This window comes from Rattus norvegicus, chromosome X (assembly GCF_021556685.1).
Source record: "Rattus norvegicus strain SHRSP/BbbUtx chromosome X, alternate assembly SHRSP_T2T, whole genome shotgun sequence".
Lineage (NCBI taxonomy): Eukaryota > Metazoa > Chordata > Mammalia > Rodentia > Muridae > Rattus > Rattus norvegicus.
In genome coordinates this window covers 2,295,192-2,439,370 of record NC_141554.1, presented here as the reverse complement: position 1 = coordinate 2,439,370, position 144,179 = coordinate 2,295,192, and the positions used below count along the sequence as shown (strand labels likewise).

Genomic DNA, 144,179 nt, shown 5'->3' with positions numbered 1-144,179 from the left:
CTGTAAATATTTCTCAATATTAAATTAAAACAAACAAAAACAAGTAAACAACCTTCCCACAGCTAACACAGAAAATGAATACTTTTTTAAATTTGAAATATAAAGAAACTTCCTTTTTATTAGTAGTTTCTGTATTTGTAAAGGAAGCTCTTTAGGTAGAGAGTGTGGCCTTTCCACTTACAGTTAAATTTCCAGAAAATCAACTCAAGAACCAGAATGTTATATTTACATTTAAATTTGTGCAATAAAAATGATTCGCGAGAAATCCTGAGGCTGCAGGACAGATTGACACAGCTGCGCACCTCAGCCCAGATCCCTGATGCAAGGAGATATTGAACAGTGCTTCTGGACACTGGGATATAGGAACAGTCAGCCACCGGTACACACAATTCTGGTCTGCAATGAGGACTTCGCTGAATGGCCAAACTGTTCCCTGTACCCAAATCCCATAGGTGAGAGAGCTGCCTACACACATGAGAACAGACCACCAAAGAAAACCCAATGCCTAGGGGCAAGCGTAGAAACCTAAGAAACAAAACCAATACTACTTGGCATCAGCAGAGCCCAGTTATCCCACCAAATAAAACACTGGATATTTAAACTCACCAGAAAAGCAACATTTAGATTTCAAATCACATTTATTGATAGTGATGGAGAGATACCAAAAGAAATCTATTAGAAAAATGTAGGAAAACAAAAGTGACAAAGTAGAAGCCCTTTGAGAGGAAACACAAACATCCATGAAAGAATTACAGGAAAAATGACCAAATAGGTGGACGACTTGAAAATAGAAATAGAAATAATAAAGAAAGCAAAAGTTTACAAAGATGGAAATAGAAAAACAAAGGAAGAAACAAGGATCCGGAGATACAAGAATCTCCAACAGAATGTAAGAGATAGAAGAGGAATCTCAAGGCAGGACATTCCATAGAAATCATTGATTCAACTGATGAAGATAATGTAAAAACAAAAAGTTCTTGGCCCAAAATATAAAGGAAATCCAGGAAAAAAATGAAAAGTTTAAACCTGAGGTTAATAGGTATAGAAGAAAAAGATGACTCCCAACTTAATGGGCCGGTAAATATCTTCAACAAAATTAAAAAAGAAAACTTCCATGACCTATAGAAAGTTATGCCCATAAACAAACAAGAAGCACACAGAATTCCAAATAGATTTGAGGAGAAAGAAATTCCTCCCATCACATAATCGTCAAAACACCAAATGTGCAAAACAAAGAAAGAATATTAAAAGTAGTAAGGGAAAAAGGTACAAGTGACATATATAGTCAGACCTATAAGAATTACACCAGATTTCTCACAAGAGACTATGAAAGTGAGAATATCCTGGACAGATGTCAAAAAGACCCTAAGAGAGCAAAATTGCCAGACCAGGTTATTGTATCCAGTAAAACATTCAAGTAACATACACAGAGAAACCAAGATATTCCATGACAAAACCAAATTTATGAAACCTCTTTCAGCAAATCCAGGCCTACAAAAGAAAATACATGGAAAACTCCAACACAAGGAGAGAAAATACATCATACCGAAAACAAGAATATAATGTCCTTGCAATGAAATGAAAAGAGAGACAAAGAAACATAATTCTACCTCTAATTAGAAAAATGAATATCTCTCCACATCAATGGACTCAATTCCCCAATGAAAAGGCACAGACTCACAGAATGGATACATAAAAAGTATCGAGCATTTTGCTGTAGCAGGAAACACACCTCAGAGACGAAGACGGACACTACCTCAGAGTACATGGCTGGAAAACAAATTCCAAGAAAATTGCCTGAAGAAGCAAGCTGAAGTTGGGAGTAAATGGCTGGAAAACAAATTTCCAAGAAAATTGCCTGAAGAAGCAAGCTGAAGTTGGATATAATATCAAATAAAATTGAAATTCAAATAAAAGTCTTTAACAAAAGATAAGGAAGGAAATGGCTTTATAAGGAGGATAAGGAGGATGATGACTTCATAGCCATCATAGGATATATCCACCAAGATGAACTCTCAAACCTAAGTATCTATACTCCAAATGAAAGGGCACCTGCATTCATAAAAACGTTACTAAAGTACAAAGCATACATTGCACTTCACATAATAGATAACAGTAGGAGATTTCAACACCCCACTCTCATCACTGGAGAGATCATGGAAACAGAATTTGGACAGAGATGTAGAGAAAGTAACAGAAGTTATGAACCAAATTTATTTAACAGATATTTATAGAACATTCCATCCTAAAAATAAAAGGATATACATTATTTTAAGAACCTCAATGAACCTTCTCCAAAATTAACCATGTAATTGGTCACTAAACAGGTCTCAATATATACAGGAAGATAGAAATAGTCCCATGCATTCTATAAAATCACCACACACTAAGACTGGTCTTGAACAAAAACAATAATGACAGAAAGCTCATGTATACATGGAAATTGAACCATGCTCTACTCTATGACAACTTGGTCAAGGAAGAAAAAAGACAGAAATTAAAGAGTTCTTAGAACTTAATGAAAATGAAGATACAACATTCCCAAACATATGTGACACAATGAAAGCAGTATTAGAGGAAAACTTATAGCTCGGAATGCTTGGTAGAAGAAACAGTAGAGAGCATATATCAGCAGCTTGACAGCACACTTAAAGCTCTAGAACAAAAAGAAATAAGTAAACCCAAGAGGTGTAGAAGGCAGGAAATAATCAAACTCAGAGCTGAAATGAACCAAGTAGAAACAAAAAACTTTACAAATAATCAACAACACCAGAAGCTGTTTCTTTGAGAAAAACAACAAGATATATAAACCCTTAGTCAGACTAACCCGTGGTCACAGAGACTGTATCCACAGTAACAAAATGAGAAATGAAAGGGAGACATAATAACAGAATTTGAAGAAATTGCAAAAATCATGAGACTCCACTATAAAAGCCTATATTCGAGAAAATTGGAAAATATGGAGGCAATGGACAATTTGGTAAACAGATACCAGGTACCAATGTTAAAACAGGAACAAATAAACCATCTAAACAACCCCATTAATCCTAAAGTAATAAAAGCAGTTATTAAAGGTCTCCCAAACAAAAAGATCGCAGTTCCAGTTGGGTTCCGTACAGCATTTTATTAAGCCTTCATAGAAGACCTCATAAAAATACTATCCAAACTAATCCACAAAATTAAAACAGTGCACTATCATATAGCTTCTAGGTAGCCACAATTAGTCTTATACCTAAACCACACAAAGACCAAACAAAGAAAGAGAACTTCAGATCAACTTCCATTATGAATATTTATGCAAAAATACTCAATAAAATACTTGTACACCAAATCTAAAAAAACATCAAAATATTCATCCGTCATGATCAGGGATGCAGCAACGTTTTAATATACAGAAAACCATCAATGTGATCCAACATGTAAACAAACTCAAAGATAAGGACATATGGTCATTTCATTAGATGCTGAGAAAGCATTTGACAAAATTCAACAGCAATTCAGGATAAAAGTCGTGGAAAGATCAGGAATTGAAGGTCCATGTCTAAACATAGTGAAAGAAATATACAGAAAACCTCTAGCTAAGATCAATCTAAATGGAGAGAAACTTGAAGCAATCTCACTAAAATCAAGGACTATACAAGGCTGCCCACTCTGTCCCTACTTATTCAACAGTTCTTCATGTCATAGCCAGAGCAATCAGAAAGCAAATGGAAGACAAAGGGATGCAAATTGGAAGGGAAGAAATCAAAATATCACTATTTGCACATGATATGATTGTGTAATTAAGTGATCCCAAAAGTTCCAACAGATATCTTTTTTACCTGATAAACAACTTCAGAAAAATGTCAGGGTATAAAATGAACTCAAAACACCAGGAGCCTTCCTCTCCTCAATGTATCCATAGACAGGCTGAGAAATAAAATAGTGATTTCACACACTTCACAATAGTCCCAAATAATATAAAGTATCTTGGTGTGAGTTTAACCAAAAAAGTGAATGATCTGTATGCAAGAAGTTCAAGTATCTGAAGAAAGAATTTGAAGACGGTCTCAGAAGATAGAAAGAGCTTCCATGCTCATGGATTGACAGTAGTAATATAGTAAAGGTGACCATTTTGCCAAAACCAAACTACACATTCAATGCAATCTCCATCAAAAATCCAACTCGATTCTTTAATAGAGATAGAAAGAGTGATGTGAAAATTCATTTGGATTAAGAAAAAGCCAGGATAGTGAAAACTATCTTCAGCAATAAAAGAACTTCTGGGGGAATCATCAACCCAGAATTCAATCAGTATTAGAGAGCAACAGTGAAAAAAAAACTGCATAGTGTTGGTACAGAGACAGACAGATCAAGAAGTGGAATAGAACTGAAGACTCAGAAATGAACCTAAACACCTATCAGTTGATCTTTGGTAAAGGAGATAAAATCATCCAAAGGAAGAAACATATCATTTTTCAAAAATAGGGCTTGTTCTACTGGAAGCCAGCATGTAGAAGAAGTGAAAATATCCCATTCTTATGACCATGTACAAAGTGTAAGTCCAACAAGAGAGAGAAGGGGGAGAGAGAGAGGGGGGAGAGAGGAGGGGAGAGAGAGAGAGAGAGAGAGAGAGAGAGAGAGAGAGAGAGAGAGAGAGAGAGAGAGAGAAGGAGAGATTGAGAGAGAGAGAGAGAAGGAGGAGGAGGAGGTGGAGGAGGCGGAGAAGAAGAAGAAGAAGAAGAAGAAGAAGAAGAAGAAGAAGAAGAAGAAGAAGAAGAAGAAGAAGAAGAAGAAGAAGAAGAAGAAGAAGAGATTGAAACAGAACGAAAACTAAACTTTTTTTTTTTTTATTAACTTGAGTATTTCTTATATACATTTCGAGTGTTATTCCCTTTCCCGGTTTCCGGGCAAACATCCCCCTCCCCCCTCCCCTTCCTTATGGGCAAAAACTAAACTTTAATTCTTCCCCATTCCCTGTCTTCCTCAGCTGTTGTGTAGGTAGTCATGTTAGTGAGACCTTATGAGTGTAATTTCTGGTGTTACTTTGAGAAACCATCTCATTGTAAACTTTAGTCTTTTAAAATCTTCTCGCACCCTCTTCTGTAATGTTTCTCAGCCTTGAATCAAGTGACATTTTGTAGATAGAGCCATTGAGACTGGATTTGAAATTGCTATCCTGCAGTTTGAATGGCTGGGATTTTTACTGTGATCTTTGTTGCAGAGACTGTAATTAATTCTGTATATAAGGACACATGGCTTTGATTGTTGTTAGGTAAGATACTTGCTTAAGTAACTAAGGGGCTTTACATTCTCCCAAATAACCACACCTTCAAAAGCCTTCTACACATGGGTAACTTACCAGTACCATCCATGTTCATTGAAGAGAACTTAAGCAAAATTAGAGAGTTGTTGGCTATCACCAAGCTATTTATGCCACTTCCCTGCCATCGTGGATATTCTGCCATGTTATCATTGTGTTTTCCAGGCATGATGTGAACAATCACTAAAAACTGACAAGAGTGATGATTGCAATTACAGGTTATACTAGAAATTCGACCTGTGCCTGCCATATCTTCCTGTATTAGAACATTGAATTTCTGATAGGCAGGAGAATGTAAAAGTTAAATTTAGTCTTAACTAAATAAGGAAATTAAAATTTTCCTGCTCTAGCATGTTTAATTAATTGAAGCAAAATAAAATCTATTTACTTGATGTTGGGGAAATATCATTTAACAATATAATCCTTAATCCTTTTAAGTGATTTTTAGTCACAGATATTTATTAGCTGTCATACTGTGTAAAATTGGCATCAGGATTGTGATGATGAAATATTGTTTTATGCAAATGCATAATAATAATGAAGAAAATTATGTACCAAGCTTCATGCTTAGGTAACTAATTGCATGTATTCAATTGTATCTAAGATAATTTCATATTATCTAGGTATCAAATGCATAATAATTATGATTAAAATAGTAATGAGATATCAAAATAAACATACTAGAGTTACCAAGTGGACATGGAAAATAAAATCCTTTAGAATAATCAAAAATATTTATTAAAAGCCAAATGATGAAAACATTGTATATATAAAAGCAGCCTGGAGCTCTATGTCACCTTAAAGTGTTAGAGTGTGTACCATTTAGGTGGTTTAGCAGATAAAATATCATGGCATGAGTAACCAAGAACCTAAATTTGATACCTACTCATATATGTTTGGAAGACTTCTATATTCACTACATGACCAGAACGCATAAAAGCTTACACAGAATATTAATAATGAGACTAATGAGAACAATAATACTAAGAAAAAGAAAAAAAAACTCTAGGAATATTTTAAAGAAATAAAGTATTGGCCTTAAAATAGAAAATTCAACACATTTTCTTAGTACTTTAACTATTCAAAAAAAAGTAAAAGTCTCTTACTTCATTCTATATGAAAGCAAAAACACATCAGATGGATTATGTAAAGAAAGAGAGAACTGCAAACTGTAAAATTAATATAGTCATTGCAGAGGAAAGAAACAGACACTAACCCAAGGTTATGTAAGTAAACATTTGAAGGATTTAGTGCATAATTTTAACATATTTAATTGAACACATCTTACGATGATAAAGAAAAGAAAGCTGGAAAAAATAATGCCTGAATATAGTCATAGCACTTAAAATGTGGCAAGCTGTCTCAAGTTCAATGATACCCTGAAATACATCAGAAAGCTATAAATAGGTTGATTTTATTATGGAGTAAGTACTGTAGTATTAGCTTAGTGGTTAAGAGCACTTACTGTTCTTAAGAGCAAACAGGTTCAGTTTCCAACACCCATGAAGCCACTTGCAACCATCTGTATAAGCAGCTCCTGGTCTCCCCAGGTACCTGTGTTCGTGTGCACAAATCTATACATAGACATTCACACATAACAGATCATTAAAACAAAATGATTCATAAATATATTTTCTGCACAAATTATAAAGAGTAAGCCTTCTACATATGCAATCACAATTGATGCAATGTAATAAGAAAGGAGAAAATTCACACATAGTATGAAGAGTAAATTAAGGATTAATGCTTACACAGTTCAGTAAGCATAAAACGCTAAACTTCATGATTGAATTCCAATGTAAATGATAAAAAGAATCTAGCATTTGAATCTATAAGTGAATCTATTTATAAATTATTTTACTTATTTACATTCTTTCCATTGTACACTCTCCTGGTCCCCTCCCACAATTCCTTATCCCATTCCACCTCTTCCTTCCCTGACTCCAAGAGGATGATCCCCATATCCTGCCAGACACCATAATCCCTGTGGCCTCAAGTCTCTCAAGGATTAGGCCAGACCAATCAGTCCTCTGCTATACATGTGTCAGGGCATCAGACCAACTAGTGTATGCTGCCTGGTTGGTGGCTCAGTGTCTGGGAGATCTCAGAGGTCTGGCTTATTTGAGACTGCTGGTCTTCCTATAGAGGTTGCCCTCTGCTACAACTTCGCCAATCCTTCCCCTATTCAACAAATGACAGAAGTCAGAGACTGATACCATTTTAAAATATATGTCTCATTTAATTTTGAATGGTATAATATGGGTTCTTTCACATAAAATTGATGACTATATGTATTTATTATAATCTCTGAGATGGAAATTGGCAGTATTTATACAAATATTACATTACTTAACAGCCTTGACATCATTCCAACAACGTGTTTTGTAATTTATACAAAATATAATGTAAAAAATCACCACTGAGTACAGTGCCTGAGTCAGTGTCCATGCTGATTTTCTGTAGCTAACTTTAGTTAATGAAAATGAAATTAATATGGAAGCCACCATGAGGTTATTATTTAAACAAATGAGTATACTGCCATTTATTAAATGCATGATGTTCCATGAAGAAATTTCCCATGTACATGTATCAAGATATATTGTTAAATGAAAAACACATGACAGAATATAGCATTATGTAATCAAACTTCATAAACAGAAGATTTACACATATTCTATAATTTTGTCAATGTAGAGTAAACCTGCTACAAGAGCATGGGAGGCAGTAGACAGAACACTGGCAGTTCTAGGTCAATTTGAGCTACACACTGAGACCCAATTTTAAAAACAAATAGAGCAGATTTGAAAGAATGTCTGCCAAACCGTTCTTAGTGGTTACATTTGGAAGTTTTAAGAAAGCAAGTTATTCTTTGACAATTCCATACATGCATAACACATTTTTGGAAGCCCTCTACACTCTAAGTCTAATATCTTTCCCAAAAAACAATACCCCGTTAATACCAAATCACAATAGCACGTGCATGTCTTTTATCATTTTTGCTTCATGACCCCCTGGATATAACCTGAGCCTCTTCTGTGAACATGTGCTTGAAGCTATACATATAACAACTGGGAAGACACCCGTAGCTACATCATTTTCTATTCTCCAGCACTGCGCTTAGTTCCTTTGAATAGTCAGGATCAATTTTGTATAGAGTCTGTTCAGATAGATGTAACTATTGTGAGTTCCTGAGTGACACAAATGTATCATGCTCAGAGGACAGCATCTCACAGATCTCCTTACGTAGTAATTAGCACTTGAAAGAAGCCAAGCCCTGCATCTCACCTTACCTCTAAACTGGAAGTTATCTCCCATGGGTTATCATTTGAAAATGAAAACTGAGTTTTCTCCAAGGCAATCTCACTGTGTAACCAAACTAGTTTTAAGGGTAGACTGCATATAAAGCACTAAGGGAACGCAATATTATCTTTGGAAGATCCTTGTTAGGACTTTTTCTTCAGAATGTATTTTTCCTTTTGTTATTTATTTATCTATTAATTTTTGCTCTGTATGTTTTGTGTGTATATTTTTCCAGGTTTTATGTTTCCATGGAATTCCTGAGTGTGTGAATTGAAGTCTGGGTCTCTGTGTCTGTATCTGATTTTTGTAGCATGCATTGGCTCTTTTCTATCTGCTTGTTTTGTTCTACTCCAGTTCATTAACTTTCATTTTACTTTTAACTCTTAGATTACTGTTTTCTAATGAGAGTCAGAAGAATGTAGATACAGAAGACTAGAGAGGGATAGAAGAATGGGGTAATAGAGGGAAGGGAAACAATAATTCAAATATATTGCATGAGAAAGTCTAATTTTAAGAAAAGAATTTTAAAAACATAATTTCTAGGGCCTGTCTGCCCCTTTTCTCAAAGTCCTAACTAGCTTCATATTAAAAGTTAATGGAAATATTTTAAACCCTTTGAAAGGCACAGAAAATGATTTGTTTACAGCCAAACTGGAACTGCCACTATGGGATTGAAGCTTCTGTAGAGTTGCAATAATCCAGTAGTAGAGTCTTTAAATGATTTCAAAGACAACAATCCACTGAGGTTCAGTGGGAGTTTCACATGATGGATGTTACAATTTTGAATGGGAAGATATACATTTTCGGTACTTCAGTTTTCATGAAACTCTTGAAGATCAAATTAAAAATTGTATGGAATACAATCATGGCATAGGTATGTTCCTTTGAAATTTTCAAAATTAAACCAAGTAATACTAATATATCATTATAAATCAGAACATATTGTATCCTAAGCGCATATCAACATGACATTTATGAAATAGAAGTAAATGCGTATTAGTGGATAAAAGCTGTTTCTGGAGAGGCACTATTCTGTTTCTTGGACAATTTCACTTCGTTGGTAGATGGGTTAAATCAAAGTCTGATAATGAAGGCTTTCTGTAAAAGACCATTCTCTCACTAAGGGACTCCCAAACCCTTTTGTGTAGGGCACTAGCATTTCAATCAATCATCTGAAGTAACTTTTGCAATATCTTTAAAACATGAAAATGACTGTACAGGACTTAGTATTCATTAATATCTCTTCTTCAAGCACAATACTTCTCATTTCATTCTTTGGTGTATCAAAATTCCAAATTCAATTTCATGTAAATTAAATGATGAAGGTGATGATGATATTGATGATGATGGTGGTGGTGGTGGTGGTGGTGGTGGTGGTGGTGGTGGTGGCGCTGGTGAAGATGATGAAGAAGAGGTCAAAAATGATCTTTTAGGACAGAGAACAAAGCCCATACCATTTTCAGTGTTTTTCCTTTCTTTAGTGTGTCTAGGATCGACAGGGAGAAATAATCTATTTTCAGTGCTATGTTGGGAAGGAGAGGTTTAAGCTCATCAAAAGTCCATAAACACCAAAAGAGAAAGCAAATTTTGTCATGAGAAATTTATTTCTATTCTCAAAAGAAACCCTTATCATAACCATTGCAATGAATCAAAATAATTTTGTGAGGCAGCAAATTGTCTTTCAGAGTTTAGCTAATTAATATAAAGTGATCATGTACTGAGTGCAATCCCTGGCTGTCAGGACCAAAGCCCATGGATTTTAGATCTTGTTGTCCTAGGATTTTAAAAATGAATGATATAATTGATGGCAATGTGCAACCTAAAAGTCTTACTGTACAAGTCACAGAGACACCATAATATATGCTGAGTATCAGGTTAGAACTTTTATATTCATAAGTATTTGGAGTTTCAAAGAGTAAAATGGTTGAGGTTAAGAACAGGGCATTTTTCGGTTTGCATTTCAATCTCTAGTGTGCAGTTTGGTTTTGGTGGATCATTACACAGTGTTTCATTTTATTTTATTTGAACAGGTGATATAAGTTAACTGTACAGATTAATGAGTCTCAGTTTGATATTTCCATAATGCAGACAGCATGCACTGAACTAATGTAACTACATTTTTTCACTGAATATTCTGCAACTTACAAAAAGTTAGGATACTCTATTATATTTTTGGGAAAAAATGACTTCCATAGGCTATAAAAATCCTTATTTTATTTTCAGAACTTTTTCTCTTATTTTAGGATTTCTATTTATTCTTCACACATGTATACAATGTATCTTGATCACACCGATCCTTAACTTGGTTCTACTCTCTCTGGATATATTCCCTTTCCAGCTTCATGTTCTTTATGTTTTCCTGTTTTATTTTCTTTATAATCCATTGGTTCACTGAGTACTGCCTGCTTGGATCTTCCCTAACCCTTTGTCTTAATTATGTACTGAACTTTTTCATATGACTATAGATGCAGTGAGTCCATAGGTCCAATAATTGTATCATGTCTAGATGTCACAATTTCATCGTATCGCTCCTCATATTCTGCCTTCTCCTTTTCTGCAATGTTTCCCCAGACTTATGCTCAGCTTTCTTCTTCTCACTTTCTTAGGACTTATACCAGTTACACAGATCTACAGTAATTGCTGCACTGTAAACCTGTACATTTCTCTGACCACAGCTCATAAAAGAAGTAATGTATGGAAAAAACAATAAGAATTTGAAGGCAGTTTGACAACATGGCTATTTAGCAAAACAGGAACAGTAGGATCGTCTCTCTGGCCATGTGAACCGTGGGAAAAATGTGACCATGTTTAAAACATGACATCTGACTTTCCTTCTATAGAAGAGGCTTCAAAGTCAAACAAACAGCAGTTGGCCATTTTCATAAGATTTAGATAATTGTCTTCATACTTCTGAATTTTCACCTGGCACAATGATAACTAGTTTCATCAATATCTATGCCAATGATGTAATTTTGCTCTTTTGTTGGTTAAATAAAGGTCTAGTGCCAATATACTTTATTTTTCCAATTTTGTAACATGGTGTTTTGAACAGTGAGAAGGTAAAGACATTCGTGGAGTTATCACTGGAGTAGACAGGTTCCTTCAGGAAGATATTCCATCAGTGGTACTATTGGATCACAAGTAATCTATGTTTTCAGTTTTACATTAATTTCTTTAGTAGCTATTTTAAATTTTAGACCCAGGATTCTTTGTTCCAGCAACACTATACAAACACTGCCATTGGTATTTGTACTTCACCAACAATTTGTGGGTTTAGTATTCTTTATGTATTTTTGATGATTACTGTGCCACTATTTTAAGCATTTATTCAAATATATAGCATATTTAATTGCATTATTTTATTTCTGAAGAATAAGGTATTTGTGTCTTACAGATATGATCCATATGTCAGATAAAGATCCAGTAAAGTTTTATTTTCTCCATTTTTATTAACTTGGTATCTTTGAATGACATTCCATTGTGTAGATGTACCGTATATCCTCTATCCATTCCTCTGTTGAAGAGCATTTGGGTTCTTTCCAGCTTCTGGCTATTATAAATAAGGCTGCTATGAACATAGTAGAGCATGTGTCTTTGTTATATGTCGGGGCATCTTTTGGGTATATGCCCAAGAGAGGTGTAGCTGGGTCTTCAGATAACTCAATGTCCAATTTTCAGAGGAAACTTCCAGAATTGTTGTTCCAGTCTCCAATCCCACCAACAGTGGAGGGGTGTTCATCTTTTTACACATCCTCGCCAGCATTTGCTGTCACCTGAATTTTTGATCTTAGCCATTCTGACTGTGTGAGGTGAAATCTCAGGGTTGTTTAGATTTGCATTTCCCTTGATTTGACTAAAGATGTTGAACATTTCTCTAGGTATTTCTCTGCCATTCGATATTCTTCAGCTGTCTATTCTTTGTTTTGCTCTGAACCCCATTTTTCAATAGGGTTATTTGTCTCATACAGTCTAACTTCATGCTTTCTTTTTATATTTTGGATGTAAGTAGTCTATCTGTTAGGATTGGTAAAGATCTTTTTCCAATCTATTCGTTGCCATTTTGTCCTAACAGCAGCGTCCTCTGCCTTACAGAAGCTTTGCAGTTTTATGAGATCACATTTGTTGGCTCTTGATCTTAGAGCATGAGTCATTGGTGTTAAGGAAATTGTTAAGGAAATTTTCTCCAGTGCCCATGTGTTCGAGACGCTTCCCCTCTTTTTCTTCTATTAGTTTGAGTGTATCTGTGATGAACTGGATGTCCTTGATCCAGGTGGACTTAAGCTTTCTACAGTGCAGTAACACTGGATCGATCTGCATTCTTCTACATGCTATCTTTTTTTTTTCTATTGATCGTTTTGGATCCTTTCTCACAAATTAAGTGACCATGGGTGTATGGGTTGATTTTTGGGTCTTCAATTTTATTCCACTCGTTTATTTGCGTGCCTGTCTCAAAGAGATACAGTTTTTATAAGTGTTGCTCTGTAATACTGCTTGAGTTCAGGGATAGTGATTCCCAGGGAAGTAATTTTATTTTTGAGGACAGTTTTAGCTATTCTGTGTTTTTTGTTATTCCAGATGAATTTATGAATTTTTCTGTCTAATTCTATGAAGAATTGGATTGCAATTTTGATGGGGATTGGAAAGAATATGTAGGTTGCTTTTGGTATAATGGTCATTTTTACTGTATTAGTCCTGCCAGTCCATGGACATGGGACATCTTTTCATCTTCTGAAATATGCTTCAGTTGGTTCAGAGATTTGAGGTTCTGCTCTTATGCTCATATCTTTTACTTGCTTGGATAAAGACACCCCGAGATATTTTATATTATTTGGGGGTATTGTGAAGGGTGTCATATCCCTGGTTTCTTTCTCCGCTTGTTTAGCTTTTGTGCAGTTATTTTTATACCCATCTACTTTGCTGAAATTGTTTATCAGGCTTAGTAATTCTCTTGTGGAACTTTTGAGGTCACTAAGTATACTATCATATCAACTACAAACAGTGCTATTTTGACTTCTTCTTTTCCGATCTATATCCCTTTGACCCCCATCAGTGTCTACTTGCTCTGGCTAAGATGTCTAGAACTATATTGAATAAGTTGTGAGAGAGTGGGCAGCCTGGTCTAGTCCCTGATTTCAGTGTGATTGCTTTAGGTTTCTCTCCACTTAGTTTAATGTTAGCTACGGATTTGCTGTATATGTTTAGCTGTGGGTCTTAAATTCCTGTGCTTTCCAGGACTTTTATCATGAGGGGTGTTGAATTTTGTCAAATGCATTCTCAGCATCTAATGAAAGGATCAATGGGTTTTTATCTTTGAGTGTGATTATATAATAGATTACGTTGATGATTTCCACATACAACACCATCCCTGCATGCTTGGGGTAAAACTGACTTGATCATGAGGGATGATTGATTTGATGTGTTCTTTTACTTTTTTTTTGCAAGTCTTTTATCCAGTATTTTTGCATCGATATTCATAAGGGAATTTGGACTGAAGTTCTTTTTTTTTTTTTTGTTGGGTCTTTGTGTGGCTTAGGTATTAGAGTAATTGTGGCTTCATAAAAGGAATTCGGTAGTGCTCCATCTGTTTCAATTTGGTGGAATAGTTTGGACAGTATTGCTATGAAAATTTCTACGAATTCTGGATAGATTTTTGCACAAAACCCATCTGATACTTGACTCTTTTTGGTAGGGAGGTTTTTAGTGTTTGGTTTTAATTCTTTAGCAGTTATTGTTTTTTTAAACGATTTTTCTGTTCCTGATTTAGCTTTGGTACCAGGTATTTCTCTAGAATATTGCCATTTTTCTCCAAATTTTCAAGTTTTGTTGAATATAGGATTCTGTAGGATGATCTGATGACTTTTTTAATTTTCTCTGATTCTTCTGTTATGTCGCCCTTTTCAATTCTTTTTTTTTTTTGTTAATTTGGACACACTCTGTCTGCCCTCTTATTAGTTGGGCTATGAGTTTATGTATCCTGTTGATTTTCTCAAAGAACCAGCTTTTGGTTCTGTTCATTCTTTGAGTAGTCTCTTTTGTTCTACTTGGTTGATTTCAGCCCAAGTTTGATTATTTCCTTCCTTCTATTACTCCTGGGTGTGTTTGCTTCTTTTTATTCTAGAGATTTAGGTGTGCTCTCAAGCTGGTGACATATGCTCTCTCCTGTTTCTTTATGTAGACACTCACAGCTATGAGTTTTCCTTTTAGCACAGTTTTCATTTTATCTCAATAGTTCGGGTATATCGTACCTTCATTTTCATTACATTCTAAGAAGTCTTTAGTTTCTTTCTTCATTTCTTCCTTGACAAAGTTATCCTTGAGTAGAGGATTGTACAACTTCCATGTATATGTGAGTTTTCTTTCCTAATTGTTATTGAAGAAGAGCCTTAGCCCATGGTGGTCTGATAGGGTGCATTGGATTATGTCTATCTTTCTGTATCCTTTGAGGCCTGATTTCTGACTGATTATATGATCAATTTTGGAGAAAGTGCCATGAAGTGGTGAGAAGAAGTTGTATCCTTTTGTTTTATGATAAAATAATGTAAAATATCTGTTAAGTCCATTTGGTTTATAACTTTTGTTAGTCTGTATATGTCTCTGTTTAATTTCTGTTTCTGTGATCTGTCTAGTGATGGAAGTAGTGAGTTTAAATCTCCTGGATTATTATTTGTGGTGCAATATGTTCTTTGAGGTTTAGTAAGGTTTCTTTCATGTATTTGGAGCATAGATATTTATAATTTCGAGTTCATCTTGCTGGATTTTTCTTTGATGACTATGAGGTGTCCTTCCTTAAGCTTTTTGATGTCTTTTGGTTGAAAGTCGATTCTATATGATATTAGAATGGGTACTCATGCTTGCTTCTTCAGACCGTTTGCTTGGAATTTATTTTTCCTGCCTTTTACGCTGAGGTAGTGTCTGTCTTTGTCTCTGAAGTGTGCTTCCTGTAGTGCATAATGCTGGGTCCTCATTGGGTATCCAGTTTGTCAATCTGTGTCCTTTTCGTGGGGAATTGAGTCCATTAAAGTTGAGGAGATATTAATGAATAGTGATGGACACTTTCTCTTATTTTCATAAATGGAGGTTACTTTATGTTTGAGTGATTCTCTATGATTTCTTGTGAAATTTAATTCTTGCTTTATCTATGATTTTATTTGCCTCTTTGTGTTGGGGCTTGCCAGTGAGTGTCCTTTGTATTACTGGATATGTAGAAAAATATGGTGTAAATTTGATTTTGTCATTGAATATCTTGGTTTCTTCATCTATGTTAATTGAAAGTATTGCTGGATGCAGTAGCCTGGGCTGTCGTTTGTGTTCTCTTAGTGTCTTTATGACATCTGTCCAGGATCTTCTGGCTATCATAGTCTCTGGTGAGAATTCTGGTGTAATTCTGATAGATTTGCCTTTATATGTTATTTAATCTTCCCCTTACTGCTTTTAATATTTTTATTTGTTTTGGGCATTTGGTGTTTTGACTATTATGGGATGGGAGGATATCATTTTCTGGTCCAATCTATTTGGAGTTCTTTAGGCTTTGTGTATGTTTGTGGGCATCTCTTTCTTTAGATTAGGGAAGTTTTCGTCCTTAATTTTGTTGAAGATATTACTGTCCGTTGACGTTGGCAGTCTTCACTCTTTTCTGTACCTGTTATCCTTAGGTTTGATCTTCTCATTGTGTCCTGGATTTCCTGTATGTTTTGGGCTAGGGCCTTTTTATGTTTTACATTATCTTTGATAGTTGTTTCAATGTTTTCTATGGAAACTTCTGCTCATTAGATTATGTCTTCTATCTCTTTTATCCTGTTGGTGATTCTCACATCTATGACTCTTGGTCTCTTTCCTAGGGTTTCCAAATCTAGGGTTGGCTTCCTTTGTGATTTCTTTAATGTTTCTATTTCCATTTTTAACTCCTGGATGGTTTTATTCATTTCCTTTTACTTTTTTTTTCAAGTAGTTCTTTAAGTTATCTTTGTGTTCCCTCTTTATGGGATTCTACCTGTTTACTTCTGTATTTTCTGTTATGCTGTATTTTCTTAAGGGAGTTATTTATGACCTTCTTAACATCCTCCATCGTCATAATAAAATGTGAACTTAAATCTAGATCTTGTTTTTCTGGTGTCTTTGGTTATCCAGTGTTTGCTCTGGTGGGAGATTTGGGCTCTGATGAGCCCAAGTAGTCTTGATTTCTGTTGTTTGAGTTCCTGTTCTTGCCTCTAGTCATCAGGTTGTCTCTGGAGTTAGCTTGTCTTGCTCTTTCTGACAGTGGCTTAACCGTCCTGTAGGCTCATGTGTCAGGACTGCTGTAGACCAGTTTTACTTTTTTTTCCCCAGTCATGGGAACAGAGTATTCTGCTCTCATGCGTCCAGTTGCTCATGTCTACTGGCTTTCATCTCTCCCTTTGGGCAGGAGCCAGAAGGAACTTCCTATACTTCTCCTACGTCCTTCTGAGTGGGGAGATGACACAGAAGGCACAAGGTGTTTTCCTCTTTAGTCAAGAATCTGGGCAGAGAATAGTGTCCTCTGTTTTCCCAGGAGTGTCGCTTCTCTGAAGGTCAGGTTCACCCAACCTCAGGATTTGTGAGCAGGATGCTGTTTGACCAGTACACTCTGGAACATGGTGCTCCTGCAGTTTTACTCCTCCTATATTTTTGGGTCCAGAGGCACTATGCAGTTTTTTCTTGGGCCAGAGATGAGAGTATGGGTGGGCAGACATGGCAGTCTCTGTGCCTTGTACGCTCAGTTTTCCCACACTCCTGGGTGATCATCTCTCTCTCCCACAGTCTAGGAGCAGGGAGCTCTGGGATGGGATAAGCAAGGGTCAGGAGCCTGTTAGGAACTGGAAGGGCCTGGTCCCGGAGAAGTTGTGACTTTGCTTGTCCTGAGTACCCCAGTCAGGTCACTTAGAGCAAAAAACTTGAATTGACCTTTGGTCTGAGGACTGAAGTTGCTTCTTGGGCTGACTTTCAGCTCTCTATGAGAGCCTCGATGAGAAATGTCTTGCCCCAACTGCACCTAGGTCCCTATTCACAGGATGCCCAGATTGAGCTAGGTGTTTTTTTTTTTTTTTTTTTTTTTTTTGAGTCAGAATGTGAGCAGAGTTCTCAGGGGTTTCTGCCTCTCAGACAGACTAAGTCTTCCCCACCCCACATAAGAATTGGTAGTAGGATGCTGTTTGGACCAGTTCAGACCCAGGTGCAGTTTGGACTACAGGGCTCCTGCAGCTTAACTGCTCCTATATTCATGTGTCCAGAGGCACTATGCAGTTTTTTCTTGGCCTAGGGATGTGGGCACAGGTGGGCAGAAGTGTCAGTCTCTCCTTCCCTGAGGTCTCAGTATTGCCCACTCTACTCTGTCCCACGGTGTTTCAAAAGGAGTTTCAAATGTTTATTCCCTATCCTACAGGTCTCCAGTCTTTCCATTTCTCCTCCAAATGTGTTGCAGAAGACCTCTCTGTTCAAGGGGAGGTAAAACAGGCCCCATCATACAAAGAGGGCTTTAAACTTCTTCTCTTAAAGGTAATCTCAGTGATTTCTCATATTCCACAAATGGATTAAGTCCTGCCCCCTCTCAACACAAGACTTTAATACCTTCACCTTCTGCCAAAGCAGGGCAGAGAGCTATGTCCAATCACAAAGACAGTCAAATGTGTCCCCCATCTGCACCAAAGTGTGATATGCAATCTGCATTGGGTAAAATGAGTTTGAAACCTGACTCTGCTGACAAAAGGCATTTCAGAACTTCCCTATTAAACCTAGAGGACCTTACACGTCCTCCACTATTAAAAATGTTCTTAAATCATCACTTATGTTACAAGGGGCCAAAATACAGTCACAAAGCCCCAAGTGAACCTCACAACACACATACCAGCCCTAGCAGAGACAAAATTTTCTGCATGTACACCTTTAGATCAAGTACAATTGCCAGCTTCAGAAGGGGCTCTTGAGAGTTCCATACCCAAGGAAGATGTGGTAGAAAATTCTGAGTCCACCCAAGGGACTCCTGTGCATTCTGTACATAAAAATATCATTAGCGTACTCTACATCTCCCCCAGTACTTCTACTGTCACTATACAGAAAATTATTCAAATATCCTCTACCACCGAAAAGGACCCTCTTGACTTGTCATCAGGCCCAAAACGACCCAAGTTTATCGCAATACACAGTCAATGAGAGATGAGCAGTCCATATTTATATGATGTAAAGAGAAGATAAAACATCCCCTACATCCTCAGAGAACTCTAGGTCATTCTGTCCTGAAAGGAGAGGCTCCAAAATTTTCCACATATACATCAGAGATGCTAGAATTTCCCAAAACTGAGCAGGACTCTCTGAATAGTACTCTATCTCATAAAGAGACTGTAGGACAAGAAACATCCACAAAAGGATATCTATCCACAGCCAAATCTTTAGAAATGGTTTGCGGATGTGACACAAGTAAAAAACATGTTCTAGGACATTTTCCATCTTAGAGAAGGTTATGGATCCAACCATATGTTAATGAGGAGTGGGGGAACATGATATGCAAACACCAGTGTCTGTACCATCCTTGACATTGAGGAAAGGGATTCCTCGTTTTAATTTGTGCAAAAGAATGCATATGACCTCTGCAAAATTCACAGGGGGCTATTTGAAAATCCGTATATCCTCAAGATCAGGCCATCTTCCCCAAATACAGAAGATGCTACACACTCTTCCAAATATGCACAAAGGTTTTCCAGTCCTTCTTTATACCCACAAGCGGTCCCATAACATCTGCAAAATACATCAAAGACTTTGGATTTTTACCTTATATTCTGAAGGGGCCTTGGATCCTGTTTTGCCTATCAAGCAGGCTATGGAACCTGACACTTCTACACAAAAGTCTGTTTCCACTTCTCCAGCAGAAGAAAATTTTTTGGAACTTCCTCAATTACAAAACAATATCTAGAAACATCCTTATCTGCTCATGAGGCTCTCAGCCCTCTCACATATGTCCATGATGCTCTAGGAGAGGTCACATCTTCTGAGGTAGCTCTAATACCTACCCCCCATTCTGATGTCACAGTCAGGATTTCAAAACATATACATGGTACATTAAGACCTTCCTCATCTGAGAAGGAAGTCGTAGGATCTACTGCATCTGAACAGCATGCTTTACAACTATCCCCATCTACCCAAGTAGATTTCACATGTCCACTCTGGGGAGAAATAGTCGACATTCTCCCTCTACCAAAATGGACCACAGGCATCCAGTTTCTAGAAACAAAGGGTTAAGTTTTGACCCTTCTGATGGACTTGAGAAATTTCTCCTCGAAGGAAGAGAGTTTCAACCTTACCCCTTCTGCCAAAAGGTATCCTTTGCCATCTTCTGCTGACAAAGAGACACCAAAAGCTACAATTCTTCCACAGGTGAGTCCCACACATTCTCCATCTGTCCAAAGGGCCTTGAAATTTTCCATAAATGATGAAGGAATTGTGGAAAGTTGCCAATCCTTACAAGAGAATGCTGGATATACCATATTGTCCCAAGATGCTCAAGTACCTCCTCCTTCTACCAAAAAGGCATGTTCACCGTCTATCCTAGGATTTCAGGGAATTTCTTCACCCCTCTCTAGAGCTCCAGAAAGTGTTCTCCCATCCTCAAAGTAATTTGTCATTGTGAAAATTAGACTCCAAAATAAAAAAACAACTTTTTATATTTTGAAAGGTCTGATGGAAAGTCCACATCGAAAAAAAAATCATTTAGACCTTTTGCCATTAGACCAACTATATCAGAAAAATATCATGTCTTCTAAAGCATCAAAAAATCAATCTGGTTCTAGCACTCATCCTGGGAAACATTTACCATCAGCCATAGTATCCCCAGGACCATCAAAATCTAAAAAGGGGTATCTAGAATATTTACCATCTGCCAAAGGTCTTTAGGATGTTCAGCAACTTCTCCATGAGCTTGGTTAACCCACAGAACGAAAGAACTAAAGCCATCATCCCAGGGTGTTTTCACAAGAACCACATAGTTTTTTCTTTTCTTTTATGCCAAGACTTAAGGCCAGCTCATTCATATCTCTATTCTCTTGACCTCTTTCTTCTCCCTCCCAAATGGCTGTTAACACTGAATTAGAGACCGATTAGTAAACCCTAGAGGTACTGAAGGAATATCCGAGAGGCAGTTGCTGTCAGGACAACACTAGAAACATCACAGAACCAGTTAGGGCTCTCCAGGATACAAGAATATTTCTGGCAGGACCTAATGATGATGTCACTGAGAACTTCCATGGCCTACCTGCTAAACAGCTTCCTTACATTGACCAATTTCGAGGGTGTCCTTTCCATGATTGTCTGCTGTGACACAGTGGAAACCTTTACATACTACTTCTCTCCACTGCTAAGTACTTCTATTGTTTCATTTGTGGTTACATTCTCTGAATGGAGAAAGTTAGTTAGGGACTTGGCATTGGAAGAAAAGATTTAGGAACATGGATTGGAGGAGATTCTTCTGGATAATAATTTTATTCCCAGGTCCAAACCTGTGACATACTCTTGAATTTCCTAGGATTTCTCTGTATCTCCAAGGCAAGTATTTTCCCTACAGACCTTCAATTGAATAAATATTGTATTAATTATTTTGTCTGCATTCCTTGAGAGGGGACGTTATACATATTCCTGAATGTGTACTCAAAAATTCAGTTTTCCAATTCAATTTTTTGCAATTATTTTGTCAACAAAGGGGGCACAGCTATAGAGTGAGTATACCATTGTAAATACTGTGTACCTTCTTCAAATGATAAACTCCCAATCAGTTATTTAATCCAAACATTACAAGACATCATTAAAGCAAAGGAGAGCATGGACTATAGAATCCAATGCATGGAGGAGCTTACTCTTTGCTGAGAACACAATACTTGCCTTACCTTTCTTCTTTAGGACCTTTTCCTTCTTGGCAAAAGGATAAAAGCTAAGAGCTCCTTGGAAAAAATAGAGTGCCCTACCAAAACCTGACATTTGGGATAAAGAAATGAAATACAAAAACTATCTGACTCCCAAGAAAGTAACAAGCAGGAAAGTCCAAATGCTCCTGATTCCCATATGTGAAAAGCTAAGATAAAGGCTATCTCTTCAGTCAACCTACTCAACCCCTACACAAGACTCAAGGAGCTTTCCCATTGACCACATATTTCTTCTTTTTTTTATACCAAGACATAAGGCCAGCTTCCTACTCCCCGTATCTGATCACTTCATCCTCTGTGTTCTTCCTCCCAAATGGCTGTTTACCCTGCAATAGAGGCCAATAAGTAAACCCTAGAGGTACTGAAGGAATATCTGAGAGGCAGTTGCAGTCATGACAACACTTGTGACATCACAGAAGAAGCTTGGGCTCTCCAGGATACAAGAGATTTTTCAGGGAGGACTAATGATGATGTCACTGAGAATTGCCATAGCCTACCTACTAAACAGCTTCCCTTACATTGACCAGATTTGAGGGTGCCATTTCCAGGAGTTTCTCCTGTGATACAGTGGAAACCTTTACATACTATATCTCTCTAAAGGTAGAGACTTCTCTTTGCTTCATTAGTGGTTACATGCTCTGAATGGACAAAGTTAGTCAGGTGCTTAGCATGGCTAGAAAAGATTTAGGAACATAGAGTGGAGAAGACTCTTCCAGATAATATTTTATTCCCAGGTTCATTCCTGTGACTTACAGTTCAATATCCCAGGTTTTCTCTATTTCCCAAAGGCTAGTATTTTGCCTACAGACCTTAATTGAATGAATATTGTATTTCACTTTCTCATTGTACATTCCTTGATAAGAGACTTTATTAATATTCCTGTATGTGTACTCAAAAATTCTGTTTCTAATTCCATTTTCATCAAAGCAAAGGACAAAATGACTATAGAATTCACTTATTTAGTCCTTTTTGGAATCAGTACTACACTATCTATCGTCCTGTGTCCCCTTCAATAGACTTGAGGGTCGGATGTTTTACCAAGATTGTCTCTGAAGCCCAAACATAAGATACCGGAAGATGGGTAGAAAGAAGAATGGCTTGAGGACCAGTATAACCTCAATTTCAATAGGTTCATAAGACAAGAGGGATTCTATTTGGCATTGTCATTTCTGTACTCTATATTCTTGAACTAGTTGTGCAGAATCCATGTTACAATTCCACCTAACCACATAGCTGTAGGAGCCATCAAAAGTATATATATATATATATATATATATATATATATATATATATATATATATATATATATATATCTGCCACCAAAACTAGATAAGATTGATGTAGCTAAAAAGTAAATTCTGCAAGCAACCAGACATAGATATTTCCTGAGAGACACAGGTAGATCATGTCAACTGCCTAAAAAACACAAAGACCCAAAAAAGAAAGAGAACTTCAGACCAATTCCCTTTATGAATATTGACACAAAAATACTCAATATAATTCTTATGAACCGAATCTAAAAAACAATCATCCATCATGATCAGGGATACAGGGATGTTTTAATATACAGAAAACCATCAATGTTATCCAACATCTAAACAAACACAAATATAAGGACACATGGTCATTTCATTAGATGCTGAGAAAGCATTTGACAAAATTCAACAACATTTCAGTGTAGGGAGCGTTGAGGTAAAACATAAATGGTGCCGACATCCAGTCCTGTCTGGTAGTAAATGATTTATTGCACATGCACAGCCTTTTCCCCTTGCCAGGGTGGCTGTAGGATAATGAGGTGATCCGGGGCCCTCCTGTGGTGATCAACGATACTGCACATGAGCGGTTTTTCCACCTGCATCAGTTCGAAGGGATGGTAATAAGGTAATGAGGAATTCATGTGCCGCCAATCCCTGAAGGAAAAGTAGCAGGTGTGATAGTGGGGTGATTCATGCTCGACCAATCACTGAAGGACAATTAGCATAACCACAGCCTGTTGTGTATATAAGGCAAGTGCTTTTGGCAATCAAGGTCCCTGTATCAACAAAGAGGTGGTCCTGCCATAAAGGCTGTAGAGAAGAATGCGACCTTGTTGTGTCTCCATGCCAGACGAGGTGGGCGTGAAACTTCAGAATAAAGAAAGATCAGGAATTGAAGGCCCATTTCTAAACATAGTAAAAGAAATGTACATCAAGCTGCTAGCCAATACCAAACTAAATGGAGAGCAACTTTAAGCAATCTCACTAAAATCAGGACTAGACAAGGCTGCCCACTCTCTCCCTACTTATTCAAATCAGGACTCCATGTCATAGCCAGAGAAAACAGACAACAAAAGGAGGTCAAAGGGATACAAATTGGAAGGGAAAATATCAAAATATCACTATTTGCAGATGATAGGATAGTATACACTTAAGTGACCCAAAAGTTCCACCATGGAACTTCTTAACGTGATGAATAACTTCAGCAAAATATCAGGATATAAAATTAACTCAAACATACCAGGAGCAATCCTCTCCTCCATGGATAAACAGGCTGAGAAAGAAAATAATGAACCCACACACTTCACAAGAGTCCCAAATAATATAAAATATCTTGGTGTGAGATTAACCAAGCAGGTGAATGATATGTATGACAAGAAGTTCAAGTATCTGAAGAAAGAAATTGAGGAAGATCTCAGAAGATGGAAACAGCTTCCATGCTCATGGATTGACAGGATTAATATAACAAAGATGACCATTTTGCCAAAAGCAATGTACACATTCAATGCAATCTCCATCAAAATTCCTACTCACTGCTTTAATAGAGGTGGAAAGAGCAATTTGGAAATTCATTTGGAATACTTAAGAAGTTAGACTCTAGAAAGCAAAAGAATTTTAAAAACATATTTTCTAGGGTCTTTCTGCCCCCTTTTCTCAAAGTCCTAACTAATATCATATCAAAAGTTAATGAAAATATTTTAAACCCTCTCCAAGGCACAGAAACTTATTTGTTTACAGCTAATACGGTACAATCGGGGTGACTTTCAGCTCTTTATGAGAGGCACAACCAGAAACGTCCAGCCCCTACTACTCCTATATCCATATGCACAGGAGGCCCAGATGGAGCTATGTGTTTTTTTTTCTTAAGTCAGGAATGTGAGCAGAGTTCTCAGGGGTTTCCGTCCCTCTGATTGTCTCAGACTGACCCACCCCACACGAGATTTGGGTATAGGATGCTGTTTGGACCAGTTCAGATCCAGGTGCAGTTTGGACTGCAGGTCTCCTGCAGCTTAAATGCTCCTATATATATATGTGTGTGTCCAGAGGCACTATGCAGTTTCCTCTTGGGCTAGGGATGTGGGAACAGGTGGGCGGAGGTGGCAGTCTCTCCTTCCCTGAGTTCTCAGTATTGCCCACTCTTCTGTCCCACAGAGTTTCCAAAGGAGTTTCAAATTTTCATTCCCAAACCTACCTGTCTCCATCTTTCCAATTCTCCACCAGATGTGTTGGAGAAGACGCCTCTGGTCAGGGGGAGGTACAACAGGCCCCACCAAACAAAGAGGTCTGCAAATCTTCTTCTCTTAAAGGTAATCTCAGTGATTTCCATATTCCACAAATGGATTAAGTCCTGCCCCCTCTCAACATGAGACTTTAATACCTTCGCCAACTGCCAAATCTTGGCAGAGAGCTATGTCCACTCACAAAGACACTCAAAGATGTCCCACATCTCCACCCAAGTGCCTTATGCAATCTGCTTCGGGTAAAATGAGTTGCAAACTGATTCTGCTGACAAAGGGGATTTCAGAAATTCCTTATTAAACCAAGTGGAACTTCAAAGTCCTCCACTATTAAAAATGGGCTTAAATCATCACTTATGATCCAACGGGAACAAAATACAGTCACAAATCCCCAAGTGAACCTCATAACACACATAACAGCACAAGCAGAGAAAAAACTTTCTGCTTGTACACCATTAGATCAAGAACGATTGCCAGTTTCAGAAGGGGCACTTCAGAGTCCACACCCACACAAGATGTGTTAGAAAATTCTGAGTCCACCCAAGGGACTCTTGTGCCTTCTGAACATAAAAAATATGATCTAGTACCCTCACTATCTCCACCAGTACTTCCAATGTCCCTTATACAACAGAGAATTATTCAAATATTCTCTACCACCAAAGAGGACCCTCCTGACTTGTCATGAGGCCCAAAAGAGACAAGGTTATCAGAACACACACTCAATGAGCCATCCAGACATCATATTGATACAATGTACAGAGAAGATAAAACATACCCTTCCTCCTCAGGGGACTCTAGGTCATTCTGTCCTGAAAAGAGGGACTCCAAAATTTTCCACACATACATCAGAGATGCTAGAATTTCCCAAAACTGAGCAGGATTCTCTGAGTAGTACTCTATCTCATAAACAGACTGTGGGATAACATCTACAAAAGGAGATCTACCAACAGCCACATATGTAGAAATAGCTTGTAGATGTGACACATGTACAAAAGATGTTCTAGGACATTTTCCATCTGTAGAGAAGGTTATGGATGCAACCATACATGAACGAGGAGTAGGGGAACATGATATGCAAACACCAGCGTCTGTAGCATCCTCGACGTCTGAGGAAAGGGATTACTTGGATTCCATTTGTGCAAAAGAATGGATATGACCTCCGCAAACTTCACAGTTGGCTATAGGAACTTCTTAATCTCCTCAAGATCAGCCATCTTCCCCAACTACAGAAGATGTTCCACACCCTTCCAAACATGCACAATGCGGTTCCAGTCCTTCTTTATACCCACAAGCGGGCCCAGAAAATCTGCCAAATACCTCACAGGATATGGATTTTACCTTATCTTCTGAAGGGGCCTTGGACCCTGTTTTGCCTATCAAGCAGGCTACGGAACATGACACTTCAATTCTTCAATACGAAATTCTCTTTCCATTTTTTCAGCAGAAGAAATTTTTCTTGGAACTTCCACAATTACACAACGCTGTCTAGAAACATCCTTATCTGCTCATGAGGCTCTCAGACCTCTCACATATGACCATGTTGCTCATGGAGAGGTGACATCTTCATAGTCAGCTCTAATACCTTCCCCCCATTCTGACATCACAGTCAGGATTTCCACAAATATACACGATACATTAAGACCTTCCTCATCTGAGAAGGATGTCTTAGGATCTACTGCATCTGAACAGCATGCTTTACAACTATTCCCATCTACCCAAGTAGATTTATTTCACAAGTCCACTCTGGGGAGAAATAGTTGACATTCTCCCTCTACCAGAGTGGACCACAGGCACCCAGTTTCTAGAAACAAAGTGTTAAGTTTTGATCATTCTGATGGAGTCTTTAGAAATTTCTCCTCTAAGGAAGCCAGTTTCAACCTTCCCCCTTCGGCCAAAAGGGATCTTGTGCCATCTTCTGCTGCCCAAGAGACACCAAAAGCTACAATTACTCCTCAGGTGAGTCCGACACCTTCTCCTTCTGTACAAAGGGACGTGGAATTTTCCAAAAATGACAAAGGTATTGTGGAAATGTGCCAATCCTTACAAGGGCATGCTGGACATTCCATATTGTCCCAGGATGCTCAAGTAACACCTCCTTCAACCGAAAAGGCATGTTCACCATCTGCCCTAGGGTTTCAGGGAATTTCATCACCACTCTCTAGTGCTCCAGAAAGTGTTCTCCATGCTCAAAGTGATTTGTCATTGTGCAAATTAGATTTCAAATATACAAAACTTTTTTTATATTTACAAAGGTCTGAGGGAAACTCCACATCGAAAAAAAAATCATTTAGAACTTGTTCCATTAGCCCAAGTATATCAGAAAAATTTCATGTCTTCTAAAGCATCTAAACATCAATCTGGTTCTAGCACTCATTCTGGGAAACATTTACAATCAGTCATACAGTCCCCAGGACCATCAAATTTAATAAGGTGTATCTAGAAACTTTACCATCTGCCAAAATGTCTTTAGGATGTTCAGCAACTTCTCCATGAGCTTGGTGAACCCATAGAACAAAATAACTAAAGCTATCTTCACAGGATGTTTTCCCAAGATCCACATATTTTTTCTTTTTTTTTTTATGCCAAGACAGAAGGCCAGCTTCCTTCTCCCCATCTCTGATATCTTCATCCTCTTTGTTCTTCCTCACAAATGGCTGTTTACTCTGAATAGAAGGCTAATTGGTAAATCCTAGAGGTACTGAAGGAATATCCGAGGTGCAGTTCAAGACATGAAAATACTTATGACATCACAGATGATGCTAGGGCTCTCCAGGACACAAGAGTTTTTTCAAGGAGGGACTAATGATGATATCACTGAGAATTGCCATGGACTACATGCTGAACTGCTTTACTAACATTGACTAGATAAAAGGGTGCACTTTACAGAGTGGAAAACTTTACCTACTATATCTCTCTAAAGCGAAGGAATTCTCTTGGCTTCATTATTGATTACATGCTCTGAATGGAGAAAGATAGTTAGGGGCTTGGCATGGGTAGAAAAAATTTAGGAACCTAGAGTGGAGGAGATTAATCTGGATAATACTTTTATTCCCAGATCCATTCCTATGGCCTATAGTCCAATTTTTTCAGAAATATGTTTCCCAAACACTACGATTTTCCCTATACTCCTTTAATGGAATGAATATTACATTATATTTTCTTATTGTACATTCTATGATAGGGGACTTTATAATATTCCTGAATGTGTACTCAAAAATTCTTTTTTCCAATTCCATTTTCTGCAATGATTTTGGCAACAAAGTGGGCCCATCTACAGTGTAAGCATAACAGTGTAAATACTGTGTACATACTTCAAATGACACACTACCAAATCCTTATTTTATCCAAAAATTACCAGACATTAATAAAGGAAAGTACCACATTGACTATATAATTTGTTTCTCTATTCCCACTTGATATTATTTCTGCAATATCTGCCTTCCTGTGTTTCGTTGCCACACATGAGGGTTTTGGATATTTTACCATGATTTTTATTAAGGCCAAACATAAGATATAGGAGGCTGGGCAGCGAGTGGAATGACTTGAGGACCAGTGAAACCTCAATATCAGTAGTTTCAAAAGAACAGGATGGGGTCTACTTGGTGTTGCCATTTGTGAATTCTACAGTCTTGACCTAGATGCACAGAATTCATGTTAAAATTCCAGCTAAATTTATAGCTTCAGGAGCCACCAAAAGTACATATATATACATCAGCTTCTGAAACTGCACAAGATTTATGAAGGTAAGAAGTGCATTCTGTCAGATATAAATATTTCCTGAGAGACACAGCTAGATTATACAAATACAGAAGTGAATGCTAGTGGCAAACCAGTAAAGTGGAAATGGACTTCTTGTTTGTAGATTTTGAGGAAAGATTACAAGAGCTGAAGGGGCTTTAACAGTATAAGAACAACAATGCCAATGAACCGGAGCTTTCTGATACTAGAACAATATTCAAAGAATGTACATGGACAGAGCTATGGCTCCAACTGCATATGTGGAAGAGGATGGACTTGGTGAGCACAATGGAAGGAGAAGTCCTTGGTCCTCCCTAGGTTTGACTCCAAGTTCAAAGGAATGTCAAGGGGTAGTATGGAGGGTTATAGAAGAGGAGGGGGGACCAGTTAGGGATCTTATGGGCAGGAAACTGGGAAAGGAAATAACATTTTAAATGTAAATATAGAATCATCCAGTTAAAAAAAGCAATAATATTTGCTAAAAATGAAAGATATTAAAGAAAAGATAATTGCCAACTAATCATACCTATTGACTTAGAAATCTACAATTATAGTCAGAGTAATACTAGTGGAAAGACTAAGATGATGAAATCTGAACTAGAGCACTTCTCTCTCCCAGATAGAAGTATCAGACAGAAACTACACTATAGGTACCCAAAACATTGAAGAGTTTACTCTGAGCTGAGGACATAATACTTCTCCATCCCATCTTCCTTAGTAACTTTCTCTTTCTGACAAAAAGTATAAAGTCCATGACCTGTCAGGGATACAACTGTGCCATTCAATACACTTGACTTTTGGAATAAAGAAATGAATGATATAAACTCTCTGACTTCCAGAAAGCAAAATAACAGGGAAGTTCAGATGCTCCTGAGAGGGTCCTGGCTCCTGATTCCCTTATGTGGAAGGCGAAGTTAAAGGCTATCTCTTCAGAGATATGCCTCAACACCTAACAAGGACACACTAAGCTTTCCCAAGCACCAAATATTTCTTCCTTGTTTTTATACCAAGACAGAAGGCCAGCTTCCTTCTCCCCATCTCATATCCTTCATCCTCTTTTTTCTCACTCCAAAGTTGTCTCTGAATTAGGCCCATTAGTAAACCTTAGAGTTATTGAAGGAAAATCTGAGCGGCAGTTGCAGTAACTACAACAGAAGGAGCTAGGACTCACCAGGTTGTAAGAGAGTTTTCAGGGAGGTCCTAATGATAATGTCACTGAGAACTACTGTGGTCTACATGCTGAACACTTTTCCTTACATTGACCAGATTCTAGAGTGTCCTTACCAGGTATATCTCCGGAAACACTGTTGAAACCTGTATGTACTACATCACTCTAAAGTAGAGACTTCTCTCTGCTTCTCTAGTCGTTACATGCTCTGAATGTAGAAAGTTAGCCAGGAGCTTAGCATGGGTAGAAAAAATTTAGGAACATGGAGTGTATGACATACTTCTAGATAATATTTTTATTCCCAAGTTCATTCCTGTGACATAAAGTTCAATTTTCTGTGTTTTCTTTCTTTCCCAAAGGCAAGTATTTTCTCTACAACCTTAAATTGAATGAATATTGTATTTCAATTTCTTCTTGTAAATGGGTAGTTTTACCAAAAGGTATGGCCAATAGCCTTCTATGTGTCAACATTTGTGGGCAATGCCATTGCCCCAATAAGACAGAAGTTTCCTGCACCCCATTTTACAGATGATATCCTTTTAACTGCAAAGAATGAAGAGATTTTAGATTTAGTATATAGAAATTTATTTAAATTGCTAGAAGGTAGGGGATTTGATTACTGCCCCAGAAAAGGTACGAAAGGGCAATTTTGTAAATTATTTAAGAGCAAAACTAAGTCCTTATAACATTATCCCCCAGAAGGTTGAATTGAGGAAAGATAATCTTAAGACTCTTAATGATTTTGAAAATTTGAAAAATTACTAGGAGATATTAATTGGGTCAGATGTCATTTAAAATTACCTAATTATGAATTAAAACCATTGTATAACATTTTAAGAACAACAATGCCAATGAACAAGGGCTTTCTCATACTATACCAATATAGAAAGAAAGTACATGGACTGAGGAATGGCTCCAAATGCATATGTGGCAATGGATGGAATTTTTGGGCAACATAGGAAAGAGAAGCCTTTGTCCTCCCTTGTACATCTTTCACTTCAAGGGAATGTCATTCAGGAGAAAGGCTGGTTAGAGAAGAAGGAAATGGGAATGTGTAGGGATCTTATATGCAGGAAACAGGGAAAGGAAATAATATTGGAAATTTAAATATAGAAACATCCAGTTAAAAAAATATAATTTGCTAAAAAATAAAAAAGTAAGATGTAAAAGACAGTAAAAGTTGCCAAGTAATCACACATATTTACTCGTAAATCTGATGTGGTCGAGTAATACTAGTGGAAAGACTGAGATGATGAAATCTCAACTAGAAGCAATTCTGTGTCCGTAATATTAGTGTCAGACAAAAAAATCACTATAGGTGTCCAAAGCATGGTGTTTACTCCGAGATAGCAACACAATATTTGTGCTTCCCTTCTTCGTTAGTTCCTTTCTTCTTGAGAAAAACAGTAAAGGTCAGGAGCTCAGGGAATCAATTGTGCTCTTCACAACACTTGGATTTTGTAATAAAGAAATGAATGATATAAACTCTCTGAATTTTAGGAACCATAAGAAGAGGGAAGTTGAGATGCTTCTGAGAGACTCGCAGCTCATGATTCTCATATGTGGAAGGTTCAGATAAAGACTATCTCTTTAGCGATCCCACACAACTCCTATCTTGGACTCACTGAGCTTTCCAAGGACCACATAGATCTTTCTTTTTTTTCATACAAAGACAAAAAGCCAACTTAATCCCCTTCTCATATCTCTTCATCTTCTTTTTTCTCACTCCCAAATGACTGTTTACTCTGAAATAGAGGACAATTAGTAAACCCTAGAGGTAATGAAGGAACATCTGAAGATCAGTTGCAGTCACAGCAAAACTTGTGACATCACAGAAGAAGTTTTGGCTCTACAGGATACCAGAGATTTTTCATGAATGAACTAATGATGATGTCTCTAAGACCTGCCATGGCCTATCTGCTAAAGAATTTTTCTTACATTGACTAGATTTGAGGGTACCCTTTCCATGTATGTCTTCTGTAACATAGTGGAAATGTTTACATACTCCATCTCTCTAAAGCTAGTGACTTCTCTTTGCTTCTTTAATGGTAACATGCTCTGAAAGGACAAAGTTAGTCAGGGTCTTGGCATGGGTCGATGAGATTTAGGAACAGGTGTGTAGAAGATTCTTCTAGATAATATTTTCATTCTCAGGTTCATTCCTGTGGCACACAGTACAATTTTCTTCGTTTTCTCTGTTCCCCAAAGGCCAGTATTTTCCCTACAGACAATTATTTGAATGCATGTGCATTTCAATTTTTATTGTATATTCCTTGATAGGTGACTTTATTCATATTCCTGAATGTGTACTCAAAAATTCTCTTTTCCACTTCTATTTTCTGCAATGATTTTCGCAACAAAGGCGCCCAGCTCTAGAGTGATAATAACAGTGTAAATTGTGTGTATCTACTTCAAGTGGTAAACTCCAAATTCCTATTTCATCCAAAAATTTCCACATATCAGTAAAGCATAGGACCACATGGCGTACAGAATTTGGTTCTCAGGTCCCTTTAGATATCGGTTCTTCAATATCTCTGTTCCAGTGTCTCTGGGTTAGATTTGAGATTTTTGAATGTTTTACCATGAATATTTCTTGAGGCCAAACATAAGATAGAGAAGGATGAGAATTGATAAGAATGGCTTCAGGACCAGGGAAACCCCCACTTCAATAGTTTCATAAGGACAGGAGGGAATCTATTTGCCAATGCAATTTGTGGACTCTACATTCTTGACCTAGTTGCACTGAATCCATTTTAAAATTCCCCCTAACTTCATAACTGTTGGAGCCACCAAAAGTATATACATATATATCACATATATTTCATATGTATATGATATATATATGTATATATATATATATAATATATATATATATATATGAAATCAGCCACCAAAACTAGATAAGATTTATGAAGCTAAGAAGTGCATTCTACCAGGAACTGGATATAGATAATTCCTGAGAGACACATTTAGAGCATGTCAAATACAGAAGTGAATGTTAGTGGCAAACCAGTGAACTGAAAACAGACATCTTGTTGGTAGTTTTTGAGACAGTATTACAATAGTTGAAGGTGTTGTTAACTCCAAAAGAACAATATTGTCAATGACCCAGTGCTTTCTTGTACTAGACCAATATTCAAACAATGAACATAGAACTATGGCTCCAAATACATATGTGGCAGAGTATGGGCACCAATGGAAGGAGAAGCCTTGGTCCTACCTAGGTTTGTCTCCCAGTTCAAGGGAATTTCAAGGGGCAGAATTATGGTTAGAGAAGAAGGGATTGTGAACAGGTAGTGATCTTATGGGCAGGAAACTGAGAAAGGACATAATATTTTAAATGTAAATATAGACTCATCCAGTTTAAAAACACTATAATTTGATAAAAATTTAAAAAAGAAAGATTTAAAAGTAAAGAAAACTGCCAACTAATCACACTTATTTACTCAGATCTCTAAATTGGTATTCAGAGTAATACTAGTGGAAAGACAAAGATGATGAAGTCTCAACTAGAAGCACTTCTTTCTCCGAAATATCCGTGTCAGACACAAAATGCACTATAGGTATCCAAAGCTTGGAGGAGTTTACTCTGAGCTAAGTACCCAATACTTGTCTTTACCTCCTTCCTTAAGACCTTTTTCTTCTGGGCAAAAAGAATAAAGGCCATAGCTCTCAGAAAAACAACTGTGCCCTCTCAAAATCTATTCTTTGCAATTAAGAAATGAATGATATAAGCCCTTTGACATTCAGGAACCATAAGAACAGGGAATTCCAGATGCTTCTGTGACGCTTCCAGCTCTTGATTCTCATATGTGTAAGTCTCAGATCAAGTCTATCTCTTCAGCGATACCACTCCAACCCTTCCAAGGGCTCTCTGAACTTTTCAATATACCACTTATTTCTTCATTTTTTTCATACAAAGACAGAAGGCCAGGTTCCTTCTTCACATCTCGGATCTCCTCATCCTGTTTGTTCTCACTCCCAAATGGCTGTTTACTCTGAATTAGTGGCAAATTAGCAAACCAGAGAGGTAATGAGGTAATATGTGAGAGTCAGTTCCTGTCAGGACAATAATTGTTACATCACAGAAGAAGCTAGGGCTCTCCTAGTTACAACAGATTTTTCATGGAGGTCCTATTTATGATGTCACTGAGAACTGCCATCTCCTACCTGCTAAACAGCTTTCCTTACATTTACCATATTCGAGGGTGTCCTTTCCAGGTATGTCTCCTGTGACACAGTGGAAAGCTTTACGTACTCCATCTCTCTTAAGCTAGAGACTTATGTCTGCTTCACTAGTGGTTACATGCTCTGAATGGAGAAGGTTAGTCAGGGGCTTGGCATGGGTCCCTAAGATCTAGGAATATGGAGTGCAGGAGATATTACTGGATAATAATTTTATTCCCAGTTCCATTCCTCTGGCCTATAATTCAATTTCCTCAGATATCTTTCTTTTCTAATAGCCAGTATTTTCCCTACAGATCTTTAATTGAGTGAATATTTTATTACATTTTCTTAGTGTACATTCCTTGATAGTGGACTTTATATATATATTGCTGAATGTGTACTCAAATGTTCTATTATCCTATTCCATTTTTTTGCTCTGATTTGGAAAAAAAGGGGGCCCAGTACTAAAGTGAATATAACAGTGTATATATTCTGTATCTACTTAAATGACAAACTCCCAAATCCTTATTTTATCCAAAAATTACCACACATTAGTAAAGCAAAGGACAACATAGACTATAATGTGGTTCTGCGGTAGCATTAGATAGCAGGTCTCTAATATCTACCTTCCAGTGTTTCCATGGCCAGACTTGAGGGTTTTGGATGTTTTACCATGATTCTTTATTCAGTCCAAACATAAAGTTCATTACATGGACTGGGAGAGGAGTGGCTTGAAGTCAAGTGAATCTTCTACTTCAGTAGGTTCATAAGAATAGAATGGAGTCTATATGGCTTCGTCATTTGTGGATTCTAAATTCTTAACTTAGTTGCGCAGAATACTTGTTAAAAATCCACCAAACACCATAGCTGTACAAGGGACCAATTATATCCTAGTCATTCTGATTGCTGTGCTATGGAAACTCAGGATTTTGTTTTTGATTTCCATTTACCTGATGGCTAAGGATGTTGATATTCCTCAGTTGAGAATTCATTGTTTAGCTCTACACACACAAACACAAACACAAACACACACACACACACACACACACACACACACACACACACACTCTCTGTCTCTGTCTCTGTCTCTGTCTCTCTCTCTCTCTCTCTCTCTCTCTCTCTCTCTCTCTCTCTCTCTCTCTCTCGAAATCAAATGTAGATAAGAGTGATGAAGCTAAGGAGTCTATGCTGCCAGTGAACTGAAAATGGACATCTTGTTGGTAGGATTTGAGAAAGGATTAGAAGAGCTAAAGGTACTTTCAACACCATAATAACAACAATGCAAAAAAAAAAAAAACAAAAAAAAAAAACAGAGATTTCTGGTACTAAACCAATATTCAAAGACTGTACATGGACAGAACTATGGCTCCAACTGCATATGTGACAAAGGATGGTCTTGGGGTCACCAATGGAAGGAGAAGCCATTGGGTTTGACTCCAAGTTTAAGGCAATGTCAGGGAACAGTAAGGTGGGTTATAGAAGAAGGGGAGCAGAATTGGATAGGGCAATTATGGAAAAGAAACTGGGAAAGGAAATAACATTTGAATGCAAATGTAGAAATATCCAGTTAAAAAAGCAATAAAATTTTATAAAAAAATAAAAAAATGAAAGAAAGAAAAAAAATCTGCCAGCTAATCGAACCTATTGACACAGAAATCTAAATAGTCACTGTCAGGGAATGGTATTCAGAGTAATACTAATAGAAAGACTGAGATGATGAAGTCTCAACTAGAAGCTCTTCTTCTCCAGATATCAGTGTCATAAACAAATTGCACAATAGGAATCCAAAGCATGGAGGCGTTTACACTGAGCTGAGGATATAATACTTGTCTTTCCTTTGTTTCTTTGGACTTTTTCTTCAGGGCAAAAAGAGTAAAAGCCACAAGCTCTGAGAAGAACAACTGTGCCCTTCCCAACAACTGGCTTTTGTAATGAATAAATTGATTATATAAACTCTCTTACTTACAAGAACCATATCAAGCAGGGAAGTCCAGATGATTCTGAGAAGATCGCAGCTCATGATTCCAATGTGTGGAAGGCTCAGATCAAGGCTATTTATTCAGAGAACCCACTCATTCCCTACCCAAGACTCACTGAACTTTCCCACGGACCAGATTTGAGGGTGCCTTTCCAATAGTGTCTCCTGTGACATACTGGAAAACTTTACATACTATATATCTGTAAAGCTAGAGACTTCTCTTTGCTTCATTAGTACTTACATGTTCAGAATAGAGAATGTTGGTCAGGGGCTTGGCATGGGTAAAAAAGATCTAGGAACATGGTGTGGAGGAGATTATTCAGGATAATAATTCCACTTCCACGTCCATTCCTGAGACATACAGGTCAAGCTCCTAGTTTGTCTCGGTTTCCCAAAGTCCAATATTTTCCTCCAGACGTTTAATTGAAGGAATTTTGTATTACATTTTCTTAGTGTACATTCTTTGAAAGAGGACTTTATATATATATTCCTGAATGTGTACTCAAAAATATTGCTTTCCAATTTTATTTTTTGCAATGATATTGCAACAAAGTGGGCCCAGCTAAAGTGTGAATATAACAATATAAATATTGTATACCTACTTCTAATGATAATCTCCCAAATCCTTATTTTATACAAAAATTAACAGACATCAATAAAGCAAAGGAGAACATAGACCCTAGAATGCGGTCCTGAATTTCTTTTAGGCTTGAAAAATTTTGCCTAGAAATGTTGTAGTTGTATTTGTGTCTTTATCCCTCCACTGGTGTCCTTCCGGGCTACAGGAGTTGGCCTCTAAATGTTCCATATCACCAATGTAAGTCACAGCTTAGGTAACCCCCATTGATTCGTGGGTACCTCCATTATCCTGGACTCTTTCTCTTCCTGGAGATTTCCCCTACCTCCTCATCTCTAAAATTTCAAGATTTCCTTTCCTTCTCCTGACTATTGGATCATATCTCCTGTCCCTTCCCACACAGGGTCCATTCTCCTCTTCCTTCCATCTCCCATCTAGTTCCTTCCCTCAATCGGCCTCCTAGACAATTTTATGCCCATTCTACATGAGACTCAATCCTATGCACTTGGGGCATTCTTCTTGTGTATCTTCTTTGTATCTATGAGCTTAGTGGAGAATGTCCTGTAGTTTACGGGTAATATTACTTATAATTGAGCAATTTCAAAAACCCTGCTGGATCATATTTTTATAGTAGTATTCAACTTTGAAAATGATAATTTAATATGTGTGAATGTCCGGAGGAACAAATTTAAGTAAAAAGAAACTTAAAACATAGATCAAATCACAGATTTTAAAAGTTGACCTAATAATAAAATTGTCTACTATCATAAAGTTTGATTATATCACAGGCAATTTTTTAAGTGGTACAATAAATTTGGCAGAAAAATGATGTTTTTACCAAATAATTATGGATAATTTGACTAAGATCAAATAAGATAAATATATTATTTCCATTTTGATATCACTTGCTGGCATTTTTCCTCAAACATGATGTATATAGAATTAAACATAATGGTATTAGTTTTAAATTTTAATATTTATTTTAACCTAACCTATAAAGTAACAGGTTGTCTTATTTTATTCTTGTTGACATTCAAACTCATCCTTGATTTTTCAGTTCTTTGTTCTTTCCTGTCCTATGTCCCTCACCACTTATACTAGTCTCACTTCATTATTCTTACATCTACATCCATATCCCACATGTTCAATATCTTCCATAGCACACTGTATAAAACCCAACTTTCTAATGTCTGCGACCTATATCAGTTAAATAAACTCGAGCCATCCACAGCTTCACATAAATACAAGTATATTAGAAGGAGATTCTATGATCTATATGAGAAAGAACACATGGTATTTGCCTTTCTGAGTCTTTGCTACCTTACTCGGTATATTTTCTAGTTACATTTATTTTCCTGAAACCATGATAGTTTAGTTTTCCTAGGGCTTAATGAAATGCCATTTCGTATATTGTCATATTCTTATGTATCTACATATCAATGAACATTCCTTACTATTCTCAATAAAACAACAATAGATTTTTTGTGAATAATGATGAGAAAGCTCAGATAGAGAAGTCAAGATTAATTACTGACAAACTAAGAAAAAAATTTCAAAGATAAAAATTTGTGGTTATGTTAACTAGATCAGTGTACATTAAGGTTAATAAAGGATGTGGTATTTATAATGTTTTAATAAAAATTAAAATTGTAGAATATTCAATACTTTAGAGAATGCTTATAAAATTGTCCATCACTAAGTGTTACTTACACTAAAAATTTAATATTTTTATAAAATGTTGTGGAGATATATATATATGTATATATATATATATGTATATATATATGTATATATATATATATATATATATATATATATGTATATAACCTTCAAAATAACATTAAGAAGGTACTGTCATAAAATTCAATAACAACACCAAAGACCGGTTATATGAATTAAAAACGGACTAGAAGTTATTGAAAACCTCTCCAATTAAATTCAGAGACTTAGAAAAGAGAGCCTTTTAATAGAAAGGCACATGGCAAACAAGAAACAATAAAATCCTGAAACTATACTAAGATGGTTACTATTCATTCCTATGCGCTAAGGTTCCATCAACAAGCATGGTAGATGAAGAGAAGGTATATGTCAGAAAAATTAATTCATGTTTAACATAGTAACTTTCTTCATAAAAGCCAAGCAGACACTTCTCTTTTTTGTTGCTTAAAAAGTATGTACAAAGCACGGCTTTTGATTATAACACTAATATTTCAAAACTATCATTAACTATGCAAAGATCTTAACACAAAACCCATAGTTTTCATAGCAACCATACAAACTTAAGAAGGAAAAGAAAACATTTTTAAGTACATAGATATGCGTAATGAAGTCCCCACCTTACCAGTAACAGATGGGTCAAATTTATTGTTCTATGTATTACATAGAATACTCTATCCCAGTTCATTGTTCCTTAGCATATGTTTTTCCTCATCTTTCTCTGTTACTTATCTTCTGAAAGCAGGTTGTATTTCTCATAAAATTAGTTCAAATCATCCAATCTTCACTCCAACAAAAAGAAGGTGTTGACATTAGAGGAAAACCAATTAAAGGTTCTCATTCTTTATTGTGCAAAATTTTATATATTATTTTGTATGCTTAATATGCTTCTACACCTTAGTGATGACAATTCAATATTGGCCTGAAATCCAACATTCTTAATTCACAATGTAAAAGCCCTTTAGCTAATCACAGAAAAGCCTTCAAAGTGTATTTACATAGGTTTATTTAATAATAATTCAACTTATAGTGTAAGGGGAATAGTGATGTATAACATCTTTTCTTACATTTTTGGTGCCTCACATTATTTTATAGCTAAGAGATTTCATTAGAATCAAGAAAAAATTAACATCTTACTAAAATAAAATGAGAATTTTTCTCTGTATAATTCAGAACTTATTCTTGAACATTTTTGTGACACTGTTTCTTTTATATCCCTGGCAGTACCAGAACTCACTCTCCCTCTCACCTTTTCTCTCTTTCTCTCTCTGTAGACCAATCTGGCCTTGAACTTAGAGTTCTGCCTGCTTCTGCTCCCCAGTGCTAAGAATAAAGGCCTGTGCCACCACACCCCGTTCTTGTCTACATCTTTAACATGCTCTTGTCTGATTATATTCCAAATCTTATGAAGTTAGTTCCCTAAAGTACCTAGAAAAACTCCAATACCAAAAATATATTTTGCATATCTAAGTCCCTCTTCCCAAATTCCTGATTGATCTAGTCACCTAGCAAGCTCTCTGAAGGAACTGAAAACAACAAATTTTGCTTTCATAACAGGAATAAAGAAAAGGACTGTTTACTGCACGATCTCTTGATATCACGGAACAATTCTTCCAACACTACAAAGTGAAATCTCATAAAGAAATGGGTACCCGAAGCCACAGTTTCTTACCTTCTATTTGGTTGTGCACACTGTGACCACCATTTCATTTTAACCAGGTTTAACGCAAAGGTACTCTCTGCCCCAAGAATCCAATTCTACTATATTGACATATTCAGCCATGTTCAGATAAATTTAATCACCAAGCACACCAAAGTAAGGATTTATAAAATATCCAACAGAAACATGGGAAGAAATGCTACAAATATAAATTCATACAGAATAAATAAACAAAAGGTCATTTACTTTTTGTAACACAACATCTGTCTATTTTCATTGTATTGATTGGTTCTGTGTATATTCAGAAGCCAAGAAAATTGTATTTAAGCCAGGACACAATTTGTGAGTTTTTGTTCTCTCTATTATATAGACTATGAAGACTAACACTTAGATATCAATGCTTAATAGAAAGCAATTTTACATGTTGTGTCATTTAACTATTTCTCAGATTTTTTTGTATAATTGAAAAAGTATAGCTAAATCTTGTTATTTAATATTATTCCCACTCAATTTCAATATCTACTTTAACTCTGAGTAATAAGTCCAAATGGGATCTGATTACATATATTGGCCACATACGTATTTTTCTAAAAATTATAAGGCAAAGTTTTATATGCTAGAATGTACACTTTTGGGAGTACTGGAATTTAGTTCATCCTTTTTCATTACTTTTCTCTGAAAGACTATTTTTTACTAATTTGTTTCAAATTTTTAGAAGTATTGTTGTGTGTGTGTTTGTGTGTGTGAGTGTGCCTGTGTGAGTATACATACATACATATACATGTACATTTTATAATTCAAATATAATAAGACCAGAGAAAGTAGCTTGAGTGATATTGATAATTTATAGACACAGTGAATTTTTGTATATGCGTATATATAACCTTGAAAATATTTTCTGAGTATTTTTTCAAAAGCAATTTTTAAATATGTATACTAGATCAAACATGCTAATTGCAGTTTTAGCTTTTTCCACACTAATTTTATCTCATTAGATGTCTAGAAAGAAATATATGGATCCCTGAATCATATATTAACTCCAACTGTAGGTAGAATCAATGATAGATCTTATTTTTCTCACCTTTACTTCATAAATTATATATTCAATATGCTCTATTTATATTAGAAACGTGTGCCACATTATACATATATATATATGTATTTGTTGATAACTTACTTCTGTAAACAAACATTAAGAATTAATGATTTATATACATTATTACAAAATCTAAGAACATTCGGTGTGTTCCATAATCAACTACCATAATGCATAAATATTAGAATCATTTCCTGACTGACGCTATTAACAAAAATTACTTGATGTACCATTCCTATAAACTAATTTAGATATTATCCATCTGAGTTTCTTCAAGGAAATGTCTAACTTTTAGTAAAGGGAAATATAGTAAAATTGTTACTGTCTTTGAATCACAAATGATGTCAGTATTTTTTTTCATTCTATATTTCTTTAAATTGTAAAATACAGTTTTGTTTAAATAAGTCATAACAAAAAGGGACATATTGATTATAGACAGCAAAAGAGAGCAAATGAAATTAATGCCAAACTCTAATATTTGAGCCAATATCAGAAAAGGGGAATGATATTTTACTATTAATTTAAGGAGACATAATGTCATTTTTATTTAATAATTTTCCTGAATATTTTATGTATTTTCAGTTCAAATGGTATCTCCTTTCCTCCCTCTCCCATAAACCCCCCTTCCAGCTTCTTTGAAGATGTTCCCATTTCCACCAACTCACTTCAACCTCAATGCCCTGGCATTACCCTACACTGGGGAAACAAGTCTTCACTGGATTAAAGGATTTTAATTCCAATCATGCTGGACAGTGCATTTCTCTGCCACACATGTGGCTGGAATCATTGGTTCCTCAAACTGTACTCACTAGTGGGTTGTTTAATCCCCCTAATTTCTGGTGGGGTCTTGTTGGTTGATATTGTTGTTCTTCCTGGGGTTTTGCAAATCCCTTCAGCTCATTAAGTATTTTCTCTAAAACTTCCATTGAAACCCCCATGTGTAATCCAATGGTTAGCTGCAACCATCCTCATTTATATCAGTAGGGATCTGTCAGAGCCTCTCAGGAGACATCCATATCTGATTTCTATCAGCAAGGATTTGTTGGCATCAGCAATGAAGTCTGAATTGGGTGGCGGCATAGTGGATGGATCCCCACGTGGGACAGTCTCTGGTTGACCCTTTCTTCAGTCCCTGTTTGACTCTTTATCATTGTATTTCCTCCCATGAATATTTTGTTCCTTCTTCTTAGAAACAATGTAGCATCCACATTTTGGTCTTCTTTTAGCTTGGGCTTCATATGACCTGTGGATTCTTTCTTATTAATTCCACACTTTTGGGTTGATACACACTTCCAATTAGTTTATATTATTTGTGTTATTACCTCACACAGAATGAAAATTTCTAATTCCATCCTAAGAATTTTATGCAAACATTGTTTTTGATAGCTTAGAATACAGGGTGTAAATATACCACATTTCCTTTATCCATTTCTTTGTTGAGGGACATCTGGGTTCTTTTCAGCTTCTGGCAAATATATGTATATATGTATATATGTATATATGTGTGTGTGTGTGTGTGTGTGTGTTTATACATACAATTTATGTGTGAGTATGTATGCAGATATATATATATATATATATATATATATATATATATATATATATATATATATATATATAGTTGCTTTCCACATATAGCATCATGTGTCCTTGTTATATGTTGGAGCATCTTTTGGGTAAATACCCAAGAAGTGGTATTGCAGGATCGTCATGTAGAACAAATTTTGTTAGAAAATTCCAGATTGATTTCCAGAGTGGTTATAACAGCTTGCAATCCCACCAACATTGGAGGAGTGTTCCTCTTTCTCCACACCCTTTTAAGTATCATTTGTCTACTGAATTTGTTTTTATCTTAGCCATTCTGATTGGTGTGCTGTGGAATCTCATGGTTTTTTTTTTGTTGTTTTTTTGTTTTGTTTTGTTTTGTTTGTTTTGTTTGATTTGTTTTTTTGTTTTGTTTTTTTTTTTTTTTTTTTTTTTTTTTTTTTTGATTTCCATTTACCCGATGGCTAAGGATGTTGATATTCCTCAGTTAAGAATTCATTGTTTAGCTCTATACACAATTTTGATAGGACTATTTGATTCCCTGTAACATAATTCATTGAGTCTTTGTATAGATTGAATTTAGCCCTCTATCAATTGGAGGATTGATAAAGATCTTTTCTTTTTTTTTTTTTTTTTCTTTTTTTTGGAACTGGAGACCGAACCCAGGGCCTTGCGTTTACTTGGCAAGCGCTCTACCTCTGAGCTAAATCCCCAACCCTAAAGATCTTTTCTTAATCGGTTGGTTGCTTCTTTTTGCTAATGACAGTGCCCTTTGCCTTACAAAAGCTTTACAATTTTATGAAGTTCCATTTGTCAAATCTTTATCTTAGAGCATAAGCCATTGGTTTTATATTCAGGAAATTTCCCCAGTGCCCAAGTGTACAAGACTCTTTGACATTTTTCTTCTACTAGGGTTAGGTTATATGGTTTTATGTGGAGACCCTTGATCCACTTTTACTTGAGCTTTGTATGCGGTGATAAGAATTGATTGATATCACTTCTTCTACATGCTAATTTCCAGTCAAACCAGCACTATTTGTTGAAAATGCTATGTTTTTTCCATTGGATGATTTTGGCTCCTTTGTCAAATACCAAGTTCCTGGTGTGTGCCTTCATTTCTGGGTCTTCAATTCTATTCCATTGATCTGGGTATTTGTCTCTGTACCATAACCATTAAATTTTTATCATTATTTTTCTGTTACACAGTTTGAGGTAAGGTATAGTGATTCCCAAAGAAGGAAAAGATCTTTACCAATCCTGCAAAAGATAGAGTCCTTATATCCAAAATATACAAAGAACTCAAGAAATTAGACCGCATTGAGACAAATAGCCCTATTAAAAAATGGGGTCAGAGCTAAACAAAGAATTCACAGCTGAGGAATGCCGAATGGCTGAGAAACACCTAAAGAAATGTTCAACATCTTTAGTCATAGGGGAAATGCAAATCAAAACAACCCTGAGGTTTCACCTCACACCAGTGAGAATGGCTAAGATCAAAAACTCAGGTGACAGCAGATGCTGGCGAGGATGCGGAGAAAGAGGAACACTCCTCCATTGTTGGTGGGATTGCAGACTGGTACAACCATTCTGGAAATCAGTCTGGAGGTTCCTCAGAAAACTGGACATTGAACTGCCTGAGGATCCAGATCTACCTCTCTTGGGCATATAACCAAAAGATGCCCCCAGCATATGAAAAAGACACGTGCTCCACTATGTTTATAGCAGCCTTATTTATAATAGCCAGAAGCTGGAAAGAACCCAGATGCCCTTCAACAGAGGAATGGATACAGAAGATACGGTACATCTACACAATGGAATATTACTCATCTATCAATAACATTGCCTTTATGAAATTCATAGGCAAATTGATGGAACTGGAAAATATCAAGCTGAGTGATGTAACCCAATCACAAAAAAAAAAAACACACATGGTATGCACTCATTAATATGTTGCTATTAGCCTAAATGCTTGAATTACCCAAGAGGCCTAGAACACATGAAATTCAAGACTGATGATCAAAATGTGAATGCTTCACTCCTTCTTTAAAATGGGAATAAGAGTACCCTTGGCAGGGAAGAGAGAGGCAACATAAAAACAGAGACAGAAGGAACACCCATTCAGAGCCTGCCCCACATGTGGCCCGTACATATACAGCTACCCAATTAGACAAGATGGATGAAGCAAAGAAGTGCAGGTGGACAGGAGGCAGATGTAGATATCTGCTGAGAGACACAGCCAGAATATAGCAAATACAGAGGTGAATGCCAGCAGCAAAGCACTGAACTGAGAACAGGAAACCCGTTGAAGGAATCAGAGAAATAACTGGAAAACTTGCAGGAGCTCAAGACCCCATATGAACAACAATGCCAAGCAACCAGAGCTTCCAGGGACTAACCCACTACCTAAAGACTATGCATGGACTGACCCTGAACTCTGACCTCATAGGTAGCATTGAATATCCTAGTAAGATCACTCGTGGAAAGGGAAGTTAGTCCTTGTTCCTGCTAAGACTGAACCCTAGTGAACGTGATTGTAGGGGGGAGTGTGGCAATGGGGTGAGGATGGGGAGGGGAATACCCATAAAGAAGGGGAGGTGGAGGGGTTGGGGTATGTTGGCCTGGAAACCGGGAAAGGGAATAATACTCAAAATGTAAATAAGAAATACTCAAGTTAATTTAAAAAAAAGAAATGAAAGGATCCAGTGTTAGAAATATGCACAAAAAATTAAGCGAAAGACTACAAAAATTTGGAAGGGAGATGAGATGCGGGCAGGTCTAGAAGGAGCAGGAGGGATTGTGGGTGCACTTGATCAGAGCACATTGTATTACATGTACGGAATGTTCCACAAATGAAAAGCAAACCTTCCCATCCTTTTGATATCCTTATGCTGTGTTACAATGCAAGGCTTTCAAGAGGAACACAGATCAGATATCAGCTCCTGCTTCTTCTTTTACGGGTGTCCTTGTGGTGAATAAATTTTACAAGCAGAAAAAAAAATAAAGAAGTTCTTTTCTTGTTGAGGATAGTTTTCTCTGTCATGGGGTTTTTGTTTTTTCAAATGAGTTTTCAAATTGCTCTTTCTAACTGTATGAAGAAGTGAGTTGGAATTGTGATAGCAATTGCCTTGAATATGTTGATTGCTTTTGGCAAGTTGGCCATTTTTGCAATATTAACTCTACCAATCCATAAGCATGGAAAATCTTTCCATCTGAGATTTTCTTCAATTTTTTTCTTCACAGACTTGAAGTACTTGTCATAAAGATCTTTTACTTGCTTGGTTGAAGTGACACTGAGGTATTTTTTATTATTTGTGACTAATGTGAAAGTTGTCATATCCCTAATTTCTTCTCAACCTGTTTATCCTTGAAGTAGAGGAAGTGTAATGATTTGTTTGCGTTAATTTTATATCCAGGGACTTTACTGAAGGTGTTTTTGGCTGAAAGAGTTCTCTGGTTGAATTTTTGGGGTCACTAAAATATACTATCATATCATATACAAATCATGATATTTTCAATTCTTGAATTCCCTTTGATCTCCTTTGGTTGTCTAATTTCTGTGAATAAGATTTCTAATGCTATATTAAAAAAGTAAGTGGAGATTGGGCAACCGTTTCTATTCCCAGATATTTGTTGAATTGCTTCAAGGTTCTCTCCATTTATGTTGATGTTGGGTACTTTTTTTGTAATATTGTTTTTACTATGTTTATGTATGGACCTTGAATTTATTATATGTACCAAATCTTTTAACATGAAGAGGTATTGATTGTTTTCATTCTTTGTCACCATCTAACAAGATGATCATTTGTTCCCCCACCCTGTGAGTTTGTTTAAATAATTGATTTTTCTACATGCTGACCTCCAGTTGATCCAACACCATTTCTTGAAAATTCTGTCCTTTTTCCATTAAATGGTTTTAGCACATTTTTCAAAGATAAAGTGACCATAGGTTTTTGCATTCATTTCTGGATCTCCAGGCTTGGATATCTGGTAAAACTTTCAATTACCATGAATGGAGAAACCAAGATACTCCATGACAAAGCCAAACTTACAAAACATCTTTGAACAAATCTAACTCTACATAGGAGAGTAGATGGACACTTCCAACACAAGGAAGGAAACTACACCTAGGAAAAATTTGGGAATTAATCTTTCAACAAACCCAAAAGATGATAGCCACACAAACGTAATTCCATTCCTAACAATAAAAATAACAAGAAAGAACAATAAATTTTATTTAATATCTCTTATCATCAATGGACTTAGTTCTCCAATAAGAAGATATAAACTAAGGGATTGGATAAATAAAGTGGACCGAACATTTTGCTGCATACAGGAAACACACCTTACTTATATAGACAGTCACTATCTCAAGGTAAAAGGCTGGAGAGAAATTCCAAGCAAATGGTCCCAAGAAACAAAACAGAAATAGCCTTTCTTACATTGAATAAAATTGACGTTCAACCAAAGATATCAAAAATGATAAGGAAGGACAAAATAATTGTCAAAGAAAAAATAATACTAAGATGAACTATCAATTCTGAACAACTATGTTTCAAATGCTAGGGCACCTAAATTCACCAAAAGAAACATCACTAAGACTCAAAGCATATATTGGCGCCAACACAATAATAGTGGGAGACTTCAATACCCAAGTTCATCAATTGACCGTTTGTGGAAAATGAAACTAAATTGATACAGTGAAAATAACAGAAATAATCATCCAAATGGATTTAGCAGATATTTAAAGAACATTTCATCCTAAACTACAGAATATACCTTTTTTTTTTGCACCTAAAAGTAACTTCTCCAAACTTACCATATACTCTGTCACTAAACAGGTCCCTATAGATACCAGAATACTGAAATAATCCCATGCACCCTATCAGATTATCATGGAGTAGTGCTGGTCTTCAATACTTTCTTATTTTTATATTTGTTTTTATTATCAATATTTGCTTAAAGTGGTATTTTTGAAACACCAGCTTTCTTGATAGTTTGGCACTATGAAATCTAGGTTGGGTTTAGCCTAGTAGTAATCCTTCCATTTTGCCTCTATAGTAGCAAGAGAGAGAGCTCCATTCCATTCTTGGATATATTCTACATTTTGAGTGAGCATTTTGGGCACACTGTGCATTTAATGGTTTTCATCTTTTCTTAAATATATATTATTATTATCTCATCTTACAAATTTGTAGTTTGATAATTACATTTTAATATCATGGTTCCTGAATGGATCTTTTGATCTCATTTTGTTTATATGTTATCTCCATTTTAAATGGATTTTCCTTTGTGAATATTTTCTGTCTTTAAGTATGTTTTTGTCTTTATGTGATTTTATTATTGTTTATCAATGAAAAAATGCAATTTATTTACACCAGCAGCCTTACAGGAAGGGGAACACAAGAGTTAGTTAGATATTTGTATAATATGGGTTACTTATTAAAAAATAAAAATCTCTGAAACAAAGGACAGTGATGAATTTCACACTATCCTCCCCCAATGTTCCCAGCATACAATAATTCCCAGTAATGACCTGAGGTCATGTGCTGTTGGGAATAGTTGATGGAAGAATAAACCCACAAACCACAGAATATTTAAAGAAAAACTTTCTTCCATACACACAGATACATAATAGTATTACAGGGAGGTCAATACAATTAATTGAAGAAGATGAGAAGAGGAATGTTGTGAGGACAAGGAAAGAATTTCAAACCACTGTCAACTATACAATGGTGAACATTTGTTCCCAAAAAGTGGTTTGTGTGCCAGAACAATAACAGCTGGACTGGACCCACCTTTTATCTACACAGAGTGTGGAGTTGTGGTCCTATTGGAAACAATGAAGACAGAACCCAAAACAATAGCAAAAGGAGGAATTAATATAAGCAATCCGGTGATGCAAACTACCAAAGACATGTTTATGTTCCAACCAGAAATCGCAGGAAAACTAAAGTCATATTTGAGCGCCCCATCTAAAGACAAGAGTGAGTGAGCCATGGCCTTTCTCCCTTTCATATTTTTCAAGTACTTTACAGAAACAAGAATCTCAGACTGCTTTGTCCATGATTTATGAAAGGGTTTTCTAGGCGTCATGTATTAAGAAATCATTTAAAAGTATTTTTAGCTCCTGACACGGTTTTATTAAAGTTCTCAAACTTCTTGGACTAAGATTCCAAAGTGTAACTAGGCCAACCCTGAGCTGTAAAACTATGACAAGGCAACAATAACAGATATTTTCATGGCCCAAGCACTATAGCACTGTACTATTGAGTAGAGTGATCCAAATTAATTCAAACAGCTCAAGAGAGAAGCAGAAAAAGGTTAGAAAAGTGATGAAGAATCAACACCTTGCTTGTGTATGCCAGCAATTATGGTTCTGCAGTAAGTCCTAAGAGGCAGTATCCAAGTAGCAAGGGGAGGAAAGGACTAAGGACAAGACAGGGAGAAAAACTAGCATGGCACATATATGGAAGAGAAAAACTGAAAATGTCCTGTAATTAAAAAAAAAGATTTTTTCATTATTTTCTCATTCCAATCAAAAGAGACATCCATGAATGATTCTCCTCTAAGGCTTCCATAAAAGAGGTAAAACGAAAAAGAACATAAACATTGAAAGTTTGAAAATAAAACAAAAGTAAAAGAACTTGTGTACATTTCAGAGCAGGAACACTGAAAAATGCACTACATCTGGTCAAGATGAAACGTAGAGTGGGAAGCAGGAATTAGAATTAAGAGCTGCAAGAGATAGGCAGGTGAGCAGTGACAGGAACATGGCCAGGCCTGAGAGATAAGGCTGGATCTTTACAGGGACACAGAATGAGGTAAGAAAACATTTCAAATAAAGCAGCACCTTTCCTTTCTGCTCACCTCAGTAATCCCATCCTCTAATATCCCCCATTGAAGGACTAAAATAGAAGAGTTGTGGTATGTATGTCACTCACTTCCCATTTACTTTTAACCCTGCCTCCAAAGTCAGGAAATCCAAACTTTCTAACTTCCAAGAACAAAAATACAGCCCCAGGTATAAGGGGGTCCTGAGGGCCAAATGACAAACTGCAGTTAGTGAGAGTAGAGAATATGGAGATGTCTCATTCAACATAGCAGAAGTGTGACGGCCCAAGCTAAGAAAGGAAAAGGCAACCATATCAGGTAAACAAGGTCTGCTTCTCATAACATTAAACTCATTTATATTATTCTTTCCTTATAAAAGAAATACTTTATTTGGGCTTATAAACCAGAATATCAGAGTCAGTGATTGATGATATCAGAGCAAAGATATACAGGCAGAGGTTGCTGACCATAAGCAGAAGGTGGAGAAAAATAGATTGAAATAGCTTCAATCCTTTGAAACTTCAAAGCCTACCCCGAACAACATACCTCCTGCAACAAGTACATACCACCTAGTGAGATTACAATTTTTGGGCATTTACATTATTCTTGACTACACTTAGTCAAATCAATTCCCAGCTCAATCTTCATTTTGAATTAAGCTGATTTTCCTGCAAAGTGGCTCTACCATCTTCTCTTCCTAATATTGGCTTTCATCATGGGGATAATAGATGATTCTGGATGCATAGGGGATGTTTTTATTCCTATACATCACTCCATTAACGTACTATATGTGTACTGACATTTCAATGAGTTTCATTTGGAGAAGGTATAAATGGTTTAGCTTATATATATATGCTTTCAACCTCTATTAAATATCAAATATCCATTCTTGGTTAATAATTTCTTCTCTCATATGATAAAAAAATAAAATTTTACTCTAATCAAAATAATTCTCTATTATTTTAATATTGAAAGATACAGAAGAATATTAAGATAATGTGGAATATTAAATCAGCTGATCTGCATGTTCATTAATTAAGAACAACTAGAATCATTGATATGTTTTTGGAACATAATATAGTAACAAATACAAAAGCATTGAATAAATAGTGGCAGAAGACGAGTGTCATCATCTAAAATGTACCTTACCTTCAGATCCAGTGTTTTCTTTCATGTAGCAAGAATTCAATTTACCTACTCTTCCTCAGTATTTTTCAAACTCTCATTGACTCTAATTTCAAAGCTGTATCCTATAACTAGCATGATTGTTAAATTTCAAACCAAGAACAGTGCATGTGTCAATCATTTTCCGCCTTTCCTTATTTGTGTTTTATTCTGTTCCCAAAGGCCATGTTGTGTTGAAGTTATGAAGAATTTCTTGCTCCTTTGATGAAAATTTTCTGAAAGCATAGATTATTCATATTTGTAAAATACTGTTGATATGTTTAATAGTACTGGATATTATAGTTAAAATCATCTGGATTAGGAATTTTTGCATGTATATCATAACACACTAAAATACTAAAGATTAAAAGTAGAAGAGCTAGAATTTATCACATGTTTTTACTCTTCTAGGGTGTGTAAATTCACAAAATCTGAAAAATGACTTCTTTCTGTGAAATTCACATTCATGAGCCATTAAATTCTAATCAAAGAGTGTGTCAGCACAAATAAACTTGGATTAAATTATAATTGCAATACAAAATGTTTGTAGTAAGTATATGGGCAAATAATTTGTCTGAATATACTAAATAAGCATGTAATATAATCATAGGTTTGCTCTTCATTAAATAAGTACTCCCATTTATAACTTAAAAAATACAGATATTGAAGTGAGTTTTGTTATATAACAGCTAATAATGGTCTTAGTAATGGATTAAATCACCAAACAATGTACAGTAAGTAGGAATGTCTAGTGAGTTAGAGGTTCTTTCAAGCATCTACAAGGGGCTAAAATAAAATCCTTTATAATTCTCCTAAATCCACTTATCATGAAATATTCCACATCAGAGTAAATAACACCAACAACTTTTCTTTTGCTCAAAAAAAGACATTGGCTTTCTTTTCTTCCTGCCCACACCACACTCATTCTTCTACCAAACACAACAATTTCCGACATAGCTCTCTGATATGACTCTTTTTCATTATCACTGACACTACTTCCAGATAGACTTCAAAAACATCCTTAAAATTATTCTCTGTATCATCTCATAATACATAAGTAACCAGAGTCCCTTCTATATACATTGTGAGTTAAACAAACTTATTTAAAACTGTTCAATGATTTCTAAGACATTTACAGTAAATAAAAATTATATGTCTAATACTGTTCCTATATTCCCATATGAGACATTGCCTAAGCTTCAGCTTTATTTGGACCGCTCTTCTATCTCTTAGTCAATACAAACTACTATCATATTTACTTTTTGGAAATGTCAAGCTCTTTGTCCTTTTATCATCCTTCTATTTACTGTGATTTTGCCCAAAATATAGATCAACTATATTTCATCTAATCTAACTTAAATGTCACTTCCTTATGACAATCTCCATGACCATATTTTTAAAATAGATTCTTCAACTACTTGCATACTATCAACTGTAACAGACTGATTTATGGATTCATTTCTTTCTTTTTCTTGAACTATAATGCAATTTTTATAAAAGAAAGTTCATAATACATTTTATTCATTCCTAATCTATACCACTATTATGGACCTGATACAGTAATGGAGACTTATTATTTATTACATGATTCAGTAAGTTTCAAAAATAAACTTTATACTATTCTTCATTTTAATAAATATGCATCCCATTCATTGGTTAGTCCAACATGTAGTAATTATGTGAATTCTTCAATATATTACAATTCAATGACCTAGTTGACATTGCCTATATATTTTAATTTGTCACAGATAGTCTGTGTCATATTCAACACAATACTGTGTTCACTGAGCAATTATCTCATCTGGCAATATATTTGACATGAAAGAATGAGATCCCATGAGGAAATAGATGGACTTCCAGGAGTGCTGACACACTCAAGAGCACAGGAGAGACTTCTTCTTCTCAGAGGTAACTTCCTGGAGTGCTCAGAACCCACGAATGGAGGTGTAGTCTGTTACAGCATACTTTTGTTTCTATCTATTCCATATAGCTGAACCTGATCCACAGCTCTTGGTACACAAAAAACTCCTAACCCAAAACATCCGGGAAATCCCAGACAAAATGACAAGATAAAACCTAAGGATAATAGGTATAGTAGAGAATGAAGACTCCCACTTTGAAGGGTCAGTAAATATCTTCAACAAAATTATAGTAGAAACCTTCCCTAACCTAAAGAAAGAGACAACCTTACACGTACAAAATTCAAAGAGAACTCCCAAAAATTTGGAGCAGAAAATAAATTTCTTCCATCACATAATAGTTAAAATATAAAGTACACAAAACAAAGAAAAAATATTAAAACCAGTAAGGGAAAAAGGTTGAGTTACATAAAAAGGGAGACCAATCAGTATTCCACACTTCTTAAAATAGACTATGAAAGCTATCAGGTCCTGGGCATATATCACACAGATCATAAATGAACAAAAATGTCATCCCAGGCTGCTATAAAACCTCTCAACTACCATAGATGGAGATTCCAAGATATGCCATGACAAGAGCAAATTTACACAATATCTTTCCACAAATCCAGTCCTACAAAAGATGAAAGGTGGAAAATTCCAGTACAAGGCAGGAAACTACACCCAGAAAAAGAAAGAACACAATCTACTTTTAAAACACAAAAGAAGATAATGTAGGTAGCCACAGAAACATAATTCGACATCTAACAAGAAAAATAATAGACAAATCCAATCATTTGTCTCTGATATCATTAAACATCAAAGGACTCAAATGCCCCTGAAACGACATACACTAGAAATCAACTGCCCTGGAATAGAAACACTTTATTCTTCCTCTGTCTGCAATGGAGGGGTCAGAGACATGGCCATCTGATGGACCAAGATCTAGAATTGACCTTGTGACTGAGGAGTGTCTCAAACAGTCAGCCTCTGCTGTAGTGTACCTGAAACTGAATCCTTGTGAACAAGAATCCATAGGAGACTCTCACTTTGTTCGTGGCTGACTCAGGTATACCATTCAACTAATAAAGACCAGAACTTGTTCCTCAAACCTTATTGCATAGCCAATACAACTTTGACCACCAAAACATCTCCAAGAACAATGGATTGACGTCCCATGGCCAATGAATAAAAGTTCCACCCTGGATCCAAGGCCACTTATCTAAGATACTCACCAGAAAGGTAAATATCCCTCACACCCATACCTGTGCTGCTAATAGTAAGTTTAAAAAAGGATTAGAGACAGTGACTTCACACAAGATTTCAGAATAAACCTCAGATTGCTGTCATGTCTGTAGTGGAGTCCTTGGAGATAAGAATTTTCTGGAGTTCTCTGAAAATGTAGAGGCCTGGAGTGATGGGATCATTGTTTTTTATAGAAGGTAATCATGGATAGTCCCCTACTATCAAACCGGATTAAGACTTTTCTCATTTCAAAAACATTGATATTTTTTATAGGCCTTAGAGTTACCCATTTGACAAAATGGTCTCTCAGAACCATCCCTTCTGCTTGGGGCCCATGGGATATTTTACCTCGGACCAAGGAGCATTGATCCCTCTGGTGAAGGTTCACTGAAATCCAAAAGGAGGGAGCAAATCCTGGAATCTTATGCTACTTCCTTGAGTAAAGTCACATGATATGTTGTGAAGTCATCAGTCTGGTGCTCATTTCGTTTTGGTTGAATATACTTTTAGGGGGCAATCATGCTTAGGACACCTCAACTTTTCATGAATCATGTAATCTATATTCAGGCTCTTGCATATTCAGCTAAAGATGTGGATATGCTAGACTGTGCGGTATCATTAGAAGATGATGCAATGCTAGGACCTCCTGAGCTATTGTAAGCAATTTAATTTTTTCTCAAATACAAGGGGAATATGAATACTCTAATCAATTCTCCTGTCACAGGGATATCAGCAACTCATCTTTACTTGGTGGTACTCATCCATTCTTTCTTTGATTAAGGAGGCATCATGTGTTATCCCTGAAGGAAAGGTTACTCCAGATCATTCTAGTTTGTCCAAAGTAGGTTTAGATATTAATTTAGGGTGAGGAAACCCACACTAGTTCCTGATATTATGGACTGTGCCACAGATATGTTTCCTAATTTTTCCCAGGTTTCTCCTTCAGTTCAAGGTAATCTTGGGTTTCAATTGGGATGCAATGAAGAGCCCCTGAAAAACATATTCTGCAAAGTAAGATGAATATATTCTACTTTCTTTGAATAAGAAAATGTAGACATACCCTGTAAGTTGAAAGGGGCTTAATACAAATTATTTTGATGAAGGACATACAGAGAAGCAAATGAAATGAAATCTCACACAGTTTTTTTTTTTCTTAAGGAAACTTTAAATTAATATCCCCTGACAATGGTTTCTTCCGAGAATCCACTTCTATCCATAGGATCTCAGTTCTATTCTTCTAAGAGGTCTTAATGTTTCCTTTCTTACCTGGGTGGCCAGGCATAGATAAATGTTTGAAGGAATGGCAGACCACGTGGACATGATGTCCTCAGACATGTCAGTGCAAATCTGAGCCCTAACCTAAGTTCTGCCTTTAAGGTTTTTCACATAAAATGGAGCAGTTTCATCTTTGTTGTCGATGATTATCCTGCTTCTGAACAGCTTGTGCAAAACATAAATCCAGAGATTACCACCCAATATGTAAGAGCAAATTCCCTAATTTCTGGCCAGCACGCCTCAGAGTACCCCGACACATAGTTATTCTGGACTGTGAAAACAGTTGCACTTGACTGCCTTCTTCCAGTACCCAAGGTAAACTTTTGCCTGAAGGATGCTGTGACCTTCTCACTCTTCCCAATCCTCCTAAAATGTTCTCTCTGAATAATGGGCCCTTGACTTTCCAACAAAGTAGTTGTATCCCTAACTTATTAAACATATTTTCAAAAGTGACTCCTTCTATAATCCAATGACTCTGCTCCACTCCGGTTTGAATTCCCAGAGTCGTAGTTTAGAATCAGAGTATATAAACCTTGCAAACTGCAATAAGACAAATCAATAGAAATGTAATAATTTCAACATTTCTGCTTAGATCTTAACAGCTGAACAAACCAGAAGAATTAACCTAGTCAGAAACAATTATCCAAAGCCTTTGGCAGAAGAAATATGTTCCTGTCTTTTCTCTCCTGCATTAACAGAAATTATGAATATATAAACCTCTGAATGAGAATTTGAAACTTATGATTACGGCTGGAAACTTTATCCACTGTATAAGGTACCAGGAAGCTTTTCTCTTGACAGAAGTGTGTATGGCACCTATATACACTATGTCTGAAGAAATTTCTCTTCATTTTCAATAGGGCTTTAGAGTTTACCTCTCTTACATGGGGTTCACTTTACCCAGTGTTAACTTACTCCTTCTGATTATATTGTAGAGCATGTCAGTACTCGCCTAAGTATAGCATTGCCCTAGACCCTTTATGATAAAGGGGCTTAAAACCTGTTTGAAGCCTTACATGGGCCTTTTATTTTCCTATACCCATCAAGTGGTTTTGTCTTTTCTCCTTAAAGGTCTGCCAGACCTAGGGAGTGTTATACCTCGCATCCTACATGAAAGACCATCTAGCATTCGTTGTCTTTCCAGTAGGATTGTGGGCCAATTGTCTACTTCAATCCACTAAGTCGATTTTAGACCCTCAGCTTCTGCGAATGGGGGCTAGGGAAATGAAATTCTATTGAAAGGGCTCTAAAAATTATTCTCAGTGCACATCAATTGTCTCAGAACTCCTCCCTGTGTACTATGTGAATTTTGGAGTACCTGTGGAACTAAAGAATTACTAGAGCTGCCCTTCGGCCCATGCCACTCAACACCCCTATAAAGAAAGTTTGCTTAAAACTAACCTCTTTATTCAATGTATTCATACAACACATATGCAAACAATGGTATCTTATATTTCTCTGCTTCTAAATCCTAGTTCAGAAGACACAAAGCTAAATTGACTCTTATACCATGTGCCTTAAAGTAGGTCATCAAAATATTCCTATATTTTATTCACATATGTTTGCAGCTGAACACATCCTTGAAGAAACATCACCGCTTCCTGAACCACTTATACTTTTGTTGTGACCATTGCCTGGACTAAAAGATATATATGTATACATATAGGGAACATACTTAGAAGTTACTGAAACAGAGTCAGAACATTCCTCCAAGGCCCAGTGTAGCCGATAACCTTCCCCTGCTGACCATGGGTGAAGTTGATAATTCTTTTCTTCAAAATATGACTAGGGTCCTCCACATTGTGAACCAATACATTCAGGATTTCACTTTAGCTAAAGATCTTCTCAGAACTTCCCATTCTGTAAATCTGTTCTCAGAAATCTCCTGTTCTGAGATACATCCTAGACTCATTCCTCTTTGAAGAGGCCCTGAGAACTACCCAGAATGATGATGTGACTCCTTCCCCATCAGTGTGGCCTTGGATCTTGCTCACCTCTTGATGGTGTACACTGCCTTTGACCAAATGAAACTCACACATTGCTTTATTCACAAGGTGACATGAGACATGCTTTTTCAAATAATAGTGTGCCAAAGCTTGTATTCTAAAGCAGTCCCTCATGACTTTGAATTACCTCACATGGATATACTCTAAATAATAGAGAATCAAGGCTTTTACCTTTTACCATGGTGGATAGGGAAATATGTTCTTCCATCGGGTTTGAGGTCCCAGGTCCTATATATAGAATCATTGATTGATTCCAATCAAGCCAATCACTAGAAATCAAGAGCACCCTTTGTTGCTACCCATATATGGACATATTAAGACAAACTGAATGAGCAACAGATCCAGAGACAGTCATCCAAGCTGTTTAAAAAAGGCTTGGGTTGTTACCTAAACTTCCCCAGATTTAATACAAGATGTAAAATTTCTACCAACTAAAGAAGTATAGAAATTGAAGGGCATTGTTGGAGAAAATCCTTCACCAAATCAGGTTACAATGACATCCATGTGTCACAGGATGTTTCATGCTACCAACCCCAACTCCAAGGGTTTTCTAACACATACCATTGCACAATCAGATCTCAAAGTTTCTCTTTCTTAAAGGCGTCGAGATCTTCCTTTTTCCCTCAGTTACCTAAGTCATTGAACAGAATGTCAGACCTCCCTCCTACAACTGAGCCTACTCTACTCATTCCCTGGTTGCCTTATGTCTTCTCAAGTACTCATATAAAGGAAAGACCCCCAAATTTTGATTATTTGAAAGTGGGCAGAAGTCACTTCACTTCTGACTAAAGAGGCCCCATGGTCTCATGGCATACCTCTGTAGAAGCCAGAATCAGATTCAATAACATGTAGTTCAATGTAGTACAAAATGGGACCTTCAACCACAAAAACTATAGGCAGTCAGTTCATGGCCAAGGGTGTATATGCTATGGAATGATGCTCACGAGATATGTCAGGTTTGGCTCCTAAGGGCAAGTCTCATTGATTCCATCTATACTTGTGAGGAGTTTCAGTTGTAGCCTCTAGCTCTGGAAGTCCCAAGAGCATCACTTAATTACAAGGACATCTTATACCTGATTTAAACTCATTTTACTTAAGTGCCAATCTTGACCAAGATTACCAGGCAATCCTGATTGCGATTTCGCAGTGGGACATCATAAGATACTTGTTGTAGATCAGAGGGCAGAGTATAGAAAGCTAAAATTAACATATATGCAATCTTACTACAGATGGTTGTCAGAAATGCAATTTTTCCATCTCTCATTTATGGATGTGTACACATGTACACTTATACTTATATATATATCATATGCACATATATACATCACACACACACACACACACATATATATATATATATATACACACATTATACATAATATATATACATCATATGTATACATTTATACATCTTATTTATACACATATGATATATATACATTTATACATCATATATGTATATATATATATATATATATATATATATATATATATATATATATATATATATATATATGTATCGATGGAGCATCAGAGTTCAGATAATCACTTACCCTGATGGAAGAGCATGCTAATGGAAACTGGAAAGAATAATCGGAAGAAAATTAAGCAATACCATACTGTTTTCCCACCACCAAAGGTGAGCTAGAATTTTTCCTTCTTCACAGTTAGGTGACTAGATCTTGGTAATTGGTTAAAAATGGCCAGGCATTTTCTTGTTTAGCAAAGCAGTTCAGGATGACTCCATAAGTTGCAGTTATGAACACAGGTTACTAAAACTGCACCTATTTCCTAGCCATCTCAACACCATCCCCTTTAGATGAAGGGGAATCAGCACTTCACTTTGATTGGTGGCCTTCAGGTCTTTATTTTTTGACAAATAATACTTTACACCATCCCCTTCTGTATAAGATCTGTTATAAGAAGGACTGGAGTTTACTATTGAGATCTCAGATTTTTTTTTTTTTGCCCAAGAGGACCAAGATTAAAGAGTCCTTAGAGCATACTCAATCTTCTAATAGGGAGCTTTAGATCAAGTATAACCCTCTAATAGGGAGCTTTAGATCATGTTCATCTAATAATGGCCACTAAATAAATATAGGTTTGGCCAAAGGTACTTCACCTAATTATGATCTGTGTTAGCAAATCGTGAAACTTTCATTATCTCTCCTATATACCATCCTTCATGCTTATACCCATGTCGTTGATGATTAGCTTCAAGAGGACTTAGAGACTGAAAATCATGACTGCTGAATAATACTAATGCTTGGACCCCGGTTAGAGCCTACCATGGTGTAACTGAAGATGTGAATATGTAAAGTAGCCCTAGCTTTCCTGCTCAATTTAGGCTTGAAAACTCCCTTATCCTAAAATAGTTTTGTCACTTTAAGCAGATTCTACATCTTCTTTAATATTCTACTCTTAAACATCATTACTTTAAATCACCAATTTATGTCCACTATATATCAAATGTATATTCTGTATATAAGTGTCTGCTATCTGTCTTATAAGACTGGCAGTTCCTGAGATCATCTCTGGCACCCAGGTCTAAAACTCCACTTCTAGTCAAAAAGGTCCTCAGTAGCTAACCTATTTGACAAAGAATGATTCTGAACCATTCTACTTTTGGTGAAAGATGGCACAAAATTTACACTTAACTGTGTCTCATATTCAAAACTTCCTCTAGGAAGGACATCAGAATGATACCTTTTGCTCCAGTTGTTCTCAAATTCACATCTTCTGTCCAAGGGGTCTGTAAATGTCATCATTTCAAAGAAGAGATTCCGTGTCTCTCCTTTTCCCTATGGGAGTATCAACACTCCACAACTACTCAAAGTATTTCAAGTTTTTTCTCTGTATAGTGGGCAAGAACACTTTCACCAAAGGACAACATTGGCCTGAAATATCTTCTTTTGCCCAAGGGGTACTCATGCCTGCACTCTCTATTGGCCATCTTCAGCACTTCTTCTCTTGATTTTGTGAGCCTGCTACATCCCAACTGTTTAGGACTACATACAAACTTCTTCCTGCTAAAGGTATTCTGAGACATTCCTCCATGGAAGAAAGGGGTTTTGATCTTTTCTTGTCTGACAAAAGTCTTCAAAGCCCAAAGACAACTGTTGGAATAAAATGCAACCTATAGGACTGATGCAAGAATTACTACCTGGACTTTCAAATGGCATGAAAATATATGGACATTCTAAATACTGAAAAAGAATAGGAAGCTGATCAAGCAATACTGGATCTTCCTCTGCTCCACGAGGTACTTACATTTTCTCCAGCTTGAAATGGTCTTTCTTATTATTTTAAAATAATTTTACAGAGATTTTACAGTTCTAACAAACAGGTATAGAATATCTCCTTTGCACATTTTCTCAGAAATCCCGGTGATGTCCACGGTGCAATAACAAATTTTTCCCATGAAGTCTTGCATATTACCTTTTTGAGGACTGACACAACAGTCCTACTTCTGTTCAAGTTCCCTACCTCCACCATCTTACCCAGTAAGATTTAGACTTATACAATTAAGAAGACTCCAGGAGGCCAAGGAATTACCACAGATTCCCCATATGCCAAATGTATTTCCTCTCTTAAATTTCTAAGTTTATTGTCCTGGGAAACACTGTTCTGACCGAAGAGATCTCAGAGAAATCTGGACTGAGTTCTCAAACAAGAGTCTAAAAGCAAGCATAAATCCGACTACTGTCTTCATTGTGTTCCCTTACACAGAGATGTCCTTTCACATGCAGAGGAATGTGTAGATGGATATATATTTGAATAAGACACTGAACCCAACACTACTCCATTAGAGCCTCGTACAAGACTTCTAAGACTGTTGACTGCCTACCATGGACATTCAAATGTGTATTCTTTACTGTGATTTCCAGTTTGGAGTTGCTGAAGTAGTGTTTGGCTGGAATGTTCTATAATTTTCAAGGTATCAATCAACCTTCAACTTCTGCTCAGTAGTACTCCAGACATAAGAGGAAGAGAAGCTATGCACATTCCATACAGTCTAGGGGAGATCCTTTTTCACCCTTCTACTTTAGAACATCAAAAATCTATTACATTTTCCTAGAGGGACAGCAACAATTCCTCTCCTGCACACAAGGAAATTAGATATGCTTCCACCTATTCAAAGGAATCTGAGTATCCTCTTTTCATTTATTTGATTTTTTAATTTAAATTTCAAATATACCCTTTCTTGGTTTCCTACTCATAAGACATCTATCTGCTCTCCCTCCCCTTCTTCGATAATGGAATTCCCATCCACATCATCCACCCGTCTAGTCTTTCTGACCTTCCTTACACTGGGAGTCCAAATTTGGAAGGACTAAGAGTTTTTCCTCCCCTTTGTGCCCAAAAAGGCCATCCTGTGCTACATATACATCTACAGCCATGAGTCAATCCTTGTATATACTTTGGGTGATGCTTTACTCCCTGGGACCTATCGTTGTTGGGCATTGCTGTCCTATGAGGCTGCAAGCCCCTTCAGGTCTTTCAATCGCTTCTGTAATTCCTCCAACAGGTGTTCCAATGTCAGATTAATGTTTTGCTGCTAGCATTCAAATATGAATTTGACCTGTTGTGGCTGTGTCTCTCAGGAGACAGCTATATCCAGTTCCAGTCAGCATGCACTTCTTAACTTCAACAATCTTATATAATTTGGTGACTGTATAAATGTATATGGGCCACAGGTGGGGCATGAATTCCTTCAGTCTCTGCTTCTACCTTAGCCTCCACATACCCTCCTGTGAATGTTTTTTGTTCTCCCTTTTAAGAAGGAGTGAAGCTTCCATACTTTGATTATTCTTCTTGAACATCATGTGGTCTGTGGATTATATCTTGTGGAATTCGAACTTTTGGGCTAAAATCCACTTATCAGAGAGTGCATACTATGTGTCCTTTTCTGGGATTGGGTTACCTCACTAAGGGTGACGCTTTCTCGGTCAATCCATTTGCCTATGAGTTTCATGAATTCATTGTTTTTAATGCGGGGTAGTAGAACATTGTACAGATGTATCACATTTTATGTATCCATTCATCAGTTGAAGACCATCTGGATTCTTTCCAGTTCCTGGCTACTATAAATAATACTGCTGTGAGCATAGTGGAGCATGAGTCTTTGTTGTATGTTGCACCATCATTTGGGTCTATGCAGAGTACAGGTAGAGCTGGGTCCTCAGTTAGGGCATTATCCAATTTTCCCAGGAAACTTCAGAATGATTTCCAGAGTTATTGTACAGGTTTGCAATCCCTCCAATAATGGAACAGTGTTCCTCTTTCTCCATAACCTCACCAACATCTGTTGTCACCTGAGTTTTTGATCTTAGCCATTCTGACTGGTGTGAGGTGGAACCTCGGGACTATTTTTATTTTTATTTCCTTGATGACTAAATTGTTGAGCATTTCTTGACATACTTCTCAGCTATTTGTTATTCCTTAGTTGAGAATCTCTGCTTAGCTCTGTACCTCAGTTTTCATAGGGTTATATGGCTCTCTGGTGTCTAACTTCTTGAGTTCTTTGTATATTTTCGATATTAGCTCTGTATCAGGTGTAGGATTGAAAAAGATCTTTTCCCAATCATTTGGTTGCTGTTTTGTCCTAATAACAGTGTCCTTTGACTTACAGAAGCTTTGTAGTTTTATGAAGTCTCGTTTCTGATTCTTGATCTTACAGTACAAACCAGTGGTGTTTGGTTCAGGAAAATTTTCCCAGTGCCCATGTGATCAAGACTCTTCTCTACTTTTTCTTCTATAAGTTTCAGTTTATTGGGTTTGATGTAGAGGTCTTTGATCCACTCATACTTAAGCTTTGTATAGGGCAATAAAAATGAATCGATTTGCATACTTCTACATGCTGCCCTCCACTTGTTGAAAATCCTATCGTTTTTCATTGGATGGTTTTAGCCTCTTTATTAAATATCAAGTGACCATTTATGTGTGTGTTTGTGTTGGTGTCTTCAATTCTATTCCACTTATCAACATTCCCAGGAATCTGTACAAATACAACTTTTTTGTCATTGTTCTTTGCTTTTTAATCACTATTGCCCTGTAATACTGCTTGAGGTAAGGAATGGTGATTCCCCCAGAAGTTCTTTTATTGTTGAGTACAGCATATGTATGTTGTGCCATCACTTGTATTAAATTCTTAAAAGTCTTTAATCTTTCTTTATTTCTTGCTTGACAAGTTATCTTTGAGTAGAGCACTGTTCAAGTTACAGTTATGTGTGGGCTCACTGATGTTTTTGTGGATATTTAAGACCAGCCTTAGTTTGTCACGGTTTGATAGGATGCATGGACTTATTTCAGTCTTCTTCGATCTGTTGAGTCCTGTTTTGTGACTTGATATATGATCAATTTTGGAGAAAATACTATGAGATGCTGGGAAGAATATATTATTTTGTTTTAGGATTAAATATTCTATAAATATCTGTAATGTCCATTTTGTTCACAACTTCTGTTAGTTTGTCTAGATCTTGGTTTAATTTTTGTTTCCATGATCAGTCCATTGATGAGATTGTGGTGTTGAAATCTCCCACTATTATTATGTGAGGAGCAAATGGGTGCTTTGAGCTTTAGTAAGGTATCTTTTAGGAATGGAGGTGTCCATGTATATGGAGCATACATATTTAGGATTGACAGTTACTATTGGTGGGATAATCTTTTGATAAATATGAAATTTCCTTCCTCACCTGTTTCGAAAACTTTTGGTTGATAGTCGATTATATTCCATAGTAGAATGGCAAATCCAGCTTCCTTCTATCAGACCATTTGCTTCAAAATTTGTTTTCTAGCCTAATACTCTCAGGTAGTGTCTGTCTTTGTCTCTGAGTTGTGTTTTCTACATTCAACAAAATACTGGGTCCTCTTTATGTATCCATTCATTTAGTCTATGTCTTTCTATGGGGGAATTCACTCCATTTTGTTAAAAGATATTAAGGAATAGTGATTGTTGCTTCTGTCATTTTTGTTGTTAGAGGAAGAGTCATGTTTGTGTGTCTCTTTTCTTTTGGTTTCATTGCAAGATTAGTTTGTTGCTTTTTCTAGGATGTAGTTTCCCTCCTTGTGTTAGAGTTTTCTACCTATTATCTTTCGTTGGGCTGGATTTGTAGAAAGATACTGTATAAATTTCGTTCTGTCATGGAATATCTTCGTAATTCCATATGTGTTAATTGAGAATTTTCCTGGCTATAGTAGACTGGAATGGCTTTTGTGTTCTTTTATGGTCTAGAGTATTCCAGGATCTTCTGACTTTCATAGTATCTGGTGAGAAACCTTGTGTAATTCTCATAGGTCTGACTTTATATGTTACTTGACTTTGTCCCTTATTGCCTTTAAACTTCTTTCTTTATTTTGTGCATTTGGTGTTTTGACTATCATGTGATGTGAGGAATTTCTTTTCTGGTAAAATCTATTTACAGCTCTGTTGGCTTCTGGCATGTTTTTCGGCATCTCTGTCTTTAGGTTGGGGAAGATTTCTTCGATAATTTTTTAAAGATATTTACTGGCCCTTTAAGTTGGGAGTCTTCACTCTCTTTTATACTTCTAATTGTAACATTTGATCTTCTCATTGTGTCTTTGAGTCCAAATGACAGGTAACTTGGAGCATAAAAGTTGGTCTTATCTCTGCTTTCAAGTGTGTAGGCACCCTTACCAACTGGTTTTCAGCTCTCAGCACAGCCAGAAAACAATAATGTCCTTCAGCTGAATTCTCTTAGGTCCCTGTGTAAATATTGTGTACCTACTTCAAATGATAATCTCTGAAAGCCTATTTTATCCAAAATAGTTTAGTTGCATATGTGTGTGTGTGTGTGGTTGGGTGTGTGACACATGTCCAGCAGACTCTGAATGGCCATTCCTTCAGTCTCCTATGAACAATCTCTCCCTACCCCTCTTATGGATATTTTATTTACCCTTTTAAGGGAGGAGTGAATAATCTGCATTTTGGTCCTCCTTCTTGAGTATCATGTGGTCTGTGCATTGGATCATAGGTAACTTGAGCATTTGCACTGATATCCAATTAAAAATGAGTGCATACTTTGTTTTTCTGTTATTGGGTAACCACCCTCAGGATGATATTTTTTTAGGTTCATCCATTTGCCTATGAATTTCATGAACTCATTATTTTTGATAAATGAGTACTAATCCATTGTGTAAATATAGGCCATTTTCTGTATCCATTCTTCTGATGAAGGACATCTGGGTTAATTCCAGCTTCTGGATATTATGAATAAGGCTGCTATGAACATAGTGTAACATGTGTCTTTGTTGTATGTTGGAGCATCTTTTGGGTATAAGCTCAGGGGAGGTATAGCTGGGTCTTCAGCAACTGCAATGACCAATTTTTGAGGAAACTCAGGACTGATTTTCAGGGAGGTTGTACCAGTTTGCAATCCCAACAACAATGGAGGAGTGTTTCTCTTTCACCATATCCTTTCCAGCATCTGCTGTCACCTGAGTTTTTGATCTTAGCAATTCTGACTGATGTGAGGTGGAAACTCAGGGTTGTTTTGATTTGCATTTCCTTTATGACTAAGTAGGTTATACATAACACAAATCGTTCTAAGAAATGATGTTACCCTAACTGTTGGTCTGTATATAGCTCTGTGCCAATTGAACAATTTCTATCTCCTTCTTCAAAGTTCAAGTCCAAGGATATCCTATACCCAGTATTGCTTCTGGAAGTGAGTAATTAGCTCACAATTTCTGTAGGAAATTTAGACCAGGGTATCACAGGGGCCTCAACCGCTGAGTTGAGTTTCTTTGTTTGGATCCCAGTTGAATGACTCAGGTTGCACTCTTGGAAGAAATCTCCACACATCAGGGTCACAGTCCATGATGAAATGTATAAGTTGCTCAAACTGGTTAGGATTTCAAATAGATGATGCTGTGGCTTAACAATATTATAGGGTAAAAATTGAAAGACCATTCAATATGACCAAGGCTTGGAGAGAAACATTTTCAATAGACTAACTCTAATTGCAAATTACCAGATTTCATTGTAAAGACAATGTATACAAGAAAAAAAACACATCCTGTTTGACTGATGCAAGGGAAAACAAGAATGCAGTTTAATAAGAGTAAAGAATATGCAGTCAGCTAGGTCATTTTGACTCTCATTTTCTAGAAGAGAGTTGTGTGCTCTCCCACAAAACTTTTCAGGACAAGAGGTAGAAACCAGAGACAGATGCATGTGGGAAAAGATGGAGAAATATTTGCCCACATATTCAATGTACAAAGAAAATAGCTAAACCCATGCGGAATGACAAAGGGTGCAAATCCATCAGGAATGTAGATTGTTATCTAATGAGGTGCTTCTTATGGGTGAAGCAAATAAGACAGGGTAGTGAAGAAGGTATTTACACATGGTTGTCTTTATAACCATAACCAGTTGTAGAAAAATGATTAATAATTGAAATCAATAATTCCTTTGTATTTTGTTAACAAAGTTTTTCTATAGATTTTTGTGTTTTCTTTCATCAATTTCTTCATCATGCAATATAATACCAATTAAGACGATACCAATGGTTTTCATATTCGTTTCAAATTTGAGATACTGAAAGAATGTGCCGTAGAACACATTTCCATCGATTCTAAATATGTATCGTGTTTTAGATTGTAGAATTGATGATTATATCACATCAGTATATCTATGATATTGTAAAATATATATTGCATTTCTATTTGGATGTAGGATCATTCTATTTTATCAAGGCACCATTATAATCTGGTTATTATTTTCATTTACAAATTATTCACAACATAAGGATATATGATGTAATTTTAAGTTGACAAGAAATAGACTTTTGATGGCTATTTTTGGTTGCCTACTTGACTAAAGCTGGAATTATCTAAAACCATAAAATAATGGCCCTACCTCTGAGGTAATGCACTTTCATTCAAAGTGAGAAGATCTACTTCTATTCTGAATACTTGAAATACAAAAACACTCCTTGAATCCAGGTATTTAATCCAGCTACAATGTTGGCAATTCCTCCTAAAGGAAGCCTATATAATGACATGGAAGTTGCTCTTATCCTGGTTGCTCTGTCTTGCTAGCAAGTCTATTTCATTACTGGCATTAAATCTTTTTTTTTAAATCCTTATTAACTTGAGTATTTCTTATTTACATTTCGATTATTATTCCCGTTCTCAGTTTCAGAGCCAACATCCCCCTAACGCCTCACCCTCCCCTTCTATTTGGTCTTCCCTTACCAAACCTTCCCCCATTTTCACCCTCACCCCCAACAGTCATCTTCACTGGGGTTCAGGCTTAGCAGGACCAAAGGCTTCCCCTTCCACTGGTGCTCTTACTAGGATAGTAATTGCTACCTATGAGGATGGAGCCCAGGGTCAGTCCATGTACAGTCTTTGGGTAGTGGCTTAGTCCCTGGAAGCTCTGGTTGCTTGTCATTGTTGTTCATATGACGTCTCGAACCCTTCATTCTCTTCTACATCTTTCTCCAATCCCTTCAAAAAGGGTCCCATTCTCAGTTCAGTGGTTTATTGCTGACATTTGCATATGAATTTTGTGAATTGTGGCTGTGTCTCTCAGGACAGATCAGCATCCGGATCCTGTTTGGATGCACTTCTTTGCTTCATCTATCTTGTCTATTTGGGTGGCTGTATACATATGGGCCACATGTGGGTCAGGCTCTGAATGGGTGTTCCTTCTCACTTTGATCTAAATTTTGCCTCCCTATTCCCTGCCAAGGGCATTCTTGTTCTCCTTTTAAAGAAGGAGTGAAGCATTCACATTTTGATCATCTCTCTTGAGTTTCATGTGTTCTGTCCATCTAGGGTAATTCAAGCATTTGGGCTAGTAGCCACTTATCAATGAGTGCATACCATGTGTGTTTTTCTGTGATTGGGTTACCTCACTCAGGATGATATTTTCCAGTTCCATCCATTTGCCTACGAATTTCATAAAGTCATTGTTTTTGATAGCTGAGTAGTATTCAATTGTGTAGATGTACCATATTTTCTGTATCCATTCCTCTGTTGAAGGGCATCTGGGTTCTTTCCTGCTTCTGGCTATTATAAATAAGGCTGCGATAAACATAGTGGAGAACATGTCTTTTTTATATGTTGTGGCATCTTTTTTGTATATGCCGAAAAGAGGTATAGCTGGATCCTCAGGTAGTTCAATGTCTGATTTTCTGAGGAACCTCCAGACTGATTTCCAGAATGGTTGTACCAGTCTGCACTCCCACCAACAATGGAGGAGTGTTCCTCTTTTACCACATCCTCACCAACATCTTATATAACCCGAGTTTTCATCTTAGTCATTATGACAGGTGTTAGGTGGAATCTCAGGGTTGTTTTGATTTGCCTTTCCCCTATGACTAAAGATGTTGGACATTTCTTAGGTGTTTCTCAGCTATTCGGCATTACTCAGCTATGAATTCTTTGTTTTGCTCTGAACTCCATTTTTCAATAGGGTTATTTGTCTCATGCAGTCTAACTTCATGAGTTCTTTGTATATCTTGGATAAAAGCTCTCTATCTGTTGTAGGATTGGTAAAGATCTTTTCCCAATCTGTTGGTTGCCATTTTTCCGAACCAAGTGTTCTTTGCTTTACAGAAGCTTTGCAGTTTCATGAGATCCTTTTTGTCTATTCTTGATCTTAGCACATAAGTCAATGGTTTTTTCTTCAGGAAAATTTCTTCAGTGCTCATGTGTTCGAAATGCTTCCCCATTTTCTTCTCTTAGATTAGTGTATCTGGTTTGATGTTGAGGTCCTTGATGCAGTTGGACTAAAGGTTTCTACAAGGCAGTAAGAATGGATCAATTTGCCTTTTTATACATGCTGTCTTCCAGTTGAACCAGCACCATATGCTGAAAACGCAATCTTATTTTCCATTGGATGGTTTTGGCTTCTTTCTCAAAAATTAAGTGACCATGGTGTATGGGTTCATTTCTGGTTCTTCAGTTCTATTCCACCAGTTTACTTGGCTGCCTCTGTCTGAATGCCATACAGTTTTTATCACTGTTGCTCTGGAATACTGCTTGAGGTCAGTGATAGTGATTCCCAAGGAAGTCCTTTTATTGTTGATGGTAGTTTTAATTGTTCTGTGTCTTTTTGTTATTCCAGATGAATTTATAAATTGTTCTGTCTAACTCCATGAAGAAATGATTGAAATTTTGATGTGGATTGGAATAAATCTGTAGATCTCTTTTGGTATAAAGGCCATTTTTACTATATTAATCCTGCCAGTCCATGAGCATGGGAGATCTTTCCATCTTCTGAAATCTCCTACAGATTCTTCAGAGACTTGATGTTCTGGTCATATGCTTATATTTTTTACTTGCTTGGATAAAGAAACCCTGAGATATTTTATATTATTTGTTGCTATTGTGAAGGGTTTCATATCCCTAGTTTCTTTCTCCGCTTGTTTAACTTATGTGCAGACTTATTATTATATCCGACAACTTTGCTGAAAGTACTTATCAGGCTTTGCAATTCTTTGCTGGTACTTTTGAGGTCACTAAGTATACTATCTTATCATCTACAAACAGTGCTATTTTGACTTCTTCCTTTCCAATCTATATCCCTTTGACCTCCTTCAGTGTCTGCTTGTTCTGACTAAGATGTCTAGAACTATAATGAATAATTTCTGAGAGACTGGGTAGCCTTGTCTAGGACCTGATGTCAGTGTGATTGCTTTAAGTTTCTGTCCACTTAGTTTAATGTTAGCTATGTATTTGTTTTATAGGTTTAGGTATGGGCCTTAAGTTCATGTACTTTCCAGTACTTTTATTATGAAGGGGTATTGAATTTTGCCAAATGTTTTATCAGCATATAATGAAAGGATCATTGGGTTTTTATATTTGAGTGTGATTATATAATGGATTACATTGATTGTTTCCATATACAACACCATCCCTGCATGCCTGGGATAAAACCTACTTGATCATGATGGATGATTGTTTTGATATGTTCTTGGACTCGGTATTTTTGCAAGGATATTCATAAGGGAAATTGGTCTGAAATTCTCTTTTTTGTTGGGTCTTTGTGTGTTTTAGGTATGAGAGAAATTGTGGCTTCATAAAAGCAATTAGGTTGTGCTCCATCTGTTTCAATATTGTGGAATAGTTTGCAGAGTACTAGTATGAAATTTTCTTTGAATTTTGGATAGATTTCTGCACTAAACCCATCTTATCCTGGACTCTTTTTGGTTCAGAGGCTTGTAATAACTGCTTGTATTTTTTTTAGCAGTTATTGGTTGTTTAAACGGTTTTTCTGTTTTTTTTTTCTGTTTTTCTGTTAAATCGCTTTGGTACCTGGCATTTGTCTAGAAAATTGTCATTTTTCTCCAAATTTACAAGTTTTGTTGAATATAGTGTTTTGTAAGACGATCTGATGACTTTTTTAATTTGCTCTGATTCTGCTGTTATGTCTCCCTTTTCATTTCTTATTTTGTTAATTTGGACACACACTGTGGGCCTTCAGGTTTGTCTGGCTATGGTTTAATGTATCCTGTTGATTTTTTAAAAGAACCAGCTTTTGGTTCTGTTCATTCTTTGTATGGTCCCCTTTTTTCTACTTGGTTGATTTCAGCTCTGAGTTTGATTATCTCCTGACTTCTACTCCTCCTGTACATATTTACTTCTTTTTCTTCTAGAGTTTTAGGTGTGCTGTCAAGTTCCTGATGTATGCTCTCTCCTGTCTTTATGCAGGCACTCAGAGATATTTTTCCTTTTAGCACAGCTTTCATTTGTCCCAAAAGTTTGGGTATATTGTACGTTAATTTTCATGAAATTCTAAGAAGTCTTTAATTTCTTTCTTCATTTCTTCCTTGACCAAGTTATCATTGAGTAGAGCATTGTTCAACTTCCATGTATATGTGGGTGTTCTTTCCTAATTGTTATTGAAGAACAACCTTAGCTCATTGTGGTCTGATAGGATGAATTGGATTATTTCTATCTATCTGTATACTTTGAGACCTGGTTTTTGATTGATTATATGATCAATTTTGGAGAAAGTGCCAAGAAGTGGTGAGAAGAAGTTATATCCTTTTGTTTTATGATATTCTATTTATGATAGTATGTTCTAAAATATCTGTTAAGTCCATTTTGTTTATAACTTCTGTTAGTCTGTCTATGTCTCTGTTTAATTTCTGTTTCTGTGATCTGTCCAGTGATGAGAATGGGATATTGAAATTTCCTACTATTATTGTTTGAAATGCAATACTTTCTTTGAGCTTTAATAGGGTTTCTCTTATGTATGTAGGGGTCCTTGTATTTGCGGCATAGATTTTTAGGATTTCGAGTTCATTTTGGTGCATTTTTCCTTTGATGAATATGTAGTGTACTTCCTTATGGATTTTTATGACTTTTGGTTGAAAGTCGATTTTATATGATATTAGATCTTCAGACCATTTGCTTGGAAAGTTGTTTTCCAGTCTTTTACTCTGAGTTAGTGTCTGTCATTATCTCTGGTGTGTTTCCTGTATTGCAAAACGATGGGTCCTCATTACATATTCAGTTTATCAATCTGTGTCTTTTTAGTGGGGAATTGAGTCCTTTGAAGTTGATGGATATTAAGGAATAGTGATGATCACTTTCTCTTATTTTCATAATTGGACGTTAGTTTACGTTTGTGTGCTTCTGTTTATTTTGTTGTGAAAAGAATAATTTCTTGCTTTATCTATGATTTTACTTGCCTCCTTGTATTGGGGTTTGCCACTTAGAGTCCTTTGTATTACTGGATATGTAGAAAGATATTGTGTAAGTTTGGTTTTGTCATGGAATATCTTGGTTTCTCCATCTATGTTAATTGACAGTTTTGCTGGATACAGTAGCCTTGGGTGGCGTTTGTGTTCTCTTAGTGTCTGTATGCCATCTGTCCAGGATCTTCTGGCATTCAAAGTCTATGGTGAGAATTATGGTGTAATTCTGATAGGTTGACATTATATGTCATTTAACCTTTCCCTTACTGCTTTTAATTTTTATTTGTTTTGTGCATTTGGTGATTTGACTATTATGTGATGGGAGGATTTCCTTTTCTGGTCCAATCTATTTGGAGTTATGTAGGCTTTGTGTATGTTTATGGACATCTCTTTCTTCAGATTAGGGAAGTTTTATTCTATAAATTTGTTGAAGCTATTACTGTCCCTTGATGTTGGCAGTCTTCACCCTCTTCTATACCTGTTATTATTATGTTTGATCTTCTTATTGTGTCCTTGATTTCCTGTATGTTTTGGGCTAGGAGATTTTTCTGTTTTACATTATCTTTGACAGTTGTGTCAATGTTTTCTGAGGAATCTTCTGCTCCTTAGATTATATCTTCCATATCTTTTATCCTGTTGGTGACGCTCACATCTATGACTCCTGGTCTCTTTCCTAGGTTTTCCATCTCCAGGGTTGTCTTCCTTTGTGCTTACTTTATTGTTTCTATTTCCATTTTTAAATACTGGATGGTTTTGTTCATTTCCTTTTCCTGTTTTGTTGTTTTTTCAGTAGTTCTTTAAGGTACCTTTTTGTTCCCTCTCTATGGGATTCTACGTGTTTACTTCTGTATTTTCTATTGCCCTGTATTTTCTTAAGGGAGTTATTTATGACCTTCTTAACATCCTCCATCGTCATGATAAAATGTGAACTTAAATCTAGATCTTTCTTTTCTGGTGTCTTTAGATATCCAGTTTTTGCTTTGGTGGGAGATTTGGGCTCTGATGAACCCAAGTAGTCTTGATTTATGTTGTTTGATTTCCTGTGCTTCCCTCTAGCCATCAGGTTGCTCCTGAATTTAGCTTGTCTTGCTCTTTCTGACAGTGGCTTGACTTCCTGCTTTTTTGTTTTTTTCCTTTTATTTTTACCCTGTTATGGGAACAGAGTATTCTGCTCTCATGTGTGCAGTTACTCCTCTCCACTGGCTTTAAGCTGTCCTTGTGGGCAGGAAGCAGAAGGAACTTCCCATATTTCTCCTAGGACCTTCTGTTTGGTGAGGTGGCATAGAAGGAACAAGGTGTTTTCCTCTTGAGTCAGGAACTTGGCAGAGTGTAGACTCCTCTGTTTTCCCAGGAGTGTCTGCTTTACTGAAGGTCTAGTTCCCTACTCTCAGGATTTGGGGGCAGGGAGTTGTTTGACCAGTTCCTTTCAGATCCAGGCACAGTCTGGCACATGATACTCCTGCAGTTTTACTCCTCTTATATTCCTGTGTCCAGAGGCACTGCTCTTTTGTCTTGGGCCAGAGATGTGGGAAATGGAGGGCAGAAGTGGCAGTCTCTGTGCCTTGTAGGCTCATTATTGCCCCCACCCCTGGGTGATCAGCTCTCTCTCCCACAGCATCTGGGAGCAGGGAGCTCTGGGTCAGGAGTAGTAAAGCTCAGGAGCCAGCTAGAAACTGGAAATGCCTTCTCCCAGAGGAGTTCTGTTTTTTCGTGTCCTGAGTCCACCAATCAGGTCACTTAGAGTAGAAAATTTTGATTCACCTCTGGTCTCAGGCCTGAAGACGCTCCTCGGGCTGACTTTCAGCTCTCTATGAGAGCTGCAACCAGAAATGTTCTGCCCCTACTGCTCCTAGGTCCCTATGCACAGGAGGCCGAGATGGAGCTAGGTGTTTGTTTTTTTTTTCTTAAGTCAAAAATGTGAACAGAGTTCTCAGGGGTTTCTGCCCCTCTGATGGTCTATGTATTCCCCACCCCACACGAAATTTGGGTGTAGGATGCGGTTTGGACAAGTTCAGATCCAGGTGCAGTTTGGACTGCAGGGCTCCTGCAGCTTGACTACTCCTATATTCATGTGTCCAGAGGCACTCTGCAGTTTCCTCTTGGGCTAGGGATGTGTGCACCGGTGGTCAGAAGTGGCAATCTTTCCTTCCCTATGGTCTCAGTATTGCCCACTCTTCTGGGTGATCAGCTCTCTGTCCAACAGAGTTTCCAAAGCTGTTTCAAATGTTAATTCCCTATCCTACAGTTCTCCAGTCTTTCCAATTCTACTCCAAAGTGTGTTGGAGAAGACCCCTCTGGTCAAGGGGATGTAAAACAGGCCCCATCATACAAAGAGGGCTGCAAAAGTTCTTGTCTTAAAGGTAATCTCAGTGATTTCTCATGTTCTACAAAAGGATTAAGTCCTGCCCCCTCTCCATATGAGACTTTACTACCTTTGCCAGCTGTCAAAGCAGGGCAGAGAGTTATGTCCACTCACAAAGATAGTCAAAGATGTCCTCCATCTGCACCAAAGTCCCTTCTGCAATCTGCTTCGGGTATAATGAGTTTGAAACCTGATTCTGCTGACTAAGGGGAATTCAGAGCTTCCCTATTAAACAAGAGGAGCTTCAGAGTCCTCCAATATTAAAAATGGGCTTAATTCATCACTTATGGTCCAAGGGGTACAAAATACAGTCACAAATCCCCACGTGAACCTCATAAGACACGTACAAGACCAAGCAGAGACAAAACTTTCTGCATGTACACCATTAGATCAAGGACCATTTCCAGTTTCAGAAGGGGCTCTTGAGAGTTCCACACCCACTCAAGATGTGGAACAAAATTCTGAGTTCACTCAAGAGACTCTTCTTCCTTCTGCACATAAAAATGTGATTTAGCACCCTCAACATCTCACCCAGTACTTCTAATGTCCCTATAAAACAGGGATTTATTCACATATCCTCTACCACCGAAAAGGATCCTCCCGACTTGTCATAAGGGCCAAAATAGTCAAGTTTATCACAAAACACAGTCAATGAACCATGCAGACTCCATATTTATACAATGTAGAGAGAAGATAAACCATTCCCTACCTCCTCAGTGGACTGGAGTCATTCTTTCCTAAAAGGAGAGGCTCCAAAATGTTCCACATATACATCAGAGATGCTAGAATTTCCCAAAGTTGACCAGTATTCCCTGAGTAATACGCTATCTTATAAAGAGACTGTGGGACAAGAAACATCTACAAAAGGAATTCTACCCACAGTCACATCTTTAGAAATGGCTTGTGGTTGTGACACATGTACAAAAGATGTTCTAGGACATATTCCATCTGAAGAGAAGGTTACGGATCCAACCATATGTGAACGAGAGTCGGGAAACATGGTAAGCAAACACCAGTGTCTGTAGGATCCTCGACATCTGAAGAAATGGAATCCTTGGATTCCATTTGTGCAAAAGAATGCATAAAACCACCGCAAATTTCACAGTAGGCTATAGGAACTTCCTTATCTCCTCAAGATCTTCCCCAACTAAAGAAGATGTTTCACACTCTTCCAAATGTGCACAACGGGTTGTCAGTCCTCCTTTATACCCACAAGCAGACTCAGAACATCTGCCAAATACCCAAAAGGTTCTGGATTTTACCTAATCTTCTGAAGGTTCCTTGGAACCTGTTTTGTCTATCAAGAAGCCTAGGGATCCTGACACTTCTATACAAAAGTCTGTTTCCTCTTCTCCAGTAGAAGAAAATTTTCATGGAACTTCCTCAATTACACAACAATATCTAGAATCATCCTTATCTGCTGCATGAAGCTCTCAGACATCTCACATATGTCCATGATGCTTTAGGAGAAGTCACATCTTCAGAAGTAGCTCTAATACCTAACCCCCATTCTGACATCACAGTCAGGATTTCTACACATATACACAGCACATTAAGACCTTCCTCATCTGAGAAGGATGTCTTAGGATCTACTGCATCTAAACACCATGCTTTACAACTATGCCCATCTACCCAAGTAGATTTATTTCACATGTCCACTCTGGGAAGAAATAGTCGACTATCTCCCTCTACCAAAGTGGACCACAGGCCTCCAGTTTCTAGAAACAAAGGGTTAAGATTTGATCCTACTGAAGGAGTCTTGAGAAATTTCTCCTCTAAGGAAGACAGTTTCAACTTTCTCCCTTCTGCTAAAAGGGAACTTGTGCCATCTTCTGTTCTCAAAGATACACCAAAAGCTACAACTACTCCTCAGTTTTGTCCCACACCTTCTCAATCTATCCAAAGGGCCTTGAAATTTTCCAAAAATGATGAAGTAATTTTGGAAAGTTTCCAATCCTTACAAGAGTATGCTGGACATTCCATATTTTCCCAAGATGCTCTCGTAATTCCTCCTCCAACCAAAAAGGTATGTTCACTGTCTGCCCTAGAGTTCCAGGGAATTTCTTCACCACTCTCGAGGGCTCCAGAAAGTGTTCTACATCCTCAAAGTAATTTGTCAATGTGGAAATTAGATTTCAAAAATACAAAAACTTTTTTATATATCCAATGGTCTGAGGGAAAGCCCACACTGAAAAAAAATCAATTAGACATTGTGCCATTAACCAAAGTATATCAGAAAAATTCCATGTCTTCTAAAGCATCTAAAAAACAATCTGGTTCTAGCATTTTTCCTGGGAAACATTTACCATCAGCCAAAAAATCCCCAGGAACATCAAAATCTAAAAAGGGGTATCTAGAAACTTTTCCATCTGCCCAAAGGTCTTTAGGATGTTCAGCAACTACTCCAAGAGCTCGGTTAACCTAGAGAACAAAAGAACTAAAGCCATCCTACCAGGGTGTTTTCCCAAGAAACACATATTTCTACTTTTCTATTATACCATGACAGAAGGCCATCTTCCTTCTCCCCATCTCTGATCTCTTCATCCTATTTGTCCTCCCTCCCAAATGGCTCTTTACTCTGAATTAGAGGCCAATTAGTAAACCATAGAAATATGGAAGGAATATCTGAGAGGCAGTGGCTGACATGACAACACTTGTGACATCACAGATGAAGCTAGGGCTCCCCATGATACCAGAGATTTTTCAGGCAGGGCCTAATGATGAAGTCACTGAGAACTGCCATGGCCTACCTGCCGAACAGCTTTTCTTACATTGACCAGATTTGGAGGTGGCCTCTCCAGGAGTGTCTCCTGTGACACAGTAGAAACCTTTACATGCTACATCTCTCTAAAGCTAGAGACTTCTCTCTGCTTCATTAGTGGTTACATGTTCTGAATGAAGAAAGTTAGTCAGGGGCTCGTCATGGTTAGAAATGATCTAGGAAAACGTAAGGAAGGAGATTCTTCTGTATATTAAATTTTTCTCAAGTCCAATCCTGTGACAATAAGTTCAATTACCTAGGTTTTCTCTGTTCCCCAGGTGCCAGTATTTTCCCTACAGACCTTTAATGAGTGAATATTGTGCTACATTTTCTGATTGTACATTAATTGACAGTGCACATTATATATATTCCTGCATGTGTACTCAAAAATTTCATTTTTTCCAATTCCATTTTTGCAATGAATTTAGCAACAAACATGGCCCAGCTATAGAGTGAATATAACAGTGTAAATATTGTGTACCTCTTTCAAATGATAAACTCCCAAATCCTTATTTTACCCAAAAATTACCAGACATTACTAAACATGGACTATAGAATGTGGTTCTGTAGTTCTATTAGATATCAGTTCTCTAATATTTACCTTCCTGTGGTCCCAGGGCAATACTTGAAGGTTTTGGATGTTTTACTATGATTCTTTCTTCAGACATTATATATATTCCTGATGTGTACTCAAAAATTCTGTTTTCCAATTGATTTTTTGCAATAATTTTGTCAAAAAAGGGGGCACAGCTATAGAGTGAATATAAAAGTGTAAATATTTTGTACCTTCTTCAAATCATAATCTGCCAAATTCTTATTTTATCCAAAAATTACAAGACATCATTAAAGCAAAGGACAGCATGGGCTATAGAAATTTTTTTTTTAGTCCCAGTATATATCAGTTCTCTAATATCTACCTTCATGAGTTCCCAGGAAGAGACTTGAAAGATTTGGACGTTTTAGTATGATTCTTTCTTCAGGCCAAACAAGATTCAGGAGCATGTGCAGGATTAGGAATGGCTTGAGGTACAGTGAAACCTCAGCTTCATTAGATTCATAAGGACAGAAGAGAGTCTATTTGGCACTGCCACTTGTGGATTCTACTTTCTTGACCATGTTTCCAGGAATCCAGATAAAATTCCATCTAACCTCATATATATACATATACATATACATATATACATATATACATATATACATATATATATATGTATATATGTATATATGTATATGTGTGTATGTATATGTATATGTATATGTATATGTGTGTATGTATATGTATATGTATATGATGTATATGTATATGTATATGTATATGTATATGTATATGTATATGTATATGTATATGTATATGTATATGTATATGTATATGTATATGTATATGTATATGATGTATATGATGTATATGATGTATATGATGTATATGATGTATATGATGTATATGATGTATATGATGTATATGATGTATATGATGTATATGATGTATATGATGTATATGATGTATATGATGTATATGATGTATAGATATAGATATAGATAGATACAGATACAGATATATATATATATATATATATATATATATATATATATATATATATATATCACCACCAAAAGTAGATAAGATTGATGAAGCTTCTAATTGCATGACTTGAAAAAACGGATATAGGTCTTTACTGAGAGACACAGCTAAAGCATATCAAATACAGAAGTGAATGGTAGTGGCAAACCAGTGAACTGAAAACACATCTCTGGTTGGTAGGTTTTGAGAAAGGATTACAAGAGCTGAAGGTGCTTTCAATGCGATAAGAAAATCAATGCCGACACCCGCGGATTCCGGCCCGCAGCAGCTTTCTGCCCCCAGACCCTGTGAGAGAGAGACCCAACCGCCTGGTCAGGTGGGCACTCCTGAGGATGGAGAGCAGAAGAGACCACCAACTCTGCTCACCCCTGCCCACATCCCTGGCCCAAGAGGAAACTGTATGAGGCCTCTGGGCTCCCGTGGGGGAGGGCCCAGGAACGGCAGGACCCCTGTGCCTGAGACACCACCAGAACCAGAAGGAAACAGACCGGATAAACAGTTCTCTGCACCCAAATCCCGTGGGAGGGAGAGCTGAACCTTCAGTGAGGCAGACAAGCCTGGGAAACCAGAAGAGACTGCTCTCTGCACACACATCTCGGACGCCAGAGGAAAAAGCCAAAGACCATCTGGAACCTGGTGCACTGAAGCTCCTGGAAAAGGCGGCACAGGTCTTCCTGGTTGCTGCCGCTGCAGAGAGCCCGTGGGTAGCACCCCAGGAGCGAACTTGAGCCTCGGGACCACAGGTAAGACCAACTTTTCTGCTGCAAGAAAGCTGCCTGGTGAACTCAAGACACAGGCCCACAGGAACAGCTGAAGACCTGTAGAGAGGAAAAACCACACGCTGGAAAGCAGAACACTCTGTCCCCATATCTGAATGAAAGAGAGGAAAACAGGTCTACAGCACTCCTGACACACAGGCTTATAGGACAGTCTAGCCACTGTCAGAAATAGCAGAACAAAGTAACACTAGAGATAATCTGATGGCGAGAGGCAAGCGCAGGTACCCAAGCAACAGAAACCAAGACTACATGGCATCATCGGAGCCCAATTCTCCCATCAAAACAAACATGGAATATCCAAACACACCAGAAAAGCAAGATCTAGTTCCAAAATCATTTATGATCATGATGCTGGAGGACTTCAAGAAAGACATGAAGAACTCCCTTAGAGAACAAGTAGAAGCCTACAGAGAGGAATCACAAAAATGCCTGAAAGAATCGCAAAAATCCCTGAAAGAATTCCAGGAAAACATAAATAAACAAGTAGAAGCCCATAGAGAGGAGACACAAAAATCCCTGAAAGAATTCCAGGAAAACATAAATAAACAAGTAGAAGCCCATAGAGAGGAGACACAAAAATCCCTGAAAGAAATCCAGGAAAACACAATCAAACAGTTGAAGGAATTAAAAATGGAAATAGAAGCAATCAAGAAAGAACACATGGAAACAACCCTGGATATAGAAAACCAAAAGAAGAGACAAGGAGCTGTAGATACAAGCTTCACCAACAGAATACAAGAGATGGAAGAGAGAATCTCAGGAGCAGAAGATTCCATAGAAGTCATTGACTCAACTGTCAAAGATAATGTAAAGCAGAAAAAGCTACTGGTCCAAAACATACAGGAAATCCAGGACTCAATGAGAAGATCAAACCTAAGGATAATAGGTATAGAAGAGAGTGAAGACTCCCAGCTCAAAGGACCAGTAAATATCTTCAAGAAAATCATAGAAGAAAACTTCCCTAACCTAAAAAAAGAGATACCCATAGACATAAAGGAAGCCTACAGAACTCCAAATAGATTGGACCAGAAAAGAAACACCTCCCGTCACATAATTGTCAAAACACCAAACGCACAAAATAAAGAAAGAATATTAAAAGCAGTAAGGGAAAAAGGTCAAGTAACATATAAAGGGAGACCTATCAGAATCACACCAGACTTCTCGACAGAAACTATGAAGGCCAGAAGATCCTGGACAGATGTCATACAGACCCTAAGAGAACACAAATCCCAGCCCATGTTACTGTATCCAGCAAAACTCTCAATTAACATAGATGGAGAAACCAAGATATTCCATGACAAAACCAAATTTACACAATATCTTTCCACAAATCCAGCACTACAAAGGATAATAAATGGTAAAGCCCAACATAAGGAGGCAAGCTATACCCTAGAAGAGGCAAGAAACTAATCGTCTTGGCAACAAAACAAAGAGAATGAAAGCACACAAACATAACCTCTCATCCAAATATGAATATAACGGGAAGCAATAATCACTATTCCTTAATATATCTCAATATCAATGGCCTCAGCTCTCCAATAAAAAGACATAGATTAACAAACTGGATACACAACGAGGACCCTGCATTCTGCTGCCTACAGGAAACACACCTCAGAGACAAAGACAGACACTACCTCAGAGTGAAAGACTGGAAAACAACTTTCCAAGCAAATGGTCAGAAGAAGCAAGCTGGAGTAGCCATTCTAATATCAAATAAAATCAATTTCCAACTAAAAGTCATCAAAAAAGATAAGGAAGGACACTTCATATTCATCAAAGGAAAAATCCACCAAGATGAACTCTCAATCCTAAATATCTATGCCCCAAATACAAGGGCACCTACATACATAAAAGAAACCTTACTAAAGCTCAAAACACACATTGCATCTCACACAATAATAGTGGGAGATTTCAACACACCACTCTCATCAATGGACAGATCATGTAAACAGAAATTAAACAGTGATGTCGACAGACTAAGAGAAGTCATGAGCCAAATGGACTTAACGGATATTTATAGAACATTCTATCCTAAAGCAAAAGGATATACCTTCTTCTCAGCTCCTCATGGTACTTTCTCCAAAATTGACCATATAATTGGTCAAAAAACGGGCCTCAACAGGTACAGAAAGATAGAAATAATCCCATGCGTGCTATCGGACCACCACGGCCTAAAACTGTTGTTCAATGACAATAAGGGAAGAATGCCCACATATACGTGGAAATTGAACAATGCTCTACTCAATGATAACCTGGTCAAGGAAGAAATAAAGAAAGAAATTAAAAACTTTTTAGAATTTAATGAAAATGAAGGTACAACATACCCAAACTTATGGGACACAATGAAAGCTGTGCGAAGAGGAAAACTCATAGCGCTGAGTGCCTGCAGAAAGAAACAGGAAAGAGCATATGTCAGCAGGTTGACAGCACACCTAAAAGCTCTAGAACAAAAAGAAGCAAATACACCCAGGAGGAGTAGAAGGCAGGAAATAATCAAACTCAGAGCTGAAATCAACCAAGTAGAAACAAAAAGGACCATAGAAAGAATCAACAGAACCAAAAGTTGGTTCTTTGAGAAAATCAACAAGATAGATAAATCCTTAGCCAGACTAATAAGAGGAAACAGAGAGTGCGTCCAAATTAACAAAATCAGAAATGAAAAGGGAGACATAAGTACAGATTCAGAGGAAATTCAAAAAATCATCAGATCTTACTATTAAAAACCTATATTCAACAAAACTTGAAAATCTTCAGGAAAAGGACAATTTCCTAGACAGATACCAGGTATCGAAGTTAAATCAGGAACAGATAAACCAGTTAAACAACCCCATAACTCCTAAGGGAATAGAAGCAGTCATTAAAGGTCTCCCAACCAAAAAGAGCCCAGGTCCAGACGGGTTTAGTGCAGAATTCTATCAAACCTTCATAGAAGACCTCATACCAATATTATCCAAACTATTGCACAAAATTGAAACAGATGGAGCACTACCGAATTCCTTCTATGAAGCCACAATTACTCTTGTACCTAAACCACACAAAGACACAACAAAGAAAGAGAACTTCAGACCAATTTCCCTTATGAATATCGACGCAAAAATATTCAATAAAATTCTGGCAAACCGAATCCAAGAGCACATCAATATAATCATCCACCATGATCAAGTAGGCTTCATCCCAGGCATGCAGGGATGGTTTAATATACGGAAAACCATCAACGTGATCCATCATATAAACAAACTGAAAGAACAGAACCACATGATTATTTCATTACATGCTGAGAAAACATTTATCAATATTTAACACCCCTTCATGATAAAAGTCCTGGAAAGAATAGGAATTCAAGGCCCATACCTAAACATAGTAAAAGCCATATACAGCAAACCCATTGCTAACATTAAACTAAATGGAGAGAAACTTGAAGCAATCCCACTAAAATCAGGGACTAGACAAGGCTGCCCACTCTCTCCCTACTTATTCAATATAGTTCTTGAAGTTCTAGCCAGTGCAATCAGACAACAAAAGGAGATCAAGGGGATACAGATCGGAAAAGAAGAGGTCAAAATATCACTATTTGCAGATGACATGATAGTATATTTAAGTGATCCCAAAAGTTCCACCAGTGAACTACTAAAGCTGATAAACAACTTCAGCAAAGTGGCTGGGTATAAAATTAACTCAAATAAATCAATTGACTTCCTCTATACAAAAGAGAAAGAAGCCGAGGAAGAAATTAGGGAAACGACACCCTTCATAATAGACCCAAATAATATAAAGTACCTCAGTGTGACTTTAACCAAGCAAGTAAAAGATCTGTACAATAAGAACTTCAAGACACTGAGGAAAGAAATTGAAGAAGACCTCAGAAGATGGAAAGATCTCCCATGCTCATGGATTGGCAGGATTAATATAGAAAAATGGCCATTTTACCAAAAGCAATCTACAGAGTCAATGCAATCCCCATCAAAATACCAATCCAATTCTTCAAAGAGTTAGACAGAACAATTTGCAAATTCATCTGGAATAACAAAAAACCCAGGATAGCTAAAGCTATCCTCAACAATAAAAGGACTTCAGGGGGAATCACTATCCCTGAACTCAAGCAGTATTACAGAGCAATAGTGATAAAAACTGCATGGTATTGGTACAGAGACAGACAGATAGACCAATGGAATAGAATTGAAGACCCAGAAATGAACCCACACACCTATGGTCACTTGATTTTTGACAAAGGAGCCAAAACCATCCAATGGAAAAAAGATCGCATTTTCAGCAAATGGTGCTGGTTCAACTGGAGGGCAATATGTAGAAGAATGCAGATCGATCCATGTTTATCACCCTGTACAAAGATTAAGTCCAAGTGAATCAAGGACCTCTACATCAAACCAGACACACTCAAACTAATAGAAGAAAAACTAGGGAAGCATCTGGAACACATGGGCACTGGAAAAAATTTCCTGAACAAAACACCAATGGCTTATGCTCTAAGATCAAGAATGGACAAATGGGATCTCATAAAACTGCAAAGCTTCTGTAAGGCAAAGGACACTGTGGTTAGGACAAAACGGCAACCAACAGATTGGGAAAAGATCTTTACCAATCCTACAACAGATAGAGGCCTTATATCCAAAATATACAAAGAACTCAAGAAGTTAGACCGCAGGGAAACAAATAACCCTATTAAAAAATGGGGTTCAGAGCTAAACAAAGAATTCACAGCTGAGGAATGCCGAATGGCTGAGAAACACCTAAAGAAATGTTCAACATCTTTAGTCATAAGGGAAATGCAAATCAAAACAACCCTGAGATTTCACCTCACACCAGTGAGAATAGCTAAGATCAAAAACTCAGGTGAGAGCAAATGCTGGTGAGGATGTGGAGAAAGAGGAACACTCCTCCATTGTTGGTGGGATTGCAGACTGGTAAAACCATTCTGGAAATCAGTCTGGAGGTTCCTCAGAAAATTGAACATTGAACTGCCTGAGGATCCAGCTATACCTCTCTCGGGCATATACCCAAAAGATGCCCCAATATATAAAAGAGACACGTGCTCTACTATGTTCATCGCAGCCTTATTTATAATAGCCAGAAGCTGGAAAGAACCCAGATGCCCTTCAACAGAGGAATGGATACAGAAAATGTGGTACATCTACACAATGGAATATTACTCAGATATCAAAAACAACGGCTTTATGAAATTCGTAGGCAAATGGTTGGAACTGGAAAATATCATCCTGAATGAGCTAACCCAATCACAGAAAGACATACATGGTATGCAGTCACTGATAAGTGGCTATTAGCCCAAATGCTTGAATTACCCTAGATCCCTAGAACAAATGAAACTCAAGACAGATGATCAAAATGTGAATGCTTCACTCCTTCTTTAAATGAGGAAAAAGAATACCCTTGGCAGGGAAGGGAGAGGCAAAGATTAAAACAGAGACTGAAGGAACACCCATTCAGAGCCTGCCCCACATGTGTCCCATACATATACAGACACCCAATTAGACAAGATGGATGAAGCAAAGAAGTGCAGACCGACAGGAGCCTGATGTACATCGCTCCTGAGAGACACAGCCAGAATACAGCAAATACAGAGGCGAATGCCAGCAGCAAACCACTGAACTGAGAACGGGACCCCCGTTGAAGGAATCAGAGAAAGAACTGGAAGAGCTTGAAGGGGCTCGAGACCCCATATGTACAACAATGCCAAGCAACCAGAGCTTCCAGGGACTAAGCCACTACCTAAAGACTATACATGGACTGACCCTGGACTCTGACCTCATAGGTAGCAATGAATATCCTAGTAAGAGCACCAGTGGAAGGGGAAGCCCTGGGTACTGCTAAGACTGAACCCCCTGTGAACTAGACTGTTTGGGGGAGTGTGGCAATGGGGGGAGGGTTGGTGGGGAACACCCATAAGGAAGGGGAGGGGTGAGGGGGATGTTTGCCCGGAAACCAAAGAATTATTATTAAGTATTAAATAAATAAAAATAATTGAAAAAAATGGGTCACAATGTATACCGACCTTTCCATGCTGCTATGCAAATGGAATATTTTGATAATGTGACAGGTTTATAACTATTTCATCTTAGCTTCTCAGTAGTCTGTACTTTATGCCTCTGAACAATAAATATGTTGCCCTATTATACACACAGAAAAAAAGAAAAGGAAGTTTCTTTAAAAATATTTCAAATTATAAAAGTATTCATTTTCTGTGTTAGCTGTGGGAAGGTTGTTTATTTGTTTTTGTTAATTTGTTTGTTTTAATTGAAAATTGAGACATATTTACAATACATCAAAATATGTGTGAAATCCATCACAATAGAATCCTCTGCATTCCAGTAATTTTTCTACAAGAGCAAAGTCCACTGAGAGGTCAACTATGTACAACAAACCTACTGCTTAATAATTGTCAGAGCTTTAAGTCTGTCTCATGTTCTCTACACTTAGATTTTTATAACTTTGCATGAATGGGTGCAGATCTAATGTAATAGATCTAATAAGCTAGTATACGTGATTATGTCTCCTGCCCCCATGAGAAAGTACGTATTGTTTTGCTCTTTTGTTGTTGATGTTTGGGGAGCTATCTTTTTCATTATCCCCAATAGAAAATTAATCTAGTGATGAATTATTGAATAGAAACGAAAATTATGTATGATGATGAGAAGTTCCCCAAAACAGAGTGTACACAAAGTTAAATCTGAAATGTGTGTTGGTAGACATGCACACATGCTCTTGACTCATGTAGCTGACAAGCATTCAACTCCAGATCAACTTAAGTGATTTGGGAAATTAACTTATTTCACATAGAAGCAATCCAATGGGGAATATATTTTTTCTTAGTCGCTTCTTTAAGTGATCTAATGGTGAAATGGGATGTAAACAAATACTGTTACCCTGCATTTTTGTTTATACTAACATTTTAATTCATGTTCAATCTCCATGTGCTCTTTCTCTATTTTGTTTCTCTGTGTCTGTGTTTTGCATGAATATATAGGCACACATGTGTATGTGGCATACATGTGAGTGCATGTGCATGTGTATGTGTGTGTGTGTGTGTGTGTGTCTTATATGGTATTTGTAAACATAGGTAACATGTGTATATATAATTTGGATATACTGAAACTCACGTTTGATTTGTGGATCAACCATGTGACTGATCTACTCACAAATCTCTGAAATCCCATTATATCAAGTGAATAGAGAGAGAAGCTAATAGGCAGGTGGTATCTCCTATTCTACCCTTGTAAGGAGAAAGTATTTTTTGGCAAGAAAAGCCAAACTTCAGCAAAGACATACACACCCCAAAAAAACAGGTAAGGTTATGTCATTTGAAGAGAAAAGATATCAACTGGGAGAAAAATGAGTTTGACACATCTTCAATGCTTGAGAGACATGAGATTGAACTTCAGAAGATATAATGGGATGGGACCGACAGAATCTCTAAGGAGCCAAAATAAGCTAAACACTGGAAATTCTCATTACATGAGAGCTCACGGATTGGTAAGTATGGTAAAAATAATGATAAGAACTTTGCAGACCATATTCAATATCCATATAAGGCTACAATTTGAACAAGGTGAAATGTAGTCACCACCACAGTGCTAACAACTACTTTATCAGTTACAGTGTGAAATACAGAGTTTAACTGTAGACAGAAGAGAAGGATGTTATCTGAAAACAGACAAGGCTGTGCTGGAACTGAACAGTTTTCCATGTAAGTAACCAAGCAAGAATACAGCAGCTGCCTGATGCAAAAGTGAGCAAAGAGGAATGAACTGCATAGATACTATGTGTACAGAAATACAGGCAATTTGGTAGAATTTTAAGATGTTGAGATGAAAGAATAGGAAGAAATTTCTATCAAGCAAGGCACCATGTCTTGCTCTTACAATACCCACATTTAAGAGACCGAGGGAGAGGAACTAGGAATTTCAGGTTAGCCTGGAATACATATCAAGACACCACCTCTTTTTTCTCTTTTTTTAAATATAAATCAATAGTCTGATTGATAGAATATCATGAACAATATTAAGAAAACAGTAATTTAAAGCCTACGCAATCATACTCTCTCTAAGAAAACATGTTCTATAAAGAGACTGGAGGGGTTGGGGATTTAGCTCAGTGGTAGAGCGCTTGCCTAGGAAGCACAAGGCCCTGGGTTCGGTTCCCAGCTCCAAAAAAAAAGAACCAAAAAAAAAAAAAAGAGACTGGAACTATTAAGTTACAGATAACAGCTGCCATATTGAACGATGCATCATGAAGAATTATGGTGTTGTTTGGTTGATCCTTCTTCTCTTTCATGGCTCATTTTACACTTCTTAAGATTTGTTTCTGTCCACATCATTATTGTGCAGACATCTAGATGTTCTCTGCCTTTAAATTTATGTACGTAAACCAGTAATTATTTATTTATCCAATGATTATTTGATTTTAATTCATCTTCAAAAATGATGAGTCTTGAGGAAATGATAACTTTATTGTGTAGGTTTGAATATTCATAATGGCAAACAGAGAAAAATCTGGGCCCAACACACACACACACACACACAAACACACACACACACACACACACACACACACACACACACACACAGGGTGGTTGGAGAGACTATACCTGTGGCATCAGGAAAGCATAGAGATGAGTGGGTGGATCAGTTTTTCTGTATAACATTGATAACCAGTTAATGATAAGAATGTGTAAAAATCGAGATACACTCAAGGTTTTCTTTTCCTTCGTTTGAATGATTGCTTATACAGCCTGTGAAACTGAACTTAAACCGAAGGTAAATCTTCCGCCTGAGCATCATTAGTCCAGGACTACATGTTTCCAAATTCTTTTGTAAATATTTGGACACTTGGCTCAATGCTTAGCACACTTTGAAAAATTCCCTGGTGTTAAGAGAGAAAGTATAAGATATGAAATTATGTGAGAAAAAAATCTTTTCTAAGCTTTGATTTTTGTAACTGCAGACTGACTTTGACTCTGAAGTAACTGAGGCTTTAAAATACTAAAAAATTAATATCTCTCATCTACAATAATCCTAAAAATTGCTTACTGTTCTGTGTTTCTGGAGATGAGTGTCAATTATGTCAATTGCTCTTTGTGGCAGGAGAAGGGCTTGACTGTCAAATGCTTTGCAAATGCCAAGTTCTCTGAGGTCCCTGGAGAATGCTTCCTTCTGTTCACCCACATTCTTCTCTCATTGCCTTAGCTATCTTCACCAGTCCATCTCTACACACCTCCATGTACTTCTTTCTGGTGAACTTATGTATCCTGGAAATTGGTTACATGGGCTTTGTCACACCTAAGGTGTGGAGAGCCTTGTACTTACGACTCTCTCAGGAGGGATGTACCACACAGATGTTTTTCTTCACACTTTTTGGTATAACTGGGTGATGCATATTGGCACCCATGCCTTTGCCCAGCGTATGGCCCAGCTTCACTATGCAACCCAAATGAGTCGTGGTCTGTGTGTCCATTTGGCAATTATTTCATGGAGAATGGGATGCCCTGTAGGTTTGGGACAAAACTACTTGAGGCCCAAATCTAATCACCCATCAGGAGTTGATAATCTCTTGGTCTATACAGCAGTGACATTCATGCTGAACACCATCATCTGAAGCCTAAATAAACAAGAAGTCAAGGCTGCATTGAGAAAAACTCTGGGTCTGAAGAAAGTTGTGATAACAAATAGGTAATTGAGGATCACAAAGTGCTTTTTCAAAAAGGTGCATAGTCTGTGAAAGAAAGAAAACAAAACCACTGTGCTCTTTCTGGCTGTCTTGAAACAAACTTTTAGAAACATAACTTTGTTTTAGAGTGTTCTCTACATTCACCACCATTCTTAATTGCAAACAGTGGTAAAGTACGATTACTATTAAATAAGTTTAGTAGATTAGTCCAGTACTTAAATATTTTGATCTGGGCAGAGTTTAAACCACATGCTAATGTCTCAGGGTCCTTGAAAGTTCTCTGTATCCTTTCTTAGCTATTTGGAGATCTTCCAAGAAATACTTCCAAGTGATCTCAGCTCATTTTGCTACAATTCCATATTCCTCAGTACATGTAAATTCATTTCACTGGACTGGAACTCCTAAGTAGTTTTCAGGGGAGTGAATTGTTAGACTCTGCTTTGTGTACCATTTGGTCAGTCCACATGTCAGATTTGGGCACCCAGCGCCTATGATTTTGGAACAGGAGTAATCATTCTTCCCTTTTATGATTTCTAACAGGGTGTTGGAAAAGAATTTCAGCCACGTGATTCTCAAAATCAACATCATAGTTTCAGATAAACACAAACACAAACACACACACACACACACACACACACACAAACACATCTGCATGCATGCACACATTATAAAGGAAAATAAGTGAGTTTACAAGTGACAGAAGACTAATATAAAAGGTCAGCTAGTGTTAGAAAATTAGATACTGGTTGTTATTCCCCAATAAAATAAAATTAGAATCTTGGGTCTTTATGTGTATAATGAAAGAAAAATAGAATTCCATTTTGGTGTGCAGACAATATGGAAGATTTTAAAATATAAATTACAGTGATACTAAAACTAGAGTATTGTTTGAGTCATGAGTCACCCAAACATTAAGACAATGATTATATTTTCCTCAGAAGTCTTGTTTTGAGTCTATTTAGAGGTAGGAAGGACCATTAAGGCCAAAGTTTTGGAAAAAAAATGACCGAGAAACTGAAAACAAAGCCTAAAATTTTGAAGAGACACACAGTCTTTTCATAGTATTTAAGTAATTCTTCTAAAACTTCTATTACTTTAAAAGGAAATCCAATAGAAAAGTACATTTAAATATTTTTTAACTATCAAAGAAAAATAATTTAAAATAATTTCATTGCTCCCTAATGGGGCGATATTAAGATGCCAGGTGTCCACCTAGTGCTGAACTGAGACAAAAAAAGCAGGAAACAATTTTTGGTATCTGCATCAAGTACATACAATCTCAACCTAAAAAAGAAAAAACGCTAGGCAAATCCAAAATCAGAGACATTCTACCAAAGTAATTATTTCTCTTCAAAGGTCTGGTCATAGAAGATAAAAATAGTAATGAATTATCACAGAATAGAATAACGTACAGTATGTAATAATTGAATGTCAATGGATTTCTTGATTGGATATGGGCATAGAATATAGAAAGTGTACAGTAGTACAAACATTGCTTTTATGATTTGGTCAACCTACTGTGGTACTTGTAATATGTTTTTTTTCAATTATCTAATTTTTGAGAATTAGTTATTAGATGGATTATGTAATATAAAATTCAGGAGTGGGGTACGATACAAAAGAGTATTGTTTCCTATCAATTAAATCTGATTTTTTTCTGTATATTTTGACTTCTGCTTATTTTTTGTATTTATTCATTTTATTAATTTCTTTATGTCTCAAATGCTGCCCTCCTTCCTATTTTCCCCCTCAGAGTCCCTTACCTCAACCCCCATCCCTTTCACATTTCTTCTTTTAAAAAGACAAAACAACAGTAACTAAGGCATGTTTACTCCCTGAATAGCCATTCATTTGAACATGTATTAGAAAGTCTACAACATTGATAGTGCAGATATCAGAAATAGTTCCTAAAATGATCTTCAAAAATTATATATTCTCCAGTTATCAGCTATCAGCTATCAGGTATCAGCTTGACAAAACTGGAAGAATTCCAGAACATGAATATCCTTGTTCATATATACATAGAGAAAAATGATCAGACAACAAGAAAAACAGATAGCAGCATTCCTGGATTCAACAGAAGAGGACCTCAGTTCCTGTAATATATTCTGCATGAGTTTAGAGACTCTATGAGCTAATACTTGAAAATAAACACCTACAATATCCAACAAAAACTAACCACAAACTGCAACCTTTATAAAAGTTAAACAAATATGTGGAAAGTATAATTTTTCAGCTATGTATGAGTATACTAAGGTATATTATATGTATATTAATAAAATTTAAATTTTATTACTGCAAATTTTTATTACAATTTTTTAAGTAAATAGATTTAAAGTGACTCAGGTGATTGCTAACTTTTTCTGGCTTTGATTATTATGGATCAATACAATTTTTATTTGACTGTGATTATCACTTTGAATATTCACGTAAATCAAATGATTTCAACAAGGAACAGCTTAGTACTTTTTGTTGTACTTATGTAAGTGTATTACCTGCTTGTCTACATGTGAGACATATGCATGCCTTCTGCCCAGGAGGTTGAAGAGCATGTGAGATTCCGTGATGCTGAAATTACAGCCACCTGTAAGCTGTAACATGGGAGCTGGGGATTGGCCCTGGGTCCTCTGCAAGTACAGATAGTGCTATTAATCACCGAATCATTTCTTCATATTCAGCAAACGCCATTTTTTTTTGTAAATATAGTGCCTAAGCTGCCTGTCTTCTGCATAGACCACTGTTGTCTCAAATGTGATAATTTAATATTAAATTAACAGAATTGCTTCTTACCTTCATATATATATATATATATATATATATATATATATATATATATTCTCACACAGACAACACATTCACACACACACACACACACAACTGCATCCTTCCTTCAAGTAGACCTAGTTATTTATATAGTTATTTGTTTATTTATGCACTTTACATACTGCACTCTGGCCCCCTCTAGTTCACACGTCTCACAATCTATCTCCCAGCCCTTTCTCCTCTAAGGAGTTTCAGACCCCACAGGGTTATTCTTTCATGATGCATGTCCAGTCTCTGTGATGCTAGTCACATCCTCTGCCACTGAGTCCAGACACATCAGTCTAGATGGATAGGGGTGGGGAGGTTGAGGTCATATACAGAAAGAGGCCTAGACCTGGGGTAAGAATGTTGCCCATGAATCAATGGGTTTTTCCTTACTTGAGACTCACAGCCTCAGTGATATCCACCTGAAGAGCCCTCCTCCTGTAGCCAGAGAGCAACCAAAATGGATTGATAGAGACACTAACTTTTGACCCAAAATGTATTCTGACCACAGGAAATGCAGGGTCCGTGCATAGAGCAGAGAGTGAGGAATGGTCATCCAATGGTTAGTACAGATTGAGAAGTCCCCCATGGATCAGCACCGATCCTTGACACTATTAATGACACTCTGCTATGCTTGCAGACAGGAGTCTAGTCTCAGAGACTCCACAAATCTGCTCACTCAGTCAGATGCAAAAACCCATTAGTCAAACCACAGTTGGAGCTTGGGGATTCTGATGGAAGAATAGAATGAAAAGGATTATGGCCTCTAAGGACATAGGCACTCCACAGTCTTTGTCTTCATGCGGATACCTAACAACTAGAATTGGAATTTCCCAAAACATATTGTCTGTTGATGGGATATCTGTTTCTTTAAAATTCATTTATTTACTTACTCACTTTACATCCAAAAATCGGTGCTCCGTCTTCATGGGATGGCAACACTCATTTTCGATGGCACCTGTAAAAAGACAAAGCTACACATTTGCTACCTATGTCCTGGGGGCTCAGGTTCTGTCCACTTTCACTCTCTGATTGGTAGTTCAGTCTTTGGCAGATCACAAGAATCACTGTGAGTTGACTCTATTGTTCTTCCTATGGAGTCCCTCATATCATCTGGGCCTCAATTCTTCACCTGTTTTTCTTTGTTTTTTTTTTTAAGATTTCCCAAGCTCCAGCTAGTGTTTGGTCATGAATCTTTACACTTGTTTCTCTCAGCTGTTGGGTGGAGTCACTCAAAGGACAGTTATGCTAGGAATCTGTCTACAATCACGATAGAGTATCTTTAATAGTGTCAAGGATCGGTGCTTGACCACGAGGTAGTTCTCAATCTATGCTAACCATTGGTTGGACGTTCCTTCCATGTCTGTTGTATCTATATTTGTCTCAGAAGATCTTGTAGGCTGTGTTCATTTTGGTTTGAACGTTTTGTGGGTGTGTTTTCTTCCGTGTCACATCATTGGGAGTCATGCCTGGCTACAGAAATGGCAAATTAAGGTTCTGTATCTCTATTGCTAGACTCACCCCAATAGACACCCTGGGGATTCGCCTTTTACCATTCTCTGGCAATTTCTAGAGATGTGCACCCCACACTTGTGATTACCATTCCCTTTTCCCTGCAATCACTATACCTAATTCTTCCAAACTCACTATACTTAATTCCTCCAACATACTCCCTTCTCTACCTCCCCTTCTATTCAGTTTCCTCCCTCCCTCCATCCGCCTCAATATCTATTCTGCTGAATGCATTTTAAAGTCAATATTTAGGAAAAAAACACTAAGCAAGTATAGGAAGTATTCCATAAGTACTTGTGGTGGAAGTTTAGGCAAGACATGAACATATTTAATTTTATAGAGGCCAAAATTACAACATATATTGTTAGAAGAGACACTGTCTACATTATATTCAACATGAAGGAAAACCATTTATATATTCTTTTAAGTTATACAAGAGAATCTATTAAAAGTGTTACACACATCACACAACTTTATTACTTTGAAAACTCTCTTTATTGCAAATATTTACACAATGAAAAGTACAAAGGTTTAAACTCATGTGAGTGTACTTTGTTGTAAAGTTAAAGTTTATATATACGGGTTGATGACAACAGCCATCTCAGATTCACAGGGGATAAATACATCAGGGAGTTCTCTATTACCTTACCTGTCTTCTTTCCTTTATTCCTGATGAAGACTCAACTCATCGGCAGCCCCTGCTGTGAGAGATGGATCAGAAAATGCCTAACGGTCTACAACCCAGAGTACATCGATAGAAAAGATAAAAGACAACATCTCCAAATAGTATATGCAATCGAAACTTTCTTGTAGTTTTAAAAAAAAAATTCAAAGAACAAACCACATCCGAGGTTATAACCACATATTGGAAACGGTAGCTGTAGGAAGCATTCAGGGGATTTTAAACATCTGCACCTAAGATCGAAACTGCCTCCGTCAACATGAAGGTTTATTCCTTTGGCAAGAAAGTCAGTCTTTCTCTTGACAGTCGTGCAGTCTGTCCTTCACTAGAGTGACGGCCATGCTATATGAATGTGTACAGATAAACACATACCGGTTTTCACATCTTCAAATAATTTCAAGAAGAACCTGAAAGAGAATATATAATGTTCCAGAAAAAAAATACAGGAATTTAAATTAGCCAGCATTAATATGTTGTTAAAATTTTCTGCCTACAATATTTTAATAATTTTGACTCTTCCTGCTATAAATGAAAAGATGGTTATGTAATGTCTACCAACCCCCAAAACCTGTAATATTGTGAAAACTGTCTTATTTCTCCATAACTTGGGTCTTTGGTCACCAACCTTCTCATTGCCTATCTAAATTCTGTTCCTCAAATAGATCAGAAGACTATGTGAGGGTGTCACTCTCATGTAGAAGACCAAGGAACTTTCTGTACTTGCATGTATTTCCTCTTGGGAACATGTAAATGAAACTTTCAGTTTCAAGAACTAAAACATGGCCGTCGAATGGGACACACATGGAAAATAATCTTCCTGCCATCAGTGAACATTAGCACACTGGTAACATCACAGACAATAAAATAATGTAATAATCCTGGAATAGTAATAATAATAATAATAATAATAATAATATAATGATGATTATTTTAATAATAATAATAATAATAATAATAATAATAGAATAATCCCCTCAAGGGATCACAGACTAAGTAAAGTAAATATTGAGACATGTTTTTCAAGGGTTATTTTACCCATGAAAGCTATTTTCACTAGGACAGACTCCTCATACATGAAAATCACTCAACCTTTCATGACTTCACAGAGAGATTTGAGATCCAGGGTGGTCTTTTCTTAGGACAGGAGAAAGATTTGCCAACTTTCCAAAAAGAAAAGCAAACCAGACAGTCTGTGTGAGGATGGTTAGCTTGTGCATGACTAACACACACACACACACATACACACACACACACACACACACACACACATAAACACACATATCCACACACACACAGACACACACACATACACACAGACACACCAAGAGAGACACAGACGGACAAACAGACAGATACACACACACAGATACACACACATACACACACATAAACACACATACACACACATACACACAGAGAGACATACACACATACAAACACTCACACGCATAAAAATACACACAGAGAGACACAACACTGGAACACACATACACACACATAAACACACATACACACACATACACAGAGATAGACACACACAGATGCAAACACACACAAACACTCACACACATAAAAATACACACACAGACACACAGACACATAGATACACAGACAGACACACAGATACACAGACACACACACAGACAAATAGACACACACACACACACACACACACACACACACACACAGACATCTCTGATGTATGCTTCTTAGAGTGTCCAGGTGCAAAAGGATGAAGTGGCCTCTGGAACTAGTCGGTCAACAGAATCTTGGTCTGCCTGCAAGTGAGTTGGGGGTTGCTCCAAGGTATTCAGTGTCACAGCTCTGTTAGAAGGTATTCAGGGACGCGCTGTGTGCATATATTTTACTCAGGTTGAACAAGGGCTACACAAACCTTGAAGAGCGGGAAGGGGTTTTCGGGTGGATTTACATCGATGGAGGCTTAAGGTACCAGAAGGGCTCATTTGCTTGAGCTTTTATAATCTTTTTATAATCTCTGTCCCAGCATCGGTCTGTTATTCAGGGATCTCCATTTGACCTCCTCAGAAACCGACTCCACTGAATGTGCCCCATCCCAAAACCTGAGGTTCCACTTGCTTGATTTCAAAAGATTGAAGGTTCGGACTCTGCGTTCTCTATCAGATTAAATACTCGGGAGGTTGTTCTCTAGACGCCATGAAGTAACAAGTGCATCCATTGAGTTTCTGCATTAACCTATATGTCCCCCAGTTCTGGCCGGTTCTCTCTGCACAGCGCTATCCCTCCTTCTTCCCCACCAACCTTCAGCTCCTGTCTCAGTCGTCCGCACTTCAATCACAGAATCTGTTACAGTTTTCCTTTCAGAGAGGTTGATGCTTTCCCTCTCACCGGCCTTCTCCTTTCCTTTGTCCTCTCTCCATTTGTGGATTGTAGATAGAATATGATTTGCCTCACACCTGATACCATCCATAGGTAAACACGCGCCATGTTTGTGTCTCTAGGTCTCAGCTCGCTCTCGGGCTGTTTTTTTTTTTTTTCTAGTTTCAACTATTTTCCATGAAACTTCATGATAGCATGACCCCATCCCCATGAGGATATGCCCCACTCCCATGATGTCATGCCCCACCTACACGATGTCATGAGCCACACCCATGATGTCACGCCACCATCCCCGTGATGTCATGCCTGTGCCCCTTGCAAGAATGGTTGTATATATTCACCAGGTAACATTCTGAATGCTGCACTGTCACCACACTCCTCCAGGCTCCCACCATTTACAGTCCCTCTTTCTATCCTCTCCCCATCTTCTCTGAGCGAGTGGAGTGCCCTAATGGGTGCACCCTCTCCCCTGGCACATCAAGTCTTTGCAGGGTTAGATTCATCATCTCCCACCAGGTCCTGAAAACGAAGCTCGAGTAGGAGAACAGGATCCAAAGACAGGCGACGGGTTTAGTGAACCCTCGTGAAGACCACTGTGCTCCTCTGCCTCTTTCAGTCCTTTCCTCAGCTCTTTGGTTAGACTCTTTGAGCTCTATCCGATCTTTGGCCGTGCACCTCTGCTTCTGTGTCAGTGGGCTGCTCGGTGGAGCCTTGCAGAGAACAATAATGCTATCCTCCCGTCTGCAAACATGTCAGTGTTTGAGGATTGCCCGTAGGATAAGTCTCACATCCGGCTACTTATCCTTTGTCCATTCCCTCATTTCTCTTCCATCTCTGTACCTGTGTCTTTTATAGAGAGGGCAATTTCTGTGTCAAAATTTTGGGGGTGGCTTTGTGTCCTTATCCTTCCACTTTTGGTCCTCTGTGGCTATGGAAAGTGACCATTTCAGTATTTGTATCCCCACTGCTCCGAGTCTCAACTAAAGTCACCCTCATACACGCTAGGGTAGCCTCACCAATCCCAGATTGCAGGCAAATCTTAGAGATAGCACCCACCCTGGACAGTCACTGATTTCTCTTTATTCTCTTGGCCCTCTGTCCCTCTTGCTCGTCTCTCTCAAGAAATGATTCTCAAACCCCATTTCCCGTCCCATCCCCTCAGCCACCCATTCCTTTCCTTCCATCTGCCTCCTCTCATTATTTTATTCCTCCTTCTGAGTGAAATTCAATAATTTTTCTTGGGTCTTTCTTCTTGTTTAGCCTCTTTGGTTCCTTAGATCTTAGTGTTTGAATTCTGTACTTTATGGCTAATACCCTCTTTTAAGTGAGTATGTACATGTTATTTTGGGACTCAGTTACCTCATTCAGAACAATACTTTCTCATTCCATCTACTCCACCGCATCTTCACAATGTCCTTACTTTTCATAACTGTGTAGTATTCCATAGTGTAAATGAACCACATTTTCTGTAGCCATTCTTTGGTTGAAGGGCTTCTGGGTTATTTCTATTTTCTGCTCATTATGAAGAAAGCAGTTAGAACGTTATGGAGCACATGTCCTTGCGGTATGGCAGAGGTTTTTTCAGATATAAGGCCAGGAGTAGTATAGCTGTGTCTTTAGGAAAAATATTCCCCATTTTCTCAGAATACACTGGATAGATATGCAAAGTCATTATTTGAATTTGATCTTCCCCCAGCAAATGTTATTTGTATCCTGATATTTATCTGCTTCCTCAAAGGATGTTGCCCCTGACTAGTCCTCTTTCATGGAATAAGGAGATCGCATATGAACCTTCTGTCCCTTTTAACTGTTCTTTAAATGTTAAAGCCTATGACAGTGAGCCAGAGGGGAAAGTTGATACTGGAGTACTGAGGGTGTGGTTACGTAGAGAGTCAGAAGAGGGTAAGAGAGGTATAGTTTATTACTATATAATAATTTAATATACTAACATAATATATTAGTATCAATTATATTTTATTATGATATAAATATATAATAATATAATGTATTAATAAAATATGACTATATTATTTATTTTAATAATAATATTCTTTAATATGTTAATATAGTATATTATTAATTATATTATTATAATGATTGTACATATCACTTTAATATATTAATTTATTATAATGATATTTTATATATGTATATAAATATGTGTATATATATATGTATTTATATGTAATATAAATATATATGTGTATATATATATACTGCATGGTATGCAACATCCACAAAGTTAACTCCAGGTGGAGCTCGCACGTTAATGTGAAATGCTGAGGGCAGAATATTTTTATTTTTCAGTTCAGTTTGCTTATATAGTGGATCACTTTGATGGGTTTTCATAGATTGATCCACTCCTGCAGCCTCAGGAGGTAGCCTACATGATGGCACTGAATGGAGGTTTTGATATGCCCTTGGATTTTATTTTTGAGCATTTTACCTAGTATTTTTTCCACCAATGTTGGTAAGGGAAATTCTCCTGAAATTCTTTCTTTGTTGTGTCGTTTGTGATTTATGTGTCAGGGCGACACTGGTGTCATGGAATCATTTTGGCGTTTTCCTCCTGTTTCTGTTTTTTTTGGTGTAGGTTGAGAATTCTTTGAAAACCTGGTAGGAGTCTGCACTCAAACAATCTGGCCCTTGAGCTCTTTCAGTAGGGAAACTTAATTACTGTTTGTGTCTCATTAGGTGTTGTAGAGCTATTTACAGAGTTTATCTTACCTAAATTTACCTGTGGTCAGTGCAATCAGTCTACACAATCATCCACTTTAAAGTGAGAACTAATGATTATGTGACTTTCATCATTGTACATTGATACGGCTCCCTGTTCATTTCTGAATTTGTTATTTGGATGCTCTCTCCTCCTATTACATTATCTGTCTGAGGATTTGTCTGTCGGATTGATGTTCCCAAGGAACCAGCTCTTGTTTTTTTGTTTTTTTTGTTTTTTTTTGTTTTTGTTTTTTTGATCTTTGTATTCTCTTTGTTTCTGATGGATCACTCTCACCCTGAGTCTGATCATTTCTTGCTGTCTCCTCCTTTAATATGTATTTGCTTCTTTTTATTTTAGAGATCTAGGGTGTGCTGGGAAGTTGCTAGTGTGGGGTCTCTCCGGTTTCTTTATAAAAGCACCCTGTGCTGCATATGCAGGTAAGTTTGGAGAAGTTGTGCCTTCATTTTCATTAAATTCTAGGAGCACTTTTTGTTTTTCATCTCTTCCGTGAACTGGTGGATCTGAAGTTGCCAGATATTGAATTTCAATGAGTTTATACACTTTTTCTTATTGTTGAAGTCCAGTTTTAATCCATGGTGATCTGAGAAGATCCAATGGTTAGTGCAGTATTTCTGTATCCATTGTGGCTTCTTTAGAGTGGGAGAACATGTTCATTTTAGGATAAGGTTCCATGAGGTACTGAAAAGAGAGTGTGTACTTTTGTGTTTGTGTGAACTATTCTGTAGATATCAGTGAGGTCAATTTTATTGAACCCCGTGTTTGTTAAATCATTTATTTATTTATTTTTTTAATTTCTGTCTCAATGGCCTGCCTTTGGTGAGATGGGACATTGATGTCACCCACTATTAATGTGTGAGGTTCGATGTGATATTTACGCTTTAGCAATATTTCTCTCACCAATATTTCTGCTTTTTGTCTTTGGCCTATATACATCCAGAATTGAGATGTCATTTTGGTGGATTTTTCCTCTGATGCATATGAAGTATCCTTCCCCGTCTCTTTTGATTACTTTTGGTAGAAAGTCTGATTTGCTGGATGTTAGAATGGCTACACCATCTTGTTTCTTGTGTCCATTAGGTTGGAAATCTTTTCCAACCCCTTGGTCTGAGGTTGTGTCTATCTTGGTTGCTGGATTGTGTTTCTTGAGTGCAACAGAAGGATAGATCCTGATTTTACATCCATTGTGTTAGCCTGTGTCCTTTTACTGTTGAGTAGAGGACATTAATGCTTAAAGGTATTAATGAGATGTTGCGGGAGCAGGGTTTTTTTTTTTTTTTTTTTTTTTTTTTGCTTGCATGTTTTTTGGTTTTTGTGTTTTCGATTAGGATGTTTGAGTATGTATGTGAGTATTACATCTGTTCAGTAGGGTGCATGATTTTTTTTTGTTTGTATTTTTTTTGTGTTTTTGGGGAGCTATTGGAGTATGCACGTGAATGTGAGATCCTTTCTGTAGGTTATGCTGTGTAATTATTAATTTCTAGGGGGAGGCAGAGATGTTTCAATTTCTGAAAATCCATCAATATAATTCACTATATAATGAAACTGAAAGAGAAAAATCACATGATAATCTCATTAGATATTTAAAAAGCTTGCAAAAATATTCCAACCCACCTTCATGTTAAAAGGGTGAGAGCAATCAGGGATACGAGTCCTATGCAGAAACATAATAGAGGCAATGGACAGCAGGCCGGTACCCAGCATCAACCTAAATGGAAAGAAATGTAAAGCAATTCCATTAAAGTCAAGGACAATGTAAGGCTGCACACTCTCCCTAATTAGTATAGTATTTGAAATTATATCTAGGGTAAAAGCATAGTTCAAATTTGGTTCTGAAATGGTGTATTGCCAAGGCCTGTGAAGGAGGAATGGCACAGAGCTTTAGAAATCCTGGGGTATGGCCCACTCTTCAGCACAGTCTCGTTGGACCTTGGTGAGTCATGAACCCCACGAGGATTTCAGGCAGAGTGGTGCTCAGTTATTGCACTCATCCTCTCTTAATCTAAGAAGTGCATGAAAATCCTCATGGAGCTTTCTACCACTCAGAGGGCAGTGCCATTGGCATTTGCAATAAGAGTGATACAGGTCTTTTAGCAATTGCCTCTGGGGTAGATCATTGCTTCTATCATTGCCCGAGGAAATGTAGAATGATTAGCGAGGACCACAACCCATTAAAAGCTTTTGGAAAAATAAAATTGTTTGTGAAGCTGGCTAAGATCTTTTCCCTACTGACTCTGATATAAAAAACAATGAATGGAACAATTTGTAGTTCGGAAAGGCTGGGATCTTTTAAGGTCAGGGATCAAGAACTATGGCGGCACAGGCTAATGGTGTGACTGTCACAAATGCTGGACTGTTGATGACTGCTTTCTGAACCAGTTTTACCCTCAGCTTCCTGATAGGATTTAATAAGGTTTGCCAATCACAGATGTGCATTCTGATCATTTAAAGCAGATATAACATTTTTATACAGATGTTTAGATTTCTGTTTCTAAAAGATTCTTACAAGTATCCTTTTAAGGATAAATAATACAATACTTTACCATTTCTCTGTGAATTCAAATTGCTTACTTATGAAGTTACGTTGACCTTGGGAGCAATTTGTTTTCTTTAGGTGTACTATATAATGTTTGTTCTAATACAGTACTGGGTATCACTTTTTTCATCACTAAGCAAGAGAAGAAAACTAGAATATGATCACATTTGTAATACAATATTCAATAAATTAAAGGTCTATAGGGAAAATACTGCCCGTTGCGAAACAGAGAAAACCTAGAAAATTGAACTGTATGTCACAGGAATAATCCTGGGAGTATAAATATTATCTAGAAGAATCACCTCCACTCCATCTTCCTAAATCTTTTCTACCCGTGACATGCCCCTGACTAACTTTCACCATTCAGAGCATGTAACCACTAATGAAGAAAAGAGAAGTATCTAACTTTATAGAGAGATGGAGTACGTAAATGTTTCCACTGTGACACAAGAGACTCTCCTGGAAAAGGCACTCTTGAAACTGGTCAATGTAAGGAAAGCTGTTCAGCATGTAGGCCATGGGCGTTCTAAGAGACATTATCATTAGGCCCTCTCTGAAAAATCTCTTGTAACCTAGAGAGCCCTAGCTCCTTTTGTGAGGTCACAAGTGTTGTCCTGATAGCATCTGCCTCTCAGATATTTCTTCAGTACCCCTAGAGCTTACTAATTGGCCTTTAATTCAGAATAAACAGACATTTTTGAAGGGAGAACAAAGAGGATGAAGAAATCAGAGATGTGCAAAGAAAGCTTCCCTTCTGTTTTGGTATCAAAAAGGAAGAATTACCTGGTCCATTTGAGAGCTCAGTGAGTCCGGGGTAGGTGTTTAGTGGGTTTCCTGAAGAGACAGCCTTCATCTCAGCTTTCCACATATGGGAATGAGGACATGGGAGCCTCTCAAAATCATCTGGACTTACCTGTTCTTATGGTTCCTGGAAGTCAGAGAGTTTATATCATTCATTTCTTTATTCCAAAACCAAGGGATGGAAAGGGCACAGTTGTTTTCCTGAGAGTGCATGGCCTTTATTTTTTTTGACAAGAAGAAAAGGGACTTAAAGAACACGGGAAGGACAAGTTTTGTAACCCTAGCTCTGTGTAAACTCCTCCATGCTTTAGATTCCTATAGTGCAGTTTGTGCCTGACCCTGATATCTGGGATAGAGAAGAGCTTCTATTTGAAACATCATCATCTCAGTCCTTCAACTATTATTTCTATGACTGTCATTACCTGATAGTGACCCATTAGATTTCTGAGTCAATAGCTGTAATTAGCTGGTAGTTTTCTCTTCTTTTATTTCTTATATCTTTTATTTTTTACAAATTTTATTTCTTTTTTTAAAATGTATATTTATATATTTATATTTAAAATACTGTTTCCTTTTAGAATTTCCTCCCGTACGATCCCTAACAGGTCCCTCTCCACTTCTTCTATAAACCATCCCATTACTGTCCCTTCACATTCCCTTTAAATGCAAGTCAAACCAAGGGAGGACCAAGGGCTTAACCTTCCTTTGGTGCCCAACAAGGCCATCCTCTACTACAAATGCAGTTGGAGCCTTAGGTCTTTCCATTTTCCACCTTTGAATATTGGTCTCGTACCAGAAAGATCTGGTTCATTGGCATTATTGTTCTTAAGGGTTGAAAGCCTTTTCAGCTCTTATTATCCTTTCTCAGAATCTACCAACTGGAACTCCATTTCCAGTTTACTGGTTTGCCATTGACATTCACATTTGTATTTGACATGCTCTAGCTTTGTATCTCAGGAAATATCTATATCTGTTTCCTGGCAGAATGCATTTCTTAGCTTCATCAATGTTATCCAGTTTTGGTGGTTGAATATATATATATATATATATATATATATATATATATATATATATATACTTTAGGTGCTTCCTACACCTATTAGGTTAGGTGGAATGATTACATGGATTCTGCACAACTAGGTCAAGAATGTAGAGTTTGCAAATGAGTATATCAAAGAGACTCCCTCCTGTACTTATGAAGGTATTGAGTTGAGGTTTCACTGTTCCTCAAGTCTTTCTTCCCCCTGCCCATGCTCCTGTTTCTTATATATGACATTAAGGAAGAATCATGGCAACACATCTAAAACCTTCAAGTCTGGCCATGGGAACACAGGAAGTAGATAGTGTAGTACAGATATCAAATGTGAATAGAGAAAAGAATTGTATACTCCATGTGGTCCTTTGCTTTATTGATGTTGGTAATTTTTGAATAACATAAGGATTTGGGAATTTATAATTGAAGTAGGTACACCATATTTACACTGTTATTCTCAGTCTATAGATGGGCCCACTTTGTTTCCAAAATCATAGCAGAGAATGGAATTTGAAAACAGAATTTTTGAGTACATATTCAGGAATATTTATAATGTCCCCTATGAAGGAATGTACAATAGGAAAGTGAAATACAGTATTCATTCAACGAAAGGTGTGTAGGTAAAGTACTGGCCTTTATAAAATTAAGAAAACCTAGAAAATTGAACTGTATGTCACAGGAATTGACCTGGGAATAAAAATATTATCCAGAAGAATCTCCTCCACTCCAAGTTCCTAAATAATTTCTATCCATGCCATGCCCCTGACTCATTTTCTCCATTCAGAAGTCACTAGCTTTAGAGAGATGGAGAACGAAAGTTTCCACTGTGTCACAGGAGACATACCTAAATTGGCACCCTCAAAACTGGTTAATGTAAGGAAAGCTGTTTAGAGTCAGGCCATGGCAGTTCTCAGTGACAATATCATTAGGCTCTCCCTGAAAAATCTCTTGTATCCTTGAGAGCACTAGCTTCTTCTGTGATGTAATAAGTGTTGTCCTGACTGCAAATGCCTCTCAGATATTACTTCAGTACCTATAGGTTTTACTAATTGGCCTCAAATTCAGGGGAAACAGTCATTAGGGAGGGAGAACAAAGACGATGAAGAAATCAGAGATGGGGAGAACGAAGCTGGTCTTCTGTCTTGGTATAAAAGAAGGAAGAAATACATCATCCCTGAGAAATCTCACTGAAGCCTTGGTAGGAGTGGAATATGTAAGTTGAAGAGATAGAATTGATCTGATCCTTCCACACATGGGATCAGGAGCTGGGAGCCTCTCAGAAGAATCTGGACTTCCCTGCTTCTAATGGTTCCTGGAAGTCAGAGAGTTTATATCATTAATTTCTTTCTCCCAAAAGCCAGGTGTTTGGAAGGACACTGTTCTTTTCCTTAGAGCTCATGGATTTTTGTTCTTATTGCCCAGAAGAAAATGGTCCTAAGGAAGAAGTGAAAAATGAGTATACTTTCCTCAGCTCAGAGTAAACTCCTCAATTATTTGGATACTTATAGAGCAGTAAGTGTCTGATACTGGTATTTGGGAGAGAGACGTGCTCCAAATTTGATCTTCATCATCTCAATCTTTCCACTAGTATTATTCTGACTATAAATCCCTGACAGGAACCCTTTGGATTACTGACTCAATAGGTCTGATTAGCTGCTAATTATCTTTTGTTTTTTTTTCCTTTTTTTTTAGCAAATTTTATACCTTTTTTTTTTGGTTCTTTTTTTCGGAGCTGGGGACCGAACCCAGGGCCTTGCGCTTCCTAGGTAAGCGCTCTACCACTGAGCTAAATCCCCAGACCCGTATATACCTCTTTTAATTGGATATTTCTATATTTACATTTCAAATGTTATTTCCTTTCCCAGTTTCCTGTCCTTAATATTCCTAGCTGGTCCCCTTATCCTTATCTATAACCTTTACTGTGCTTTGACATTCCCTTTAACTAGAAAGAAACAAGGGCTTCTCCTTCCATTGATGATCAACATCGCCATACTATGCCACATATGCAGTTGGAGCCACAGGTCTGTACATAAACAGTCATGGAATATTGGTTTAATACGAGAAAGCCCTGGTTCATTGAACTTGTTGTTCTTATGGGGGTTGAAAGCCCATTCAGCTCTTGTAATCCTTTCTCAACATCTACAAACAAGGGGTCTGTATTCAGTTCTCTGGTTTGCCACTAGCAATCACTTCTGTATTTGACATGCTCTAGTTGTGTCTCTCATGAAAGATCTAAAACCATTTATTGGCAGAATGCAATTTTATCTTCAACAATCTTATCTAGTTTTTGTGCCTGATATATATATATATATATATATATATATATATATGTATATATATACACATATATATATATACATACATACACACATATATATATGAATACATACATACATATATATATAAGTGAATACATACACACACATATATACATATATATATACATATATACATATATACATATATATATACATTTATATACATACATATATATATATATACATATATATATATATATACAATTTTGGTGGATCCTACAACTAGGAATTTTGGTTTAATATTTGGATGGATTCTGCATAACAAGGTGAAGACTATAGGATCCACAAGTGACAATTGCAAATAGACTCCCTCCTGTTTTTTATAACCTATTGAATTTGAGGTTTCATTGGACCACAAGCCATTCCTATCACTGCCCATCACTCAGAAACTGATGTGTGGCCTGAAGAAAGAATCATGGTAAAACATCCAAAACCCTCAAGCCTATCCCTGGGAACACAATAAGGTAGATATTAGAGGACTGATATCTAATAGAACTTCAGAACCACATTCTATACTCCATGTTGTCCTTTGCTTTACTGATGTCTTGTAATTAATGGATAAAATATGGATTTGGGAGTTGATCATTAGAAGTAGGTACACAATATTTCCACTCTTATATTCACTCTATAGCTGAGCCACGTTTGATACCAAATTCATTGCAAAAAATGGAATTTGAAAAATGAAATTTTGAGTACACATGCAGGAACATATATAATGTCCCCTGTAAATGAATTTACAATCAGAAAATATAAAACAATATTCACTCAATTAAAGTTCTGTAGGGAAAATACTGGCACCAGCGAAACAGGGAAAACCTAGGGGATTGAACTTTATGTCACAGGATTTGACCGGAGAATAAAATTAATCTCGAGAAGAATATCTTTCCTTCTGTGTTCCTAGATCTTTTCTACCCATGACGAGCCCCTGACTAACTTTCTTCATTCAGAGCATGTAATCACTAATAAAGCAGAGAGAAGGCTCTAGCTGTACAGAGATGTAGCATGTAAATGTTTCTACTGTGTCACAGGAGACACTACTGGAAAGTGCACAACCAAATCTGGTCAATGCAAGGAAGCTCTTGAGCAGGTCGGCTATGGCAGTTCCATCATCATTAGGCCCTCCTTGAAAATTCTATTGTGTCCTGGAGAGCCGTAGCTTCTTCTGTGATATCACAAGTTTTGTTTTGACAGCAACTACCTCCTTCCATATGTCTATGGTTTAGTAATTGGCATCTAATTCAGAGTAAAGAGCGATTTGGGAGAGAGAACAAATAGGAAGAAGGGATCAGAGATGGGGATGAGGAAGCTGGCCTCTTGTCTTGGTATAAAAGTAAAGAAGAAAAAAGTGGTTTTTGGAAAACACCCTGAGCAGATGGCTTTAGTTCTTTTGTTCTTCTATGGGTTAACCGAGCTCTTGGAGAAGTTGGTGAACATCCTAAAGACCTTTTGGCAGATGGTAAAGTTTCTAGACACCCCTTTTTGTATTTCAATGATCCTAGGGATTGTATGACTAAAGGTAATTGTTTTCTAGGACGAGTGCAAGAGCAAGATAGATTTTTAGGTGCTTTAAAAGACATGGAATTTTTCTGATATACTTGGACTAATGGCACAAGGTCTAAATGATTTTTTTTCGATGTGGACTTTCCCTCAGACCTTCGGTAATATAAAAAAAAAGCGTTTTATATGTTTGAAGTCTAATTTGCACAATGACAAACCACTTTGAGCATGGAGAACACTTTCTGGAGCCCTAGAGAGGAGTGAAGAAATTCTCTGAAACCCTAGGGTAGACGGTGAACATGCCTTTTTTGTAGAAGGAGGAGTTACTTGAGCATCTTGGGACAATATGGAATGTCCAGCAAGTCCTTTCAAGGAATGGCATCTTTGCACAATTCCTTCATATTTTTTGGAAATTCCATGGCCCTTTGGACAGATGGAGAATGTTAGGACTCACCTGAGGAGAAAATGTAGCTTTTGCTGTCTCTTTGGCTGCAGAAGATGGCACAAGATCCCTTTTGGCAGAAGGGGGATGTTTGAAACTATCTTCTTTAGAGGAAATTTCTCAAGACTACATCAGAAGGATCAAATCTTAACCTTTTTTTTTATAGAAACTGGATGCCTGTGGTCCACTTTGGTAGAGGGAGAATGTCGCCTCTTTATCCCCAGAGTGGACATGTTAAATAAATCTACTTAGGTATATGGGGATAGTTCTAAAACATGCTGTTCAGATGCAGTAGATCCTAAGACATCCTTCTCAGATGAGGAAGGTCTTAATGTACCGTGTATACGTGTAGAATCCTTACTGTGATATCAGAATGGAGAGTATGTATTAGAGCTACCTCTGAAAATGTGACCTCTCCCTGAGCATCATAGACATATTCTAGATATTGTTTTGTAACTGTGGAAGTTCCAAGAGAAATTTCTTCTGCTGGAGAAGTGGAAACCGACTTTCCTATAGAAGTGTCAGGTTCCCTAGCCTGCTTGAGAGGCAAAACAGGCTCCAAAGCCCCTTCAGAAGATGAGGTAAAATCCAGAGCTTTTGAGGTATTTGGCAGATGTTCTGGGTCTGCTTGTGGGTATAAAGAAGGAATGGCAATCTTTTCTGAATATTTGGAAGAGTGTGTAGCATCTTCTGTAGTTGGGGAAGATGGCTGATTTTGAGGAGATAAGGAAGTTCCTATAGCCTACTGTGGAATTTGTGGAGGTCGTATTCATTCTTTTACACTAATGGAATACAAGGAATCCCTTTCCTCAGTTGTTGAGGATGCTACAGACTCTGGTGTTCGCATTTCATGGTTCACATATGTTTGGGTCCATAAACTTCTCTACAGATGGAATCTGTCCTAGAATATCTTTTGTATATGTGTCACATCCGCAAGACATTTCTAAAGATGTGGCTATGGGTAGACCTCCTTTTGTAGAAGTTTCTTGTCCCACAGTCTCTTTTTGAGATAGAGTAATACTCAGAGAATACTGCTCAGTTTTGGGAAGTTCTAGCATCTCTGATGTATATGTGGAAAATTTTGGAGCCTCTGCTTTCAGTACAGAACGACTTAGAGTCCCCTGAGGAGGTAGGGGATATTTTATCTTCTCTGCACATTGTATAAATATGGAGTCTGCATGGCTCATTGACAGTGTGTTTTGATAAACTTGGCTTTTGTGGGCCTAATGGGATGTCAGGAGGTTCCCTTCAGTGGTAGAGGATATTTGAATAATTCTCTATTATATAGGGACATTTGAAGTACTGGGGGATATGGTGAGGCTGCTAGAACATATTTTTTATGTGCAGAAGGCACAGGAGTTCCATCGGTGGATTCAGAAATTTCTACCACATCTTGCGTGGGTGTGGAACTCTCAAGAGCCCCTTCTGAAACTGTCAATGGTCCTTGATCTAATGGTGTACATGCAGAAAATTTTGTCTCTTCTTGGGCTGGTATGTGTGTTATGAGGTTCACTTGGGTATTTGTAACTGTATTTTGTACGCCTTGGATCATAAGTGATGATTTAAGCGCATTTTTAATAGTGGAGGACTTTGAATGTCCTCTTGGCTTAACAGGGTAGTTCTGCAATCCGCTTTGTCAGCAGAATCAGGTTTCAAACTCATTTTACCCGAAGCAGATTTCATAAGCACGTTGGTGGAGATAGGGCACATCTTTGACTGTCTTTGTGAATGGACAGAGCTCTCTGCCCTGCTTTGGCAGCTGGCAAAGGTATTAAAGTCTCTTCTGGAGAAGGGGCAGGACTTATTCCACTTGTGGAATATGAGAAATCAATGAGATTACCTTTAAGAGAAGAAGATTTCCAGCCCCCCTTTTTTTTTCTGATTGGGCCTGTTGTACCTCCCCTTAACCAGAGGCGTCTTCTCCAACAAAATTTGGAGGAGAACTGGAAAGACTGAGGACCTGTAAGATAGGGAGTGAACATTTGAAATCCTATGGAAAGTCTGTGGGACAAGAGCTGAACACCCAGAAGAGTGTGCAATACTGAGACCTCAGCGAGGAGACCCTGCTACTTCTTCCCACATGTGCTCAGATCCCTAGCCCAAGAGGAAACTGCATAGTGCCACTGGACACATGAATATAGGAGCAGTCAATCTGCAGGAGCCCTGCAGTCCAAACTGCAGCTGAATCTGAACTTGTCCAAACAGTATTCTACACCCAAATGTCATGAGGGGTGGGGAAGTATTACACTGTCAGAGGGGCAGAAACCCATGAGAACTCTGCTCAAATTCCTGACTCAAGAAAAAAAACACCTAGCTCCATCTGGACCTCCTGTGCATAGGAACCTAGGAGCAGTAGGGTCAAGACACTTCTGGTTGCAGCCCTTATGGAAAGCTGAAAGTCAGCCCAACAAGTGAGTTCAGGCCTGAGAGAAGAGGTGATTCCAACTTTTCTGCTTGAAGCGAGCTCACTGGTTGACTCAGGACATGCAAAGGCAGAACTCCTCTGGGATCAGGCATTTCCAGTTTCTAGCTGGCTCCTGAACCTTGCTGATTCCAGCACAAAGCTCCCTTCTCCTAGAAACTGTGGGAGAGAGAGCTGATCACCCAGGAGTGTGGGCAATACTGAGCATACAATGCACACAGACTACCACTTCTGCCCACAATTGCCCACATCTCTGGCCCAAGACAAAATTGCATAGTGACTCTGGAATAGAGGAGGAGTAAATGTACTGGAGCACCATGTTCCAGACTGTGCCTGGATCGGAACTGATCTTGTCAAACAGCTCCCTGTACCCAAATCATGATGGTGGGGTAACTAGAGCCTCAGAGAAGCAGACACTCCTGGGAAATCAGAGGAGACTACTCTCTGCCCAGATTCCTGACTCAAGAGGAAAACACCTTGTACCATCTGTGCCCCCTCCCCCCACAGAGGGACCTAGGAGAAGTATGGGAAGTTCCTTCTGGTTCCCGCCCACAGGGACAGCTGAAAGTAAGTAGACAGGAGCAACTACATGCCTGAGAGCAGAATACTCTGTTCCCTTAACTGGGTAAAAGAAAACAGGAAAACAGGTCTACAGCAGCCCTGACACACGAGCCTACAGGACGGTCAAGCCACTATCAGAAAGAGCAAGACAAGCTAATTCCAGAGACCACCTGATGGCCACAAGAAAGCACAGGAACACAAACAACAGAAACCAAGACTACTTGGGCTCAACAGAACCCAATTCTCCCATCAAAACAAACACTGGATATCTAAACACACCAGAAAAGGAAGATCTAAATTTAATTTCACATTTATCATGACGATGGAGGATGTTAAGAATAATAACTCCCTTAAGAAAATGCAGGACAATAGAAAAAACTGAAGTAAACAAATATAATGCAAGAAAGAGGGAACACAAAACTACCTTAAAGAACTACTTGAAAAACAGCATAACAGGAGAAGGAAATAAACAAAACCACCCAGGAGTTAAAAATGGAAATAGAAACAATAAAGTAAGCACAAGGAAGATAACCCTGGAAATGGAAAACCTAGGACAGAGACCAGGAGTCATAGAAGTGAGAATCACCAACAGGATAAAAGACATAGAAGACATAATCTAAGGAGCAGAAGAATCACACAACTGTCAAACATAATGTAAAACAGAAAAGACCTAGCTCAAAACATAAAGGATATCCAGGACACAATGAGAAGATCAAACCTAGTCTTAACAGGTATAGAAGAAAGTGAAGACTGTCAACATCAAGGGACAGTAATATCTTCAACAAAATTATAGAGTAAAACTTCCCTAATCTAAAGAAAGAGATGCCCATAAACATACACAAAGCCTACAGAACTCCAAATAGATTGGACCGGAAAAGGATATCCTCCCATCACATAATAGTCAAAACACCAAATGCACAAAACAAATAAAAATGTTAAAAACTGTAAGGAAAAAGGTCAAGTAATATATAAAGGCAAAGCTATCATAATTAAATCAGAATTCTTTCCAGATACTATGAAAGTCAGAAGATCATAGACAGATGTCATACAGACACTAAGAGAATAAAAACACCATCCCAGGGTACTGTATCCATCAAAACTCTCAATTAACAAAGACGGAGAATCCAAGATATCCCATGACAAAACGAAATTTACACAATACCTTTCTACATATCTAGTCTTACAAAGGACACTAACTGACAAGACCGAACACAAGGATTCAAGTAAAACCATAGATAAAACAAGAAATTAATCTTTTCACAACAACACATAGAGAAGAGAAGCACACAAACATAAACTAACCTCCAATTATGAAAATAACAGAATGTGACCATCACTATTCCTTAATATCTCCAACATCAATAGACTCATTCCTCACTAAAAATACACAGATTGACACACAATATGTAATGAGGACCCAGCATTTTGCACTACAGGAAACACACTTCAGAGACAAAGACAGACACTACCTCAGAGTAAAAGGCTGGAAAACAATTTTCCAAGCAATGGTCTGAAGAATATATAAAATCGACTTTCAACCAAAAGTCATCAAAAAGCATAAGGAAGGACACTTCATATTCGTCAAGGGAAAAATCCACCAAGATGAACTCAAAATCATAAATGTCTATGCTCCAATTACAAGGGCTCCTACATACACATAAGAAACCTTACTAAAGATCAAAGCACATATTGCACCGCAAAAAATAATAGTATAAGATTACAACACCCCATTCTCATCACTGGACAGATCACACAATCAGAAATTAAACAGAGATATAGACAGACTAGCAGAAGGTATAAACCAAATGGACTTAACAGATATTTACAGAACATTCTATCCTAAAACAGAAAGATAAACCTTCTTCTCACAGCCTCCTGGCACTTTCTCCAACATTAATCATATAATCAGTCAAAAAGCAGGCCTCAAAGCATACAGAAAGATAGAAATAATCCAACGCATCCTATCAGACCACCATGGGCTAAGGCTGTTCTTCAATAAAAATTAGGAAAGAACGCCCACATATACATGGAAGTTGAACAATTTTTTTTTACTCAATGATAACTTGGTCAAGGAAGAAATAAAGGAAGAAATTAAAGACTTCTTAGAATTCACTGAAAATGAAGGTACAACACACCCAAACTCTTGGAACACAATGAAAGCTGTGCTAAGAGGAAAACTCATAGCTCTGAGTGCCTGCAGAAAGAAACAGGAGAGAGCATACATCAGCAGCTTGACAGCACACCTAAAAGCTCTAGAACAAAAAGAAGCAAATACATGCAGGAGTAGTAGAAGGCAGAAAATAATCAAATTCAGGGCTGTAATCAACCAAGTAGAAAAAAAGGGACCATACAAAGAATCAACAGAACCAATACCTGATTCTCTGAAAAAATCAACAGGATATATTAACCCAAAGCTAGACTAAGCAGAGGATACAGAGAGTGTGTCCAAATTAACAAAATCAAATATTAAAAAGGGAGACAGAACAGCAGAATCAGAGGAAATTAAAAAAAAATTGCTGTACTACAAAAGCCTAGGTTCAAAAAACTTGAAAATCTGGAAAAAAAAGACAATTTTCCAGACAAATACAAGATACCAAACCTAAATCAGGAAAAGATAAACCATTTAAACAACCCATAACTCCCAAAGGAATACAAGCAATCATCAAAACTCTCCCACCCAAAAAGAGTCCAGGATCAGATGGGTTTAGTGCAGAAATCCATCCAAAATTCATTGAAAAATTCATAACAATACTGTCCAAACTATTCCATAAAATTGAAACAGATGGAGTACTACTAAATTGCTTTCATGAAGTCACAATTACTCTTATAACTAAAACAAAGAAAGACTCAACAAAGAAAGATAACTCAGACCAATTTCTCTTATCAATATCAACACAAAAATACTCAATGAAATTCTTGCAAACCTATTCATACAACACATTAAACAATCATCTACTATGTTTAAGTAGGATTCATCCCAGGCTTGCAGGGATACTTTAATATACAGAAAACAAACAACATAATTCACTATATAAACTCCAAGATAAAAACCACATGATCCTTTCATTAGATGCTGAGAAAGATTTTGACAAAATTCAACATCACTTCATGAAAAAAGTCCTGGAAAGCACAGGAATTTAAGGCCCACACCTAAACATATACAGCAAATCCGTAACTAACATTAAACTAAGTGGAGAGAAACTTAAAGCAATCACACTGAAATCAGGGACTGAACAAGGGTGCCCACTCTCTCACAACTTATTCAATATAGTTCTAGACATCTTAGTCAGAGCAAGCAGACACTGAAGGAGGTCAAAGGGATATAGATTGGAAAAGAAGAAGTTAAAATAGCACTGTTTGTAGTTGATATGATTGTATACTTAGTGACCTCAAACATTCCACAAGAGAATTACTAAGCCTGATAAACATTTCAGCAATGTGGCTGAGTATAAAAATAACTCTGCACAAACTAAACAAGCAGAGAAAGAAAGTAGGGATATGACACCGTTCACAATAGCCCCAAATAATATAAAATGTCTTGGGGTGACATTATCCAAGTAAGTAAAAAATATGAGCATATGAGCAGAACCTCAAGTCTCTGAAGAAAGTGAAGGAGATTTCAGAAGATGGAAAGATCTCCCATGTTCATGGACTGGCAGGATTAATACAGTAAAAATGGCCATTATATTAAACGCAACCTACATATTCATTCCAATCCCCATCAAAATTCCAATCCAATTCGTCAAAGATTTAGACAGAACATTCATTAATTCATCTGTAATAAAAAAAAACACAGAATAGCTAAAACTGTCCTCAACAATAAAAGGACTTCCATGGGAATCACTATCCCTAAACTCAAGCAGTATTACAGGGCAACAGCGATAAAAAAAAAACAAAAAAAAAAAAACAAAAAAAAAACTGTATGGCGTTGTGACAGAGGCAGGCAAATAAACCAGTCGAATAGAATTGAAGACACAGAAATGAACCCCTACAACCATGGTCACTTAATTTTTGAGAAAGAAGTCAAAACCATCCAATGGAAAAAAAGACAGCATTTTCAGCATGTGGTGCTGGTTCAACTGTGGGTCAGTATGTAAAAGATTGCAGATCAATCCATTCTTACTGCCCCGTAGAAAGCATAAGTACAATTGGATCAAGGACCTCCACTTCAAACCAGATACACTCCAACAAATAGAAGACAAAGTGTGGAAACATGTCAAACACATGGGCACTGGAGAAAATTTTCTGAACAAAACACCAAAGGCTCATGTTCTAAGATGAAGAATCAACAAATGTGGTCTTAAAAAAACTGAAAAACTTCTGTAAGGTACAGGACACTGTTGTTAGGATAAAATGGAAACCAATAGATTGGAAAAAGATCTTTACCAATCCTACAACTGATAGACAGCTTATATCCAAAATATACAAAGAACACATGAAGTGAGACTACAGGGAGACAAATAACCATTTGAAAAATGGGGTTCAAAGCAAAACAGAGAATTCACAGCTGAAGAATATCAATTGGCAGAGAAATACCTAAAGAAATATTCAACAACTATAGTATAAGGGAAATGCAAATCAAAACAACCCTGATATTCCACCTCACACCAGTGAGAATGTCTAAGATCAAAAACTCAAGTGAGAGCAAATGCTGGAGAGGATGTGGAGAAAGAGGAACACTCCTCCATTGTTGGTGGGATTGCAGACTGATATAACCATTCTGGAAATCAGTGTAGAGGTTCCTCAGAAAATTGGACATTGAGTTATCTGAAGACACAGCTACACCTATCTTGGGCATATACCCAAAAGATGCCCCAATATATAACAAAGACATGAGCACCACTATGTTCATAGTAGCCTTATTTATAATAGCCAGAAGCTGAAAGAACCCAGATGATCTTCCACACAGGAATGAATACAGGAAATATGGCACATCTAACCAATGGAGTGTCATTAAGAGATACATTGAAATGCTAGCACTCTATACAACAGGGTTTTAGAGTCCCTTAGTGAGAGAATGGTCTTTTACAGCAAGGTCTTCATTATCAGACTTTGATTTAACCCATCTACCAATGAAGTGAAATTATCCCAGACATAAAATAGTGCCTCTCCAGAAACAGCTTTTATCCACAAATACGCATCTACTTCTATTTCATAATTGTCATGTTTATATGGGTTTAGGATACAATAAGTTCTGATTTATTAATGATATTTAAGTATTATTTGGGGTAATTTTGAAATTTTCAAAGGAACAAACCTATTTTATGATTGTATTCCATACTACTTGTAATTTGATCTTGAAGAATTTCATGAAAACTGAAGTATCGAAAATGTATATCTTCCCATTGAAAATTTGTAACATCAAAAATGTGAAACTCCCGCTGAACCTCAGTGGATTGATTTATCTGAAAGCATTTATAGACTCTCCTACTGCATTATTGCAACTCTACAGAAGCTTCACTCCCATAGTGGCAGTTCCAGATCAGATGTAAACAAACAATTTTCTTTGCCTTGGAAAAGATTTAAAATATTTTCATTAACTTTTTATATGAAACTAGTAAGGATTTTGAGAAAAGGGGGCAGACAGGCCCCAGAAAGTATGTTTTTAAAATTCTTTTCTTAAAATTAGACTTTTTCATGCAATATATTTGAATTATGATTACTCTACCCTCTATTCCCCCCTTCTATTCCTCTCCTATCATCTGTATCTACATCCTTCTGACTCTCAAAACAAACCATCATCTAAGGGATAAAAATAAAATGAAAGTTAATGAATTGGAGTAGAACAAAACAAGCAGATAGAAAAGAGCCAAAACAAGGGTCAAGAATCAGATACAGACACGGAGACCCAGACTTCCATTCACACACTCTGGAATTCCATGGAAACATAAAACCAGGAAAAATATATACACAAAACATACAGAGCAAAAATTAATAGATAAATAAACATAAAACAAAATGAAAAAGACATTCTGAAGAAAAAGTCCTGACCCATTATGAGACAAGGATCCTCCAAAGATGATGTTCAGTTCCCTTAGTGCTTTATACGCAGTCTACCCTTAAAATTAGTTTGTGTACCCAGTGATATTCCCTTGGAGAAAACTAAGTTTTCATTTTCACATGATTATCCAATGGAGATAACTTCCAAATTAGAGATAAGGTGATATGCAGGCCTTGGGTTCTTTAAAGGGCTTATTAATAGGTAAGGAGATCTGTGAGGTGCTGTCCACTGAGCATGATACAATTGTGGCCCTCCAGAACTCAAAATACTTACATCTATCTGAACAGACCCTATATAATATTGACACTGCCTATTCAAAGGAACTAAGTGAAGTGCTGGAGAATAGAGAATGATGTAGCCATGGGTGTCTTACTTCATGAAAGAAGATTTTAAGAGACTAAAATTTACTATGAGTTGGTGTCTCAAAGTAACACCAGAAATTACACTGTTAACGTCTCACTAACACAACTGCCTAAACAACAGCTGAGGAAGAGAGGGAATGGGGAAGAATGGAAGTTTAGTTCTCTTTCTGTTTAAATTCCTTCTTCCTCTTCTTCTTCTTCTTCTTCTTCTTCTTCTTCTTCTTCTTCTTCTTCTTCTTCTTCTTCTTCTTCTTCTTCTTCTTGTTCTTCTTCTTCTTCTTCTTCTTCTTCTTCTTCTTCTTCTTTTTCTTCTTCTTCTTCTTCTCCTTCTTCGTCATCTTCGTCTCCTCCTCCGTCTCCTCCTCCTTGTCTTCCTCCTGTTCCTCCTCCTTCTTCTTCCTCTTCTGCTTCTTCCTGCTCTTCTTCCTCCTTCTCAATCTCTTCTTCTTCCTGTTCTCCTTCCTCCTCCTCTTCTCCTTCTTCTTCTCCTTCTCCTTCTCCTTCTCCTTCTCCTTCTCCTTCTCCTTCTCCTTCTTCTTCTTCTTCTTCTTCTCCTTCTCCTCTCCCTCTGGTTTGATGTGTAGGTCCTTGATTCACTTTGACTTAGGCTTTGTACATGGTTATAAAAATGAGATAATTTGCATTCTTCTTCATGCTGATTTCCAGTTGAACCAGAATTATTTTTGGAAAATGCTATGTTTCTGCCTTTGAATGGTTTTTATCTACTTTTCCAAATATCAAATGATAGGTGTGTGGGTTCATTTCTGTGTCTTCACTTCTATTCCACTGGTCTATCCATCTGTGTCTTTACCAATACCATGCAGTATTTATCACTATTGCTCTGTAATACTGCTTGAGTTCAAGGGTGATGATTCCCCCAGAAGTTCTTTTCTTGTGGAGGATAGTTTAATCTCTTCTAGTTTTTTCTTATTCTAAATAAATTTGGAAATTTCTCTTTTTATCTCTATTAAAGAAGTGAGTAGGAATTTTGATGGAGATTGCATTGAATGTGTAAAATTAAATTGAATGGCAAAATGGTCATCTTTACTATATTAATCCTGTCAATCCATGAGCATGTAAGCTCTTTCTATCTTCTGAGATAGTATTCAATTTCTTTCTTCAGATACTTGATCTTTTGTCATACAGATCATTCACTTGCTTGAATAAACTTAAACCAAGATATTTTATATTATTTGGGACTATTGTGAAGTGTGTGATTTCAATATTTTCTTTCTCAGCCTGTTTTCCATTGAGGAGAGGAAGGCTACTGGTATGTTTGAGTTAATTTTATACCCTGACACTTTGATGAAGTTATTTATCAGGTTAAGAAGTTCTCTGGTGGTACTTTTGGGTCACTTAAGTATATACTATCATATCATCTGCAAATGGTGATATTTTGATATCTTCCCTTCCAATTTGTGTCAGTTTGACCCCCTTGTGGTCTGGTTTCTCTGACTATAACATGGAGTCCTGTTTTGAATGAGTAGGGAGAGAGTGGGCAGCCTTGTCTAGTCCCTGATTTTAGTGGGATTGCTTCAAGTTTCTTTCCATTTAGTTTGATGTTAGCTACAGGTTTCCTGTATATTTCTTACACTCTATTTTGATATGAGCCTTCAGTTCGTGATTTTGCCAGGACTTTTATTCGCATGGGTTGTTGAATTTTGTCAAATGCTTTCTCACCATCTAATGAAATGACCTTGCGCTCCTTATCTTTGAGTTTGTTTACATGATGGATTACATTTATGAATTTTCCTATATTAAACCATCCTTCCATCCCTTGGTTCAAGTCTACTTGATCATGATGGATGATTTTTTTGATGTGTTGTAATATTCGGATTGCAAGAATTTTATTGAGAATTTTTTCATCAATATCCCTAAGGGAAATTGGTCTGAAGTCCTCTTTCTGTGCTGAGTCTTTGTGTGGGCTAGGTATAAGAGTAATTGTGGATTCATATAAGGAATGTGGTTGTGCTCCATCTGTTTCAATTTTGTGGAAGAGTTTGGACAGTATTAGTATGAGGTTATCTTCCATTCTCATTTCCCTGCTTTCCCTATACCTAATTCCTGCAAAGGCCACTCCCTTCCCAACCTCCCCTCTCATTCAGTTTCCTCTCTCCCTCCATCCTCCTCAATATCAATTCTGCTAACTGCATTTTAAAGTCAATATTTAGGAAAAAACACTGAGAAAGTATAGGAAGAATCCCATAAGCAATTGTGGTTGATGTTTTGTCAAGATATGAACATATTTAATTTAATAGTTGTCAAAATTCCTACATATACTGTTAGAAGAGACACTGTCTTCATTACCTTCAACATGAAGGAAAACCATTTATATATTCTTTTAAGTTATACAAGGGAATCTGTTAAATGAGTAACACACATCACACAACTTTATTACTTTGAAAGCTCTCTTTATTGCATATATTTACACAATGAAAAGTACAAAGGCTTAAACTCATGTGAGTGTACTTTGTTTCAAAGTTAAAGTTTAGATATACAGGTTGATGACAACAGCCATCTCAGACTCAGAGGGGTTAAATACATAAGGGAATCATCTATTACCTTACCTTTCTTCTTTCCTTTATTCCTGACGAAGTCTCCTCTCATTTTCAGCCCCTGCTGTGAGAGATGGATCAGAAAATGCCTGAGAGTCCACAAACCAGAATCCATCTATAGGAAAGAAAAAAGACAACATCTACAAATAGTACACGCACTCAAAACTTGTTTGTAGATCTTAACACTTGAAATAAAATGCAAAAAGAAACCCATTTTCTAGGATATTACAATATACAGGAAATGGTACCTGTAGGAAGCATTCTCAGGGGATTTTAAACTTCTGCACCTAAGAATGAAACTGCCTCCATGAAGGTGAAGATTTTTTTCTTTGGCAAGAAAGTCAGTCTGTCTCTTGACAGTTGTGCAGTCTGTTCATCACTAGAGCAACGGTGATGCTTTATGAATGTGAATAGATAAACACATACCAGTTTTCACTTCTTCAAATAATTTCAAGAAGAACCTGAAAGAGAATATATAATGTTCCACAGATGAAATATGGGAATTTAAATTAGCCATCATAAATATGTTGTTAAAATTTCTGCCTTTATTAATTTTGACTATTTCTGCTATGAATAATAAGATGGTTATGTAATGTCTACCAATCCCCAAAGCCTGAAACATTGTGGAAAACTGTCTTATTTCTCCCCAACTTGGTTTTTGATCACCCTACTTTTCATTGCCCATCTAAATTCTCTGTTTCTCATGTAGATCTGAGGACTATGTGAGGATGTCACTCTCATGTAGAAGACCAAGGAACTTTCTGTACTTGCATGTATTTACTCATGGGAGCATGCAAATAAATCTTTCAGTTCCAAGAACAAAATCGTGGCTGTCCAAGACCCACATGAAACAAAATCTTTCTTTCTGCCATCAATGAACTTTAGCACACTGGTAACAACACAGATAACAATATAATGGAATAATCCTGTAATAATAATATTAGTGATGATGATGATGATAATGATGATGATGATGATGATGATGATGGAAAAATCCCCTCGAGGGATCACGTTATAAGGAAAATAAATGTTGAGATGTGTTTTTTTAAGTGATATTGTATCCAGGAAAGCAATTTTCAATAGGACAGACTCCTCTCACATGAAAATCACTCAAACTGTCATGGCTTCACAGAGAGAGTTGAGAACCAGAGTGGTCTTTTAGGACAAGAGAAAGATTCGCCAACATTCTATAAAGAAAAGCAATCCAGACATTCTGTGTGAGGATGGTTAGCTTATGCATGGCTAACACACACAACATATACACAAACACACAAACACACACACAGACACATATGCATGTACACACACACAGATACACAGAGACACACAGAAAGAGACATAGACAGTTAGACAAACAGACATTCACACAGAGAGACTGACAGTCACAGACAAACACACAGACACAGACACACATACACAGACACAAACACACAGACACACACACGTATACACACAAATATACAGAAGCACAGACACAGAGACGATAACCAATATACAGATACACACACAGACACAGACAGACACACACACACACACAAACACACTTATGTACACACACACACATACACACACACACACACACACACACACACACACACACACTCATCTCTTGTCTCCTACCTAGAGTGTCCAGGTGCATAAAACGTGTGAAAGGATGAAGTGGACCCAGGAAACAGTTAGTCAGCAGAATATTGGTCTGCGTGCAAGTGAATTTTGGTGTCTTCCAAGGATTTCAGTGTCACAGCTCTGTTAGAAGGTATTCAGGGACACGCTATGGTTGTGTGCATATAATTTACTCAGGGTCAAGAGGGCTAAACGAACCTTGGAGAGCAGGAAGGGGTTTTTGTGTGCACTTACATCAGTTGCAGGCTTAAGGTACCAGGAAGTCCTCTATTGCTATATCTTTATAATCTCTGACCCAGCATCGGTCTGTTGTTCAGTGATCTCCATTTTACCTACTCAGAAATCGACTCCACTGAATGTTCCCCATACCCAACCCTGAGGTCCTACTTGCTCGATTTCAAAGGATTGCAGGTTCATGTTCTGCATTCTCTGTCAGAATAAATCCTCAGGAACGTGGCCCTCTAGACATCATGAATTAACCAGTGCTTCCATCGAGTTTCTGCATTAACCTGTATGTCCTCTATTTCTGGCCGGTTCTCTCTACACCCCGCTATCCCTCCATCTTCCCCTCTGAACTTCTGCTCCTGTCCTCAGTCGCACTCACTCACTCACAGAACCTGTTCCAGTTTTTCCTTTCAGATAGGTCGATGCTTTTCTTCTCAAGGTGCCTTCTCCTTTCCTTTGTCCTCTCTGCATTTGTGGATTGTAGATGGAATATGATTTATCTCACAGCCGATACCATGCATAGGTAAACACCTGCCATGTTTGTGTCTCTAGGTCTCATTTCCCTCTTGGGCTGATTTTTTTTTCTAGTTTCATCTATTTTCTCTTTGGCTTCAGGATATCATGCCTCGACCACTATGATGTCATTCCCCCACCCCTATGATGTCATGCCCCACCCCCATGATGTCATGCCTTGGCCCCTTGTTAGAATGGTTGTATATATTCACCAGGTAACATTCTGAATTCTGCCCTGTCACCAGACTCCTCCAGGCACCCACCATTTACAGTTCTTCCTCCTATCCTCTCCCCTTCTACTCTTATTGAGTAGAGGACCCCTCTGGGTACACCCCGTCTCCTGGCACATAAAGTCTCTGCAGGACTAGACTCATCGTCTCCCACTAGGTCCTGAAAACGCAGCCCGGGTAGGAGAACAGGATCCACAGACAGGCGACGGGTTTACTGAACTCATGTGAGAACCATTGTGCTCCTCTACCTCTCTCAGTCCTTCCCTCAGCTCTTTAGTGAGACTCACTGAGCACTGTCTGATATCAAGCCCTGTGCCTGTGCATCTGTATCAATCGGCTGCTCTTTGGAGCCTTGCAGAGGACAATAATGCTACACTGCCGTCTGCAAACATAAGAAAGGACCATTAATAATGTCAGTGTTTGCCGTCTGTCCATAGGATAAGTCTCACATCCGGCCACTTTTCCTTTGGCCATTTCCTCATTTCCTCTTCCATCTCTCTCCGTGTGTCTCTTATAGAGGGGGCAATTTCTGGGTCAAAATTTTGGGGATGTGTTTGGTTCCTTATCCTTCCACCTTGGGTCCTCTGTGGCTACAGAAATTGACCATTTCGGTGTCCGTATCCCCACTGTTACGAGTCTCAGCTAAAGTCACCCTCATGGACGCCAGGGTATCCTCACCCATCCCAGATTGCTGGCAAATCATAGAGATAGTACCAACCCTGGACAGTCACTGATTTCAGTTTATTCTCTTGGCGCTCTGTCCCTCTTGCTCAACTCTCCCAAGAAATGATTCTCAAACCCTATTTACCTTCCCATCCCCTCAGTCACCCAATCCTTTCCTTCCAACTGCCTCTTCTCATTACTTTGTTCCTCCTTCTGAGTGGAATTCAAACATTTTTCTTGGCCCTTTCTTATTGTTTATCCTCTTTGGTTCCATAGAACTTAGTGTGTGAATTCTGTACTTAATGGCTAATACCCTCTTTTAATGAATATATACATGTTATTTTGGGTCTCAATTACTTCATTCAGGACAATACTTTCTCACTCCATCTTCTTGACCGCAGCTTCTCAATGTCCTTATTTTTCTTTCTTTTTTTTTTCTTTTTTTCAGAGCTGGGGTCCTTATTTTTCATATGTGTATAGTATTTCATAGTGTAAATGAACTAAATTATCTGTAGCCACTGTTTGGTTGAGGGGCATCTGGCTTATTTCTATTTTCTGTTCATTATGAAGAAATCCACTAGGAACATGATGGAGCACGTGTACTGTCTGCATGGCAGAGGTCTTTTCAGATATAAGACCAGGTGTAGTATAGCTGGGTCTTTAGGAAGAATATTCCCCATTTTCTCACAATCCACTGGACAGATATTGATAGCATTATACAGATTTGCTCTTCCCAAGCAAATGCAATTTGTATCCTGATATTTATTTGCTTCCTCAAAGGAGGTCTCCCCCCACCTACTAGCCCTCTATCATGGACACTGGTGATCACATATGAAACTTCTTCCCATTTTAACCGGTCAGTAAATGCTAGAGCCTATTACAGATAGCCGGAGGGGAAAGTTGGTACCGGAGGTATGACAGTGGGGTTAGGTAGAGAGGCAGAAGAGGGTAAGAGGGGAAGGGAGAGGACTGAAGAAAAAGAGGAGGAAGTAATGATGGAAACAATCCATGTGGCCTGAAGAATGCACATGTAGCAGGGGTTTTATGGTTGGAGTATAAGTTATGGTAACGTTGGATCTACCCAATACACGTTTATAGATTATAATTATAATAACCAAATTGTGTGTTTTCTTTATGGGTCATTGGGTTTGGAAATTCCAACAAGTTTTCCTCAACAGTATTTCTGAATCAAATTTTCTGTTAATAGAGATCACCCCTTGTAGGGGCTCTAACCATTGCTCCATAGTCCAGTAGATACAGCTGTTTCTTCCTCAGTCATGTCTCTTGTATTTTCTGTGGATATCTGTTTCTTCAGTGATCCATGCCCAGTGTTCCTTTTTCTCAAGGTTTTCAATGATCTCACCCAGAGGAGTTTCAGGTTTCTCAACTTGTTCCACTTAGTTAACTGCAGCTTCACAATGTCCTTATTGCTCATACCTGCATATTATTCCACTTTAAAAATTTTCTGATAACAGTGAACCGTCATGAGTAGGCTAAAATTTCCCAAGAAAACATTAAACATTCAGTCTCTAAATCTAGATCTCCTCATCCCATTATGCTTGCTTTGCCTGAATGGCCATGGCATGAGCAGTTTTTTCTTAGGGACATCAAAGCCATTTCCTTCTCCAGTAATGGCTGCCATCCCTCTGTCACAGGTTTTTACCCTGGTTATTTTTGGTGATTGATGTGATTTAGAAATTGTAACACCATCTGCATGGTAGAAAGCCAGAGATGTTTCAGGTTGACCCTGCTTCCACAGCCAATGATGTCACATGTGCACAATGAGCAACCATGTGACACCCAAACAGCAAGATGATGTCATCTTTGACTCCACATGTGACTGCAAGATTGTCTCTTCTCCTGCATGCACCTTGGCAACCATGTCATCCTGACTGCAAGATAGGAACTTTGAATCTACACCCAAAATTAAGATGGCCTCTTTAACTCTCTTAATCCTACCCGTCTGTGAGTATGGGAGGTCTTTCTGTCTTCTGCTACCTTCCTCAGTGTCTCTTTTCAGAGACTTGGAGTTCACACCAGATATGCTTCTGATGTGCTAGGTTAGAGTTAATTTATATTTCATAATATATATATATATATATATATATATATATATGTGATTGGCATGTCTTCCATAATTTCTTCTCAGCCTCTCTGTCATTTGCATGGCATATTATTTTCATTTAATTTTTCATCCATCCACTTGGCTGAAGGTGTTTTTCATATGTAGGTCATTTCTGGTAAAACTTTTGGATCACATATGTTCACTATTATATGATGTGTGAATGGCGATACACTGAGTTCTCCTTTTGCGATATCATCCCCTTGACCTCCTTTGGTTGTCTTATTGCTCTAGCTGGGAATTTAAGGACTTTACTGAAAGGATGCTGCGAGATGTGCACTCTGTTCTCATTCTCCAATTTAGTAGAATTGCCTTTTGCTTCCCTACCCCTTATTTAGATATTAACTGTTGGCTTGCTATATTGCATTTTATGTAATATTTTTTGTATTTATTTTAGTATTTTATTACATTAGGTATGTGCCTGACATCCCTGGTCTCCCTGAGACCTTAAATATGGAACGACGATGGATTTTGTCAAAAGCATTTTCAGCATTTAAGAGATAGTCTTGCATTTTTTCCTTCTTTCTTTAATTCTGCTCCTTCACACCATTGAGTAATAGTGAATATTAATAATATTAATAAATCATATTAAATATGTTAATAATTAATATATTATTTTTGATATATTAATGTAATATATCCGTTACATTATTATATCAATATATTAATTTAATATAGTAACATAATATATTAATATTAATTATATTTACCTTATTCATATAATAATTTAATGTATAAATACATGTTAATATTAATATAGTATATTAATATTAGTTATATATTATGATGTTAGGATATAACAATTTAATATGTTACTTTATTAAAATATATATGTATTTTATTAAAAAAATATATATTATGATATGCAACTACCAAAAAGTTAAATCCAAGGGGAGCTCCCACGTTAATTTGAAGTGCAGAGGGCACAATTTTTTTTTCAGTTAAGTTTGTTAATATGGTGGATCACTTTAATGGGTTTTCATAGATTGATCCACTCCTGCATCCTCAGGAGAAAGCTTACATGATTGCACTGAATGGCAGTTTGAAATGCTTTTCATTTTGTTTTTGAGCATTTTACCTAGTATTTTTTCCACCATTGTCTGTAAAGAAAATTCGTCTGAAATTCTTTCTTTGTTGAATCATTTTGTGATTTCGGTGTCAGGGCGACAGTGGTGTCGTGGAATCTGTTTGGTGATTTTCCTTCTGTTTCTGTGTTTTGGAGTAGGTTGAGAATTCTTTGAAAATCTGGTAGAAGTCTGCGCTCAATGAAACTGGCCCTGAGAATTTTTCAGTGGTTAAACTTTCAATTACTGTTTGTGTCTTTTTAGGGGTTGTACAGCTATTTACATAGTTTATCTTACCTTAGTTTACCTGTGGTCAGTGTTATTCATCTACACAAACATCCATTTAATTCAGAGATTCTAATTTTGTAGAAAGCAGGTTTTGAAGTGAGACCTAAGGATTCTGTGACTTTCATCTTTGTCTATCAATGTGTCTCCCTGTTCATTTCTGATTTTGTTATTTGGATGCTGTCTTACCTCGTATTACATTATCTATTTAAGGGTTTGTCTGTCTGGTTGATTTTCCCAAGGAACTAGCTCTTGTTTTTGTTAATATTTGTATTCTTTTTGTTTCTGGTGGATCACTCTCACCCTGAGTCTGATCATTTCTATCTGTCTCCTCCTTTAATATGTGTTTGCTTCTTTTTATTCTAGAGATTTCATGTGTGCTGGGAAACTGCTAGTATGGGGTCTCTCCAATTTCTTTATAAAATTGCTCTGTGCTGCACTTTCCTCTTAGCACTGCTTTCCTTATGTACCTTAAGTTTGGAGACGATATGCCATCATTATCATTGAATTCTAGGAACCTTTTTTTTTTTTCAAGTCTTCTCTGAACTTGTGGTTCTTCAGTTGCAAGCTATTGAATATCCATGAGTTTATAGACTTTTTGTTATTGTTGAAGTCCAGTTTAAATCCATGGTGATCTGAGAAGATCCAATGGTTAGCACAGTCTTTCTGTGTCTGTTGTGACTTGTTTATTGAGGGTGAAAATGATCAGTTCAGGATAAGGTTCCATGAGGTACAGAAAAGAAAGTGTGTACTTTTGTGTTCATGTGAAATATTCTGTATATATGAGTGAGGTCAGATTAATTGAAACCCCTGGCAGTTATATATTCTATTTTTATTGTTTTATTTTTAGTTTCTGTCTCAATGACCTGCCCTTGGTGAGATGGGACATTGATGCCCCCCACTATTAATGTGTGAGGTTCGATGTGATATTTGAGCTTCAGCAATATTTCTCTCACCAATGTTGCTACTTTTGTCTTTGGGATATAGACATCCAGAATTGAGATGCCATTTTGGTGGGTTTTTCCTCTAATAAATATGAAGTGTCCTTCCCCTTCTCTTTTGATTACTTTTGTTTGGAAGTCTGATTGCTGGATGTTAGAGTGGCTACACCATCTTGTTTCTTGTTTTATTTCTTGGAAAACATGTCCCAACACCTTAGTCTAAGGTTATGTCTATCTCAATTGCTGGAGTGTGCTTCTTGAATGCAACAGAATGACAGATCCTGTTTTTACATCCATTATTTTAACCTCTGTCCTTTTGTTGTTGAATAGAGGCCACTAATGCTTAACGGTATTAATGACCAGTGATATTAACTTCATGCTATTTTGATGTTGTGGGTGCAGGGTTTTCTTGCTTGCATGTATTTTGGTTTTTTGTTTTTTGTTTTTTTTTTTGGGGGGGTGGGATGTTTGAGTGTGTATGTTAGTATAAAATCTGTTCTGTAGGGTGAATGATTTTTTTTTGTTTGCATGTTGTTTTTGTTTTTTTCGGGGGGGGGGGTTGTTAGAGTATGCAGGCGAGTACTTCCGTAGGTTATGCTGGGTAATTTTTAATTTCTAGTCGGAGGTTGGGATGGTTCAAATTCTGAAAATCCATCAGTATAATCCACTATAAGTGAAACTGAAGGAAAAAAATTACATGATAATCTCATTAGATGCAGAAAAAGCAATTCCAGCCCCGCTTCATGATAAAAGAGTGTGAGTGATAAGGGAGACAAGTCCTATGGAGAAACATAGTAAAAGCAAGGGAGAGGAAACCTGTAATGACCATCAAGCTAAATATAAAGAAACTTAAAACAATTCATTAAAGTGAAGGACAAGGTAAGGCTGCCCACTCTCCCTATTCAGTATAGTATTTGAAATTCTATCCAGGGTAAAAGCATGGTTCAAATTTGGTTCTGACATGGAGTATTGCCAAGTGCTGTGAAGGAGGAATGGCACAACATTTTAAAAATCCTGGGGTATGGCCCACTCTTTAGAACAGCCTCATTGCTCTTTGGTGAGTCATAGCCCCAAAGACCAACTGTACTGAGAACTTCATGCAGCGTTTCGCTCGGTTGTTCCCCTCATATCTCTCTAATTCTAAGAAGTACATAAAAATCCTCCTGGAGCTTACCACCACTCAGGGAGCAACATCATTGGCATTTGCAATAATATTGGTCGAGGTCTTTTAGGAATTTCCTCTGTGGAAGACCAGTGCTTCCACCATCACCAAAGGAAATGTAGAATAATTAGTGACGACCAGCACCCTTAAAAAGCATTTGGAAAAATAAAATTGTTTGTTAAGCTGGCTAACATGTTTTAACTACTGCCTCTGATGTAAAAAAAAATTAGGTAACAATTTGAAGTTCGAAAAGACAGGGACTTTTTAAGGCCAGGGATCAAGAACAATGGTGGCACAGGCTAATGGTGTGACTGTAACACATGCTGGACTGTTGAGGACTGATTTCTGTCCCAGTTGTACCCTCAGCTCCCTGATAGGATTTAATAAGGATTGACAATCACAGGTGTGCATTCTGATCATTTAAAGTAGATATGACATTTTTATACACATATTTAGATTTGTGCTTTTTAAAAGATTCTTATTAGAGTACTTTTAAAGATAAATGATACAATATCAACCACTTCTCTGTAAATTCAAAATGCTGCCTACAGTGAAGGGAAACCGAATGAGAAAACTACTTTGCTTACTCTTTGTTACTCTATAACAAATTGCTTACTTATGAGCCTTGTTGGCCTTGGGAGTAATTTGTTTATTTTACGTGTACTATGTAATATTTCTTCTCATACACTATCACTCTTTTCAGCATCAAGCATGAGAAGAAACTAGAACATTATCACATTTGCAGTTTTACTTGGCTTGAAAGATTTCACTAGGATATCAAAGCTATTTGCTGTGGTTTGCCCTGAAGTTATCTGTATTTTGATGCTAATTCCACTGCCCCAAGGACAGCTGCCTACTCATGTACTCAGAACTCAGGTGACTTCACCAAAACCACCTCCCTATTGAATTTGTAAAGTACAGGTGTGGGGCAGGTACATGATAGAAGGATGCTTTGGCAGTAATTTGTTTTCTTTACTTGTACTATGTAAAGAACTTTTCTTTACCATGTAAAGAAGGAGGTCATTGGAGGAGAAGGAAGAATGGGTGAGAGAGATGTTTGAAGAAAGAGGAGGAGACTGGAGGAAAAAGGGGAGATAGGAAGAGGAGAGGGTGAGAAGTCATGGCAGGTGAGGTTACTATTATGGTCTGTGTATTTACAGGTTATTATTAATGTTCCTAAGGGATGGATGGTAAAGGGCTTTGTATATTTAAGTGCACAATTATATCTTAGCAATTGGGTCAAAATTTTTGTGATGTGTGTTTTCTATGTGAGGGATTGAGTATAGGAAAGTGTGTGGCGGCAAGGGACACTGGGCTGACAGGGAGTAGGGATGTGTTTTCACCAAGATATCTACCTATTATATTAGGACACTACGGTGCTAGTGATAGCATGGTAAAAGACAAGTTTTCTTTTTTTTTTACAACAACAGATGGCAAAACAAGGTGATGGGCAAGAATCCACTAGTAATCAAAAAGTTGAGAGAACCTTTTTATTTTCTAAGTAAGAGGACACCTGTGCCATATTAATTCTTGATAACTTAAGAGCAGAATATAAAACAAAAATGGGGAAGCAGCAAGGGCTGACAGGCTGTTGGTCCCCTGCTGTGTGATAAGTAATGGCAGTTCAGAGAGTTAAAAGATTAAAGCTGCTTTTTAATGAGAGTTGTTTAGTAAGTCTTTCAGGATACACATTTTCTTTTTAACATAGGCTCCACAGGGGAATTTTGTGTGGAAATCCTAGTTACACAAGATACTTCTTCTATTAAGGTATTTTTAACAAGTGATTAAGTTTTATTTAAGAAAGAAGAGAGTAGAGAGATTACCTGAATCAGGTGGGGATTTTCATCTACTGCTCAGAACTTAGGGAAAAATTAGGCACTACCAAGTAGAGAGTTTTGATGAAATCTGTAACAACAGGGAAAGTGAATGCAGACATATATTGTAGAAGTTATTAACGATAAAGAAAAATCTGTGGCTTCAGGTAGAGAGCTTAACAGACTGAGATATTTTGGGCAAAAGTCCTGGTTTGAAGTTTTCTTATTGATATTAGAATTGATAGAAGGTATTTGATTAGTTTTATGAATTATCCCACTATATGACTCGTTGATGACGCCTAGCGATGATTTGTGGTTACTTTTGATATTTACGACAATAGCAAGTTCAAATTCTCTTAACATGGGCTCCATGGGAACTTTGGATTTATTTCCTGATATCACCAAGTACTGAGTTATATCAGGCTCATTTTATACATAAATTCCTTTTTTAAAAATTGTTTAATCTTCAGGATGGGTGTGACTTTGAGTTTTATGCTTATATTATTACTCTGGGAGAGAGTGCAAGATACAAGCTTCTCTGGTTTCAGATTAAGAAACAGAGTATTTTGGAAGAAAGATTTTGTCCTTGTGTTTTTAAAAATTGTGATTAGGATTCTGGAAACCTCACAGAGTCATACTGATCAGGTTTGATATCAGTAGACGGGTATCAAATATATATTCGGGAGAATCAAACAAAAGATATATCGATTCTTAACCTTTTTCCTGAGAGTTGTATTTTGTAGAGTGTACCTACTTGGAATCCTGGTTTCAGTGAATTTCAGCTGGGTCCAGTCAGGACATATCGGCTATCGCATTTGTTTCATTTTTCCTACCCCCTACACCTAAGGATATCTCAACGCCCATGTACAACTTGAAGAAGTTATGGTGGATCCGTTGTCTCAATTACCTGGAATTTGTGGGGTGGGGCTGGAAGTGGTTATTTTAAAGATGTTTTTATAAAGAATTGAAAATTGGTTGAAATTTAGCAGGGAGGAATAAGCTAGATTTAGTTACAGTCATAATCGTATTTGGTAACTAAGCTTAATCTTATCTTTGTTTGGGTATAGAAATAATTTGAAAAAATTTTAAAATTACAAGAGCCAGTTCTATTATTTTTGTCATTACACACTTCTGAGTTGATTAAACCTGTTAGTTAAGATTGAAATATTAAAGTCATGCATCTGACTTTGTAAGAGTACTATCAAGAAAAAATTAAGATATAAAGACAACAGTCCAGATTGTCTTAGATAGATAGATGCTTTTCAAAAATGTAAGAAATCCACAAAATTTGAGATTTAAAGTTATTACTTATCTTTTGTTGAGTCATATCTTCTCCTAACTGTTCCCCTTTGGCAAATTTAATGAAGAATTTGAACATCTCTACCTCCAAATGAGGCAATACTTTGTGGCTAGGCAGTCACTGGAAAAAAATGCCTGTTTCATATGCAGATTAATACTATCCAGAAAAGGACAAATTATGCAGAGGATTTGAGGGATAAACCCTGCCAATACAGGGTAATCAGCCCTTCCAAGTCCACCTTTCAATAGGCTGTCAGTTGATCTTGTGTCAGAAGGCTGAAGACTTAAGCTCACATGTTGCTAACAGGGGATTGTGCTAGTGGAGATTTGTCTCTACAACCTCTCAGTTCTAGAAGCCCTCTAAGACATCCTATGTGTATAGATATTTGGTCACTCTCAGATTTCTGACGGGGTAGGAGACTGATTATAGCCTCATTGCTTATCAGGCTGTATAACTCTGAATATACATATTTTACTGGATAGTTATCAGATAGTATACAAGCTAGCCAAGACATAATATAGATTTTAAGCCTTTCTGAAGCTGGAATGAAGAACTAAATGCTCTTTCTAACTGATATAGTGACAGACTGGGTGTTGAGTATATCAAATGCTTTATAAATTGTAGAATAGTAATAATCTTACTCAATTGATATATATAAATGAAAAGTCTGTTTAACTGGACAAAAAGGGGAAAACGTTGTTTACACTAAAGTTATCTGTATTTTGATGCTAATCCACTGCTCCAAGGACAGCTGCCTTGTCCTGTACTCAGAACTCAGGTGAATTCTACAGAACAGCTTTCACATTAAATTTGTGAAGTAGAGGTGAGGGGCAGGTACAGGATAGAAGCAGGCCTATCATTGGAAGAGAAGGAAGTATGGGCAGGAATGAAGTTTGAAGGAAGTAGAAGAGACTAGAGGAAAAAGGAGAGACAGGAAGAGGAGAGGGTGAGAAGCCATGGCAGGTGAATTTAAGATACTGCTCTGTGTATTTACTGGTTGTTATTATTGTCCCTAAGGTATGGATCATACCAGGCTTTGTATGCTTATGTGGGCTACTATATCTTATCAATTGGGTCAAAGATTATTGTGTTGTGTGTTCTTTCATGTGAGGTTTTGAGTGTAAAAACATGTGTGGCAATAAGAGACACTGGGCAGCTGAGAAGTGGTGATGTATTCAACCAAGATATCTTGCAGAGACTTGGGAAACTACAGTGCCAGAGATAGCGGGATATAAGACAACTTTTTTATTTTTATATTTTTGCAACAACACATTCACTTCTGTATTTGACATGCTCTTTTTGTGTCACTTAGGGAAGATCTATATCTGGTTCCTGACAGAATGTGCTTCTTAGGTTCATCAATCTTATCTAGTTATCTAGTTTTGGTGGCTGATTATATATATATATATATATATATATATATATATATATATATATGTGTGTGTGTGTGTGTGTGTGTGTGTATATATGTGTGTATATATATATATATATATATATATATATATATATATATCAGTGGTTCCTACAACTATGAGATTACATGCAATTTTAACATGGATTCTGAGCAGGTATGTCAAGAAGGTAGAATCCACAAACGGCAATGCCAAATAGACTCGCTCCTATTCTTATGACCCTAATGAAGTTGAGGTTTCATTGGACCTCTAGTTCTTCCCTCCCTGCCAATCCTCCTGTATCTTATCTTTGGAATGAAGAAAGAATCATTTTAAAACATCCAAAACCCTGAAATCTCACCCTTGGAACACGACAAGGTTGATATTACAGAGATCATATCTAATGGGACTACATAGTCCACGCTGTCCTTTGATTTACTCAGGCAGTTATTTCTTTGCATAAAATAAAAATTTGGGAGTTTATCATTTTAAGTAGGTACACAATATTTACACTGTTAAATTCACTTCATAGCTTAGCCACGTTTGTTGCCAAAATCATTGCCAAAAAACTGGAATTTGAAAACAGAATACTTGAGTACACATTCAGGAATATCTATAAAGACCCCTTTCAAGGAATGAACAATTAGAAAATGAAATATAATATTCACTCAATTAAACATCTGTAAAGAAAAAATGGCCTGTGGGAAACAGGGAAAAAATAGGAAATTGATCTGTTTGTCAGAGGAATGGAACTGGGAATAGAATTATTATCCAAAAGAATCTCCTACATCCCATGTTCCTAGATCTTTTCTACTCAATACAAGCCCCTAACTGAGTTTCTCCATGTAGAGCCTGTAACCACTGATGAAGCAAAGAGAAGTTTCCAGCTGTAGAGAGATGTAGTACATAAATGTTACCACTGTGTCACAGTAGACATTCCTGGAAAAGGCAAACTCGAATCTGGTCAATGTAAGGAAAGCTATTTAGGAGGTAGGCCATGGCAGTTCTCACTGACATCATCATTTGACCCTCCCTGAAAAATTTCTTGTACCCTGGAGAGCCCTAGGTTTTGTGATGTCACAAAAAACTGCATCACATATATTCCTGCAGTACCTCTAGGGATTACTAAGTGGCCTCTATTTCAGTGCAAACAGCCATTTGGGAAAGAGAACAAAGAGGATGTATATAACAAAAATGAGTAGAAGAAAGTTGGCTTTCTGTTTTAGTTTGAAAAAAATGAGAAAAAAAATATGTGGTACATGGGAAAGTGCAGTGAGTGCCGTGTAGGGTTTGTGAGGGTTCACTGAACACATGAGCCTTCCACATATGGGATTCAGGAAATGGGAGCCTCTTAGTAGCAACTGGATTTCCTTGCTTGTTATGGTTCCTGAAAGTCAGAGTTTTTTTTTTTTTTTATCATTAATTTCATTATTCCAAAAGTCAGGTGTTGGGATGGGTACAGCTTTTTTTTTTTTTTTTTTTTTGAGAGCACATGGCTTCTATTTTTTCTTCCAGAAGAAAAAAGTCCTAAGGAGGAAGGGAAAGACAAGTATTGTATCCTCAGCTCAGAGTAAACTCCTTCGTGTACATGATTTCTACACTGTAGTTTGTGTCTGACACTGATATCTGGGAGGGAGAAATGCTTCTAGTTCAGACTTAATCATATCAGTCTTTCCACTAGTGTTATGCTGACTACCATTCCCTAACAGTGTCCCTCGTAGATTTCTGAATCAATATTTCTGATTACCTTGCAGTTTTATTTACTTTTATCTCTTTCATAATTTTTTTTTAATTTAAGCTAATTTTAATATTTTTTGGATATTTCTATATCTACATTTAAATGTTATTTCCTTTCCCAGTTTCCTCTCCATAAGAGACATAAATGTTTCCATTCCTTGACATTTAAACCACCCTTACTCTCCCTTGACATATCCTTGAACTGGGAGTCAAACCTAGGGAGGACCAAGGTCCTCTCCTTCCTTTGGTGCCCACCAATGCCATCCTCTGCTACATATGCAGTTGGAGCAATAGGTCTGTCCATGTACAGTCTTTGATTATCTGTATAGTACCAGAAAGTTCTTGTTCATTGTTCTGATGGGGTTGATAGCCTCTTCAGCTCTTGTAATCCTTTCTGAAAATTTATCAACAAGAGGTCCGTTTATAATTCTCTGATTTGCCACTAGCATTCACTTCGGTAACTGACATGCTCTAGTTGTGTCTCTCAGGGAAGATCTATAACCTGTTACTGGCAGCATGCACTTCTTAGCTTTATTAATCTGAATTGTATCTAGTTTTGGTGTCTGATCTATTTATCTATCTATCCATCTATCTATCATCTATCTATCTATCTATCTATTTACGCATATATTTATCTATCTATCTCAGCCTCTGTCTCTAGCTCTATCTCCTCTCTATCTCTATATATCTATATCTATTTATCTATATCTATTTTTATATATATGTACATATATTTGATGGCTTATACATCTATGAAGTTAGTTGAAATTTTAACATGGATTCTGAGGTCCTAGGTCAAGAATGGAGAATCCACAAATGCCAATACCAAATATACTCCCTCCTGTTCTTATGCGCCTATCGATGTTGAGCTTTTACTGGGCCTCAAGCCATTCCTCTCCCTTCCCATCATCCTGTATCTTTTGTATGGCCTGAAAAAAGAATCATGGTAAAATATCCAAAAGCCTGAAGTCTCACCCTTGGAACACAGGAATGTAGATATTCCAGAAATGATACCTAATGGGAATACAGAACCGCATGCTATAGTCCATGCTGTCCTTTGATTTACTGATGTCAGGTAATTTTTGCATAAAATAAAAATTTGGGAGTTTATCACTTGAAGTAGGAACACAATATTTACACTATTACATTCACTCTTTAATTGGCCAGCTTTGTTGCGAAAATCATTGAAAAAACTAGAATTGCAAAACAGAATTTTTGAGTACATATTCAGGAATATCTATAATGTGCCCTATCAAGGAATGAACAATTAGAAAATGAAATACAAAATCCACTCAATTAAATATCTGTAGGGAAACAATGGCCTTTGGGAAACAGATAGAACTTAGGAAATTGAACTGTTTGTCACAGGAATGGAACTGGGAATAAAATTATAATCCAGAAGATTGTCCTACATCCCATGTTCCTAGATCTTTTCTACACATGCGAAACCCGTAATAACTTTCTCCATTCAGAGCATGTAACCACTAATAAAGCAAAGAGAACTGTCTAGCTTTAGAGTGATGTTCTACATAAATGTGTCCACTGTGTCAAAGGAGACACACCTGGAAAGGTCACCTTAGAATCTGGTCAATATAAAGAAAGCTCTTTAGCAGGTAGGCCATGGCAGTTCTCAGTGACATCATCATTAGGCTGGCCCTGAAAAATCTCTTGTATACTGGAGATCCCTAGCTTCTCCTGTGATGTCACAGTGTTTTCCAGACTGCAACTGCCTCTCAGACATTCATTCAGTACCTCTAGGGTTTATTAATTGGCCTTTATTTCAGTGTAAACAGCTATTTGTGAGGAAGATCAAAGAAGATGTAGATATCAGAGATGGGGAGAAGGAAGATGGCCTAGGAAGTTTTAGTTCAAAAAACGAAGAAATATGTGGTACATGGGAAAGCACAAGGAGTGCTGTGTAGGGGTTGTGAGGGTTCACTGAACACATAGCCTTGATATGAGCCTTCCCCATATGGGATTCAGGAGGTGGGAGCCTCTCGGTAGCATCTGGATTTCATTGCTTGTTATGGTTCCTGGAAGTCAGAGGTTGTTTATCATTAATTTCTTTATTCCAAAAGTCAGGTATTCGGAAGTTTACAGTTGTTTTTCTGAGAGCTAATGGCTTTCATTCTTTTTCCCCAGGAAAAATAGTCCTGAGGAAGGAGGGACAACAAGTATTGTATCGTCATGTCATCTCAAGGTAAACTCCTCCTTGATTTGGATTCCTATAGTGCACTTTGTTTCTGACACAGATATCTGGGACAGAGATGTGCATCTAGTTCAGACATCATCATCTCAGTCTTTCCACTAGTATTTCTCTGATTACCATTCCCTGACAGTTACCCTTTAGATTTCTGTGTCAATATGTGTGATTCATTGACAGTTTTCTTTTCTTTTAACTCTATCATTTCTTTAGGAATTTTTATTGCGTTTCTAATTGGATACTTCTATATTTACATTTCAAATGTAATTTCCTTTCTCAGTTTCCTGTCCATAAGAGCCCTAACCTGTCCCCCTCCCCTTTTTCAATAACCCCCTTACTGCCTCTTGACAGTCCATTGAACTGGGAATCAAATCTAGGGAGGACCAAGGGCCTCTTTTTTCATTGGTGTCACGAAGGCCATCTTCTGCTACATTTGCAGTTGGAGACATTGGTCTGCCCATGAGCAGTCTTTGAATATTGATTTAGTACCAGAAAGGTTTCGTGTATTGGCATTGTCCTTGTGGGGATTAAAGCCCCATTCAGATCTTGTAATCCTTTCTCAACATTTACCAACAAGAAGTCCATTTTCAGTTCATGGGTTTGCCACTATCATTTACCTCTGTATTTCACATACTCTAGCAGTGTCTCTCAGGAAATGTCTATATATGATTCCTGGCCGATTGCAGTTCTTAGGCTCATCAATTTTATATCATTTTGGTGCCAGATGTGTATATATATATATATATATATATATATATATATATATATATATACACTTTTGGTGGCTCCTACAGCTAGGTGGTTCGTTGGAATATTAACATAGAATCTGCCAAACTAGGTCAAGAATGTAGAATTCAGAAATGACAATGTCAAATAGACTCCCTCCTGTATTATGAACATATTGAGTTTGAGGTTTGACTGATAAACATGTCATTCTTCTCCCTGCCTATCCTCCTGTATCTAAGGTTGCTACTTAAGGACAAATAATGATAAAACATCCAAAACCCTTAATTCTGGCCATGGGAACACAGGAAGATAGGTAGTGCAGGTTTGATATCGAATGGGACTAGAGAACCGAATTCTGTAGTCCATGTTGCCCTTTGCTTTTCTGATGCCTGGTAATTTTTACATAAAAGAAGCTTTTAGGAGTTTATTAATTGAAGTGAGTACACAGTACTCACACTGTTATGCTCACTCTATAGCTGGGCACACTTTGTTGCCAAAATCACTTTGTTGCAGATAATGGAATAGGAAAAAAGAATTTTTCAGTACACATTCAGGAATATTTATGAAGTCCCCTGTCAAGGAAAGTACAATAAGAAAGTGATATACAATATTCATTTAATTAAAGGTCTGTAGGGAAAATACTGGCCTTTGTGATACATAGATAACCAAGAAAATTGAACTCTATATCTCAGGAATGAACCTGAGAATAAAAATATTATCTAGAAGAATCTTCTACACTAGATGTTCCAAAATCTTTTCTACCCATGCCAAGCCACTGACTACCTTTCTCCATCCCAAGTTTGTAACTGCTAATAAAGCAAAGAGAAGTCTCTAGCTTTAGAGAGATGGAGTACATAATGGTTTCTACTGTGTCACATGAGACATACGTGGAATGGGCACCCTTGAATCTGGTCAATGTAAGGAAAGATGTTTTACAGGTAAGCCATGGCACATCACAATGACATAATCAGTAGGCCCTCCCTGAAACATCTATTGAAACCTGGAGAGGACTAGCTTCTTCTGTGATGTCACAAGTGTTGTCGTGACTGCAACTCCCTTCAGATATCCCCTCAGTACCTCTAGTGTTTACTAATTTAACTCTAATCGAGAGTAAACAGTCATTGTGGAGTGAGAAGGAAGAGGATGATGAGATCAGAGATGGGAAGAAGGAAGGTGGTCTTCTGTCTTGTTATAAAAAAAGGATGAAATACATGGTACTTCGGAAAGCTCAGTGTGTCCTTGTAGGAGTTGAGTAGGATCACTGAAGAGATAGACTTGTTCTGAGCCTTCTGCATATGGGAATCTAGAGCTGCGAGCCTCTCAGCTGGACTTCGCAGTTCTTATGGCTCCTGGAAGTCAGAGTTTTTATATCATTCATTTCTTTATTCCAAATGCCAAGAATTTTGAAGGTAACAGATGTTTTACTGAGAGCTCATTGCATTTATTCTTTTTGTCAATTATAAAAAGGTCCTAAGTAAGAAATAAAAGGCAAGTATTGTGTCCTCTGCTCAGAGTAAACTTCTCCATGCTTTGGATACCAATAGTGCAGTTTCTCTCTTACACTAATACCTTGGAGAGAGAAGCGCTTCTAGTAGAGACTTCATGATCTCAGACTTTCCACTAGTATTTCCACTGACTAACACTTTAGATTTCTGAGTCAATTGGTGAGATATACTTGCCGGATTCCTTTCTTTCATTTCTTCCATTTTTTCTTTATTTTTTTAGAAAAACTCTCAAAACTCATCCTGGCTGACAATGTAGATTAGACGCATCAGATGAAATGAATTGAAAAACTCTCCTGGGAATGAAAGTGGTAAGGAAATCACATTGATGTATCCTAAATGCAGTGCTAAGAGCAATATTCAAACTAGTCTGTGGAGATGCTGCTGTCATCATGGACCACAGACAATTAGTGGAGAATGATTCAGCATTAAACTGGGAATGGAAGATGATGGTTGATATTGTTCTAGTAGATCTCACTACATTAAAAAGTGTTTCTTCCAGATAACTGAATGATTATTGTAAAGCAAATCCCGGAATGAACTTATGAGACCCAACATCAGCCTGTCAAATAATGTGCGAAAGAAGAAATCTGTGTCTCTCCAGGGACAAATTGTTGCTTTCAAACCAACAGTAAAGTGTCCATTCTATGAATGATACATTGATATATACACATTATAGAAGGATGGATACAGAGTTTCTTCAGGTCCATGAATGAGGTATTCAGCAGTTGACCTGGATCAGAAATGAAGGTAATTTTTGCCAACTCTTCAGACTTGAGCTCCTTCACTAGGATCCCCATGATTGAAGAAAAGAACAAACTTCAGACAACTTGTCTCAGATTTTTATGTAGTTAAGATTTCCTGGTCTTGGTCCTAGGAAGGAAGGATATCTTGCTTTCCAATTCTTGTTTATCCTATAATCCTCTCTGCTGCATTCATGCAAATAGATTACTGTGCATTTCTTTAATAGGTTACAATTGCTATTTTAATTATGTTGCCAAGAACTATAGAAAAAAAGAAGGACTGTATCAAAGCATCATATGAAAATCCGACTAAGGTAATGTGGCCATTGGAAATTTGTAACTGACCTGAAACTCTTACTAGAGACAAAATGCCATAAAAGGTCTTCTCTAGATATCTGGTGCAGTAGTTGGTGTTCCCCAACAGACAGTAAAGGATGAATCTCTCTGTACAGAGAAATCGAACTAGTCACAATGATCACAGACTATGGAACACATAATTTAACAATGACTGACTATTTTTAAAGTCCTAGAATCCATTAGTTTATTAGTCCAAAAGGCAAGATGTCTTATCTGGTCATTGACATATGGATAAATATTCAGTATGCAGGTTCTAATGTCTATGAGGATTTGGTATCACTGTGAGTGCAAAAATGAAAAAGTAAAGGCTTCTTTCTTCCATGTTTTCTACGGGGATTCAAATAGAATACATGGTTTAGAATACATTGGGTTTGCCATTCTCAAACAGACCAATATCTTCAACTGAACATTCTTTTCTTGGAAGCTGCACCCTGTCAGCATGGCTCACGTGTATGTGAACTGCAAGATCTAGTCTGGGAAGGCGGTCCTGTTCATCGATCCAACCTGCCCCTAATACTGAAATACCCAAGACTTCCTCAATCAACTCCTTTGCAAACATGGTCTTCTGGGATTTGAAGACATTACATCTACTAACAACACCAATGCAATTCAAGATTACTTTCAACAGCTCCCTGGAGTGAGAATAGTTCCTTGGGTCCTTATATGTAGAGAAAGACTGCATAGGCAGACACAGTGATCTAATCTACCTGCAACAGAATGAAGAGATGATGATGTGGCTGAAGCAGATTGGAGCTCTGCATTTATTAAAGGGATGGCAGAAAAAGCCCATGCTGACAGCAGACATTCAGACATGCTGAAGCCATGCTGAGACTTGATGTTTGTCACAGATGATGTCAGTATTTTCTTATGACTGGGATTTTCAACAAATTGGCTTTCATTCTATTCCTCATTCCAAAAAATCTGTTGCTGTAGGCCTCAAACCATGGGGCAGGGAAACTTAAGAGACAACAGAGGATTGATAATCCAGTCTTCATTCACTGACTTGTCTCTACCTCTAAGTCCATGTTTCACAATCCAGTGCATTTAAATCTCCAGGGAATCAGTTACTGTTTCTCTACCATGCTGGTCTGCTGAAGTCATTTTACAGAAGTCCACTTCCAAGTAATTATTAAAGCAATGAATATTTTGAAGTTGTTTATGATCTACACACAGGCTTTTTACGCCCCAAGCATGTACCATCCCACTTCTGCATTTGTAGCTCTCAGCCAGTGTTCTCGACCTATCCATCCAGCAACCCTTAGATTCCACACTTTGTATGAGGATAATATTTGAAAAAACAGAAGAATAGCTGTAGCATGGTTGTTCTTCACTGAAGCCATATTAACACAGACGGCAGAGCATATGATGCATTCATCTCTGTTTGTAGTGTTTAATTCCCCGTAAAGTCCCAAACAATTGAGAGTTGATTCTGTCAGAGTACTAGCAAAGTCAAATAGGAAATGCAAAATTTCAGAATTCTCCTTCCAAAGATGTTTGTGAAAGAAGTTGTTTGCAAAACACTGTCTTAATAAATTTATTCCATTCTCACTTTGATATTTTGCTTTGATGTCTTGAAGTGACGTTTAATTATCACTGAAATGCAGGTCCCCTCTATAGTCTCCAGTAAGAAGAATTCATTCCTCAAAAGGATGTATCTGCAGATGCCTGAAAAAATAATAGAAAGAATATTTCTTGATAAAGATCTAGGTTAAAGTTGAAACATCTTACCACAAAGATACATATAAGAAGTTCATTTGACATTGACCTTATATTATGCAGAAATTCTTCACATATTCCCTCTATCGTTGGGGTTTAATTAATCTCCAATGAATAGTTGACAATGAAGAGTAGCCTTTAGAATCATTTTACCCTTTTCAGTAATAGTTTTAAGCAAATGGAACACTAAAAGATCACAAAGAAGAAATGGTTATAATCAAAAGATACATGTGGGACAGTCTAACTCTCATGGTCAAGATGACTTTGCACATGCTCCTTATGGTCATGGATTGCTCTCATAATACTCTGCAGAAGGTTGTTCCTACTGCCTCACTTTAAGCTCCAGGAATTACAACTACCAGAGCTGTTCAAGTTCCCTTACAATGCACTTGAAAGCCACATACGCTGAGGAACTTTTGATGTGCTTTAGCTCTATTGTCAGGTTTTTTTAAGCCTCTACCAAATAGCTAGCTGTCCTTTTTACCCCCTTCTCAACACCTCTAAATCTGCCCTACTCAATTTCTCAATTGACATTAGTCATAGCTCAGCACCCCAAATATGCGCTCATCTTACTGTGTTTTTAACATCCTGCCTGCTACACCAATGGCCACTCCATACTAGATCTCACATGACTGGTAACTCTTGCTCCACCCTAAATCCTTTCTCCATCCTTGTGTCTACTAGCCTGTTGGTAGAAATCCACACAACTGATTGGCCAAGAGCATCTTTATTGAACTATACAGAATCAATTTGGGAACAGGACCTTCAGTGTTCGCAGGATGATTCCCGATCTAAGAATCAAAACGATAGCAAACAAGACTCAATCCATGTCTCTGGTTTTGGGACGGAGATAGAGCACTTAGATTCAGAGTTGAAATTTAAATAATTATAATATATATGTAGTATTAATTATGCCAGGATAAAAGGATCCAAAAAGTGGAAATGGGCAACATTAAAGGCAAGAGAAAAATCCCTAGTACAGCAAACAATGTGGACCTGTTAGAAAAACTGGTCTCTTTCCAGCCATCTGAATTTGTACTTGAAATTCTTCTAACCACTCTTGATCTCTGCATGTAGAAAAGAACAAAAAGAAAAGAAAACAAAATAAAACAAAAAATCACCAAAATGAAACCAAAAGCAAAAGCAATAGCTAATCAACCCAATCCTAAAAGAAGAGGACTGAGTGAAGATTGCTTGAGGTCCTCATTTTTAACTACAACTACAAGTCACCAATAGCTTTCAATGCAAAAGTTTGTCATTATTTTATTTGAAAGTTCTCTGTGGGTCAAAGAAACAAGGTTTATAAGCTGCAACATCAGGAAAGAGAAAAAAAATCATAATGTAGAGCTCAACACTGATATTACTATGGTGACTGTGGGCAATGCAGAGAATATTGGTGTTTGACAACGGGTCTTGTGGTTTTCTATATGCTGGCAATATCTATGACTCTGAAATGAATTAGAGTCATCACCAAATCATCACTAAATGAACTGCTCCTTTCTTTGGAGCACAAGATCTGGCAAACTGTTGACTGACTATGATTTTTAACTTGGATCTAGCCTCTGTGGTAAAGCTAAGGCTTCTGATGGAAAATCCTCCACCAAAATACTGGACTATCAATTGAGCTGCCAGCCAAAAACCAAGTCCTGACTCTACCCTGCAATCCAGAAGAGGTTTCAAAGTGTCAAACATAACAATATTTTAATTGTGGCTTTGTCTTTTTTTCACTTTTTATTTTAAATAAAGTGTGATATCTGGCATAATTCCTTCTAATTTCTTCCTCACATAGAACTTCACTTTGACCTCAAATTCCATTCATGAAGGGGTACTCTTATCTTTCGTTGGCTAAGTTTTCTATTTTGCTTTTATGGCTTGCTGTGATTGCTTATTGTGACTGTCTAAATAATGCATTATTGAGCAACTGACTCCATAAGAATGGCTTGCGGGCATCAGTATTTTGCATTTTCTTGATGGTTAGTTTATGTAAGGTGACTTAGCCCACTGTGGATGGTAACAGCACTAGTAAGCTGAGGAGGTTACAGAGAAAAGGTAGCTGAGCAGATTAGTAAGCAGAGTTCCTCTTTATTTTCATGCTGCTGCCTTGTGTTCTTTTCTTGGATTCCATTGATTATGAACTGGAACTTGTGAGGTGAATTAAACCTTCAATTTCCCACACTGGCATTTTTATGTTTACTATAACATAGTCATACTAACTGGAACATTTGGCACTTTCTTGAGATCTGATCCGATAGTCCATCCTCCTGCTGGCATGTAACCTACCCTTTTAAATTAATAAATAAATCCAA

The 144,179-nt window shown here is 37.2% G+C and overlaps 1 long non-coding RNA gene across 1 annotated transcript; it reads left to right on the top strand.

Annotated features, from left to right (window-relative positions):
- The first annotated feature begins 104,414 nt into the window (after window positions 1-104,414).
- On the top strand, window positions 104,415-142,950 carry LOC147998117 (uncharacterized). Its single transcript, XR_015646456.1, has 3 exons — window positions 104,415-104,611; window positions 136,769-136,826; window positions 139,281-142,950. It is a non-coding gene; the product is annotated as an uncharacterized LOC147998117 (long non-coding RNA).
- Window positions 142,951-144,179: the final 1,229 nt, after the last annotated feature.